The 108,659-nt window shown below is 41.5% G+C and overlaps 1 protein-coding gene across 4 annotated transcripts; it reads left to right on the top strand.

The window, feature by feature from the left end:
• Window positions 1-20,890: 20,890 nt before the first annotated feature.
• On the top strand, window positions 20,891-99,578 carry LOC140200886 (uncharacterized). 4 transcript variants are annotated; one of them, XM_072264526.1, is made up of 17 exons: window positions 20,891-20,989; window positions 22,582-22,696; window positions 42,220-42,329; window positions 45,268-45,615; window positions 49,657-49,926; window positions 54,649-54,993; window positions 56,506-56,766; window positions 60,620-60,961; window positions 66,005-66,271; window positions 68,866-69,204; window positions 70,883-71,152; window positions 73,870-73,977; window positions 84,319-84,405; window positions 84,871-84,957; window positions 94,434-94,487; window positions 97,822-97,865; window positions 98,006-99,578. In XM_072264526.1, the coding sequence occupies exons 3-17, from the start codon at window positions 42,242-42,244 to the stop codon at window positions 98,072-98,074; spliced, it is 2,979 nt and encodes a 992-aa protein (XP_072120627.1). In that variant the 5' UTR covers window positions 20,891-20,989; window positions 22,582-22,696; window positions 42,220-42,241; the 3' UTR covers window positions 98,075-99,578. The 4 variants fall into 4 exon arrangements, with proteins under 4 accessions (XP_072120627.1, XP_072120629.1, XP_072120631.1 ...); XM_072264528.1 differs by lacking the exon at window positions 22,582-22,696; XM_072264530.1 differs by lacking the exon at window positions 54,649-54,993.
• The last annotated feature ends 9,081 nt before the right edge of the window (window positions 99,579-108,659 follow it).

The raw sequence follows: 108,659 nt of genomic DNA, 5'->3' as shown, positions 1-108,659 counted from the left end.
GGCCCCCAAATCCTATGAACTTTCTACAGGGGCACAATTGAGAGCATTCTGGCTGGCTGCATCACTGCCTGGTATGGAAACTATACTTCCCTTAATGGCAGGACTCTGCAGAGAGTGTTGCAGACAGCCCAGCACATCTGTAGTTGTGAACTTCCCATGATTCAGGGCATCTACAAGGACAGGTCTGTAAAAAGGGCCCATAGGATCATTGGGAACACAAGTCAGCCCAAACATAATCTGTTCCGGCTGCTACCATCCAGGAAACAGTATCACAGCATAAAAGCCAGGATCAACAGGCTCCAGGACAGCTTCTTCCACCATGCCATCAGACTGATGAACTCACACTGACTTGAGTGTATTCTACATTACTTTGACTGTTCTATTTATTATAAATTATTATAATTAACTATGATTGCACATTTAGATGGAGGTGTAACCTAAAGATTTTTACTCCTCATGTATGTGAAGGATGTAAGAAATAAAGTCAATTCAATCTTTCTTCTAAGCTCACTGGCACAAAGAGAGGGGTTGGGGTGTGGGATTTCTTGTTAAGAGTTACAGTCATCAGAGAGAGGGGTTGGGATATGGAGTTTCTTGTCAAGCACTATGATCTGAATGCCTCTCTGAAAGTGTCTTGTTATAACTGGAGAAGGGAAGTGCTGCTTTATGCAAGTCAGATGTGAGTTTGAGTAAGTTTGTTGTGCAGACTTCATTTGCCATTCACCTCCTCCCTCACTTCCATTCAGGGTCCCAAACAGTTCTTCCAGCTGAGGCAGCACTTCACCTGAGAGTCTGTCAGGGTCATCTGTGTACCTGGTGTTCCCAGTGTGGCCTTCCCTACATTGGTGTGACCCAACATAGTTTGAGGGAGCCACTCCATCCACAACAGGCAGCCCATTTTAATTCCACTCAGCACTCCCATTCTGACATGTCAGTCCATGGCCTTCTCTGCTGCCACATTGAGGCTACTCCAGGTTGAAGGAGAAACACCTCATATTCTGTCTGGATAGCCTCCAACCTGATGGCATCAATTTCTCTAATTTCTCTAACTTTTGGTAATTTTGCTGCCCCTTCTCTTTTTTCCATTCCCCATTCTGGCTCCCTTCTTACCTCTTCTGTTGAGCACCTCCCTTTGGTGCCCTTCCTCCTTTCCTTTCTTCCATGGCTCACTCTTCTCTCCTATCAGATCCCTTCTTCTTCAAACCTTTCACCTTTTCCACCTGTCACCTACCTTTCCCTCCCCTACCTTTTTATTTTAGCTTCTTTCCCCTTCCTCTGCAGTCCCAAACATGGGTCTTGGCCCAATATGTCTGTCATATATTCCACTCCGTAGATGCTGTCAGACTTGCAGTGTTCCTCCAGAATGTTGTGTATGTTATCTGCCCTGTTTCCCTTATTGCAACAGTGACCAACCTTTGAAAGGTAATTGTTGGCTGTAAAACACATGCAGATACAATCATGTTGTGAAAGGCCCAATAGAAACACAAGATTCTGTCTCTACAGATCAGATATTGGGATGGTTTATTGCCTCCCAGGCCTCAGGATCAAGGGCATAGGTTTAAGATGAAAGGCATAATGTTTAAGGGGGATCTGAGGGGAATTTCTTCACTCACAGGGTTTTGCGAGTATGGAACAAGCTGCCAATGGAAGTGGAGGATTCATGTTCAATTGCAACCTTTAATAGAAGTTTAGATAGGTACATGGATGGAAGGGGTATGGAAGCTATGGTCCACATGCAGGTAGATGGGACTAGGTGGAAATTAGGCAGAACAGGTCAGCACAGACTAGATTAGCTAAAGGCCTGTTTCTGTGCTGTAGCACTCTGACATCACTGAACATTTGTACTCTTAAAGATATTTTGGTCAACGTTGTAATCTCCCAATCTCTTAATTACTTTCATTGGGGCTGTCTAACCAGGTGTTCATTCTTTCACTAGCTTCATCCATCATTTGCTCTCCCAATCTTCAGCACCTGAAAATTTATCTGCATTTACAAAGAACACCAGCAAGTACTCTGTTGCTTACCAGGATTATTCTCCAATTAGACATTCATTGGGAAGCAGGAAGGCTAAAATGTGACTTTTTCCAAGGCATTTTGTCGTTACTGAATAGAAACTGCATGAATCTGGTTTACTCAGCTATAACTTGGAATGATTTAATGGAAGCAGCATTGCAATGAATAACAGGACACTGTGGGAACATGAAGTGCATGTAAACAGATCTGAGAGATCACATGGAGTTGGTGTTCAAAATAATAGGCAATTGATTAAAACTGGTTTGCACCAGAAGACCAGTCAAAGCCATCCAGCTGAGCATGTCACAATAGGGCATTGGAGACAGACCCAAATGCGAGACACTGACACTGAAGTACAAGGAACAGGACTTGACTAGAGTAGGGACGCGACAGGATACAGACAAGGAGCAGGGACAAGAATGCAGACTTGGGCTTGGACCTTGAGCCAGAGACTGGACAAGGACACAGAACCAGGGTCTTGCCTCTGGCTCAGGCCCCAGAACCAGGCAAGGACATGACATGACTACAGGACAGGAGGCTGGGGTCTTGGACCCGGAGCCTGGAGACAGGCTGGGGTCTTGGATCTTGAAATGCAGAGGCTGATAACTCAGAGGCTGGAGCTCAGAGACAGACTAGGAACTGAACATCAACATAGAGCCAGGGCTTATCCTTCAAAAAGCCAGGACTCATTGTAAACACAACACAAACATGAGACAGGACAGTACATAGACAGAGCCAGGACTTGTACTCAGACAAGCCAGGACTCAACTTCTCCACACCAAGGTGGGACAGGACTGTCCATCAGGTAATGGCAGAACAGCTAGACTTACCTAACAGGCAATGACAAGACAAGACAGATCCCCCCACAGGGCAACAGCAGCACAGACTAACTTACCCCACAGAGGCAAGGATAACACAAGACAAACACCAAAGAACAACAGACAGTTCCATCTCTGCATCAGCTTGCTCCAAGTCACAGTTCAGCCAGCAACCTCAGCTGGCTACAGAAACAGCCAGATCCCTACCTAGCTCAGAGTGGCTGGCAGCCACTCAGCTGGCCCAGGAAACAGCTGAATCCATACAGCAAAGACAGCTCCAACTACTGACAGCAAGGCTCCGTAAGGGAATGGTTCCCCAACACAGCCTAAAGATGCAGCCCACACTGTCTTTCTGTCTGTATCTTGTTTTATGGCAGTTGGCATCCAGCTTAATGGTGCATTACCGCCACCCTCTGCTCCAGAATGTGCACTAAACATACATTCTAAATACACACATACACACTTCACCCTCCCATCTTTGACCATCCTAGTATCCTATTCCTGTTTATTCGTCATATTCTATAAAAAAAACCCTGTACCCCTTAAAAACGCTAAAAATACCCGGATTTGTGCTCTCTCACCCATGCCCAGCAACCCTTTTAATGTGAATTCCTGCATCCCCAACTCCCTTAATTTATTTCTCATCATCTCTCTCTGTATCCCATACTTCCTGCAACACAAAACTACATGTTCTACTGACGACTCTTCCTGACATTCCTCACACAATCCTGTCTGGTGTTTCCCTATCATTTTCAATGTTTTGTTTAATGCACAATGCCCCAGCCTTAACTTAGTCCACACAATTTCCTCTCTTCTGTTTCCATTACCTACCCTAGTAACTGCAACACTCTTTTGTATTTGATATAAATGCCTCCCTTTCCGCTCCCTGTCCCATCTTTCTTGCCACATTCAGTTGACTTTTTCCCCAGATTACACACTTAACCTCTGCTTTACTGATACTAATGTGCATTTCCACATTTTCTTTCTTTAACGCCCTCTTTGCCAACTCATCCACCCTCTCATTCCCCTTCACCACTACATGTGCTGCAACCCATAGAAATTTTACCTGACCTCCCTGATTTGCAATTCTCGTAACTAACTGAAGGACTTCATAAAGTACATCTTGCCGACTGTTTGTGTGAAAAGACCTTAAACTTGCTAGAACTGAGGATGAATCTGAACATATCAATGCTTTGGCTTGTCTGGCTTTCTGCACCCATTGCAACACAACCAACACTGCCAGCACCTCCACTGTAAACACCCCTAACTTATTAGATGTTCTTCTGCTGATTCCAATTTCTTTTGCTGGTATTACCACCCCAAACCCTGTCACTCCTGTTTCAGGTTCCTTCGCACCATCCGTATAAATGTGAGTATAATTACTACACTTTTCCCATCACATGACAGTTAAATGCATTTACCAAATCTGTTTTATATCTTTCTTTCCTTTTTACCTCTAACAAATGCCAGTCTATGTCAGGCCATACAAGCTTCCATGGAGCTACAACCGGATAAACTACTGAAGGACTTATCCTCAGATCAAATACTCCACATTCTTTCGCGATATCATTCCCTACCCGACTAAGGGTATCCCTCTGAAACCTCCCATTTTCCCAGCACTCCTGCAACACTCCTTTAGTAGGGTGAGAATCATTGTGCCCCTGCAAGTTAGCCCAGTAGTTTGCCATCAGTTGCATCCTTCTTAGTTCCAAAGGCATTATTCCCATTTCTACCTGTAGGGCTGACACTGGTGACGTTTTAAAAGCCCCACTGCACACTCTCAAGGCCTGAGCCTGAATCACATCCAGTTTCCTTATAAGGGACCTAGCTGCTGATCCATACACTATATTTCCATAATCCAATACAGATCTTACTAAAGCCACATACATTCTCTTCAAAGCTGAACAACTTGCTCCCCATTCCCTACCAGTCAAACATCTCATCACATTTATTACTTTTTTACATTTCTCCTCAACTTTCCTGATATGGTCTGCCCATGTTAATCGTGAATCAAATATAACTCCCAGAAATTTAAATGATGCAACCCTTTCTAATTCAACCCCATACATCCTTAACTTCTTCCCTACCTCAACCCTTTTCCTGGTAAAAAAATACAGTTTGAGTTTTGTCTACTGAAAATCTACATCCCCAATCATAACCCCACTCCACCACTTCATCAATTGCTTCTTGTAGTTTCCTGATTATATGGTCCATGTTCCTGCCTCTTTTCCACAAGGCCCCATCATCCGCAAACAATGACCTACCTATATTCACTGGTACCTTTGTGAAGACATCATTGATCATAATGATGAAAAGTAACGGGCTAATCACACTACCCTGAGGTGTGCCATTTACCACTATGTACTGTTTTGATAATTCTGATCCAATCCGAACTTGAATTTTTCTACCAAACAAAAAATCTTTAATCCAATTAAAAACTCTCCCACCAACCCCCATCTTGTGCAGTTTAATTAATAATCCTTCTTCCACATCATATCATAGGCTTTTTCAATGTCAAAGAACACTGCCACTACTGACTCTCTATTTGCCTGGGCCTTCCTTATTTCAGTCTCTAACATAATCACTGAGTCCATGGAATTCTTTCCCTTTCTAAAACCACTCTGATAACTTGCCAGCATTCCCTTTTTCTCAAGCTCATATGATAACCTTTCTGTTATCATCCTTTCCATTATCTTACATATACTTGATGTTAATGCAATTGGTCTGTAGCTAGTGGGTTTTGACGGATCCTTGCCAGGCTTCCTTATTGCAATTACTACTGCTTCTTTCCATGCACTTGGTAATCTTCCCTCCTCCCACACTCTGTTATAAAAATGCAGCAACTTCAAGAGCACTCCTTCTCCTAGATTTTTTAGCATCACAGAGCATATCAGATCTTTCCCTGGGGAGGTTGGTCTCGATCTCTCTATTACTCTCACCATTTCTGCTAATGTAAATGGATCATCAATTATATCATCTGTTCCTTCCCTCCTGCTTAACACACCTGGGTGTTGGCTCATTATTCTTTCCCTTCTTCTTCTCCCTTCTTCAGACAGATTTTCTGAACTGTGTATCAGTACAAATGACTTGGCCATGACCTTAGCCTTATCCCTACTGGAGACTGCAGTTTCCTCCTCAGATATCATTACTAGATATTCCCATTCCCTTCTATCTCCTCCCATCCTCTTAATCATTCCCCATCTCTCTCCCACAGGTGTTGTTCTTCCTACCTTGTCGCAAAAACTCCTCCAACTTGCCCTTTTAGCTTGACGTATAGTTCTTCTCACCACTGCCTGTACTTTCTTATATTGAACCAAATGCTGCATATTATGGGTTCTTTTAACTAGCCTGAATGCTCTATTTCTGTTTTTTTACAGCCTGACAACATTCCTGTCCACCATGGTACCAGTTTTCTATTCATCCTATTTTTACTCCTAGGTATAGATCCTTCTGCTGCCATGATAATTGCTGAAGTCACCTGACTGTTTAATTCATCTACATTTCCAGAAATATCAATCTTTGTCAACCCTTCTTCACTCAACTTCTGGAACTTACCCCAATCAGCTTTTTCAAACACCCACTTTGGGGTTCCGCCACCTGGTCTTACTTCAACTCTTTCACCCACTGAACGCACAACTGGGTAGTGATCACTGCCTACTGTTGAAGCAGTCCAAACTCCCCAGTTACTAATGTCAGCCAAGGTATCAGACACTAACGTAATATCTAACACTGACTCAGTTCCTGTTGTTATATCTATCCTTGTGCCGCTACCATCATTCATACACACCAAATCCCTTTCTTCCATCAAATCTTCAATTACCTTTCCATTTGGATCTGTAATCTGATGCCCCCATATTGTGCTATGAGCATTGAAATCTGCACACCACACTACTTTATGTCTGTTTTGTCCTTGTATCTTTAATAGGCTGTCCAAATCCAACCTTTTACATGGATTGTAGTAGTTAATTATAACCACTCCCTCCCCTCTCTCCCACACTTCCACCACTATGTTTTCCTGATCATCTCCTTTTTCCAGTACCCTATATGGTATACCTTGCTTGATTAACATAGCACAACCCCTTCCTCCCCCTAGATTTCTATCTTTCCTTATCATTGTATACCCATATACCACAAAGTCTAAAGTTGGTTTCAACCAAGTTTCCTGAATACACACTACATCCGGTTTTACAACCATTTCTTTAATAAAGTGCTTGAATTCCTGGCTATTGGCCAGTAAGCTCCTTGCATTCCATTGTAAAAGAATCACCATAATTAGTATTAACCAACACATGACACTTCCTGGCTTGACTGATTACTGAGGTTCTCCCTCATTTCCTCCCATGTCAGTCCTACTAACCCTAAATGGTTTACTGCTCCTTTTACCACCAGCTGAATTTTGTCACTTTTTGACTTTACCTCAGCAGTACTATTAATCACTCCTGCAATGAATGTTACTAGAGCCTTTTTGTCTACATAAATCCTGTCATTTGTTCTTTGTTGCATCTCTCGTATCCCTATTGCTCCCTGTTCATTAGGAACATTATTCTGTTCTCTCGACATTCTTACAGCTTCTGCATAAGTGATCTTTCTTTTCACTTTTATTTCTTGAATTTTAGTCTCCCGTCTCACAACCTCACACCCACTATATGCAACATTATGAGCTCCTCCACAATTGCAGCATTTTGGTTGAACTCCTGTTCCGCACTTTCCATATTCATGATCACCCCCACATCTGGCACATCTCCTCTGCCTTTTACAGTTTTTAGCCACGTGTCCAAACCTTTGACAATTATAGCACCTCAATGGATTTGGCACATACACCTTTACAGGGTAACTCATGAAACCCAGGAACACCTTCCTTGGCACTCTTTCTTCTTCAAATTCAATCAATACTGATTCACTTTCCTTTTTCACTCCCTCCTTTGTTATTTTCAGTCTTTGAACATTCATTACTTTTCCTCCTTTGATATTCCTCTTTATCTCCTCCATATTTATACTCATTGGTATCCCCATAATCACTCCTTTACAACCACTGTTTTGTGCTCCCACCCTCCCAGTGTATTCCACCTTGCATTTTCCTATCTCTTTTAGCTTGAGTGCTTTCCCAAGTTGTTCCTCATTCACACATCTTACCAATAAGTTGCCATCATTAAGGACTTTTGCAAATACTATTTCCCCTATCTTATTTGTCAGAGTTGTTGTTAGCACAAACAGGTTAATTTTCTTCATATGTCCCTGAGCCTTCTCATTAAACCTAATTATGACAACACCTCCTCCCTGAGCTTGTTCATCTTCCTCACTTTCAGAGCTTTCTCCACTATCATTTCTTATTCTTTTATTCCCTTTGTCTTGGTTTTTATTCATCCAACCCCTCACTACCTCCTCATTCCCTTTATTTCTCCCTTCACAATAATCCACCTCTCCCCAGCTGCCTTCCTCTGGTCCCAAGTCTCTATCCCTCTCCTTCTCCACTTTCTTTCCCTCAACCCCACCTCTTATCTTGTCCACCATTACTGGACCCACACAACCCCCTCCCAGCAATTTCCGATCCTTCCCCACTCTCTTTCCCTCAACAGGTTCCTAAACACACTCACACATCAAGCAAAACTCAGCCACTCCCAACCCATCCCCCACCTCCACCAATAGCTGCAGCCCACACTCAACCCCAAGGCTACTTATATTCCAAGCATCTAGATGGGAATCAGGTGCCTATGATTAACTCAATCAAAACAAGGGACAGCTGGAAGACCCGGAGTCCTGAGTCCACGGACCGGACCGTGAACCGGAATGCGGAATTCACGGACTGGACCATGACAGAGCATGACTTTTGTGCAGCTTTTACAGTCTCAGTTGACAAGATTACTGGTTAATAGAACTGTGTCTACAGAAAGACTTAATTAAGAAGCAGACTAGGTCCCGATAAAATGATTATCCACAGGTCTAACAGCAAATCTAATTTTCTATTATAACAATAGGTGCACACTATTACATAGTTAGTGAAGATCCTGAAACTTGGGTATGGTCACTGCTGCCTTCCACATCTCTATGTCTAGGCTTTGTCTGCAGGTCCCTGTTAACCACATCAGCACAATCCACATCCTAATTACTAGTTATTAGGCCTCATTATTCTTTCCTCTCAAACAAGATCGCTGAAAATAAACAGGACACAAGGACACTGCATTTTTATTTATACTGCACAGTAGACATTACTGATTTCACCAGAAATTATTGTCCATCTCCATCCAAATGCAACACTTTGCATGAAGAGGAGGATTTGGAGTCACATTTAAGTTGGGTGAGGATTTTAGGTTTCATTCCTTGAAGTACATTAAATAAATTTATAGTGTTTTAATAAGTCTATCCAATATTTTAATTTTAACTACTTTGAGTTCTCTGGTCGTTTCTCAAGGTCCGAGGAAGACTAAACGTTGTGCAGTCATCTATGGATACGCATGTGGCTTCGCAAGCCGAAAGCTGAATCACACATGCGGTTGCAGGTTGGACATGGAATGGCGGTTGTTAGAACAGGTGCACACACAGCTTTGTAGTGTCAGTCTCGTGCTGCTGCAAGGTGCTGATTTTGGTCATCCTCAAAGTCAAGTGCAACTTTTCTGGTCAGCGCGCCGCACAGCCCTGTCGGCTGCGGACTCCTCATATTGTCGAGGCTGGAGGTCTGCCCTTTTGATGTACGATTTCAGATTGTCTTCGAATCTGTTTTTGGGGCGGCTCTGATTGCGACTGCCATGCTCAAGCTCACCGTAGCGCAGCTGCCTGGGTATTCTTGTTTCACCCTTGAGGATTACATGGCCAGTCCAGCGTAGCTGGGCCTGGAGGATCCTTGTCTCAATGCTTGTGCTGTTGGCTTTGTCAAGGACTTCCTGGTTGGTGATTCGGTCCTGTCATCGAATCCTCATGATCGACCGCAGAGAGCGCATGTGAAACTGCTCCAGCTGTTTGATGTGCCTGTGGTACAGGGTCCAGGTTTCGCAGCCGTACAGGAGAGAGGTGAGGACCACAGCCTTGTACACCTTGAGCCTGTTTGAAAGCTGAGCGTCCTTGTGCTCCAGAACTTTGACACAAAGTTTCCCGAGTGCCTGGCTGGCTTTCTGGATGCTTGCTATGATCTGTTTGTCAAGGGATCCATCACTGGAGATGGTGCTTCCTAGATACTTGAAGCTCTCCACATTCTTCAGGACAATGCTGTTGATGGTGATGCATGGCTGAGGAGGGTGACTGTTTGGTGCAGGTTGTAGGAGAACTTCTGTCTTACCAAGGCTGATTATCAGGCTGAACAGCTTTGAGGATGCAGAGAACTTGTCGACAATCGTCTGCATGTGGTTCTCCTGGTGGGCCATGAGGGCACAGTCATCAGCAATCAGGACTTCAGTGATGAGCTTCCTCAACGTTTTGGTCTTTGCAGCAAGGCGTCTCAGGTCAAACATTGATCCGTCTAGGCAATATCTTATGTAAATACCCAGGTCTAGGTCCTTAACAGCATGCTTCAGCATTTGGATAAAGAGATTGAAGAGCACTGGTGCTAAAACACACCCTTGCTTTAGACCATTTGAGATGTTGAAAGTCTCAGGTGGGGAACCATCCCAGAACACTTCTCCTGTCATGCCATCGTGGAGTAGGTGGATGAGTGTAGTGAATTTCTGCGGGCAGCCAAGCTTTCTAAGGATGATCCACAGCGCGTTTCTTTTGACCATATCAAACGCCTTCATCAGATCAATGAAGACAGAGTATAATGTCATGTTCTGTTCCAGGCACTTCTCCTGTTTCTGTCTCACTGCGAAGATCATGTCGACGGTGCTGCGTTCAGGACAAAAGCCACATTATGACTCAGGAACGTTCTCTTCTAACACTGTTGGAATCAGTCTGTTGAGGATGATGTGGGCGAGGATTTTTCCAACAACGGAAAGTAGTGAGATCCCTCTGTAGTTCCCGCAGTCGGTCCTTGAACCTTTATTTTTGTAGAGGGCAATTACCATTACATCTCTGAGGTCAGGGGGCATCTCTTCTTCTTCCCAAATGCTAGTCAGGGTGCAGTGGAAAGCCTCAAATGATTCCTTGCTGAGTGCCTTGTACAGTTCAGCAGGTATTCCATCCTTGCAGGGCGCCTTGCCACTGCTCATCTGCCTGATAGTGTTCTTGACTTCATCTATCAAAGAGGATCTAGTTCCTGTTGGGGGATTTGGTCCAGAGCAGACTGGTCACCCGATGAAGGGCGGTTCAAGACCTGGCTGAAATGCCCTTTCCATCTGTGTTGGATGCTCTCCTTGTCCTTTAGCAGTGTGGTTCCATCAGTGGGCAACAGTGGAGATGAGACAGATCTTGAGGGGCTGAAGATCATCTTGATGGAGTTGAAGAGTTGTTGATGTCGGCGAAGCGTTGCACCTCTTCAGCTTTCCTATCCCACCACAGGTCGTGCATCTTGTGACTTTCTCATTGGGCATGGGCCTGAAGGGACTTGAACTGCTCTCTTTTGAGAATGGTGCTTGGGTCTTTTTGCCACTCCATGAATGCTTTGTTCTTCCTGGTCAGGAGAACTTTTATGGCGCTGTCATTCTCGTCGAACCAATCTTAATGGTTCCGGTCCTTGGGGCCGAGGACTGATTTTGCTATCTCTGTCACCATCTCTCTAAACTGATTCCACTTCTGGGTTTGCCCACCCGTTGGTAGTCCGTTGGCAGACAGCTTCTCATCAAGAGTGGTCTGGAACTTTTGAAGATACAGCGGCTCTTGGAGTCTGGCGGTGTTAAAAGCTGTTCTGATGAACTGAGGGCGCTTGGGATGGTTGCGAGCAATACATAGCTTCAATGTGGTGCGGACAAGCTTGTGGTCAGTCCAGCACTCCGCTCCTCGCATGGCTCTGGTGATGAGGACATCCCGGATGTCTCGGCGGCGTACCTCCACCTGATCCACCGAAGCAGTCTTCGCATGCTGGGATGAGCAGATTCCTATCTCGCCAAGGGTTTCAGACCCGTTGGCTACCCTCACCTGTTTTAGCTGGCTTGTCGAAGCCGTTGCCCGGGGTGGACACTGTCGCATGCTAACAGCTACAAGGAGTCACAGGTGAGAGCTGGGCATTGGTAGGGACCAATAGATGACGAGCCACTCCAAGGAGTGTGACAAGCCCCGCCCGCCCCCCCATCTAGAGGTGCTACTCCTCCGATGCAATAAATAAATAAATAAAACTGAGCAATGCACACAAAATGCTGGCTTTTGGCCCGAAGCGTCGACTGTACCTCTTCCTATAGATGCTGCCTGGCCTGCTGCGTTAACCAGCATTTTGTGTGTGTTGCTTGAATTTCCAGCATCTGCAGATTTTCTCGTGTTTGCGTTTTTAAATAAAACTGAGTACTATTTTATAAGTAAATAAATAAAACTCACCACAATGCAGGAGATCCTCCCAGTTACATTAATTAATGTCAGTCAGGTTCCTTGAGAACAATTCCCAAGATAAGTATATTCTGAAATGTCCCTGAGCTTGATAAGCTGTCATTTCCCCGCTTCAGTGGAAGTACACATTTACCTGTTTTGGTATGTGCTATTCTCATTGTAGTCATTAGGTGGGGCCAGAGAGCCCCAGCATGTTATGTGAACCAATTCCCCTATGGCTGATTTGGTTCATGGTTTTACTCAGAGTCAAACCTCAATCACTTCAAGAAACGCAGTGATACAGGGAAAATCTAACAGCAAAGCATAGACTCCAAAGAATATCTACCACAACTATTCTCAAGGAGAAGGTCCAGTTCTATTCTGCATTCCCTCTTATTTCTGGATCCATCCTTGCAAACCTTCTCCTCACCTTCATTAGATCATTTCATTAACGTGGAGGCAAAATCATTGGATATATTTAAAGTTGATAGGTTCTTGATTGGTGAAGGTCTCAAAGGTTACAGGGGGAGGGCAGGAGAATGGGACTGAGAGAGATAATAAATCAGCCAAGACAGAGTGGCAGAGCAGATTTAATAGGCCACCTGTAGCTCAACTGAGGTCCCGCTTAAGGTAAAAGAACCTGTAGGGGAAAATGATCATAATATGATCAAATCCACCCATGAGTGAGAAAGAGGAAAGCATGAAAGAGAAGAAACACGAGAAAGAAAAAGAGTGGGATAAAAAGAGAGAAAGAAACCAGAATCGTAAATCTAGAGGAAAGCAAGGATCGAAGTAAATCCAGGTAGGAAAGCTGAGAAAGGGAGAAGAACGGGGGCCAGAGCTGTAAAACCATTTCCTGCAGTCCCAAAGTCATCTCATACAACCTCCGTGGAGGAGGCCTCTGGAACTGAGATTGTTTTTATAGCCACAAGTCTCACCTGCCAAGCAGAGTGACCTCCCTTGTCAGAAAAAAACGTTATCCCACATGAGTAAAAAGTCCTCCACAGTGATTAAATCTTTAGGCCAGAATGGGACAATTCTGTGCTGTGGATGTCCATATAGTTGGTATATTTTATTGTATACTGTGTATATAGTTGAGGTGCATTTTATATTGAATTGAGGTTTATAGTTAAGCAGGGAGAAGTATTGTGTATATAATATTTTAGTAATATTTTGGTAATATTGTTAATATATTGTTACGCATTCTTTGTTGTTTACACATTGCATTGCAGGTTATTTGTAAAGGCATGTAAATGGCATACATTACACCACCACATGACAGGTGCACACCTCGCTTAAAGTAAAAAAAAAATGTACACCAGGTTTCCTGAGCTCCTGTCTTTTTGCTTTCGATTAGTTTCATGTTTTGGAGTTATAAAACATAACAGTTTCTACTCTAGATCTTTTGGAAATCATCACCCAGTAGATACATCAGCTGAGTCCAACAACCTAGATAGTACCAATTACTTCCTTTATTTTAATTAAGTCAAGTTTTCTATTAATTTATTTATTTTTAACTGTTGTTATATAGCATTTTTTAAAAATGTTTTCCTTTTGTTCCACAGATTCTTTGTTCTTTGAAGATCCACTGGATATTGAGACCCATGTGTTCACAGAAGATAAACAGTTTTGGGACAAACATGGGCTGTGTATATGAGGCACACAGTGCAACATGGAATCAGGCCAATTTGTTCCTTGATATTTTGCTGTGCTCAAGTTCAGTAGAAATTCCATTGTTGCCATACCACAGATGTTAAGACAATTGAGGGTGTGATGCTCGGTCGAGGAATGACACAGGGCTAGTGACAGAAGTTTGTGTCGTGCAAAACCAGGCATCTAATGATCATAATGCCAATAGTTTGAAAGTAATTATGGAAAACGATAGGTCTGTTCCTTGGGATGAAATTTTATATTGGAGTAAGGCCAATTTTGGTGGTATGAGATAGGAGCTGGTAAGGGTGGATTGGGATAAGTTGTTCTCTGGCAAAGGTGTATGTGGTAAGTGGAAGCCTTCTAAAGTGTAACTTTGAGAGTACAGAGTTTGTATGTTCCTGTCAGAATAAAAGGCAATGATAACATGTTTAGTGAATCTTGGTTTTTGAGACATATTTAGACCCTGGTTAAGAAAGAAAAAGCAGGTACATAGCTGGTATAGGCAAGCAGGAACAAATGAGGTACTTGAGGAGCATAAGAAATGCAAGAGAACACTTAAGAAGGAAATCAGGAGGGCTAATAGAGGACATTTGGTTGCTCTAGCAGACAAGGTGAAGGAGAATCCTAAAAACTTCTACAGATAAATTCAGAGCAAAAGGATAGCAGAGGAAAAAAAACTGATTGTCCGGAAGATCAGAGGAAGAGTTGTTTTCTGCTAAATTGAATCAGCAAATTTGCAGATGACACCAAGTTTGGGGATGTAGTAGACAGCAAGGAAGGTTATCAAAGCTTGCAGCAGGACTTAGACCAGCTGGGGAAATGGGCTGAAAAACGGCAGATGGAATTTAATGCAAAAAAATGTGGGGTGTGCACTTAAGGAGGGGTGTGGTACAACAGAGAGATCTGAGAATACAGATCTATAATTCTGTGAAAGTGGTGTCCAGGTAGATACTGTAGGCTCATGAAGAAAGTTTTTACTATATTAGTCTTCATAAATCAATGTGTTGAGTACAGGAGTTGGGTTGTCATGTTGAAATTATATAAGACATCGGTGAGGCTTAATTTGGAGTAATGTGTCCAGTTTTGGTTACCTACTTACAGCAAAGATGTAAATATGATTGAATGAGTGCAGAGAAAACTTACAAGAACGTTGCCAGGACTTGAGGGCCTGAGTTATAGGGAAAAGTTGAATAGGTTAGGACCTTATTCACTAGAATGTATATGATTGAGGGGTGATTTGACAGAACATTACAAAATTATGATGGATATAGATAGGGCAATTGCAAACAAGCTCTATCAACTGAGCTGAGTGAGAACAGAACTAATATTTATGGGTTAATGGTGAAATATGAAATATTTATTTGGAATATGAGTGGGAACATCTTCTCTTAGAGAATGATGAGAGCATGGGAAGAGCTAATGCAAGTGGTGGACGCAGGGTTATCGATTTCAGTATTTGAGAGAAAATTAGATAGGTACATGGATGAAAGAGGTGTGGAGGGATGTGGTCTGGCTGTGGGTTGATGGGACTAGTCAGATAATGGTTCAGCATGGAATAGTTGGGTCCGTAACAGGAAAAGCCCTCCCCACCACTGAGCTCATCTACAAGGAGTGGTAACGCAAAAAAGCGGCGTTCATTATCAATGACACACACCATTCAGGTCATGCTCCCTTCTTGCTATTGCCATTGAGAAGAAAGTAGAGGAGTCTTATGTCCCACACCACCAGGTTTAGGAACAGTTATTACCCTTCAACCACCAGGCTCCTGAACCAACGTGGATAACTTCACAGCTCGATACTGAACTGATTCTTCAACCTATGGGCTCATTTTCAAGGAGTCTATAACTCATGTTCTCAATATTATTTATTTATTGATGATGACTATTATTATTATTTTGTATTTTATTTACAGCTAGTCTTCTTTGCAAAATTGGTTGTCAATCTTTGTGTGCACTTTTGCATTGACTCTATTGTATTTCATTTATCTACTGTGAATGCCTGCAAGAAAAGTATCACAGGGTGGTATATGGTGACAGAGCTTGTGATAGTAGGGAATGAGACAGAACAGGTGACAAAATTTTGTGTAAGAGAATACTTTGCATCTAGTGATCATAATGCCATTAGTTTCAAGATAATTATGAAGAAGCATAGGTTTTATCCTCAGGTTGAGATTCTCAATTGGAGAAGGGGAAATTTTGATGGTGTCAGAAAGGATTTTGCAAGTGTGGTTTGGGACAGGTTGTCTTTCTGCCAAATGTGTCCTTGATTAATTGGGAGGCTTTCAAAAGTGAAATATTGAGTGTACAGAGTTTGTATGTTCTTATCAGAATAAAAAGACAAGGATAACAGATTTAGGAAACCTTGGTTTTCAAGAGTATTGAGGCACTGGTTAAGAAAAAAAGGACGTGCATAGTAGGTATAGACAGGTAGGAACAAATGGGATGCAAGAGAACAAGAAATGGGATGCACGAGTAGAAGAAATTCAAGAGAAATCAAGAGGGCTAAAAGGATGCATGAGGATGCTCAAGCAGAACAGGTGCTTCTATAGATATAATAAGAGAAAAAGGATAACAAGGTGCTTCTATAGATATAATAAGAGAAAAAGGATAACAAGGGACAAACTTGGTCCTCTGGAAGATCTGATTGGTCAACTATGCATGGAGCCCAAAGAGATGGGGGAGGTCTTAAGTGAATTTTTGCATCTGTATTTACTCTGGAAACAGATACAAAACCTATTGAAGTGAGGCAAAGGAGAAGTGAGGTCATGGCCAGACAACAGGAAGAGGTGTTTGTGTTTTTAATGATAATTAGGGTGAATAAATCCCCATGGCCTGACAAGGCATTGCCTCAGAACCTGTGGAAGGCCAGTGCAGAAATTAAAGGGGTCCTGGCAGAGATGTTTAAAACAGCCTTAGCCACAGATATGATGCCAGAGAATTGAAGGACAACTAATGCTCTGTTGTCTAAGAATAAGATGGGAAATTATAGGCTGGTGAGCCTGGCACCAGTACTGAGTAAGTTATTGGAAGACATTCTAAGAGACTAGAATATAAGTATCTGGATAGACCATGAATGATTAGGAGAGTCAGCATGGCTTTGTGCACTGTAGGTCATGTCGAACCATCTTTATAGGGTTTTTCATGGAAAGTTGGTGAAAGCAAGGCAGTGGATGTTGTCTACATAGACTTTAGCAAGGTCTTTGATAAGGTCCCACATGGGAGGTTAGTCAAGAAGGTTCAGTCACTTGACATTCAAGATGTGGTTAGAAATAGGATTAGACATGGGCTTCGTGGGAAAAGCCAGAGAATAGTAATAGATGGTTGCCTCTCTCACTGGAGACTTGTGACCAGTACTGTGCTGCAAGGATCGGTGCTGGGTTCACTGTTCATTGTCATATACATCACCAATCTGGATGGATCAGTAAATTTTGCAGATAGTAACAAGAATGGGGATCAGAATAAGATGTATTATTACTGGCATGTGTCATGAAATTGGTTAACTTAGGAAGAAGAAGAAGAAGAAGTCAATTACAGTATACATACAATATATTGAATAGATTAAAAATCATGCAAAAACAGAAATAATATAAAGTGAGGTAGTGCCCAAGGATTCAATGTCCATTTAGGAATCGGATGGCAGATGGGAAGAAGCTGTTCCTGAATCACTAAGTGTGTACCTTCAGGCTTCTGTACCCTCTACCAGATGGCAACAGTGAGAAAAGGGCACAGCCTAGATGCTGGGGGTCCTTAATAGTGGACACTGCCTTTCTGAGACACTGCTCCTTGAAGATATCCTGGATATTTTGTAGGCTGGTACCCAAGATGGAGCTGACTAAATTTACAACTCTCTGCAGCTTCTTTCAGTCCTGTGCAGTAACACCACCCCCCATACCGGACTGTCAGAATTCTCTCCATGGTATATCTATAGAGGTTTTTGGGTGTTTTTGTTGACATACTAAATCTCTTCAAATTCTGAATGAGGTATAGATGGTTTCTGAGCTATGCCTAGCTATATGGTCATGGGTATAGAGAGATTAGAGCAGTGGGCTAAGCACACACCCCTGAGGTGCACCAGTGTCGATTGTCAGCGAGAAGGAGATGTTATCACCAATCCACACAAATTGTGGTCTTCTGATTAGGAAGTCAATGATCCAATTGCAGAAGGAGGTACAGAGGTCCAGGTTCTGTAACTTCTCAAACAGGACTGTGGGAATGATGGTGTTAAATGCTGAGCCATAGTCAATGAACAGCATCCTGACATAAGTGCTTGTATTGTCTAGGTGGTCTAAGGCCATATGAAGAGCCATTGAGATTGCATCTGCTGTGACCTATTGTGGCAATAGGCAAATTGCAGTGTGTCCATGTCCTTGCTGATGCAGGAGTTCAATCTAGTCATGACCAACCTATCAAAGCATTTTATCACTGTAGATGTGAGTGCTACCGGGTGCTAGTCATTAAGGCAGCTCACATTATTCTTCTTAGACATTGGTATAATTGTTGCCTTTTTGAAGCAAGTGGGCACATTGCCAAGTGGTTAAGGCATTGGACTAGCTACCTGAAGGTCGTGAGTTCGAGCCCCAGCCGAGGGAACGTGTTGTGTCCTTGAGCAAGGCACTTAATCACGCATTGCTCTGCGACGACACTGGTGCCAAGCTGTATGGGTCCTAATGCCCTGCCCTTGGTGTCATTGGTGTTGTGGAGAGGGGAGACTTGCAGCATGGGCAACTGCTGGTCTTCCATACAACCTTGCCCAGGCCTGCACCCTGGAGAGTGAAGACTTTCCAGGTGCAGATCCATGGGCTTGCAAGACTAACAGATGCCCTTACTTTACTTTTGAAGCAGTGAGAGGTTGAAAATGTCTTTGAATACTCCTGCCAGTTGGTTGGCACAAGTTTTCAGAGCCTTTCCTGGTACTCTGTTGGACCTTCTGCCTTGTTTGGGTTCACACTCTTTGACAGTATTCCTCAATGGGCATTGAGGATGTCTATCAAAGCTTGAAGCAGAATTTAGATCAGCTGGAAAAATAGGCTGAAAAATAGCAGGTGGAATTTAATGCAGGCCTGTGTGAGTCGTTGCACTTTGAAAAGGTAAACCAAGGTAGGACTTACACAGTGAGGATCAGCGTTACAGAGAGGGGTTCAGTAGGTTAAGACTTTATCCATTACAGCATCGAAGAATGAGGGGTGTGTCACGATGTGGACTGGCAATATTGGAACCCAAATACAGAGGAAATACAGACTCTGATGGACAGGCGGCAACCAGAGTTTACTCATAAGAATTCCAATAGAATGCCGGTGGTTTGGCTGAGTAACACTGTGAGACATAACATTCTCAAAACTAAGACCCTCCAAAAGGGCATCTGCTTAAATAATATAACTAACACATAACCCCAAGTCTATCCAAATTTTAGAAGTTTAAACAGAAAATGCCAGGAGACTGCATTACAATGACTGAGTCATTTGAGAGAAAACATAAGGAACCCTAAATAATTAACGACTCCCATTAAAGAACAATATACTATTTCAGGTGCTCTAAAAACTTCAGAGCTCAACACTCTCCGGCTCCCCACAGAAGCCCAAAGAGTTCATTACAGCTGAGTTCTCATAGAGTTATACAAATTTATGAGGGGTTTAGATAGGGTAACACAAGCAGGCTTTTTTTTCCATTGAGGTTGCTTGATATCAGAATTAGAGGTCATGGGTTAAGGATGAAAGGTAAAATGGTTGAGGAGAACTGGGGGGGGGAGGCGGGCTCTTCACTCAGACGGTGGTGAGAGTGTGGAATGAGCTGCCAGCGGAAGTAATTCATAGGCACATGGATGGAAGGATTATGGAGGGATATGGCCTGGGTACAGGTCAATGAAACTCAACAGATTAATAGTTCAGCATGGAATAGATGGGCCAAAGGTCCTGCTGCTGTGCTGTGGTGTTCTGTGACTCTAAACATAAATTTGTTATTCTGGCTGTCAATTTATCTAATTTATCCTCAATGTTCTCCCATGTGATCCTCATGTTACCATGTCAACTGTTAAAAACTTTCCTTAAAACTTTCACAATATTTTCTGCAAGTTCCTGAAGACAGTATCTTCAAGGATATGTCTGTAAGAAGTTTTTAGTATTTTATCAGTTTTGTAACGCTAATTTCATCTTCCCTCTGTGTACGTTTGACCTCTTTTGTATTGCTCTGTGGGGAGTTTGATAGTTTGTTGTGGTTTCTCTCACGATGAGCATTTACCCTTTCCTCCAATTACCTTAAAATTATGCCCACTTGTATTAGCCACTTTTGCCTTTGGAAAATATCTCTGGTTATCTACTCTATCTAAGTCTCTTGTCATCTTGCATAGCTCTGTCAAGTCACCTCTCCCTCTCCTTCACTCGGCCAATGAATGCTCTAGTTTGCTCAACCTATCCTCATAAGGCATCCTATCTAATCCAGACAGCATCCTCGAAAATCTTCTCTGTACCTTCTCTAAAGCTTCCACATATTTATTGTTTACTTATTTATTATTATTATTCATTTTTTGTATTTGCAGTTTGTCATCTTTTGCACACTGATTGATTGCCCAAATTGGTCTTTCGTTGATTTTATTATGGATATTATTCTATTATGAATTTATTGACTATGCCTGCAAGAAAATTAACTTCAGGATTGTATATGGTGACTTAAATGTACTTTGATATTAAATTTACTTTAAACTTTGAACATCCTTCCTAATATGAAGTGACCAGAACAGAACACAATATTCCAAGTGTGGTCTAACCACAGTTTTATAGAGCTACAACATTACCTCACAGCTTTTGACCTCAATACCCCGACTAATAAAGGCCAACTGTTTATATGCCCTCTTAATTTCCCAATCAAGTATAACTTTTGAAATAATTGTGAGCTTGTTAAGTTCCCATTTTCAATTTCCTTCAGTTTCCTTTCTCAGTCGACGTTTTCTCACTGTGCTAATGATGTCTGAATCCCGAACTGGAAAGGAAGAGGAAGGTGTCTGGTTGTTTGGTTTCACAAGTGGCAGATACTGTGCAGAGAGAGTGAGAGGCCCTCAGCTTGTTATGTTTTGTTGTGCTCTCATTTTTGCTGCTTGGTCTTTGGACTCCTTCAATGGTCTGTTTCAACAAGGTGGGTGACCTCATCTAAATTGTTGGCTTTTAGACCTTTTACTCTTATGAGTTTTTCTGTTGAAATCTGCCTCTCTTCAGGTTAAACTGGGGTATCGTTTAATTTTGTTTCATGATCATTTCCTTAAATAGTTGATCAGGGAATATTCTCAAGTGATCTCTTCACACTACTTGACACACTTTTAATTTGGTCAGCAAAGGAAGAATATTAAAGCTCGCTGCATGTTTTGGACCAACTGGGAAAATGAAATGATAAATTGCAGATGGAATTTAATGCAGGCAAGTGTGAGGTGTAACGCTTTGGCAGGACAAAGCAGAAGAGATCTTACACCGTGGGCAGAGGGGCACTGAGAAGTGTGCTAGGACAAAGCGTTCTGGGAATACAGGTCATTCATTCCTTGATAGTGGTTTCACAGAAGGGTAGTGTCGTTAAGAAATCTTTTGGCACATTGGTCTTCATAAATCCAAGTATTGATACAGGAGCTGGGATGTTATGTTGAAATTGTATAAGACATTGTGGAATGCCAAATTTGGGGTATTGTGTGCAGTTCTGGTCGCCTACCTACAGAAAAGATATCAATAGGATTAAAGCTCTGCCGAGAAATTTTACAAGGATGTTGCTGGGAATGGAGGATGTGAGTTATAGGGGAAGGTTCAATAGGTTGGGAATTTATTCCTTGGTGTGCAGGTGAATGAGAGGAAATCTTATCGTGATATACAAATTTATGAGGGGCATAGATAGGGAAAATATATGCTTGCTTTTTCTCCTGAGATTGGGTAAAACTAGAACACATTTCCAAAAGTCATGTATTTGTGTGGTTGAGATCAAATGCTTCATCTAAAATTAATTTAATTTTCAGGATTCCCAGGTAATACTTTGATACTGTTTGAGATTTCATTATTCTCAGAGTTCTGCTGTCTGTTCAGTTCCTTGACTTATGGACCGCATACGATCTTGAGATTCATTTTCCAACAGGAACTTACAGGAAAATAAAGAAATAGAATTTATGAAGAACTCTTCATAAATAAAGACTGAGAAACAATCAACGTGCAAAAAGGCAAATTGTGCAAATAAAAAAATAAATAACATTGAGAGCATGAGTTGTAAAATCCTCAAAAGTGAGTCTTTAAGTTGTGGAATTGGTTTATTGTTGAGGTGAGTGGAGTTATCCACACCAGTTCAGGAGCCTGATTGTTTGAAGGGTGAGATCAATTTCTGTGAAAATATCTCAAAGCGAAATGAGAAGTCAAAGTATCATAATCTAAATTCCAGAGAACTAATGAGTCAGTACGTAATACTGACAGTATCAATACTGATTGTATCATTTCTTAATGCATGTATGCATTTCTAAATGACAATAAAAGAGGACTTTCTTTTGTAGACTTTTTGTAGTTTCTATGGTTTCTATTCCGTGTGCAGGTCAGTGGGACTAGGCAGAAAATGGTTCAGCACAGTCAAGAAGGGCCAAAAGGCCTGTTTCTGTGCTGTAGTTTCTATGGTTTCTATGGACTGAGTGTTCTCATAATCTAAAAAAATATTTTAAGTGGGTTTAAGTTGGTGACAGAGGGTTTGATGATTTTCCCTACTTTTAGTTTAGCTCCTCTGATGATTGATACGAGGAGAAAAAGAAGCAACTGCAATTGAATGAACAGTCTGTGAGAAGAGTTAGAAACTACGCCAGCTACATCTTCAGCCTTTATTATAACTGTGAGTTGAAAGAAACAGAATGTTGTCTGAGATGCTGCCTTGTTCACCTTATAAAGGAGGCTCTGACTAACAGTCAACCTAGCAAATGCACCCTAGGAGATGTGTTTACACCAGTGATCAAGGATCAATGATTAGCTTTATTCACCATATACACTCAGTAGCCACTTTGTTTGATACTTCCTGTACCTAATAAAGTTGCCTCTGAGTGTATGTCATGGCCTTCTGCTGCTGTAGCCTATTCACTTCAACGTTTGATGTGTTGTGTATTTAGAAATGACCGTCTGCACACCACTGTTGTAATGTGTGGTTATTTGAGTTACTGTCGCTTTCCTGTCAGCTTGAACCAGTCTGGCCATTCTCCTCTGACCTCTCTCGTTAACAAAGTGTTTTTGCCCACAGATCCGCTACTCAATGGAAGTTTTTTTCTGTTGTTTTTTGCACCATTCTCTGTAAGTTCTAGAGACTGTTATGTGTGAAAATTCCAGGAGATCAGTAGTGTCTGAGACACTCAAACCACCCCATCTGGCATCAGCAAACATTCCACGGTCAAAGTCACTTAGATTATATTTCATCTACATTCTAATGTTTGGTTTGAATAAAAACTGAACCTCTTGACTATGTCTGCATACTATTATGCATTTAGTTTCTTCCACATGATTGGCTGATTAGATATTTGCATTAATGAGCAGGAATACAAGTGTACCTAATAAAGGGGCCATTGATTTCACATGTACATGTATTAGGGATTTGCTGTACTGGTCAGGGTATGACATGCAACAGAGAACAGCAATATTCATCATTTATAAAGATTATATAAAATAATGTTAGAGGTTAAATGTATGCATGAATACACAAAAACCAACATGTTTTTAAAATGTATGCAATATTATAAAAAGTGATTTAAAGAGTCTTCAGTGAAGTTCAGTGCCTAGGGAGGAGGGTGGAGGGATGCTAACTAGAATGGTTGAACAGACTAACTGCTTTGGAAAAAAGTTTTAGGATTGCATGATTTTTTTTTCATTTTAATAGGCCTATACCACTTTCCAGAAGGAAGCTTTTAGAAAAGGCACTTTTCAGGGTGGCTAGTCTCCGCAATTATTTTTTTCATGATCAAGTTGCAAACAAGAAGATAAAGTTACCATATAATTTGCCGGTTAGCCGTCATTTATAACTGAATGATGTAGAAATTTCTTCTTTCTGAGGGTAGAGAACCTCTGGAATTCCCTGCTAAAGGCTTGTGGAGGCCAGAATGGTAGATACAGTGCATATAAAAAGTATTCATCCCCTTTGGAAGTTTTCATGTTTTATTGTTTTACAACATTGAATCACAGTGAATTTAATTTGGCTTTTTTTGACACTGATTAACAGAAAAGACTTTTGTGGCAAAGTGAAAACAAATGTCTACAAATTGCTCTAAATTTATTACAATTATTAAACACAAAATAATTGATTGCCTAATTACTCACTCCCTTCAAGTCAATATTTAGTTGATGCACCTTTAGCAACAATTACAGCCTTGAGTCTGTGTGGATAGGTGCCTATCAGCTTTGCACATCTGGACACTGCACTTTATTTTTCCCCATTTTTCTTCACAAAACTGCTCAAGTTCTGTCAGATTGCATGGGAGTTGTGAGTAAGCAGCCTTTTTTCAAGTCCAGAAATAAATTCTCAGTTGGATTCAGGTCAGGACTCTGACTTGGCCACCTCAGGACATTAACTTGGTTATTTTTAATCCATTCCTTTGCAGCTTTGGCTTTATGTTTAGGATCATTGTCTTGCTGGAAAACAAATCTTCCCCCAAGTCGCAATTCTCTTCCAGATTGCATTAGGTTTTCCTTCAGGATTTCCCTGTATTTTGCTGCATTAACTTTACCCTCCACATGCACGAGCCTGCCGCAGTGAAGCATCTCCACAGCGTGTTGCAGCCACCACCATGCTTCACAGTAGGAATGGTGTGTTTTTGATGATATGCAGTGTTTGGTTTATGCCAAACATAACATTTAGTCTGAAGGCCAAAAAGCTCAATTTTGGTTTCAACAGACTACAGAACCTTCTTCCAGCTGACTTCAGAATCTCCCTCATCTTCTTTCAAACTCTAGCTGAGATTTCATGTGTGTTTTTGAAACAGTGGCTTTTTCTTTGCCACCCTCCCATAAAGCTGCAAGTGGTGAAGCACCCGGGCAACAGTTGTGCAGTCTCTCCTATCTCAGCCACTGATGCTTGTAACTCCTCCAGAGTTGTCATAGGTCTCTCAGTGGCTTCCCTCACTAGTCCCCTTCTTGCAAGTCACTTACTTTTTGAGGACGGACTGCTTTAGGTAGATTTACAGCTGTGCTATATTCTTCACACTTTTTTGATAAATGACTTTAGTCCAAGGGATATTCAGTGACTGAAATTTTCTTGTATCTATCTCCTGACTTGTTGTTTCAATAACCTTTTTGTGGAGTTGGTTTGGGTGTTCCTTTTTTCTTCATGGTATTGTCTTTGCCAGGATACTGACTCATCACCAGTTGAACCTTCCAGATACAGGTGTATTTTTACTACAATCATTTGAAACACATTGACTCCACACAGGTGATCGCCATTTAATTAATTTTGTAACTTCTGAAACCAATTGGCTGCACCAGTGATGACTTGGTTTGTCATATTAAGGGGGGTGGTTGAATACTTAAGCAATCAATTATTTTATGGTTTATATTTGTAATTAATTTAGATCACTTTGTAGAGAATGAGTTGAGTTGAGTTGAGTTGAGTTGAGTTGAGTTGAGTTGAGTTGAGTTGAGTTGAGTTGAGTTGAGTTGAGTTGAGTTGAGTTGAGTTGAGTTGAGTTGAGGCGAGGCGAATTGAACGAATAGAGCCGAATTGTGGAGTACCGAGCCTGCATGTTGTGGGCAGTGAGGAATGGAGGGCGACAATGTTGCTTGTTTTCATCACCCATTCGAGCCAGACCAGAGTGCCGATCGTGGGCAGAACTGCTGAAGAAGTAACGAGTAGGGAGGCCACATCTGCTGAGTTGATAAAGAGAATATCCCGCAGGATGAACTGCTGGTCGACGGATGGTGGAAGTGAGTTAGAGATGGATGTTGGTGAGAAAGAGGAATGGAGTGGAATGAGTAAGAAAAGAAAACAGGTATGAGATGTCAAACTCTGAGGAGTCAGGGGACAAACAAAATAGGATAGCAAAACAACGGAAAGAAGATGAGATTAAAGCAATTATAAAACTGAGTGAAGATGGAGCGTCTTTTGGTGAATGGAACCCGATTCATTTGACGAGGATAATCAACAAACTTGTAGGTGAAGTCAAAAGTGCAAAGATTTTATGAAATGGATCGCTATTACTGATTTGTCAGGTTAGTGCTGAACAAGCACTATATATCACTATCTTTAAGATGCTTTAATTGTCAGAAATTCGGGCACATTGCAGCGGTCTGCAGAGGGAAACAAAGATGTGGAAGATGCGCTGGAGAACATGAATATGGGAAGTGTGAGGCGGGAGCTAGGCTGAAATGCTGTAATTGTGGCGAGGAACATAGTTCAGCTTATCAAGGGTGCGTTATTAGCAAGAGAGAAGCTGAGATACAATATGTAAAAGTAACTCAAGGGATCAGTTACGTAGAGGCAGCAAAAGCATTTGCTAGAAAAGAAAAGGCTATCAAGCAAACAAATTCAAGGAATAATAAACTGGTGAATTGTGAGGGCTGTAATATGATAAATAAGGATACACTAATAATGAGTAAGAAGGATTTTGTACTGTTTATGGTAGATGCAATTCACTGATCAGCGCAAACACAAAAAAACCAAAAAAATTAAAATTATAGTCAAGTCTGCAGAGAAATATCTTGGTATTACAGGGCTTAGGTGGGAAGCAGTTAAAGATACGCTGAATGGAGGATCAAACAGTTCACAGGCAGGCAAAAATAAAGGCATCCGTTAGTCTTGCGAGACCATGGATCTGCACCTGGAAAGTCTTCACTCTCCAGGGCGCAGCCCTGGGTGAGGTTGTATGGAAGACCAGCAGTTGCCCATGCTGCAAGTCTCCCCTCTCCACGACACCAATGTTGTCCAAGGGAAGGGCAATAGGACCCATACATCTTGGCACCAATGTTGTCGCAGAGCAATGTGTGATTAAGTGCCTTGTTCAGAACACAACACATTGCCTCAGCTGGGGCTCAAACTCACGACCTTCAGGTCACTAGTCCAATGTCTTAACCACTTGGCCATGTACTCACAGGCAGGAGAGATGGTAAATTAATGGCTGTGTATCTATCATCTATCATCTATCCACACGAATGCAAGGAGTCTTATCGCAAATGATCAAGAATTTATGAAATATGTACCAGAAGTTAAGGGGAAAACCTCAGAATTATGTTTACAAGAAACATGGTTGAAACCCAGGGTAAATGTGCAGAACCCCATCAACAAGTAGAAGTACTCAGTAAGAACAACTGTGAGTTGGAAAGAGATTGGACGAATCAGTACTGCATTTAAAGGAGATGGTTTCTGAAAAGATCCTTGTTGTCAAAATTCAGTGACATGGAAAACAGATTAAAAATGGAGGAACTTATTCCAAAGTTACAAAAGGAAAAAGGAATTTGTTGCAAAGTGAATTATCTACATTTGGTTAATAAAATGGAAACATAGAGACAACTGAGGAAGAACTTCAAGATCTCAATAAACAACTACAAGCTTTGATTCAAGAAAAGGAATACTTGGAAAAGCAGATAGACTTGGAAAACAGAAATTTTAAATGATAAGCATGTGATAATGAATATTCTCAAACAGGAAGCTTTTAGTTTTACAAATGATTCAAATGAAATTAATCTGATTTGAGGCAATGCAATTATTTGGAAACCACATGACAGTTTATACATGAGACTAGGTTACATTCGAGAATTTGAGTTCCTTGAAATTCTATAATTATACATCACGCGGAGGGCCCTAATACACCTAGATGCATCTAAACTGCTGGAAATAGAAGAAGATCACATTGTAGAGATCCGTTTTCACTTTGACACAAGTCTTTTTATTTGGAGAGACATAATATGATTAGGAATAGTCAGCATGGCTTTGTCAAAGGCAGTTGGTGCCTTATGAATCTGATTGAATTTTATGAGGATGTGACTAAATACATTGACGTAGTGTATATGGATTTCAGCAGGGCACCTGATAAGGTACCCCATGCAAGGCTTATTGAGAAAGTAAGGAGGCATGGGATCTAAGGGGACCTTGCTTTGTGGATTCAGAAGGAGGGCTTGCTCACAGAAGAAAAAGAGTGGTTGTAGACGGGTAATATTCTGCATGGAGGTCGGTGACCACTGGTGTGCCTAAGGGATCTGTTCTGGGACCCCTGTTCTTTGTGATTTTTATAAATGACCTGGATGAGGAAGTGGAGGGATGGGTAAGTAAATTTGCTGATGACACAAAGGTTGGGGGTGTTGTGGATCGTGTGGAGGGCTGTCAGAGGTTACAGCGGGACATCGATAGGATGCAAAACTGGACTGAGAAGTGGCAGATGGAGTTCAACCCAGGTAAGTGTGAGGTGGTTCATTTTGGTAGGTCAAATATAATGGCAGAATATAGTATTAATAGTAAGACTGTTGGTGGTGTGGAGTATCAGAGGGATCTTGGGGTCCAAGTTCATAGGACACTCAAAGCTGCTGTGCAGGTTGACTCTGGTTAAGAAAGCATACTGTGCATTGGCCTTCATCGGCCTTAGGATTGAGTTTAAGAGCCAAGAGATAACGTTGCAGATATATAGGACCCTGGTCAGACCCCACTTGGAGTACTGTGCTCAGTTCTGGTCACCTCACGACAGGAAGAATGTGGAAAATATAAAAAGGGTACGGAGGAGATGTATAAGGATGCTGCCTGGATTGGGGAGCATGCCTTATGAGAATAGATTGAGTGAACTTGGCCTTTTCTCCTTGGAGTGATGGAGGATGAGAGGTGACCTGATAGAGGTGTACAAGATGATGAGAGGGATTGATCGTGTGGAGAGTCAGAGGCTTTTCCCCAAGGCTGAAAGGGCAAACATGAGAGGGCACGCTTTTGAGGTGCTTGGAAGCAGGTACAGAGGAGATGTCAGGATACATTTTTTACGCAGAGAGTGATGAGTGCATAGAATTGGCTGCCAGCAATGGTGGTGGAGGCAGATAGGATTGGGTCTTTTAAGAGACTCCTGGATAGGTACATGGAACTCAAAAAAAAATAAAGGTCTATGGGTAACCTTAGGTAATTTCTAAGTAAGTTCGTGTTCAGCACAGCATTGTGAGCCACAGGGCCTGTATTGTGCTATAGGTTTTTTATGTTTCTATGTTTCAATGAACAGTGTCAAAAAAGCCAAATTAAATCCACTGTGATTCAATGTTGTAAAACAATAAAACATGATCACTTCCAGGGGGGTGAATACTTTTTATAGGTACTGTATATTTAAGTTGGAAATAGATGAATATTTGAAAGGTTAAGGAATTTAAGCTTGTAAAAAGGACATATAAGCAGAGTTAAAGTCAGCATTAATCAGCGACGATCATAATCATTGCTGTTGGGGCAAGTTTGAGAGGCCTGTTGACCTGCTCCTGCTCCCCTTTTCTGGTGTTCTTGTGTATATCTAGAAATCAGACAATTAAAGGTTCAAAGGTTAATTTTATTATCAAAGTACGCATGCAGAATACAACTCTGAAACTTGTCTTCTCCAGGTAGCCATAGAACTCAGAAAACCATATAAATAGTTGAAAGAGATTCATCAATCCCCCCAACACAAAAAGAAAGAGAAACAAAAGCTCACAAATCCCAAACAACCCCAACCCCTCCCTTGCACAAAAACTAACAGCTCACCCAAACCCTAACCCACAACTCGCCAAACTGCAACAAGAAAGAATGGGCGAGAACACAAAAAAAAAAAAAAATTTGAACTGAAAGAGCCCGATATGAACTACAGTTAGTTTGAACTACAGTCCAATCTATAAATCTCAGAATTTCAATAACATCTCTGAGAGCATCAGGACTCAGATACTCGAACCGGCAGCCCCTCCGAGGGCAACAACTTGAACTGGTGGCCCCTCTGACGGCAGGGACTCAAACCAGCTGCCCCTCCAACGACAGTGACTTGAAGCAGCTGCCCCTTTTAAATCTGGTTAAAAGTTCTTCGGATGTTTACATGTAGTCTAACTGGTCCTGAGATCTTGTGAATATTCAGAACAACAGAAATTATGTATACTGTATGTGACAGGTTTCGATCAATCATTGGTCATTGTCTTATATGATCAAAACCTGTGTTAAATGAACCACATACACATCCTGCAACCTGATTGGTCATAGTCTCATATGAGCTCCATATGCATCCTGCAAACAGATTACAGGATGTGGATATGTGGTTAATATGAAACACTGACTAATGAGATAACCATTTCCTGTTTCAGGTCATTTATGAGGCTCATTCAGGCTCAGTTAAATGAGTTTGTTGTGATTCTGACTGACATTTTAAAGAGCCTTAAAAATAATTTAGCTTATGATTCTTAACCATTTATATTCAGTATATTGGCCCAGAATTTTTTTGTGTCTCAAAAGCATGTTAGATTAGTGTATAGGGATAATGTGCATTTGATGTTTGTCTTATTGAAGACAATTTATTGTCATTAATAGAGTGTAGTTTAAGAGTAATAGGATTACAAGGAGTGTCTTGTTTCAACACATGATCTGGGGGGATGGGGTTTGCTGTGGGGGGATGAGAAGGGTCCTGTGGTGTGTGGTGGGTGGAATGAGGTTATCTCAACTGGTAATATTGAGAAATAAGCAATGACGAAAGACCTTAAAGTTGCAGCTCTATAAAACTGTGATCAATTCCGGTCGCTCCATTATAGGAAAAATGTGGAAACTTCAAATAAGGAGCAGAGGAGATTTACCAGGATGCTGCCTGGATTAGAAATCATGTCTTATGGGGAGAGGTTGAGGGCTTTTCTCTTTGTACCTCTGGAGAATGAGATGAAGGAGTGGACAGCCAATGGCTTTATCCCAGGATGAAAATGGCTAATACCAGAGATACCAGAGCCTTTTAAGTTGGATGGAGGAAAGTTTAGGAGAGATGGCAGAGATAGGTTTGTTACAGAGAGTGGTAAATGCATGGTAAAGGTAAGTACATCAAGAAGATTTAATAGACTGTTTGATTGGCTCATGGATGAAAGAAAAATGGAGGGCTATAGGATGGAAGGGTTAGATTGACTGAGGAGCAAAAGATTGGCACAACAATGTTGGCCAAAGAGCCTGTACTGTTCTGTGTTCCATGTGAAAGGAGATGTTCTTGTAAGAGGATAAAAGTTCCAGACTCAATGCCTGTAATTCTGTGTTTCAAGACTTTAGCAAAAAGATACCTTCTAAAACCTGGAACAAATTTAGCACACCTTGCAATTCACATAGGATGTACCCAGTCACATTTAGTCACACCATAGCATGCAATAGCCTGCACCAAGAAATTGATCTGCCTTTTTTTTTTGGAAACCAAATGCTCTGAACATAGATGAGTCATCTGTGGCTTAATATTAGTCTCTCAGATAAGTGTAATTCTGAGTGAATGTTGCAATATCGGTTGTGCTGGATGAGAAGACGTGTCTGCTTGGGTAATGTAATAAACTAGATCAGCAAATTTACACATGATACCAAGATTGGGCACATAATGGACAGCAAGTAAGGATGTCAAAGCTTGCAGCAGCATTTGGATCAACTGGCAAAATGAGCTGAAAAATAGTAGATAGACTTTAATGCAGAAAAGTGTGTGGTGTTTCCCTTTGGCAGAAGAAACCAGGGTAGGTCTTTATCAGTAAACAGTAGAACAGAGGAATCTGGAACAGGTTTAACATAAGATTTAATTCATATATTGTCTCTTATGCAGCACTTCCGTCAATAAACATCTTTGCAGGTTTCTCCAAGGATAGACACTCAACACAACTGAGTTTCAACCTTTCCATTACAGCTGACACTCAGCATAAACTGCCACAACATGGGTAATTCAAACTATTGGTTGTCACAGCAAATCATGTCTGTTAGTCTGGGTACCAGCTTCTTTTTCCAGTAGTGAAGGATCCCACCACCATCACATCTTTCAATCTTCTCTGCTTTCTGCGATCTGCAGGGATCACTCCATTGTCCATTTGTCCCTCCCCACTGATCTCCCTCCTGCACTGATCCTTGCAAGTGGAACAAGTGCTACACCTGCCCATACACCTCCTCTCTCACTACCATCCAGGTCCCTGAACAGTCCTTCCAGGTGAAGCGACACTTTATCTGTGTGTCTATTGGGGTCATATACTGTGTTTGGTGCTACCGGTGTGGCCTGCTGTATATTGGTGAGAGCTGGCATAGATTGGGAGACTACTTCGCTAAGCATCTACGCTCCATCCACCAGAACAAGTGGGATCTCCCAGTGGCCACTCATTTTAATTCCACTTCCCATTCCCATTCTGATGTGCCTATTCATGGCCTCCTCCACTGGCGGGATAAGGCCACACTTAGGTTGGAGGAACAACACCTTGTATTCCGTTTGGGTAGCTTCCAGCCTGATGGCATGAACATTGATTTCTGAAACTTCCGGTAATGCCCCCTCCAACCTCCCCCCCCCCCCCCACCCCATCTCCCATTCCCTTTTTCCTCTCTCATCTCATTTGACCAACCAACTTCCTAGCTCTTTACTTCATTCCTCCCCCTCCAGGTTTCACCTATCACCTGGTGTTTCTCTCTCCTACCCCACCTTTTAAATCTACTCCTCAGCTTTTTTTCTCCAGTCCGGCTGAAGGGTTTCGACCCAAAACATCGACTGTATTTTTTTCCATAGTTGCTGCCTGGCCTGCTGAGTTCTTCCAGCATTTTGTGTGTGTTGCTTGGATTTCCAGCATCAGCAGATTTTCTCTTGTTTGCAGGAAGTAATTGACAAGTCTTTCAGCATGAAGATATAATCACTTATGGTATCTCCTAATGTTAGAGAAATTTATAACTTACTGCTGTCTCAAATAACCATGGGTTGATGCACTCAACTAACAAGCACCGCTTCTCAACGGATCTGTTCAACTTTCTGAAGAGACAGTAAATTAGGGAGACACATTTCAGTGCCAAATTTTGTGAGTAATACCACTTTCTTTCATTTCCTCAGTGTTGTAATCAATGTCTGTGCACTTTCTGCCAATTCAGTCTTTTCCCTTGTAACCAGGACATTTTCTTGGCACCCACAATAAGCCTGATTCAGCAGACATCCCTTGGAGGTGCATTTACCATTTTATTCTTTAACTGTTCCTTTCAGCACTGATCTACATTAAAAATTAAGTCTCTTCTTATCACCAATGGTTGGCATTTTTTTGTGGACCATGCACTCTGCTGGAGTTGCCAGTAGGCTTTGTCCACAATAATGGCTAGAGGTCAACAGGACATGGTCAAAAGATGGGTGTGCATTTTAGTCTAGTCAATGTCTGGTAATGCTTGGTGCTTATATCATATGTATGCATAATGATGTCGTACATACAGTACAATATGGTTATGAGGAGTTTAGGTAGGGTAATTGCAAATAGGCCTTTTCCATTGAGGTTGGTCAAGAATAAAACTAGTCTAAGGATAAAAGGTGAAATATTTAAAGGGAATTTGAGACAGAATTTCGTTCAGAGGATGTTGAGAGTGTAGAATAAGCCACCAGAGGAAGTGGTGAATGTGGGTTTGATTTCAACAAGAGAAGTTTAGATAGGAACATGGTTGGGAGGGGTATGGTCCAAGTGCAGGTTTATGTGACAGGACAATGAACAGTTTGGCATGGACTAGATGGGCCAAAGGAGCTGTTCCTGTGCTGTAGTGCTCTATGTCATCACATTCTATACCATGTAAGTTATTTACATAATACATATAAATACAAACGTACATCCAACAGCTAAACCTGAAGGCACATTTTTATAACAGTACAGTGCAAGAGACAATATAAGAAGAATTGTTGCCAAAACAAACACAACGGCAACTCTTGCAGAGGGAACATTAACCCTGATACGGAGCCATGTGGTACTGAGCACTAAAGTGCAGTGCACCAGAAAATCACACTTTCAGAGTGGATTACAGGTTACCTCAGAACAATCCAAAATTACCAGTGGGCACTTCCTGTCAGGAATCCCTGATTCCTATGGCAGACACACTTTAGAAAATGTAGACCCCAGTGTCAGAAGAATGACTATCATTGGGTAATCCTGGAGCAAATGGATCGTTACAACAGACTGGGGGACTGATAATCAATCCAAGCAAGATACCGCCCTGCTTTATATTCCTCCCGCTGCTCACAATGGTAATAATGTACCTATTAATCAACACTCAAACTCTGCATCAATCCAGTCCAAAATCTCCAAAGACATGATCACCAGATCATAAACACAAGATTTTTACAGATGCTGGAAATTCATTGCAAAGCATCCACAAAATGCTGGAGGAAATCAGCAGGTCATGTAGCTTCTATACTGTGGAATAAATAGTCGACGTTTTGAGCCAAGACTCTTCATTAGGACTGAAAAGGAAGGGTGAAGAAGCCGGAATAAGAATGGATGGGAGGGACTACAAGGTGGCAGTTGAGAGGTGAAACCAGGTGAGGGGTCAATGTGGGAGCTTGGGGGAGAGGAGGTAGGTGGAAAAAGTAAAGGGATGAAGCAGAAGGAATTTTGATAGAGACAACTGAGAACCATGGGAAAAAGGGAAGGAAGATGGGTACCAGAGGTAGTAAATGGGCTAGTGAGGAGAAGGGAAGAGATACGAAAGGAGCTAGAATGGGGAATGGAAAAATAGAGAAGGGGGAGAGGAGAGTCCTGGTCCCAAATTAAACTGGACCTTAACCCCGCTCATGTATCTCTTTCCAACTTCTCAAAGGATGTGCGCAGCGCAACAGCAGGTGTGTTTACAGACATGTTAATTCTTTCCCTCTCCCAATGTAGAGTGTCCTCCTGTTTCAAAACATCCACCATTTTTCCTGTACCTACAGAGACCAAGGTAACAAGTCTGAACAACTGGCCTCCTGTCACCCACACGTCAATAATAAACAAATGCTTTGAGAGGCTGGTCAAGGACTACAGCTTCAGCTTGCTACCACCCACACTGGACCCCCTACAGTTCACCTACCAACACAACCAATTGACAGATGACACAATAGCCACAGCTCTACACACTGTCCTTATACACCTGGAGAAGAGGGATGCTTATGTGAGAATACTGTTCTTGGATTACAGTTCAGCATTCAACACCATAATTCCATCCAGGCTTGGCAAGAAGCTCAGAGACCTCAGCCCTCAGCCTTCACCCTACCTTGTGCAGCTGCATCCTGGATTTTCTGTCAGATCGCCGACAGGTGGTAAGAGTGGGCTCCCTCACCTCTGCCCCTCTGACCCTGAACACAGAAGCCCCTCAGGGCTGTGTCCTAAGCCCCCCCCTTTACTCTTTGTATACCCATGATTGTATCGCCACCCACAGCTCCAATCTGCTAATTAAATTTGCTGATGACACTACATTGACTGGCCTTATCTCAATTAGTAATAAGGCAGCCTACAGAGATGAAGTCATCACCCTGACACAGTGATGTCAAGAAATAACCTGTCCCTCAATGTCGCAAAAACAAAGGAGCTGGTTGTGGACTACAGGAGGAATAGAAACAGACTAATCCCTATTGATATCAATGGATCTGGGGTTGAGAGGGTGAACAGCTTTAAGTTCCTTGACATCCACATCACTGAGAATCTCACATGGTGTGTACATATTGGCTGTGTAGTGAAAAAAGCACATAGCACCTTTCACCTCAGATGGCTGAAGAAGTTTGGCATGAGTCCACAAATACTAAGGACTTTCTACAGGGGCACAACTGAGAGCATCCTGACTGGCTGTATCACTGCCTGGTATGGGAACGGTATTTCCCTCAATCGCAGAACTCTGCAGAGAGTGGTGTGGACAACCCAGCACATCTATAGATGTGAACTTTCCACTATTCAGGACATTTACAAAGACAGGTGTGTAAAAAGGGCCCAAAGGATCATTGGGGATCTGAGTCACCCCAACCACAAACTGTTCCAGCTGCTACCATCTGGGAAATGGTACTGCAGCATAAAAGCCAGAACCAGCAGGCTCCAGGATAGCTTCTTTCAACAGCCATCGGGCTGATTAATTCACGCTGATACAATTGTATTACTATGCTATACTGGCTGTACCATTGTATATACTATTTATTACAAATTACTATAAATTGAACATTGCACATTTAGACCGAGATGTAAAGGTTTTTACTCCTCCATGTATATGAAGGATGGAAGAAACAAAGTCAATTCAAATCAATTCAATTGCTATAATTCCCTTGCAATCTTGCTTTATAACTTCCTTCTCTCTCTCTCTCCCCATGCAACCTGCCAACCATAATCTCCACCTCTCAATCATTGGCCATTTATCTCAACCTCAATCTTACCTCAAGATACAAGCCTCATGCCACTGGTTTTATGTGGTCTATATCCATGGGCACTCTGCCCACATAAGCTTGGTTACCAGTGGCACTTTACAAACCCATACCCCAGTGGACCACCACAAACTCTTCTGGCATGTCAGACCCATGGCCAACAGGCAAGGTAGCATGTGGATAGTACAGTGTTTTGCAGCTTTAACTGTAAAATCTATCAGGGTTCAAATCCTACTGCTGTCTGTAAGGGGTTGGTACATCCTCCCTGTGACCTCATGGGTTCCGCCAGGTGCAGTTTTCTCCCATATTCCAAACCGTACCGGTTAGGGTTAGTAAATTCTGCCATGCTATATTGGCACCAGAAACATGCCAACACATCATCGAATGTATTGGTCCTTGACACAAATAACACATTTCACTTCAAGTTTTGATGTACATGTGAGAAATAAAGCTAATCTTTAGTCTTAAAGAAAGCAGAGCATTGTTGGCCAAGTGTTGTGATGGTCATCTGACCCATTACTGAAGCTACCAGATTATGGCTTCTTCAACTTTAATCTGATGTAGTGAAGGTACAAGAGACCGAAGGTGCTGGAATCAGGCTGACACGAGTTTTCAACCAGAAATGCCAACAGTTCCTTCCCTCCCACAGCTGCTGCTTCACCAGTTGAGTTTCTCCAGCAGATGGTTTGTTGTTCAACAAAATTTAATCTGAATGAAGCCACATGAAGTAGGGAGAAAGTATTTTCATTTACAATTCAAAGTACAAAGTAATTTTAGGTGTTGTAAATCCAGAGGAACACATACAAACCACTGGAGGAGCTCAGCAGGTCAGCCAGCATCTATGGAGAGGAATAAACAGTTGATGTTACCTGCCGTGACCCTTCATCAGGACTGGAAAGGAAGGGAAAGAAGCCAGAATAAGAAGGTAGGGAGAGTGGAGGGAGTGCAAGCTACAAGGTGATAGATGAAACTAGGTGAGGGGGAAGATAGATGGGTGAAGTTGTGGGGGAGGTGGATGAAGTGAGAAGCTGTTCGGTGATAGGTGAGAAAGGTCAAGGGCCGAAGAAGAATTCAAGATTCTCAATTGTTAATTGTCATTCTTTAATACATGAGTGTAAAGGCAAACTCGCTATGTTGACAAATACAGTACTGTGCAAAAGTCTTAGACACCTTATCGCTAGATATGTGTCTACAGCCTTTGTACAGTATTGTACATAGACTTATCGTATGTACATATTGTGCTTGGGGTTCTGAAGTGCACTAAGGAAATGCACTTTCAAGCATTTGATTATTTAAACTTGCGACAGCTTGAAGATATAACTACTCACAGTTCCTGAGTACATAGGCTGAATTTATAGGTCATTGCCACTCAAACGGTTAGTACTGTGCAGCCTCTGCAAACCAGATGTTTCTAGCTTTCTGGCCAGACAGTATGTTACGATGGTACTGAGTAATACCACTTTCTTTCATTTCCCCACACCGATGATCGATTTCTCTTTTTTTTTTTGGCGTGGTGCGAGTCTGCGCGTGTGCCCGTGATGATGGATCTTTCATGGCTTTTTTACAAGGCGCAGAGCGAGAGAGGGAGAGACTGTGTGGCGCTTCACTCCTCACACAGACATTTTTGCAGTATTTTTCCCTTTGTTTTACAAGGTCGAGTTGTGAGATCAACACTCAAAATGCGTAATTGGGGGCGGACCCGACTAGTTTCGAACTCGGGAACCTCCGCTCCCGGGTCCGGCGCCAATGTCATTGTGCCACCAGCCGGCCTCCCCAATGATCAATTTCTGTACACCTACAGCAAGTTCTGCTTTCCTTTGTAAGCTCAGTGCTTACCGAGCACCCACAATGAGCTGGAACGATCCTTTGCGGAGTGTGAGGTTACAATAAACATTTTCTACTTTGATTTGTCCCACCAGTAGTGGTTTCACTTGAAAACTGAAGACGATTCTTGTCACCTGAGCTGAAGTATTTTGGGTGGAACCTCCATTCTGCTGGGGTGCTGGTAAATATTAACCACAGTAATAGCCAAAGGTCATCCTGAGCTTCACAACAAAGGTGTATATTTTACTCGAGCTTACACTAACCTGAATATTGGCATCATATTTACACATGATGTCATCATTTTCAATACTACATAATTTATTATAGATAAACACATTTGAGAATCTAGAAGGTAGGCCTATTGATTCTGCCTGTTCTTGTTCTCCTTATCTCCTAATGCCTTGCCCTATCTTACTCCTTGCTTGTCCAATTCCTTCCCACCTATATCTGGGACACCTTGCATGTTGTCCATCATTTTTCCAGTTTTCTGACCCTCACCTCCTCATCTTTAACATGGAGGTACATTCTCCGTACACTTCCATTCCCCATCATGAAGGCTCTTGGGCTCTCCATTTCATTCTAGAATATAGATTCAACTGGTCCTCTTACACTAATGCTTTCCTCCACCTGGTGGAACTTGTTCTTCTTCTGAACAACTTTGCTTTTATTTCTTTCATTTTCTATAAATCAAAGGTATACCCATTGGTATTTGCATGGGCCCTAGCTATGCCTTTGTTGGCTACATGGAGCAGCATTTGTTGTAAAACTTCTTTTGCATCACTTGGCAACTCGTTCTCTGCTACATCAACAACTCTTCCTGCAGCTGTGTGAAACTCATCAATTTCATCAGCTACTGACTTTCACCTTACCCTCAAATTCACTTGGACTAATTCCAACAAGTCTCTCCCCTTTCCTTATTCCTGTCTCCATCTCAGGACATTTACTACAAACCCACTGACTCCGATAGTTGCCAATTACACCTCCTCCCCTTCCTTCAGTTTCACCATCTCTGCTGAATCTGCTCTTGAGATCAGCCTTCAACTCCAGGACATTTGAGATCTTCTCCTTTTTGAAAAAAATGTTACTTCCTCCTCACTCAGACAGCTGCATCATCTCCTCCATTTACATCAGTTCTTCTCCCTCAGCAGGACATCGATAGAGTTCTCTTCATCATTAATTTTCACCCAACCGATATCCACATCCAGCACATTTGACAGTTCCACCAGGTACAGCATGATCCCACCACCAGTCATACCTTTCCTTTTCCAATCATTTCGGCTTTTGCTCAGAGCCATTCTCTCTATGGCTCGCTGATCAGCTCATAACTTCTCTCCCTTCAGGGACTTTAACAACTCTTCCAGTGAGTCAGAGATTCATATGCATCCCTTTCAACCTCATCTGTTGTATTAGGAACTTTTGATGTGAACTCCCCTATGTCACTGAGACCAAGCACAGACTAGGGAACCACTTTGCTGAGCACCCGTGTTCTGTCAACAATGGTCACTGTGAGCTTGCGGATGCAAGTTATTTTAATTCTCCCTCCCATTCCCATATTGACCTGTCCGTCCTCAACCTCTCGCGCAGCCAAGGTGAGGCCAAATGCAAACTGGAAGATCAACACATCATATTTCATCTGGATGGTCTGCAGCCCAATGCCATTGCCATCAAGCCTTGCAGAGGGTGGTTAGGGGAGCAGAGAAGGTTATTGGGGTCTCCTTACGTTCTGTCCAAGACCTCTTTCAGAGTCGATGCCTCCAGAAGACATGGTACATCATTAAAGACCCCTCACACCCTCTCCATGAACTGTTTGTTCTTCTGCCATCAGGCAAATATTACAGGAGCATCAAAACTAAAACCGCAAGGCTACTAAACAGTTTCCTCCCACAGGCAGTCAGACTGCTAAATAGCTGCTCTACCTGACTCTGCTTTAGACACTTTTAACTTGCACTGGACACTTATAACTTGATTTTAACTGGCATGTGGCTGTTGTGTTTTACTATTTATTGTTATGTTTATTATTTAGTGTTGTGTTTGTCATGTTATGATTGCACTGCTCCTGAGAAACGTTGTCTCATTCTGCCCTGCAAAGCTGATGTACGGTTAGAATGACAATAAAGTTTTTTGAATCTTTGAATCTTTGAATTGTGTCAACATCTCTGAAGATCTATCCTGGGTCCAATATATTGATACACTCCTGAAGAAGGCACACCATATTCCATTTGGAGTTTGTGAAGATTTTAGTGTGTTACCAGAGGCTCTAGGAAATGTCTACAGATCTATCATTGAGAGCATTCTAACTGGTTACATGACCACCTGATTTGAGGAGCCACTGCACAGAATTGGAAAAGAAGTTGCAGAAGGTTGTAAACTCAGCCAATCCCATCATTGACACGAGTCTCCCTACCATCAAGAACATCTTCAAAAGAGGATGCCTCAAAAAAGGTGGCATCCATTATTAAGTCCCTCAGCATGCAGGATATAACCTCTAGTCATTACCACCATGAGAGAGGAGCTACAGGAGCCTGAAGAGTCACGTTCAACACTTTTTGAAACAGCTTTTACCCCTCTACCATCAGATTTCTGGACAGTCCATAAATCCATAAACACTACCTCATGATTTTTGCTTTCATTTTGCACTGCTGATTTAATTTTTTAATATACTCTATATATTTCCTATTGCAATTTTAGGATATTTTATGTATTGCATTGTACTGCTGCTGCAAAACAAGAAATTTTACGACAGATGTCAAAGATTATAAACCTGATTCCAGGACCAAAGAGCACAGCCTCAGCTCCACGGACATTCCTTCGGAACAGAGATGAGGATGAATTTCTTTAGCCAGAGGATGTGAATCCGTGGAATTCATTACCACGGGTAGATAGGGTAGTTAAGAAAGCTTATCGGGTGTTAGCTTTCATAAGTCGAGGGATAGAGTTTAAGAGTTGCGATGTAATGATGCAGCTCTATAAAACTCTGGTTAGGCCACACTTGGAGTATTGTGTCCATTTCTGGTCCCCTCACTATAGGAAGGATGTGGAAACACTGGAAAGGGCACAGAGGAGATTTACCAGGATGCTGCCTGGTTTAGAGAATATGCATTATGATCAGAGATTAAGGGAGCTAGGGCTTTACTCTTTGGAGAGAAGGAGGATGAGAGGAGACATGATAGAGGTGTGCAAGTTAATAAGAGGAATAGATAGAGTGGATAGCCAGCGCCTCTTCCCCAGGGCACCACTGCTCAATACAAGAGGACATGGCTTTAAAGTAAGGGGTGGGAAGTTCAAGGGGGATATTAGAGGAAGGTTTTTTACTCAGAGTGGTTGGTGTGTGGAATGCACTGCCTGAGTCAGTGGTGGAGGCAGATACACTAGTGAAGTTTAAGAGACTACTAGACAGGTATATGGAGGAATTTAAGGTGGGGGGTTATATGGGAGGCAGGGTTTGAGGGTCAGCACAACATTGTGGGCCGAAGGGCCTGTACTGTGCTGTACTATTCTATGTTCTATGTAACACAGATGTCTATGGAGGCTAAGTCAGTGGGTGTGTTTAAAGCAGAAGTTGATAGATTTTTGGTTCGTCAGGACATTAAATGTTATGAGGAGAAAGCAAAAGATTGGGGTTGAGAGGGATAATAAATCAGACATGATGGAATGGTAGAGCACTCATTGGGCTGAATGGCCTAATTCTGCTTCTATGTATTATGGTCTTATGATTCTAATTTCTCTGATTTCAGGCAACTAACTCCAGCTCTGTTACTTCCTTTGTTTGATATACTAAGCTCCAGTTAAAATGGCCTCCTGCTTTCCAACTCCCCAGGCCCCCTATCATTCAATTTCTTTATCCTTCCCCACTTAGTCCATCTGTCTGTCACTGACAGCTCCCCACACTATCCCTAATGCCATGCCCCATCCCTCCCTTCCTTTTTCATTGGATAGCATAGTTTGATGCCCTTAGTTATCTCCTCTTCTGGCCTCTGTCAGTTTTCTGAGGATCTGATGGTGAACTCTCGGAACACCACAGCAGCTCTTCCTTCACATGGATCTCACTGCAGCAATGGTGCACCTGTGTGAAGAAAGGCTAAAGTAATATATTATTGCTTGTTCCTCCATGGAGCTGTGATTCTGGAGCTGGTCCCTAGTAGTTCGTCAATTTGCAGGTGGTGTATATTTTGTACGGGGCAGCCTGGAACCAAGTCTGATGCAGGATTGAAGCAGGCACAGAGAATAACCAGCTTCTGAAATTATGTGTGTATTTTTGCAGGGTAAAAGGCTGAATTTGCGAAATGAATCTACAATTCTTCCGCAGCAAAATACACACTGGTTTGATGTTCAGTTTCCTTGTTGTTCTACTTCCATCTGTTACCCCAGGAAGTAAGTGTCATATTTCCACTAATCAAAATGACATTGTTTGACTGCACCAGAGTCTTCCATGAAATCACCGTCTAGTGTCCCACAAGTCAGTAAGACTTTAAATCCATCTCACTCCTCCTTTGAATGGGAAGTGTATGTTCACTCTGCAGACTTCAGTAATGGAAGATGGTTTAAGATCTATCTTTAAGGATGAGCTTTATTTGTCATTCATACATTAAAACATACAGTGAAATGCATCGTTTTATGTCAATAAGTAACACAGTCCAACAATTGTGTTGGGGGCTGCCTGCGGTTGTCGCCACACTTCCAGAGCCAATATAGCATTCTCACAACTCACAAACCCTAACTATATGTCTTTGGAATGTGGGACAAAACCAGAGCACCTGGTGAAAATCCACATGGTCTCAGGAAAGACATGCAAACTCCATACAAATAAGCAAACTCCAACTGGTGATCTCTGGAGCAGTAAACTGATTGTGCTAATCGTTATGCTTCTGTGTTGCTCAGTTACTCCATTTTGCTGCGCAAAACATCTTGATCCCGATTAAGCATCAGCTCAACTCCTAAATCTATGGCTCTGTCTCTGGGAGTGTCCATCTGTCCTATGATTCTTGAATAAAATGAAGTTCCTTCCAACAAAGGGATGACACATGTCGAAAAATCATGTTTGCTCAATAGACCATAAGAAAATGGGATCAGGTGGAAACCATTTATTCCCTCAAGCTGCTGTACCATTTAAAGATCATGACTAATCCAGAATTGTTCAATTCCACCTATCTGTTTTTGCCCTTCCTCCAAGAGGACCACAACCTTGTTCTAGTTCTTGGAGGCTTGTGTGCCTCATCAACCCGGACAGCTATGTTGGCCAGAGTCAGGGCTTTATGCTTTGGCTTTTGGTAGATTCATCCATGCCAGTCAGGTCAAAGGAGCCCTGGACACTGCCAGAGATAGAGGACCTTCATTCCTGCCCTAAACGCTATCAGCCTAATGGACATTCGAGTAGAGAGAGCACTTGCCTTATATCACTTGATTGCCTGATTGATTAAAGGTATATTCATCACTTCCAATATGCGTGCAAGGTGTCAGCCCGCACAGCGTCCTGGAAAAAGAAATTCCAAAGACTCCGATACTTATATTTTCTAAGTTTGGGACAGCCCTTAACGGTTAGCACAGCACTTTACAGCACCAGGCGTACAACTGATTCGGGTGAATTCCACTCTGCTGTCTGTATGGAGTTTGCCCCTGTGGCCGCATAGGTTTCCTATAGAAGCACTGGTTTCACGCCACATTCCTAAGATGTACAGGTTAGGGTTAGTAAGTTGTAGGCATGTCATGTTTGCCACTTTGGTGGGAAAAACAGGAAAACAGATTATTATCTGAATGGTGACCAATTAGGAAAAGGGGAGGTGCAACGAGAGCTGGGTGTCATTGTACACCAGTCATTGAAAGTGGGCATGCAGGTACAGCAGGCGGTGAATAAGGCGAATGGTATGCTGGCATTTATAGCAAGAGGATTCGAGTACAGGAGCAGGGAGGTACTACTGCAGTTGTACAAGGCCTTGGTGAGACCACACTTGGAGTATTGTGTGCAGTTTTGGTCCCCTAATCTGAGGAAAGACATCCTTGCCATAGAGGGAGTACAAAGAAGGTTCACCAGATTGATTCCTGGGATGGCAGGACTTTCATATGATGAAAGACTGGATGAACTAGGCTTATATTCGTTGGAATTTAGAAGATTGAGGGGGTGATCTTATTGAAACGTATGAAATCCTAAAGGGATTGGACAGACTAGATGCAGGAAGATTGTTCCTGATGTTGGGGAAGTCCAGAACGAGGAGTCACAGTTTTAGGATAAAGGGGAAGCCTTTTAGGACTGAGATTAGGAAAAACTTCTTCACACAGAGAGTGGTGAATCTGTGGAATTCTCTGCCACAGGAAACAGTTGAGACCAGTTCATTGGCTATATTTAAGAGGGAGTTAGATATGGCCCTTGTGGCTAAAGGGATCGGGGGTATGGAGGGAAGGCTGATACAGGGTTCTGAGTTGGATGATCAGCCACGATCATACTGAATGGCGGTGCAGGCTCGAGGGGCCGAATGGCCTACTCCTGCACCTATTTTCTATGTTTCTATGTGACATTTGCAGGCTCGCCTGTGGCACATCCCCGATGCAGGCTATGTGTTTCACTGTATGTTTCAATGTACATGTGACAAGTTAAGTTAATATTTAAATGTTAGCATGGGTCGCAGATAAGGGAATTTTATCCAAAACATTAAATCTCAAATAAAAGGATTTTAATGACTTCTATCCTTGGATTGAAGTTACCTGATGATTCATATCTAAAAGAGCCATCTAATGAAAGGCAGCAATGGCCAACTGACTGACTGATGTGACAAATCTCACCAGAGGCCACTTTGACTTATCCAACTCCATCAGTGTAAAAGGCATTTGTTACCTTCACGTTCACAGATGAAGCAAAGTGACCTTCATGAGAGACTGTGTAAGGGTCCCTTGATCTTGTTTTTGGCTGTCATGCATCCCTTCAAACAAGGTCAGCAGACTGATCCTCACCCACTTCATAAATTCTTAGCCGGTGATAATATGCTCCAAATCCAACCTCACTACATCCTGCACCAGCCCTCTGGCTAGTTTCTGTTCATTGTAGAGCAGGAGTTACCAGAATATGTGGAACCTTTAGCTTCGTGTCCCAGAATAAAATTATCTCTGTTTTTTTTTAATTATTATTTTGTAGCAATGACAAATATAATAGGGGCTCTAAAATTAGACATATGATCATTCAGTTTATAACAAGTCACATCTAAACTGGAGGCAAAATGATTAGCTGACTATAATAAGATAACATAGTAATAAATTCTAATATTATTCATCGTATTGTGGATTTGCGATACCATTTTAATGTTGTTACTAATTTTGACAGGAAGCCCCGATCATATCTACTTCTCAAACTCTGTTTCTGAAATTATACTTGAAGGACCAGACAATCCTGAAAATGGTGATCATGTGTTGAAATGGAAGCCACACGCAGGGCAACGTACCCAGAAGCTGGTAACTTACAACAGAAGCAGATGGGGCAGGTGGACAGCAGACTGGAATGATTACTTAGAAAACATTGACTTACACAGGTCCATGAGACGGAGCGATATTTATCATCCCATAAGTACAAGAATAATACATCCCAGGTTTAGCTTTGCCGGATTATACACCTTGTTTCAGCTGCAACCACAGAAGAAAATTGTGAAAGAATATGAAGTATTTGGACTCAAAGGTGAGTGAGAAGGTGACTGGGCAAGACGTGGTAGTGCGATTGAATGCAAATAAGTAAATCAGAAAGGTTACCTGGATCATGTAATTTTTATATCAACTGCTGCAGAATGAAAATCTCATCAAAAAATCTCATATTTTCCATCCTCTTACTCAACTGGTTCTATCTGCTCATCATCCCCTCCCCATGTGTTTCCACCTGTCACCTAGCAGTCTCTATCCCAACAAAACCACCTCCCACCCTCCTCATCTACACCCAGCAGTCTAAGATACAAAAGCTTAAGAGAAAATACTGCCGGACTTAATGACATCTTTTAACCCCCTGTTATCAGATCCTTGACCAGATCTTTTTTTATTCACTCAAAGACGAATTCTTGAACTCCAAATCTACCTTTGCTTTTATTTATTTAATGGTACAACATAGAACAGGCCCTCCCAACTCAATGAGCTGCACCATCAAGCAACAACCCTACCTTAATCACAGAACAATTTACGATGACCAATTAACCTACTAATCTGTACGCCTTTGTACCATGGAGGGAACTGGAGCAGCTGGTGAAAACTAACATGCATCAGGGGAAGAATGTACAAGCTCCTTACAGATGGCGTCAGAATTGAACTCTGAACTCTGATGACCTGAGATGTAATAGCATTCCACTAACTGATATACTGCAGCGCCTTTGTGGTCCTTGCACTTTATTTGTCCATCTGCACTACACTTTCTCTGCAACTGTACCAGGGGTATAGTGAGAGGGACAGAGGGACAAAAAGAAGAGAGGGAAAGAGAATGTGTGTATATAAATATATACCCCTTGCCCATCCTCTGGGCTTTCCCCCCCCTCCCCCTTTTCTTTCTCCCTGGGCCTCCTGTCACATGATCCTCTCATATCCCTTTTGCCAATCACCTGTCCAGCTCTTGGCTCCATCCCTCCCCCTCCTGTCTTCTCCTATCATTTTGGATCTCCCCCTCCCCGTCCAACTTTCAAATCTCTTACTAGCTCTTCTTTCAGTTAGTCCTGACGAAGGGTCCCGGCCCGAAACGTCAACTGTACCTCTCCAATAGATGCTGCCTGACCTGCTGCATTCACCAGCAACTTTTATGTGTGCTGCTTGAAATTCCAGCATCTGCAGATTTCCTCGTGTTCACATTATATCTGCTTTCTGTTTTCCCTTTTTACTACAACGATGTATTCATGTATAGAATCATTTGTCTACATGGATGCAAACAAAAGCTTTTTCACTGTATCTTGGTATATGTAACAATATTAAACCAATTCCAATTTCATAATGCTATATACTGGCAGCCTTTCCTCTTCCTTTTCCCACTGAATCATGAGGCTGAATCTCATCCCAAAATATCAACATAAACTTTCTCCCCCACAGATGCTGCTTGACCTCTTGGATTTTACCAGAGTTCTATTTTTAGATTCAAACTATAGTCTGATTGTGAGTTAACCACATATGTTGTGTGTACTGGCTCCTGTGGTGGGGGTCCAACCTACACCAAAGGTAACTTGACAGAAGTGTACAATATTATAAGAGGCATAGATCAAGTGGATAAGCAGAGACTTTTTCTCATGGTGGAAGTGACTGATAGGAGGGTCCTTAAATTTAAGGTGATGGGAAGAAAGTATATGGGGTACTATACAAAAGTCTTAAGCACATATATATAGCTAGAGCACCTAAGACATTTACACAATACTGTATTTGTCAATGTAGAGCAGAGAGGGAATTTGTAAATCTGTTGGGAGCAAAGGGTGTTGAGAATGGTCAGGGTGGAGCACCATGGGAGGGGTGTGGCACAGTTGGCAGAGAAGAAATGCCAAGGGTGGGGTAGTAGCACGGTTGAAGATGAACTAAGCCCTGAGGCACCAGACAAGGTAATTTGATTCCAAACAATTGGTATATTGATCATTACAGAATATCTCTCTGGTGCTTCACGCTCTCTCCCCTCTCCAATCTCCTTTTCCCAACCACGATTCCCCTCTCTCTGCCCCTTTCCCACATTTTGTCCATAATCAAGATCTACATCAGAACCAGGTTTATCATCACTCATCTATGTCAGGAATTTATTTTCCACGGTAGCAGTAGATGTAATATATAAAATTACTAAAGTACTCTACAAATGTCTTAGGCACCCTAGCTACATAAATGTGCCTAAGACTTCTGCACAGTGCTGTAGCAATTTAATGTATTGCACTATACTGCTACCATAAACAAAATCAAATTTCATGATATATGTGAGTGATGATAAACCTGCTTCTGATATGGGTCTCTATTGTGGACAGAGTGTGGGAAGAGGGCAGGGAGAGAGGAATCATGGCTGGGAAAAGGGGAATAGAGAGAGGAAGGAGAGGGAAGCACCAGAGAGACATTCTGTAATGATCAACAAACCAATTATTTGGAAGCAAATGACCTTGCTTGGTGTTTCAGGGCTGGTTGATTCTGCACTCATGCTACCCTCGTGTCATGAAATTTGTTATTTTTTGCAGCAGCAGTAGAGTGCAATATATAAAATCACTACAGTACCATGCAAAAGTCTTAGGAACACCAGCTATATATATTGCCTAAGACTTCCGGCACAATGCTGTAAGTTAGGCCACTGCTAGAATATGGTGTGCAATATCTGGTCACTACACTAAAGGAAGGACCCTGAGAAGATTCATCCAGCTGTCATGTGGCCGGCAACAATGAATATAGAATTGAGTCAGGTTTTATAAAAGCAAACAAATATTTATTAAACTTTGCTCAAAAACAGTGAAATGTATTTAAACGACTAACTTAACAGGAAGTTTACTGCTATAAGGCAACTCTGGAATAGTTCTTAAAAGGGTAAATGGGAAAACAGTTCTTAAAGTGGTAAATTCGAAAATAGTTCTTAGAACGGCAAATTCGAAAGTCCAAGAGATTTATGCAGTCAATTAGGAGAGACTTTCCTGAAGTAAAGAATTCCTTGAAGACGTGTCATTACTGCTGATCCCAGCAGGAACCTGCCTTGTCCGCAGGATTCAGGACGACGGAAATAAACGGCTTAAAAGGAATTGACCTTCTTCCCAGCGAGCGAACCTTGCACGAACTTCCTTGCTCTTTTGGCAGGAGTTATCTCAGATGCGGGTCTCTATCTCTTGACCAAAGAATCAATAAGGTCGATCCTTTACGAAACTGCCGAACGACACCAACTTTACTCGACTCGGCGAAGTCCTGAATTGTGGTAAGGTCTTCACTCTCCAATACTACTTATAATAGAAAGCAGAACTCCACTTTAAAACAAAATTGCGTCATCAGCTGAAGACGCAGCAAAAACAGAGCATCCAACACAAAACTAAACTGAAAACCTAACTGCGTCACATCAGGGGTCTCTTTTTATAAACCTGTTGAGAACAGGTCATCATGTGACCTCACTGGCAGGAAAATTACATCATGTGACCTCCTCAAGACCATTACATCATCCTCATAAGACAGTCACAAGACATCCATGAAGTATGTAACACAGATTATGCTTGAGAAAGGATATTTCAGTCATGGGGTTAATTCGTTTCCCTTGGTGCAAAGGATGCTGAGAACCAGATGGGACCTGACAGAGGTACATAAAATTATGAGAGGCATAGACAGGGTATTTAGTAGGAATCATTTCCCATGGCAGAAGAGTCTAAGACCAAAGGACATAGACTTAATTGGTAATTGGTCTGTCATTGTCCCATGTGAAAACTACGTTTACATGCCATCCCTACAGATAATTTCACCACATCAGAGCATCGAGGCAGTATGAAGAGTAAAGTAATATCAAGTTGCAGAACATAGCGTTACCTTTACAGAGAAGGCCATTGTCCAGTTCTTCCATTCTGACTATGGTAGAGCACGATGAAGAATTTTCAGGCCTACTGTATTATGCTCTGCATTAGGTGCTCTCATCCAGTTTGGCCTGACTCCCTTTGCAGAAGATATGTATGCAGATAATGGTGACCTTATGAGTTCAGTTTGTACCCAATAATTGGTCTGTGCACATCACCACTCACTCTGAATCTCACTGGTCTGTTTCTCACAGTTGAGGTAAGCCCAGAGCGGCCTGTGGTGGGCAGTGACGTCACCCTCAGCTGCACCATCTCCAGACGCCCAGATACCGTCAGTCTCTACTGGAAACCAGTGGGCGCATCCCAACAGAACAGGAGGAACACTGATCAGATCCACCTGAATAACACCGTCTATCTGATGGTCCGACATGTTGCAGTGGAGGATGGGGAGTTGTACGAGTGTCAAGTGTGGGAAAAAGAAAACATTGTTCTCACAAGCAAAGTATATTTTACTGTGAAAGATGGTAAGTGTCAATGCTTGCTGTTAGATACTGAAGAGGCATGTTAAGATGTCATCATAGTCAGACAAAACCTGACTCTCTGCCTGAAGGGTACATAAAGTGGGGAGGTGATATCTTGGCTAGCGAAGTGTGGTCAAAACCATTTGAAAGGGCAGATTCTGAATTTTATCCACTGAATGCTGTGCCTTAATTCCCAGGAATTACATCACTGCGTGATTGGAGCATGGGGATCGTACTAGCTAACAAAGTACTACAGTAGTGAATGGCAATAATACCTGGGCCAGGACTGGAAATAACATGATTTCAGTCCAGATTTCTCATAATTTTATATATTGCTGCCACAAAAAAAACAAATTTCAGAACATGTGTGGGTGATGATAAACCTGATTCTGATATGGGTCTCCGATGTGATCTGAGAGTGGAAATGGGGCAAAGAGAGGGAAATCATGGTTGGGAAAAAGGGATGGAGCAGGAAGCACCAGAAAGACTTTCTGCAATGATCAAACAAACAGTTGTTTAGAATCAAGTGATCTTGTTGGTGTCTCAGGGCTTGGTGCGTCTGCACCCGTGCCACACCCTGCCCCAGGCACTCTTCTCGGTCACCTGTCGCAGCTCTAATGGTGCTTGTCATAGTGCTAGGAGCAGGGCAGTCCTACCTGAGTTATAGGGCGTGTTTGAATATGTTAGGACTTTATTCCCTGGATTTTTGGGGCAAGATTATCTTCTGAGGGGTATTGATAGGGTAAATACATTCTGGCTCTTTCCCTTCAGGCTGGGTGTGAATAGAACTAGAGGTCATAGGTTTTGGCTGAACGATGAAAATTTTAAAGGTAATCTGAGGGGAAACTTCTTCGCTCAGAGAGTGGTGCAAGTCAGGAATGTGCCGCCAGTGGAGGTGCTGGATGAGGGTTCAATTGCAACGTTTAAGAGATGTGTGGATAGGTACATGGATGAGAGATACCGATGAATTTCTTTGGCAGGAGAGTGGTTAATCTGTGAAATTTATTGCCAGGCCAAGTTATTGGGTGTAGTTAAAGCAAAGGTTGATGCAGCGGGTTCTTGATCAGAAAGTTACAGGAAAAAGGTAGGAGAATGGGGTAAAGAGGGATAATAAATTAGGCATGAAGGAATGGTGGAGCAGATTCATCGGGCTGAATTGCCTAATTTTGCTCCTATGCCATATGGTCTGATGGTAAGGGGTATGGTCCTGGTGTGGGTACATGGGACTAAGCAGGAAAACAGGTCACCCTGGACTAAATGGGCCAAGTGGCCTGCTTTTGGTCTGTAGTGCTCTATGGCTGTATAACTCTACAATGCTGACTGATGAGGGAGGTCCACTCAGGTCAAAGTTGGCTCACCAGACACCCTAGCGACTGACCACAGTTACAGTGCATTCTACTGGACCCAGCAACAGGCTCATTGCTTCTAGCCAGATGGTCCTGACTTAAAGCTAGGGGCTATGATGAGAAATTTGCTGATGATTTCAAAATTATTACCAAGGTTAATTGCGAGAGAGCAAATTGTAATGCTGCAGGAATTTATCATTGGACTGGGCAGGTGTGATAATCATGGCAAATGAAGCTTATTCCAGAGGTCGGAATCAGAATCACAATCAGGTTTATTATCGCTGGCATGTGATGTGAAATTTGTTAGCTTAGTAGCAGCAGCAGTTCATGCGATACATAATCTAGTACAGAAAAAAATAATTATTATAAATCAACAAGTAAATCAATTACACATATTGAATAGATTTTTTAAAAATCGTGCAAAAACAGAAATACTGTATATTAAAAAACAGTGAGGTAGTGTCCAAAGATTCAATTTCCATTTAGGAATCAGATGGCAAAGGGGAAGAAGCTGTACCTGAATCGCTGAGTGTGTGCCTTCAGGCTGCTGTATCTCCTACCTGATGGTAACAGTGAGAAAAGGGCATGCCCTGGGTGCTGGAGGTCCTTAATGATGGACGCTGCCTTTCTGAGACACCGCTCTTTAAAGGTGTCCTGGGTACTTTGTAGGCTAGTACCCAAGATGGAGCTGACTAGATTTACAACCTTCTGCAGCTTCTTTTGGCCCTGTGCAGTAGCTCCTCCATACCAGACAGTGATGCAGCCTGTCAGAATGCTCCCCACAGTACAACTACAGAAGCTTTTGAGTGTATTAGTTGACATGCCAAATCTCTTCAAACTCCGAATAAAGTATAGCCGCTGTCTTGCCTTCAGGCAAGGCTGAGGGTGCATGATTAATGGTGAGTTACTGTGCAGAGGAACAGAGGGATTGTGGGGTTCATATGCTCAGACATCCGAAGGTATCAGGGTAAGCAGACAAGATGCTTCTTGAGGCAAATTGAATGCATGGCTTTATTAGTTGAGAAAAGGCCTGCAAGAGCACACAGGTCATGTATGAAACACGGCGGAGGCACAACTACACAGTTCTGGTGAGCTGACAACAGGAAGGAAGCAGTTGCACCTGACAGGAGAGGGAATGTACACATATATTGGCCAACTGGGGAAATGAAAACATGATCTATGGTCGGTTCCTGAAGTAAAGGAAGTTGAGGTGTTCAAAACCATTAGAGATCCAGACAGGGAGAATCCCTTACTTTCAGCAGAGACCGAAATAACTTGGCAACAGATCTGAGAGGATTGGTGGGAGGATTAGAAGAGATTTGGGGAAAGCTTTTCTTTATACACAGAGCGATGAGCACGTGGAGCTCACTATATGAAGGTAGTGAAGTCAGAGGCTGTCATCTCATTAAAAAGTACCTGAATGAGCACAAAGTTCTGTCACTCATAGACTTCTGCACTTGGAGGATTTGCAGAAGGATCTCCTTTTCGCCAGCAGTATTGTCATGGGCTAGTCACATCACTGGCATTGGCCTTCCTGCTGTCAAGACATATATACAGAATGGTGCCAGGAAAACACCAGAAATATGAAGGATCTCACCAACCTTCATGGACTGTTTCCCACCTCCATAAGGAAGAGGCTATGCAACATCCATGCCACTCGAAAACATTCATTATCCCACCTCACCACCCCTGCATACATATCACCAAGCATCACTTTATGTACAATACTGTGCAAAGGTCATCGGCACATATATTGTATATGGCCAGAGTGCCTAAGAATGTTGCACAGTACTATATATGTCAATGTGGAGCCAGGAGGAAAGGATGTTGAGAATGGTGAGGGTAGAATGCTGCAGGAGGGGTGTGGGACAGGTGGTAGAGAAGGAGAAGGGATGCCAGGAGTGGGGAGGTGAGGGGATGCTGGTGCAGGTTCAGACACACACGACTCTGAGACACTAGGCAAGGTCACTTGATCCCAAGCAATTGGTTTATTGACCATCACAGAATGTCCCTCTGGTGCTTCTTGCTTCCTCCCTTTTTCCAACCATGACTCCCCTCTCCCTGTCCCCTTCCCGCTTTCAGTAAACAATGGAGACCCATATCAGAATCAGGTTTATCATCACTCACATATATCATGAAATTTGTATTATTTGCAGTAGCAGTATAGTGCAATACATAAAATTACTGCAGTACTGTGCAAAACTCTTCAGCTCCCTAGCCATACATATGTGCCTAAGACTTTTGCACAGTACTGTATATATGATCAATCCAAGTATATAACAGCTACTTGTATGTTGTTTTATGCAATTGTTTTTATATTTATATTTATTGTGTTATCTATATGCTTATTATGTTTTTATGCTGCATCAGATCCAGAGTAACCATTATCTCTCCCTCTACCCTCCCTCTACCCTCCCCTCCCCCTCCACCTTCCCCTCCTGCCCTTTCCCCTCCCCTGCTCCCTCCCTCCCTCTCCCCCCTCCCTCTCCCTCCCTGCCCCCCCCGATAATAAGGTACTTAGTTGTTGTTGTTGTACTTGAGCCTGGTGGTATGTGCTTTAAATCTTTTATACCCCTGCCTGATGGAAGGGGGGAGAAGAGAGCATAGTCAGGGTAGGGAGGGGTCTTTGACTATGCTGTTTATCAAGGCAGTGGGAAGTATGGGTAGTGGAGATCATTGAACAAAGAAGTAGCCATTCACAATGATAAAACCCATGAGTTAACTCCAACTCAAACAGTGATATTGTTTGACGCAAACCTGCGGGATTGCCCATTTACACAGTGAGGTGAGCTCTGGAGGAAAAAATTTTTTTCAAAGAGGGCTCAAATTACCAAGCCTATGACATCACTGCACAAGATAATCAAACTTTATTGAGAAAAGATTCTACAAAAACATTTCTCTGGGAACTTCTCTCTTTTGACCTCAGGACTGTATAGTTTTCAAGTTCCTCAGAACACAAGGTAATACAAAGTCATCCCTTCCAAAGAGAGATATGGGGGAATTTCTTCAGCCAGAGGGTGGTGAATCGGTGGAGTTCCTCGCCACAGACAACTGTGGAAGCCAAGTCTTTGGGTATATTTAAAGTAGAGGTTGAGAGTTTCTTGTTTAAGAAGGATGTTAAACTTTGCGGGGAGAAGGCAGCAGAATGGAGTTGAGAGGGATATTAAATCAGCCATAATGGAATGGCAGAGAAATTCAATGGGTTGAATGGCCTAATTCTGCTCCTATGTCTTATGAACTATAAATTGATCAATATAAATCTGAAGACCAAAACATAAAGTTTTCAGAAATCGGTGATCAATAATTTTCTGCTATTTTCTCTTTATCTGAGAAATCATTGAAATGTGTTCTAACGTAGTATTCTCCATGTCCATTGCAGAATTATATCAAAGCCAAAAAACCATATATCGTTCAGGCACAGGTCAGAGTGAACTCTACCTGATCTGTTTCCAGAGATCTTATTCCTCCTGTGATAGTGCTAGGTGGATTTGGAATGCACATCTTCACCAAATCCAGAGCAGAGAAGTAGTGACAGCCTCAAGATCACAGTCAGTCCAAGCTGACACGACTTACTTCAGGAATCGAGTGGTGACCACAGTGCTGAAATTTAATGGCAATGATTTCAGTGCACGCATTGTCCCAGTGCTGTCTGAAGATGCGGGAGTTTACAAGTGTTACATGGATTCTGTTCTCATTGTGACCATTGAACTAATCACAGTGAAAGGTAGGAGAGCGACGCTCAGTCATTAATATACAATAACTTCCTGGCATTAAAAAGTTTTAGCAACACTCTTTTAAAAACAAAAGGTCACAGAAGTCAATCACAAACAAGATAAAAATCTGCAGGTGCTGGAAATCCTAGCAGCACACACAAAATGCTGGAGGAACTCAGCAAGCCAGGTAGCATCCATGGAAAAGAGTACAGTCGACGTTTCAGGCTGAAACTCTTCGGCAGGACTAATGCTGCCAGCTCCCTCATGTAATTAACCCTGTTTCAGGACTAATACTGAACAAATGCGTAGTTCTAGAAGGATGTTTCCTCACAGCTCGGAGCTCAGGAAGTGGACATCAAGCCATACAGTGAAATATGCCATTTGCATTAACAATCAACACACCAAGGATACTGTGGGTAACCTACAAGTGTTGCCACCCATGCCGGCACCGCAATGCTCAACAGAACAACACAGGGCACAGTAAAACAGAACATACCAAGCATCAAAACAACAACAGTGAAACAAGCCTGTTACTCACACCCGTTCTCTCTCTCACACACACACACACACACACACACACACAGAGTCCTTTAACCCTGGGACAGCCTGTCTTCAGTTTCAAGTCTCCAGTGAACTCATGGATTTACAGACACTGAGCCCCGACTTCCCTAATGGACTTGTGACTCTGGCCATTGGGCCTCAACTGGACTTCTGACGGTCCTTCGGGTTTTACTCTGGACCTCTGATTGACCATTAGGTTCCAATCCAGACCTCTAGTCAACCTCTAATCGTGTTTTGCCACTTATTTTTGACTCGATGAACTGCAGGCACTTCTCCTTTTGCAAGATGTCATTTGGCCTCTTTACTTCCGGGACGACCTCCGAAGGTCATCTGGAGGTAGCTGGTTTTGGACAGTTTTCTTGCAGTTTATTGAGCTGCTTATGAGTGCAAGGGAAATGTATCTGGCACTTTTCATAAGACTCCTCTGCAGCCTTCAGTGTTACTGAGACCTGTGCTTTAACAGAAGTAAACAGTGTCTGTCTTGTGAACAGCAATTTTGTACAAGATTTTAACCAGGAATTGCACAGCTATCGATGTAACCTGCTCCAAAACAGAAATTGCTGGAAACACTCAACAGTTCAGTCAGTATCTGTGGAAAGAGAAAAAGGGTTAATGTTGTCAAAGGGTCTCAGGGTTGAAAGGTTATTTTTGCTGCACTTTCTACTGATGTTGTTTAATCTGCTTGGTGTTGTTGACATTTTCTCTATTTTATTTCAGATTTCCATCATCTGCAGCTTATAATTTAAAAAAACAATACAATTTGTTCACTCTGGGCAACAGAACAGCAGTATTGGAACACATAAATTTCTTGTACTACAAGGATTTCTGTTACTGACAGCCATTAACCCCCAAAATTGCTATTTTTTAAATCACAATGCTACATCTGTTGACTTCGTAAAGATTTCTGAGACAGAATGTCAGCGATGTTATTCAAAACCTTAATTATGTTCTTGTGTCCACAGTCACAGCTGAACCATCTGATTCAGTGACTGAGGGAGACACCATTATCTTGACCTGCTCTGTGTCGAAGGTCACCGAATCAGTGAGATTGTTGTGGATCAACGGTCATGGCAAACCTGTTCGAGAAAAGACACTGAATGGGGAAGAGAAATCTATGAGTTTGATGATTAAGAAATTTGATCGAGACAGATGGAATTGGAAGTGCGGTTTATTCCATCAAGGCAGGCCCCAGCTTTTAGTCCCTTACTACTTGGACCCCAGCGGTAAGTGATGTGGTGTTTGCTTTTTATACAGTACAGTCCCACGTTATAGAGGGATTATGTTCCTGGTGAGCTACCTGAATCACAATTTTCTGTAATGTGAATTATAGACAAAAATTGACAACGTTTGTTGCTTCTTTCACATTTTGTGTTTCCCCCATAAGTTCTATTCTATTCAGTGAATTTCTATTCTATATCTTAAATACCTTTGTGACTTGAGAATTGTCATTACTCAAACTGTGCCTAGAATTCTTATCCAAGGATCGCCTCCATTGTGGAGCAGCTTGTGAGTTCCTGAGATCCCATGAATGATGCAGTCTGGAGCTTAGCTTGACCCTGGGGATAAGGTCAAGGGGGAGGTTCCAAACAAAGAGCAATCGAGAACCTCAGTGGTGGATTTAATGGAAGATGATGACACGTCACAATGACAGTGAAGGTGGAGAAGGGTTGCAGTAGTGAAGGGTCTTGCTTGCCATGACACTGCACCCTGACCTTGAAATGTCAAGGACTGTGTGGTGACTGCAAGAGCACCAGCCTCCACACATTAAACAAAGACATGCAGGGGAATTCTCCATTAAGAGAATATCTCCCAGGAGAAAATCATACTTGACTCTAGTGATTGGACTACTAATTAGAATCTTCTAAATATTCCTGTACTCCCTCCTGTAGATTCTATGCTGGAAGCCCCACATCGATGATCAATGCTTAGAATTATATTGTACTTACTTCAGGGCTAATTGTGTCACTTATAAAGCTATTATTTAGTGCCCATTGCTAATTTTCACTGTGAAGATGCTGACTTCTTGAACCACTCCAATTCAAGTGACGATGGAAGACACAGGAGACTGCAGATGTGTTATAGAGCAACGTACAAAGTACTGGGGGAGCTCTGCAGGTCAGGAAGCATCTATGGAGGGGGAAAAAACAGTCAACATTTTGGACCGAGGCCCTTCACCTGGATCTCTACACAAGTCTGCAATGCTGCCAGTCCAGATGAAGGGCCTCGACCCGAAACATTTCACTACACAAATTAGAATGGAACTCCACCAGCACTGGTGGAGTTCTCGCAGATTTTGTCAGAATCAAGAGGCAGGCAAAGTGCTTCTAGGTCAAAATGAGTGTGAGAATTTACAAGGTGCAGCATTTCCAAGGGCCAATGACTCCGTGCATCTACGTGATAGAGGCTGAGGAGGCTTGGGAAGTAGAAGCTGTGTCAATCGTAAACCTCTGACACAGCACAGCAGAATGAATGGAGCAAAGGGCCAGGGTTGTGAATCAACTTTCCTCATACTGGACGCTGACAGGCCACTTGAATCTTGTAGGAGCCACACTAATCCAGCTAAATTAAAGTTTTTCCCTCCAGAATCAAATAAGGAATCAGGAAGTGAGCTTCTTGTCAAACAATATGTTTAAGGTGTGTGGAGGAAAGTTTAGGGGAGATGGCAGGGAAATATATTTCACACAGAGTGGGTGCCTGGAACATACTGCCAGGGTGGTAATAGAGGCAATTACAATTAGGAGTCATAGATCAGCACATGGATGTAAGCAAACTGGAGAATTATGGACTGAGTAGGAGTGAAGAATTTGATTGATCTTGGAATATGTATGTCTAGGTCAGCACATCATGGGCTGTACTGTTCTATTTTCTACCGTATGTTCTAAGATGTAGTCTCTAGCCTGCTCTCATAATACAGTATTCATCTGGCCAGTCAAGTTAAAGTTAGTCAGGAGTGACATTTTGTTGTTGATGGTGAAGTACTCTGTGTTACAGGAGACATTGATTATAAAGGGCAAGTAGTTAAATAAATTGTTGGACTTGATCTTTGTCTATAAAATTATTTGGCAAGGATATCACTCGCCACTAAATTGACCATGCCTCAATATCAGCCATCCCATGCTATATGCACACATGGACTATTCTATTCTCTGCAGCTGTCACTGGATATGACCGGCACAAGCTTCAGCAGAAATCTCTGTGTCTGGCCTTCGGATGGTCATTGCTAAGGCAGTTGGAGATGGTTGGGTCTGGGATACTGCCCTGAGGAATTCCTGAGCTACTGTCCTGGGGCTGATGTACTGGCTTCCAAATCTCAGAACAACTTCAGCTGTTCCACACACAGGAGCAACTTCATTTTGACTCTCATTGACCTCACTTTTTAAGCCACTCTTTTCATTATTCCCCTTAGTTGCTGCACTTTGCCAAATTCTGCTCAGAAGAGGGAGAAAAAACTCAACATGTTGGGTCAGGTGTTGATTAAGCTACTGGCTTTGTTCTGGAAGCTTCTGGCAAAGTCTTTTGGAGAATTTTGGAGACACACTCATAAAACCATGTCACCACACCTGCGGAATTTACCCTGAAATTAATCAGAGACAATTCAGGGATCAAAATTGTAGTTCTCCTGCCCCGGTAAACTCAGCCACCTCTCGTTGTCACTTCAGAGTTTGCTGTAGCCCCTGAAATCAGATTCAGATTCACATTTATTTATCACTGCATATCAAATACACTGTTTGTGTTAACAAACAACACACCCATCTGCATGGAGCAGCCCACAATTTTTGCCGCACATTCTGGTACCCACAATGCACGGTACATCTTCACAGAATGCAACAAACAATGAAACAACAACAGTAAAACAATCCTCCAAACCCAGAACCTCCAGAGTCTGCTCACATGGAATTCTGACCTTTGAACTGGCTTGGTCCTCACTGCTTTATGATTGGTGATCTTTCTGATCTATTAATGCAGAAAGCAAGATCAAGCAGCCATTATCTTTGAATCTTTATATGCATTGTTTCACACAGGTAATGTTGTTGTTAGCCCCAGTAAATGAGAGAAATAAATAGAACATTATTGTGCATATGTTTGGGATCTGAGAAATTCCAGCACATTTATAATCAGAGTCTTGATGAGAAAAGAACTGTTCCTCTTTCAGCTGGATAGTATGTCATAAGACCATAAGGCATAGGAGCAGAATTTGGCCATTCAGCCCATCGAGTCTGCTCTGCCTTTCCACCATGGCTGATTTATTATTCCTCTCAACCCCCTTCTCCTGCCTTCTCCCCATAACGTTTGATGCCCTGATTAATAAAAGAAAACATCAATGTCCACCTTACTTATACCAAATGATGTGGCCTGCACAGCCATCTGTAGCAATGAATTCTATATATTCACCACCATCTGGCTACAGAAATGTTTTCTCTTCTCTGTTATAAATAGACAACCCTCTGTTCTGACGGTGTGCCCTCTGGTCCTAGATTCCCCCACTATAGGAAACATCCTTTCCACATCCACTTTATTGCCTCCAAGCTAACCAATAACCTTCAAGACCTTGGCCTCAATACTCTTCATCTCAAGTTCTTGATATTATTTATTTATTTGTTTTAATTCTTGTTGTACTCGCACAGTGTGCTGTCTTTTGCACACTTGCTGAGCACCCAGGTTGGTGCGTTATTTTACTGATCCTGTTATGCTTATTGCTCTATTATAGATTTACTGAGTATGCTCACAAGTAAATGAATCACAGAGTTATATATAGTGACTATATGTACATTGATAATAAACTTACTTTGACCTTTGAACCTTTCAATTGGTTTAACATTCAAGGTTCAATAGGTTACAATGAGATCTCCCCCATTCTTCTAAACTGCAGTGAGTACAGACCCAGAGCCTACAAAACTCCTTATCTGATATTTCCTTTGATATGTTCAACCCTGCCACCCTGGTTCTGTACGTTGTTCAATAATTACTGAAGATAAATTTTCTACAATAATGCTAATTGTACATTTAGATTGAGAAGTTATTATCTGAATTCAAAATATGTTCTCTCCAACCCTCCCCCCTCCACCTTTCTTGCAGGAAACAGAACTTCTATTTACTTTTTCCATCAGGAAGGAAACTTTGTACTGAAAGGGCCAGATAATCCTGGGAATGGTTCAATTGATTTGGAATGGAGTCCACACACAGGGCAACAAACCACAAAGCGATTGGCCACTTTTCACAGAGAAGATCAGTGGTGGGCCGCACATTGGACAGATGAGTACAGTAAAACAAACATTTCCCGGAGGTTACATGTGGAGTGGGGTACTCATAATCTGAGAATCCGGAAACCCATCTTTGAACTTGCAGGGCTGTTCACCTGGAATCAGACACAGTCCGGTGGGAGCATCCTGAGACAGTGGGAAATATTTGGGGTCAAAGGTAAGTCCATCAGAATGGAAGAAATATTCCAAACCTAACACTGACACCTTGTTGTGTTACTTGCAATACCCCAGAGCTCCCCCAACTCCCTGCTCGCAACAACACTGGAACCATTTGTCATTAAGTAGTTTGAGCTCTCGAGGATGCAGCTTGAGAGTGCTGACCATGTCTCTGGATGACACAGTTGAAGCCCCACTCCCTATACCACCCTGATTCTCACTGATAACTCTTGTTCTTGACTGTCTCTGTCAGGATCCTCAGCCAGCCAGGATAACTTCACGCACCTCAACACTGAACTGATCCCACAACCCATAAGCTCACTTTCAAGGACTCTACAACTCAGATTCCCAATTTTACTTATTTATCGATCTGTTTATTTATTTACATCTTGTACTTGTAGAGTTTGTTTTCTTTTGCACATTGGTTGTTGCCAATCTTTGTTTCTGTTTAGTTTTTTTCTTTGAGTCTGTTGTATTCATTTTATCTACTATGAAGGCCCAGAAGAAAATGAATCCCCAGGTAGTATACGGTGACATGTATGTACATTGATATTAAATTTACCTTGGGTTTTGAACTTTTAAACAGGTAAAGTTGGTATAAATCATCATAGAATGGTAAAATTATTTCAGAAGATGCAAAATTAAAGTAATTTCTGAGAGTGCAGGAAAATTTACAAGGATGTTCAAAGTTCAAAGTAAATTTATTATCAAAATGCAAATATGTCACCATATACAACCCTGAGATTTACTTACTTCAGGCATAATCAATAAATATATATACAACAAATCAGAAAGGTTCATTCCTTCTCAGATGGGCCAGCTATCTAAGAGTCAAGGTCACATTGACTTGGGTTCTAAAACGGAATATTTTGTTTTAATGTTGGACTCTTCTGGTGATTATAGTAGAATGTCACAAAATCATGAAATTAGTACATTAAGAGGAACATTTTAAAAGATTTGACCTTCTCACAGAGATAACCCCATTAATGTTTTATGAAAAATCATCTCATTCATTTCCCATCAAATAAATAAATTACTAGTTTGTTGTTAAATTTTGATTTTCTCCTTCAAAATGCTGTATTGCTCATAATCTACCAGATGCTTTTGTGAACGGTTTTAAATGAGGCTAACAACTCAAACTAAATTATGTTATGGTAACCAATAGACATCAGACAATGCAATTGATCAATACTACAGTTTTTAGAATGTCTTTTAATTTTAGCAAAAATCTTACAGCAATCAGCACAGTGAAGAGCAAGCTATGTTTTGCACACAACTTATAACTTCAATGGATGACGTTCAATTTAACAAATTAAATTTGGCCACCATCTCAACTAACAATCTGCATATACATCTGTGTAATAAAACTTTCCATCCACTTTTGCTGGAGCTCTGGCTCATGTGAAGCTATAAGATCTTGACATAATTTCTTGACTTTATATTGTTGGTAATATAACTTCCAGTATTTTACTTACAGGAAGAATATTACTGAAATATTAAGTACATAATATTTCAATAACATATTAAAATATAGAAAAATAAATTCAAACCTTAGCTTATTTTTCAATGAAGATGGGAAACTGTACATTTAAGTGAGCTGGATAGGCTTAACTGAGAGGCCAAGTACAAAGAAAATCTAGTCTCAAAGTTCAAAGTATTTTTTTATCAATGTACATGTACGTCACCATATATAACCCTGAGATTCATTTTCTTGAGGACATAATTTTAGCGCAGTATCTCACTGCAGACATCTCGCCTCTCCCGGAAGTTCCGGGAGTCTCCCGCACATTAATAGCGGCTCCCTGATGCCCGCAAATTATGTACAATATCCCAGAAATTAATTTTTTTGAGAGCGAGCGAGAGAGCGCGCAAGAGAGAGAGAGCGCACACGAGAGAGCGAACGAGAGAGTGTGCACGAGAGAGAGAGACAGCGCGAGAGCGCGCCATGGCGGAGTGTTCCAAAAAAAGAAAATATAAGATGTACGTCACCCCAGACTACCCTAAAGTGTACCCCTGCCTAATAGGGGTCAAAAAATAATGACAGTGTTGCTCGCTGCACTGTTTGCAACAGTGACTTTTCTATTGCCCATGGTGGGTTAAGACTGTAAAAGACATGTTGAGGTGAGTTTAACAGGTGTCATTCTTTCATTAGCATAGCTAACATTATTTAAACTAGCTGGCTAGCTGCTCAGGAGCCACTCTATTGCAGACATCCCACCTCTCCCGGAAGTTCCCAGAGTCTCCCGCAAATTGATGGTGCTACCTCCCTGAAATGAGTTTTTGCAGGGTGGGATGTCTGTCACTGCAATCTCCCAGACCCAGAGAGAGAGGGTGTGGTTACATGCATGTGCATCAGACTCCCTTAAGATACTTTTCTCCCTTAAGCTACAGGAGCAGAAATCAAAATGTGCTGACATTACTTTGTAGCGAGCTTGTGGTTCCTTGGGGATCCATAGATAAGCCTTTTGTATTATCTGACCTGACCTCTGAGTGGACAATGGAGTGGGTGGGTAAAAATTCTTTCTTTTAAGTATTGAAACGTGTCTGTTTGGTTAAATGGTAGTGTAGCAGTTAGCATAACACTATCACAGTTCAGAGCGTTCTGAGGATCGGGGTTCAATTCCGATGCTGACTGTAAGGAGTTTGTATGTTCTCCCGGTGAACAGCATAGGTTTTCTCCAAGTGCCCCAGTTTTCTCCAACAGTCCAAAGACATATCGGTCATTAAGTTAATTGGTTAAAGGGGCATTAGATATCAATAGGTGTCTATGTGGGTATTCCTGGGGTGCAACACAAAAATCTTTGTTGACTATATATATATATATGTTTGTTTAATTAAATCAGTACTTGATTACGGCTATGTGGCTTACGGATCAGCTTCATCTTCAAATTTAAAATGTTTGGATGTGATAAAATCTCAGGCTTTAAGATTGTGTTGTGGTGCAGTAACATCATCTCCTGCTTCAGCTTTACTGGTTGAAATGGGACAATTACCCTTGCAGTTGCGGAGGATGAAGTTGTTCTTAACGTACTGAGTTAACTTGAGGGAGCAGAGGAATGATCACCCTGTTAAAAGTGTGTTGGAAGACTGTTGGGAACATCACAAGAAGGGTGTTTTTAGTTTTTGGTGGCTGGGTTCTCATCATGCCAGGAATATGGGTTTGCTGAATTATGTAGTTTGTCGCACTGTAGCTTTTTTGGTAACTTCACCATTTTTGTTCCCAGTGGCTTTAGTTGATTTTAGGTTGCATGACTTAATTAAATCCAAGGAACCTGATATGTCTGATATGCCTGAAAGTCAGTATGTTAAGGAAAATTATTGTAATATGTTAACCATTTTTATTGATCAAAAGATAATTTAACGGGGAATGTTTGCGTGGCTATTTCTGTGCCTGAATTACAGGTAACAATAAAGAAACTTCTTACTAACTAATTATCAGTGTATACTGCTGTGCTGGTTGCCATCATTTTAGGTTTACAGTAGGAGGAGTAAATCTGTCCTTGCAAGGTTATAATTTGTTCAGATTCTTTTTCAGTTTTGACTAGTCTTAAATCAGGTCATTCTAGCAGTAGGTCTGATTTACTGCTGGAAGCTCTTGATTTCATGTTCAAAGTATTGGTCTGCATGTCATCTTCTTATGGGCTCCTGTACATGGTGGTGTTGAGGGAAACGAGCAGGTTGATAGTTCGGCCAAAAAATCTGTTAAAAGTTCATCTGTGGATATAGACCTTCTGCTTAGCAAACCAGAAGCTAAGAGGTTGGTGGGGCTAAGAATTTAGGGGATTATGGCAAGACTTATGGGATAATGGGCATAAGGGAAGACACCTTTACAGAATATGTATAACTGCTGGACTGATAGGGGAAAGGGGTAAGACAAGAAGGGAAGGAATTATATTGACTCAACTTCGAATTGGGCAGACTATGCTTAATTATTCCTTATACCTTGTTGGAAAACATCACTCCGGGATGTGTCGGTGTTGTCATCGTTATGAAACAGTTGAAAACATTCTTTTACAATATGAAGCATACATTGGAAAAAAAAAAGCAAATGCGGGCTGCAGTACCAGCTTTGGGGGTTGACAGATTTCATTTTAAAACTTTACTAAGTTATGGAAGTAACTTTAATTTAATTTACAACATTGTCTTTCATTATTTAAAATCTATAAGGCTTTTTGGGTTAATTTAGTTTTCAGTTGATAAAGAACCAATAGGGGTTTTATCTCCTAAATCTCTACGCCAGACTCCAGTCCAGTTGGTGGGAGTAATGCATTTTTGAGTTGGACTGCCAATCGCCATTAAAAGTCAGAAGAAGAAGAAGCAGAAGGTGGTGAATTGCTCATTGTAAATTGTCCTGTGATGAGGCTAGGGTTAAATAAGTGGATTGCTGAAGGGTATAGCTTGTTCAGCTGGAAGGGTATGCTGTACCACTAAATAAATAAAGTAAATTAATGAATTAATTGGTTTTTTTTTGCTGTGAGACTTCCATAGATAGAAGTTTTATATATACAAATGTCTACAGGTGCTGAGTGGATTGTATTCTAACTGGCTGCATCACAACCTGGCAAGGAAACACCATTACCCAGCAACAGAATAGGCAACTAACATCAAATTTGCTGGTGAACGCAGCAGGCCAGGCAGCATCTCTAGGAAGAGGTACAGTCGACGTTTCAGGCCGAGACCTTTCGTCTCGGCCCGAAACATCGGCTGTACCTCTTCCTAGAGATGCTGCCTGGCCTGCTGCGTTCACCAGCAACTTTGATGTGTGTAGCTTGAATTTCCAGCATCTGCAGAATTCCTCGTGTTTGCGAGGCTACTAACATGGTGGATACAGCCAGTCCACCACAGGCAAATATAGATGAGGGAGAGAAGGGCTCGGATGGGGATAGGAGGCCAGTACTTGGAAGTGTGGATCTCCATCACTGGGTGAGGCTGGTTAGCATTCAGTCAACTATCTGCTCGTAAGAAAAAGAGGTTTCCACCTGCGTGGAGCAGTTCAGAGAGCCTGTGGGGAACTGAACCACACATCATGTGTCTGTTTCCACAGTTGAGGCCGACCCTCAGAGACCTGTAATGGGCAGTGACGTCACCCTCAGCTGTACCATCTCCAGACTCCCAGATACCGTCAGTCTTCACTGGAAACCAAGAGGCTCATCTCAGAGGAACGACAACACTGATCAGATCCACCTGAATAACACCGTCTATCTGATGGTCCGACATGTTGGAACAGAAGATCCCAGTCTCTACACGTGGGAAGTGCAGGAAAAAGGCTCCATTGTTCTCACTGGAGACACCAATGTTGGAGTGGATGAGGGTGAGTCCAAAGCTGCCCAGGAGCAGGTATGAAATAGTTGCTGATTATAAACTGTTCCACGTATTGTACAGTGAGCACACAGTCCGCCGTGGGATTTCACTGCAGGGAGTGGTCATTGCTTTTACCACAGGACACAGTGTAACCATAAAATGGTGACACTGAGACTGATAAGACGATTGAGGTGAGCATAGTACTGGACCAGACATAATTACAGTACTGGACTGGCCAGTACGGTACTGGTGTGATCCCAATCTAGATGCCAATTTATACCAACTGTCATCTTCCTGTGTATCATCTGTAAACCGACGTTTCTTTCATATGCGTGTGTTATCTAAAAGCCTGTTAACCTCCATCAACGTGACTGCTTCCATTACTATGCCTGATAACCCATTCCAGCCACCTACCCCCTCTCTGCATAAAATAAGACCATAAGATGATGAACATAGGAGTAGACTTTGACCATTCCCCCACTGAATCTGCTCTGGCATTTCATCACAGCTTATTATGCCTCTCAACCCCATTCTCCTGCCTTCTCCCTGTAACCTTTGACACCCTTACAAATCAAGAACCTATCAACCTCTGCTTTAGATATGCCCAATGACTTTTCCTTCGTAGCCATCTATGGCAACGAATTCCACAGATTCACCACTCTCTGCGTAAAGAAATTCCTCCTCATCTCTGTTCTAAGGTGCATTTTCCTATTCTGAGGCTGTTCCCTCTGGTCTTAGACATCCCACTATAGGAAGCATCCTCTCCATGTCCACACTACGTAGCCCTTTCAATATTTCATGTTTATACTTGCTCCTCATGTCATCTTTAAACTTTCACCCTCCAGCATTAAAAGGCATTTCTTCTCTGGCGAAGCGATTCTGACTGTCAACCCTACCTGTTTCCTCTCAGCCTCATGAATAGAACCGCCCAGGAGGATCAGTAGATTATTTCAATTCGCTTGCAGGAACGCTGAACTGAAATAAACTGAATACTACTGGACTCCTGGTTTGATGTTTGATATTCTATGTGTTGTTCACTGGCTTTAACCTATTTGCACAATTTGCTATTTTTTCCATGCATTGGGTGTTTGATGTTTTCTCAAACAGGTTCCATGGTCTTTCTTTGTTTTGAGGCAGCTGAGGAAGGACGAATCTCAGAGGTGTATTCTGCATACATACTTTGATAATAAATGTACTTCAAATCTTTTGAACCTTGAATCTTTGGAATCAAAGAGACAAAATCCAAGAATGAAGAAAAGTGAATGTCTTCCAGTCTATAATGGAACAGAGAAATATGATGATTATGAAGACACGTAATCCTCTTTTATTGTCATGCATGCATTAAGAAATGATACAATATTTCCTCCGGTGTGATATCACAAAACACAGGACAAACCAAGACTGAAAAAACTGACAAAACCACATAATTATAACATATAGTTACAAACAGTGCAACAATACCATAACCTGATGAAGAAGTCCGTGAGCACTGTAAAATTCAAAGTTTCTCAAATGTCCCACATCTCATGCAGACGGGAGAAGGAAGAAAAACTCTCCCTGCCATGCTGACCACAATCCGACTCTGGGACATCTGAAAACTTCGAGCTCTGATCAGCTCTCCGACACTGAGTACTGAGCACCATCTCTGTCCGAACGATTCGACCTCCTTCTCGGTCGCCAAAAGCAGGCAAGGCCGGGGATTTTGAGGCCTACCCTCCGAAAGATTCACGACCACTCAGTAATGACAGCAGCGAACGGGCGTTTCAGAAATTTCTCCAGATATTCTTCTGTGCTTTCACATCCATTCTCCATCAAATCAGAATTGTCCACGGCCCCTATTTAACAGATACGATATCATTTTCACCGGAGAGCTGCGCACGCACGGTGCGCTGCCATCTTCTCCTCCCGTCTTTAAATACAAACAAATTAAAGGTGCAGATACAAGAGTAGGTTCTTGGCTGAGACGTTTTCTTGGATTCAGTACTGCTGTCCCTCACTCAATTGTTCTGAGTGACTTACACTTAAGGATGTCTTTACTGTCCACTACTATCAGATAGTATTTCTGTCTCCCTGTGTAAGAACCTGCAGTAGTGACAAATGAGTGAAGAGTGTTACAAAACAGAGAGTCAAAACAGTACTACAGGTTTTACCTCCAGTCGCACTGGGGTCCATGTTTGGGGAAGGGAGGCTTTGTTACACAATTTAGCACTTGAGCAATCGGTCCCTAGTTTGGTAGCCAGCTTCGCCATGGGTGGCTGCGGAGGCCAAGTCTTTGGGTATATTTAAAGTGGAGGTTGATAGGTTCTTGATTAGTAAGGACATCAAAAGTTACGGGAGGAAGTCAGAAGAATAAGATTGAGAGGGATAATAAATTAGCCATGATAGAATGGCAGAGCACACTCAATGGGCTGAATGGCCTAATTCTGCTCCTCTGTCTTATGGACTTATGGCATATCACTGCTCCTAGTTGACTTCCCAGTCCCATTGTGGTCTTCCCAGCTGAAATCCCAGAAGATAGCATTTGCCATTGTAGAAAATTTGAAACATCTATTTCTCGACATCAGTTAAAATCTAATTCTTTGTTCCCTGCCCCCCTTTTTGCAGATTTGCGTATGAAGACATACACCATTTATCGGTCAGACAAAGATCTCAGTGAACTTGACCTGATTTGTAAGGTTAGTACTAATCTCATTGAAACCAAATGGACTTGGAGGTCACAACATTTCCAGAATGAAGAAAAGGAAATAGCTTCAACTAACAGATCAGAACCTATCAAGGTCAGCAGGACCTACTTTGGAAATCGATTGGCAGCAATAGAGGGAAAACTGAATGACACAAACTTCAGTCTGAAGATTATCCCTGTGCGATTTGAAGATGCTGGAGTTTTCACATGTTCACTGCAAACTTTTAAATATGTGACCATTGAACTAATCACACTTAAAGGTAGGAGTCAATACATTGCCGCTAATTTCAATGATAATGTTACTGAGGTGCAGAGAGCAGAGTTCATATTTCTGTGAAATTTCCCTGAATATTTCCTTATTTTCATAAGTGTTCCCCCCCAGAACACTTCAGGAGATTATTGGGTGTGGGTGGTGTCTATTAATGGTGGTTGTGGTCTATGAGAATAATGGGAAAGGAGATGGATGGGTGGAGGTTGATGAGGGATTCTCTACTGGGTGAGAGTCTTGATCTGGATTGGGGTGGGGAGGAAGATGCAGTCTAGACCTGTAGTGGGATGGAAAAGTGACAAAAAGGATTTAAGAACCCACCTGCACTTGATTGCCATCCCTGGCCTGGGGCTTGCTTGGCAAGGGTCACCTTAGGTCTTGTAGAAGCAGAACTCACGGGCGGGTAGGAAACTTGCTCCAAGGGTTCTGAGCTACAGCCTCTTGGACCATCAACCCCAGTGAAAATCCAAGAAGTACATAGCCAGGGTCCTCGGTTTCTTAGACACTGGTGAGAAGAGGAACCTGGGACTGGGTATGTAGAGTTGCTGATCCATGTTGTCAGTTCTTGATTTATATTTACATTTTAGCCTTTGTAAATATGGCTACTGTTGTGCCCAAAACTATGGTATGCTTCGTTGAGAACTTTTGCTTCATCTGCCACAAAAGGCAGACTTTCCTGGTGGCTATCCATTTAATTGCACTTCCCATTCCCATTTCGACGTGTTGGTCCATGGCCTGCTCTATGGCCATGATGAGGCTGCCCTTGGGCTGAAGGAGCAACACCTCTGTCTGTGTAATCTCCAACCTGACAGGATGAACATCGATTTCTCCAGCTTGCGGATATTTCTGTTCCCCTGCCCCCCTTCTCCCTTTTTCCATTCCATATTCTGGCTCCTTGCTTATCCTTTCTCTTCTCCTCAACTGCCCATCACTTTCCTCTGATGGCCGTCCTCTATCCCTTTCTCCCATGGCCCACTATCCTCTCCTATTAGATTCCTTCTTCCTCAGCCCTTTATCGCTTCCATCTTTCACCTCCCAGCTTCTGACTTCATTCCCCACTGGCCCACCACTACCCACCTACCTCAAACCTCACCTGGTTTCACCTATCGTCTTCTGGCTTGTACTCCTTTCCTTCCCCCCCACCTTCTTATTCTGGCCTCTCCCCCCTTCTTTTTCAGTCCTGATGAAGGGTCTTGGTCCAAAATGTTGTCTGTTCATTGCTCTCTGTAGGTGCTGGCTGACTTGCAGAGTTGCTCCAGCATTTTGTGTTTGTTACTCTGCTCTGTTGAATCTTTAGTTTTTAAGTAAAAAAAAAAGATTATACTAAACCTCTTAAAATAGGCCCGGAGTTCTTTTGCCCCCAAAAGTCCCTGCTTAATATTTGAAGCCTCCCTGAAGGCTCAAGAATGAGGTAGGTGAAAGGAATTTCCTAAAAATAGTAATTTATCTGTGGTCACTGAGGAGGGTTATCACCAGCACTGTGGGTAAGGACAGAACTGGGAACAATGGCAGCTTAATGAGCAATGTTGCAAAAGCTTAAAGTGTGCAATATAGTTTTACACAGTGATCACAATGCAAATATCAGCTACTGAAAGAGAACGAAATACAACCCAATTGAATGAAAATGCTGGCCATTGTTTACAATCTCAGTGAATTTCTTGTTTTCACAGTCACAGCTGAACCACCTGATGGCATGACTGAGGGAGACACCATTACTCTGACTTGCTCTGTGTCTCGAGTCACTGAATCAATAAGACTTGTCTGGGTCAACAGCAATGGAGAAGTTATGAAAGAGAAAATATTTATGGAGCAGACTCAGGAGGAGAGATCATTACAGCTGAATATTACAGAAGCTACTGGAGACAGAAGGAAGTGGTCATGTGGTTTGTTTCATCAAAATACACCCAAGATTTTTATTCCATATTATCTGAAGGTGAAGAGTAAGTGTCTTGGCAATGGTTGTTTGCGACCTCCACAGAAAGATTTTTGACCATAAAACCATAAGACATAAGAGCAGAATCTCCAGATAGCCATGAAACCAAGAAAAGAAAGAATGGCAGCACGATTATCAACCCATAAATCCCTCCTCCCCGCTCAAGAAAAGCAAACAAAAATGGAACAGGCACATCGACCCCCAAATCTCCCTCCCCCTGCACACAAAAAACAAGAAAGATCAGGTGAAAAACACAGACTATAAAAAACAAAAAGACTGAAAAACGTCTATAGTTCAAATCCATATTCAAAATGCAGAGAACCTGGGAAACATTCTCCAGGAACATCGGCAGGTCTTTCCCTCTCCGGCAACAAGCGATTCCCCCAGCGACCAAAGGCAGTCTCCCCACTCTGGCAGCAGACCGATTCCTCAACAATAAAAGGAAGTAGCTGGTGCTCACCATCAGCATAAGCCTCGATGTTTCAATCTCCCTTGTAGCTGTAATTGGCGAATAATGGAAGCTTTAATCAGCAAAATGGAGTCGAGCATTGGCTGGCTCCACATTGGTTCCACAGCCTGCTCGCCACTAGGTTCCTGCACGCAGCCTCTGCCTCTCAGAGACTGCAGATTGCTGAAACACCCAAACGATCTCCAAGCTGCAAATCACTTGCTCCAACAATTCAAAAATCTCATTCAAGATGAAAAACAAACATAAAAAACATAACAGGCATGAAATATATGGTTTCATGATTTATCCAGAAAATGTTGACCAAAGGAGCGTTATATTCAGGTGCCATCTTGACTGGGCTTATTATCCCTCTGAACCCTTTTCTTCTGCCTTCTCCCCATAATCTTTGATGCCTTTACTAATCAGGAACCTATTGTTCTCTGCTTTAGGTATACATATTGATGGCCTTCACAACCATCTGTGTCAACGAATTCCACATATTCAGCAGCCGCTGGCTAAAGTATTTCCTCCTACTATAGATTCTCCCACTATAAGGAACATCCTCCACGTCCACTCTGTCTAGGCCTTTCAATATTTGATATGTTTCAGTGACTTCCCTGTAATTCTTCTAACCTCCAGCAAGTACAGGCCCAGAGTCATCAAACACTCCTCATACGTTAACCCCTTTATTCGTGAGATCATTCATGTGAAACTCCTCTGTTATCTCTCTAATGTCAGCATATGCTTTTTTTGATAAAGGGCCCAAAACTACTCACAATTCTCCAAGTGCAGTCTAACTTAAGGCCTTATAAAGCTTCAGCATTACAGCGTTACTTCTATATCCTAGTCTTCTCGAAATGGATGTTAACATTGCATTTCCCTTCCATTTGTGTTGAATTGCATTTTTTTCATTACTGATCTTTTATTCTGATAAACTGTATCACTTCATGCCCGACTGTGACTGGACTTCAATCCTAAAGAGTTCTTTTATTTCTCTGGAGCCCTTAGAACCTGAGGAAATTACTTCGACCTGAAACTTTAACTCTATTTCTCTTTCCACAGATGTTGGCTGCTCTGTTAAGCACCTCCACCATTTAAAATTTACATGCTCCTGTTTAGAGAGGATTATAGTTCTAGGTTAATATCCACCCTGTTGAATTCAGTTCTCACCCAGCCACCATTCACATATAAACCAATCTGGCCATTGTACAATGGGAAGCCCCACAGCTGAACCAGATGCCTTGCTGACCAGTCATCTGCAGCCAATGGGAGTCACTGATTGAAACTGGGAACTAGAACTCAGTGTGATTGTTTGAGGACAATTGTAACCCTCCACCCTTTCTGAGTGGGGCCAGTTAATAGTTAATTACCAGCTAACTAGTCAATGTAGTTAATACTGGATAATTTAAAGTGCTTTTGAATGATGTTCAATGCTTGCCCTGTGATCTGGGGCTGTTCTCTTTGGAGTGAAGAAGACTGAGAGATGACTTGATGGAAGTATATAGATGATAACAGGCACAGGTAGCCTGAGACTTTTTTTTTCCAGAGCAGAAAAGATTAATCAAAGGGGACATAATTTTAAGGTGAATGGAGGAAAGTGTGATGGGGATGTCAGAGGTATGTTCTTTACCCAGAATGGTGGGTGTGTAGAATGACCTGCCAAGGGTGGTGGTTGATGCAGATACATTAGGGGCATTAAAAAACTCTTTGATAGGCACATGGCTGATAGCTGATAGAAAAATAGAGGGTTATATAGGAGCAGTGGGTTAGATTGATCTTTTTTCATTCATTCATTCATTCATTTATTATGTGCCATGTTGTATGATCATGGTCTTGACCATGATTGTTCTTGGCAAATTTTCCTACAGCAGTGGTTTGCTATAACTTCTTCTGGGCAGTGTCTTTTCAAGGTGGGTGAACCCAGCCATTATCAATGTCCTCAGCGATTGTCAGTGGTCTTGTGATATGCACTAGTTCCTTGTACGACCATCCACCGCCTGTTCCGATGGCTTCAAGTGACTCTGATCGCGGGGCTAAGCAGGTGCTACACCTTGCCCAAGAGTGACCTGTAGGATAGCAGAGGGAAGGTGCGCCTCACACCTCCTTTGATTTACTTCCACCCCACCACCTGAGATTGATCTTAGAGTAGGTTAGAAGGTCAGCACAACATAGTGGGCTGAAGGGACTATACTGTGCTGTAATATTCTATGTTCTACTGTATATTGAATGCTCTAAGCTAAAAACTAATGTGAAATCTGTGCTTATTGTTTTGACAGTGAATAGCTATTCTAAACACGTCACTGTTGTAATCACTTGGGTTGTGGCCCTTCGCCTCATCATTATCCTGGTAATGGTGTTGTGTCTAAGGAAGTGTAAGCTCACAGGTAAGCTGTTTGAATGTAGCACATGATACAAAAAAAAACTAATAATAACTATTTTATCTTTTTTGGTTTGCTGAATAATGGTCACATGAAGCAGTTACTGTGTGGCTGGTAATGTTGTATTAGAAAATTTGTGTAAAACTTCAGGCAGTTTTCTGCAGTGGTCTGACCACCTAGTGACTGTTATCCCTCCAAGTGTTGTCATCTTGTCACAGCAGAGGGTCTTCTGAGTTCCTGAGATTTTGAGAGCGATGCTGTCTGGAGTTTAGCCGTCTGGCTGTTAGCTCCTTGTAGGGTCACCCCTGGCGGTAAAGACAAAGGGCAGATTCCAGACAAAGTGTAATCCAACCAAGACCTCAGCAGTGAAGCTGGCAGATTATGATAACGCGTCGCAACAGCAGTGAAGACTGGAAAGATGGAGCAGTGAAGAGTCCCCAGTCATCTTGCATTCCATGACCCCAATCTGTCAAGGACCGTATGATGGCTGCCACTGCATTAGCTTCTCCACGTTAAACAAAGTCACGCACAGGCATTCTCCATTAAGGGACTCCACCCTAACATCCAAGTTTTAAGTCCTGCGGTGATCAGCAGATGATGAAGGGGGCAGGACTGTCAGTTTTGCATGAGCCCAGGATATGTGGTGTTGCATTTACAAAAGGCAATTGAAGGAGGAGAAATGTGGTTACTCATGCCCACACTACTCCATAATATGTGGGTCCTGGATCAGCCTCTACAGCCACTTAAAGAACCACCAATGGACAATTCCTGAGAGAACATCATACTTGACTCGAGCGATCGCACTACTGTGACTACTATTGACTGTTAGCACCGCTGGGGTAAGCCAATGCCAACTGAATATGGTCAGAGTGCTTGTTGGCACACAGTCAGTGTGGTGTTCTGCTGTCAACCCTGGAACATCTGGACAGCAAAGATGCATACCTCAGGATGCTCTTTTTCAACTACAGCTCAAAATCTATATACTACTAAAACTCTCATGCTCTGTCTGTCTGTTTGTGACCTCCAACTAGCGCAAATGGTGCATTACAGCGGCACTTTTTTTTGGCTAAATCGAATTAAAATGTGCTAACTTACAGAATGCAGGCAAAGTTCAGGGTTATATATTCATATAAAATTGCTCATTTGCAAAAATTAACAGGCTCCCTTTTAGTCATACTTATTGATCCTGGGGGAAATTGGTTTTCATTACAGTTGCACCATAAATAATAAATAGTAATAGAAATAGTAATAGTAATATTACTATTAGTAAATAGTAATAGTCATAGAAATAATAAATAGTAATAGAAAATAATAATAAATAGTTAAATAGAAATATGTAAATTATGCCAGTAAATTATGAAATAAGTCCAGGACCAGCCTATCGACTCAGGGTGTCTGACCCTCCAAGGGAGGAGCTGTAACCTGAGAGCCGATCCGCCATCATGGAATTCAGGATTCGACAGCCCTACGCATGCGCACAGCCAGCCTCATCAGCGACACCTACCAGAGCAAAAGGGCAGGGTAGCTCTATTTCAAGGGGTCACATTCTGCTAATCACCATCAGCATCTGAAGGATTGGGACAGATCTAACTGCCACCCATCTATAAGAGGTAATTAAATCTTATTGTAGTGATGTACTTCGAGACACCCATAAAACCATTTGCTGCAGTCAAAGGACAGTGGTCACTATATCACATCTATTTAGGAGAGTGCCAACCACATCATCAAGAATAATCAGCATCTTTGGTGTTACTGCTTCGTATCTTCTATCCAGCATTAGGGTAAAAAAAAATGCTCAGCCTAATTATGCTGTGTGGAAAGGGAAGGGGGACATTATGGTCAGGAGATGACGCCAGATGTCGTCGAGAAGTGGCAAGGGGAGGGAGAGAACAAGAATCGGATGAGGCCAGGGCCGCATGACTCCAGGAGAGAAGAAGAGACAGAGAAGGAGAGGCATGCACGTTTCCAGGATCAGAGACAAAGATCAAACAGCAGAAGAGACAAAGAGACAGGGAATGAAAGGACTGCACGTCTCCAGAATGACATCAAGATGCACAAGGGTAGCAGATAAATCAGAAATGATGCCATCAAAAGTGTCCTTCGTTAAACAAGGAGGCACCATATTTGCTTTGCTATGCATCGTTCTTCTTTAATAAACTGAGGTTTTCTACTTCAGTTTCCAAAGCAAAGCGATACCAATAGCATTCAGGAAAATTTAATGTTCATTCTGGTCACATCAGACTGCACTACCCTTCTCTCAAAGGGTGCCCCAACGGGTCACCCCATTGTCTGGTTTAATACTACCATCCCCTCAAAACTATATAGGTATATAATACATATACATCAGTGCAATCACTCGAGTCGAGTGTGATGTTCTCTTAAGGAGTTGTCTATTCGTGACTGTGGATGCTGATCCAGGTTAACACTTGACCTACAGATCTGTTAGGGTTGTCTTCTGTATCTGGTGTTCCTCCTCTTTCTTTTTCTTTATCAATCTTTTTATTAATTTTAAAAAAGTACATATATACAAACAAGAGGATTATCTCAGATATCTATATTGATAACAATACATATAAAAAGTAAAATAAACATTATTAAGATCATACATAGTATTAATCTAATAGTATATAATAAAAATAAGATAATCAATTCTCCTCTTATTATTTCATAAAAAGATAAAGAAACTTTTGTAATTTATATATATATATATAAAACCCCACAATTCTCAATAAACAAAACCAAAAATTAATTTAATAAAAAGAAAAAGAGTAAAAAAGGGGACTGGGCAGCCCATATTAAGTGTAAAAGCAAGAAAAAAGAAAAACTTTCTGATCAAGTCCAAAGTTTCAAGAAAGTAACTGGAAGAGCAATAAATCAAACCATATGAAAATATTGAATAAAAGGTCGCCAGGTTTCTTCAAATTTAAACGATGTATCAAATGTCCGACTTCTTATTTTCTCTAAACTTAGACAGGACATAATGGAGGAAAGCCAATAAAAAACAGTAGGTGGATTAGAGTCCTTCCATTTAAGCAAAATGGCTCTCCTAGCCAATATAGTTGTAAATGCTATCATCCGTTGAGCGGAAACAGGAACACATTCTGCTTCCGGTGGAATGATCCCAAAGATTGCTGTAGGTAAATTCGATTGTAGGTCAAAATTCAAAACTTTTGATAAAGTTTTAAAGATATCTTTCCAAAAATTACCTATCTTGATACAAGACCAAAACATATGAGTTAAAGTAGCCACCTCAATATTACATCTGTCGCAAATAGGATTAATATTGGGAAAATACGGGCTAATTTATCCTTTGTCATACGTGCCCGATGTATTAGCTTGAACTGTATCAAGGAATGACGGGCACAAATAGATGAGATATTTACCAAATGAAAAATTTTATCCCATTGATTATCTGAAAGTGACTCTCGAAATTCCAATTCCCATGCACCTTTAATTTTATCGTTAGATACCTTTTGTAAATTCAATAACCATTTATAAATTATAGCTAACAGTCCTTTTCGAGATGGTTTAACTGGAAAAAGAGTATCTATCATATTAAGTGAATAAGCAGAGGGAAAATTTGGAAGTAAACTAGGTAAAAAATTCCTAATTTGTAAATATCTAAAAAGTGTGCATTAAATAAGTCATATTTGTCCATTAACTGAGTGGGAGACATTAAACAATCCCCCATAAACAAATCTAAAAAAGTTATTATTCCTTTGGTTTTCCAAATTTAAAAGGTCTGATGGGAAATTGATGGTTTAAAAAATAATTAAGATGGATTTTTACTAGAAAGAACAAAGTTATTAAACTCAAAAAATCTACGAAACTGAAACCAAATTCTTAATGTATGTTTAATAAAGGGATTAAGGTCTCGACTACCAATCTTAGAGAGCAAAAAAGGAAGAGAAGCTCCCAGTAAAAAGGCCAAAGAATACCCCTTCCCTAGTTTTTCTCCAAATCCACCCATAAAGGACAGTCGTGTATGTCTGAATAATGAATCCAGAATGAAATATATCGAATATTAATTGCCCTGTAATACATTCTAAAATTTGGCAAAGCCATGCCACCATGTTTTTTTTAAATTTCTACAATAGAGGTTTACTCAATCTATGATTTCTATTATTCGAAATATTTGATAACATTTTAGAGTATATTCTATCAAAAAACCGTTTAGGAACAAAGGAAGGGATTGCTTGAAATACATACAAGAACATTGGTAGCACTATCATTTTAATAGCATTAATTTGACCAATTAATGATAATGTCATAGGAGACTACTTAGAAAGTATTTGTTACGTGTATTCAATTAATGGGAGGAAGTTATATTTATACAGGTCCTTAAAATTTTTGGTAATTTTAATGCCAAGATAAGTAAAGTTATTTTTAGCAATGCTATAAGGAATTTGATAGTATTGATCCAAGTAGTTATTAATAGGAAATAACTCACTTTTATGCAAATTTGATTTACATCCAAAAAAACTACTAAATTCAGAAAATATAGATAACATAGAAGGAATAGATTTCTTAGAATCTGAAATATAAGCTAACAAGTCATCTGCATACAACGAAACCTTATGCACTTTATCTCCTCTCTTAATACCTTGAACATTGTTGGAGTCCCAAAGGGCAATAGCAAGAGGTTCTAAGGCCAGGTTGAATAACAGCGGACTAAGAGGACAACCCTGCCGGGTACCTCTGTATAGCTTAAAATAAGGAGATTTTTGATTGTTAGTTATAACTGCCGCCGTAGGAGTTTAATAGATCAGCTTATTCCAGGAAATAAAACCTGGACCAAAATTAAATCTTTCCAAGACATCGAATAAATAAGACCACTCTACCCTATCAAAGGCTTTCTCTGCTTCAAGGGAAACGACACATTCGGATTCTTTAGATGGAGAGGAGTGAATAATGTTCAATAATCTCTGAATATTGAAATATGAGTATCTATTCTTAATAAATCCAGTTTGATCCTTAGAAATAACCTTAGGTAAAATATTCTCGAGCCTGATAGCCAAAATCTTAGAAAGGATTTTAGAATCCACATTTAATAAGGAAATTAGTCTGTAAGAGGCACATTCAGATAAATCTTTTTCTTTTTTGAGAATTAATGAAATTGATGCCTCATAGAAAGTTTTCGAAAGGGTCCCAGAGGATATAGAATCAGTGAAAATTTGGCATAAATGAGGTGTAAGTATTTCAGTAAAAGTCTTAAAAAATTCTACTGTAAATCCATCCAGTCCCGGAGCTGTACCTGATTGAAAAGAGGGTATAGCCCTTACCATTTCCTCTCGTTTAATAGGCGCATCTAATGTATTCATATCTTGAGTAGAAATTTTGGGTATATTCAATCTTTGCAAGAATCTATTCATAAAAGTAGAATAGTCTGGAAAAACAGATTTATAAAGGTTAGAGTAAAAATCCAGAAATACCTTATTAATTTCCTGATAATCTGATGTTTCAGTTCTATCAGTTCTTTGTATTTTCCAAATCTGCCTTCTAGCCGTAGATGCATTAAGTTGACCGGCGAACAATTTAACTGACTTATCCCCATGTATATAAAATTGACTTTTATATTTCAAAAGTTGCTGCTCAATGGGAAAAGTCAGAAGCAGATCATACTGTGTTTGACCTAGGTGTTACTGAATAAATTTATCTATTTCTTTAATCCTGTTAGTAATCACAAAAAGTTCTGCTTTAGTTTTCCTTCTTAAAGCTACTGAACGTGAGATTATCTGTCCCCTAAGAAAAGATTTTATTGCATCCCAAATAACCAAATTTGACATACCCTCATCCTTCCTATGGATATGAGTCTCTTGCACAAAAATAATATCAGCTTGAAGTGTTTTTAAAATTTCTTAACGATCTTTCTATGCTTAATAGGTTGGTTCAAACCATTCAGGTTCCAAGAGATTATAATAATTTTATTAACATCTATAATAGGGCTTTAATGTAAGATTTTATAAAATAAGTTAGTGCGCTGGCACAGACCACACCCGCAGGGAAGGACAAATTATCGATTCAATCAAAGAGGGAAAAAACAACATGATTGACAGGAAAACCTCTCAGGACTGCCCAGTCGAAAAAACCTAAACTAATAGCGCCACTCCCCTCCCCCCAAATCCCGTAAACCGTCCTATAGGCGGACAGCATGCAAACTATAATCCCTTAATCCCCGTCTCCAATAGGTAGACTCTTTTTAAAAAGCTGTACGCTAACACCACTGACTAAAGACACAACAACACATACATGAAGAAATAAACAAATTCCAAATATGTTGCTATTATGTCTAACAGAGGTTAAAACGCAGTTAACGGTGGCCATCTTAAATTCATTTAATAAAAATTGATCACATATTCAAAAAAGATAGATCCAACCAAATAATATGTTATGACTAGTGTTGAACTCTTACAAATCCTAAAGGAAAAAGTAAAACAGCTGTAGCCTCCTGGTAAGCCTCAGCTCACTTTCGTCTGGGGGAGCAGCCTTTGGCCCCGCCAAACTGAGTAATCAAGTTTGTGTAGATGCTGTGTGATTTACCCCACCATGCCAATTAACAGACAGTACAGCATATGCAATTAAATGATTACACTTTATAGATCTTACTGGAACTATGTAATTAATGGAGATACAATATAAAAGGAAAGTAAAAGGCGGCAAACTTATCAAAGTTCAACCACTTCGTGCACAACCGTTGGAGCTCAATTAACAGGGTCTTCTTTCTACCATGCAATCTCCTCCGACCACCTCGACCCGCCGCCTGGGACCAACCACGGTGGTCGACCAGAGCGCGTCCAGCCCATCCTTTCTCTTCGGTTCTCCTCCAGAAGAGGAGAACCAGCTTACAGCATTGCACCTCCTCTCTCTGTCACCATTGCGCCTTCTCCCACAAAGCCGCGAAAACAATAGCTTACAATCACACAAGAAAGAATAACATCTATCCCAATTGGTTAGCAAATGAATACAATTCTCATTATCAGTAATATAACCCAAACAAGCTGCTAGAGAGAAAACGACTGTCTCAGCAGTTAACATCACAGAGAAGCCATTTTATTTTTAACATGACAAAGAAACCATTTTATTAGCTTAGCAATAACATAAAAGAAGAAACCCCTTACACAGCCAAAGTGAAGTCTGGACAATCATAAAATGCAAATTGAACTTTCAACGATCCAGCTACAAACTACTCCCAGCCGATGATTAAGTGTTTAAGTTGCTTGCAAAACGGGCTTAAACTCCTTTATAAATTTCCAAGCCTCTTCTGGGGAGTCAAATCGTTTTGGGCAGGCATTAGGCGGGGAAATTCTCAAATGAGCTGGATAACGCAAAGAGGGACGACAGTTCTTCTTATAAAGTTCAGCCATGCCTCCCCCTCCCCCTCCCACTTTCAAATCTCTTACTAGCTCTTCTTTCAGTTAGTCCTGATGAAGGGTCTTGGCCCGAAACGTCGACTGTACCTCTTCCTAGAGATGCTGCCTGGCCTGTTGTGTTCACCAGCATTTTTTGTGTGTGTTGCTTGAATTACCAGCATCTGCAGATTTCTTTGTGTTTGCGTTTTTATCTTCCCGATATTTAATTCTTTCTGCATAAACCTCTGGGGCAAAATCTTCAACTACGCGGATCTCCACTCCATTAGTATAAATTAGCTTCCCCCGCTTCCTAGCGTCTCGAAGACTTGCTACTTTAGTAGTAAGGTAATGCAAACATAGAATGACAGGGTGAGGTTTCAACTCAACGGAAGACTTTGGGCTAAGGTGAGCTCTACCTATCATCGGAGGAGCTTCAAGTATCTCACTAAAAAGTGAGTATAGCATATTCATGAAAAACTTCAGTGGCTCACCGATTTCCATGTTTTCAGGCAAACCCAGTTAGCAATTGATCCTACGACTTCTGCTTTCCAGATCTGTCGTTTTCTTCTTAATTCTTAATAATACCGAATAAAGCTCAAGAATTTTCTTTTCTTTTCTTTTCCATAGTAGATATCTTTAATTCTTGTTCACTAGTCACTTGATTCACTGTAACCTGTTCTCTTCTGATTCTATTAGTGTCCTTTTTAAGCATCTGATAGCTCCTCCTCTGTACTGGTGAGACTTGACACAGATTGGAGGACCATCTTGTCAAGCATTTTCACTCCATCCAGAACAAGTTGGATCTCTCAGTGACCCACCATTTTAAATTTTAATTCCAATCCACATTCCGATATGTCAGTCCATGACCACTTCTACTGCTCGATGAGGCTCCTCTCAGTTTGGGGAGGCAACACCTCATATTCCATCTGGGTAGCCTCCAAGCTGATGGCATGAGCATAATTACCCCCCACTTCCATTCCCCACTCTGGCTCCGCTCTTGCCTCATCTCTTCTCACCAGCCTACTACTTCCCCTTGGTGCCCCTCCTCCTTCGCTTTCTCCTGTGATCCACACTCCTCACTTATCAGATTCCATCTTCTCCAGTCCTTTATCATTTCCACTTATTACTTCCCAGTTTCTTACTCCATCCCCTTCCCCACACACCTGGCTTCACCTATCACCTTCTAGCTTATACTCCCTCCCCTTCCCCACACACCTGGCTTCACCTATCACCTTCTAGGTTATACTCCCTCCCCTTCCCCACACACCTGGCTTCACCTATCACCTTCTAGGTTATACTCCCTCCCCTTCTCCACACACCTGGCTTCACCTATCACCTTCTAGCTTATACTCCCTCCCCTTCCCCACACACCTGGCTTCACCTATCACCTTCTAGGTTATACTCCCTCCCCTTCCCCACACACCTGGCTTCACCTATCACCTTCTAGTTTATACTCCCTCCCCTTCCCCACACACCTGGCTTCACCTATCACCTTCTAGTTTATACTCCCTCCCCTTCCCCACACACCGGGCTTCACCTATCACCTTCTAGTTTATACTCCCTCCCCTTCCCCATGCACCTGGCTTCACCTATCACCTTCTAATTTATACTCCCTCCCCTTCCCCACGCACCTGGCTTCACCTATCACCTTCTAGTTTATACTCCCTCCCCTTCCCCACACACCTGGTTTCACCTATCACCTGGTTTATACTCCTTCCCCCTCCCCACACACCTACGAGGGGTGATTGATAAGTTTGTAGCCTAAGGAAGGAGTCAATTTTAGAAAACCTAGCACACTTATTTTTCAACATAGTCCCCTCCTATATTTACATACTTAGTCCAGTGGTCATGGAGCATACGAATTCCTTCTTTGTAGAAGTTGCCGTCTTGGATCTCCAAAAGTGGGCCACAGCAGGGGCGATTGATAAGTTTGTGACCGAAGGTGATGAGTTATACAGCTCTCGTTACATGCACGTGCAGTTCAACTCTTTAAGTGATTATGCAGAAAGTTTGAAGTGAATAACTCATCTCCCTCTACCTTAGGCCACGAACTTATCAATCACCCCTGCTGTGGACCACTTGCTGGAGGTCCAAGATGCCGACTTCTACAAAGAAGGGATCCGTATGCTCCACGACCACTGGACTAAGTGTGTAAATGTTGGAGGGGACTATGTTGAAAAATAAAAGTGCTAGGTTTTCTAAAATTGACTCCTTCTACTTTAGGCCACAAACTTATCAATCACCCCTCGTAGCTTCACTTATCACCTAGTCTATACTCCATCCCCCTCCCCACACATCTGGCTTCACCTGTCATCTGGTTTATACTCCATCCCCCTCCCCACACACCTGGCTTCACCTGTCACCTGGTTTATACTCAATCCCTCTTCCCACACACACCTGGCTTCACCTGTCACCTGGTTTATACTCCATCCCCTTCCCCACACCTCCTTATTCTGGCATTTTCCTCTTTCTTTTCCAGCCCTGATGAAAGGTCTCAGCCAGAATTTTCGTCTATTTTTTCCTTTTCTGCATGCTGCCTGACCTGTTGAGTTCCTCCAGAACTTTGTGTGTTATTGTTGCTCATTGCCAAATTATTATACAGATTTTTATTGAAATTTTCAATTTTAATTTATTTTTAAAAATCTGAATAAGATCATATGCAAATTGAACCTGTGCTTTCTGGACTATAAGATAAAGCCTCAGAGAGTGTCAGTTAGCCATGACAGTGGCCTTGTCCCTTATTTAAATCAAATAGGTGCTTATTACCTGAAGTGGGGGTTGACCACAAGCAAATATCATTTAGCTAAAAACAATTGGACGGCAAGCAAATCAACATTTGTACGGCGTGACTGCAAAAATATTAATTGCACAGTGTCATAATTTTTGTTGCACTTGGAACAGGTTTCAGAAAATTTTCAGTTTTGAGTTTGTGCTGCTGAATCGATGAAACTGAAAGGAAAGTGAAATTAATTTTAAGAAACGTTCTTTGTCTGGACAGATTTGGAAAAGCAGAAACAATCAGAGGGAAACGTACAAGAAGAATCCCACCTTTATTCAAATGTCAATGAACTCCATCAAATCCAAGGTATTACTGAAAAATTATTTTGCGTGTGTGTTCCATTTGCTTATGGCAGTTCAGGTTTCCCTTCTTATTACACTATTGTACTTCTATCCTGTTACACCTCAACTGCGAAATGTATTTGTTATTTACTCAGGATGTGATGTGCTTCCATTAATTATAAGGTAAAGCCTCAGAGAGTGTCAGTTAGCCATCTCAGAGGCCTTGTCCCTTATTTAAATCAAATATGTGCCTATTACCTGAAGTGGGAGTTGACTTCAAGCAAATATCATGTAGCTAAAAACAATTGGACGGCAAGCAAATCAACATCTGTACGGTGTGACTGCAAAAATATTAATTGCACAGAGTCATAATTTTTGTTACTCTTGGAACCGATTTCAGAAAATTTTCAGTTTTGGGTTTGTGCTGCTGAATGTATGAAATTGAAAGCAAAGTGAAATTAATTTTAAGAAGAGTTCTTTGTCTGGACAGATTTGGAAGAGCAGAAGCACTCAGAGGGAAACATACAAGAAGAATTTCACCTTTATTCGAATGTCAATGAACTCCATCAAATCCAAGGTATTATTGAAAAATTATTTTGCATGTGTGTTCCATTTGCTTATGGCAGTTCAGGTTTCCCTTCTTATTACACTATTGTACTTTTATCCTGTTACACCTCAACTGTGAAATACATTTGTTATTTACTCAGAATGTGATGTGCTTCCATTAATTATCAGATTTTGCATGTGACATCAATGTCATAATTTTACCTTTATCATCAATCTCTATAAACATTGAGAAACCACAATACTGAACAATCTGAACATGTTTAGCACACCTTGTTTGTCATGGTTTTCCACTAATGATATAAATAATAACCTCACTATATATCCCATTGCACTTCCTCGCTACCTTCTTGGGATATCATAATCCCGTCACAAAGTTTCACCAGCAACTGACATAGCTAATCACAATCTGAGCTAAAGATTTAACCTACCAAGAGCAATATTTGAAGACCATAAAACCATAAGATATAAGAGCAGAATTGGGCCATTTGGCCTATTGTGTCTGCTTTGTCATTTCATCATGGCTAATCCATTTCTCCGTCAATCCCAGTCTCCCGCCTTCACCCATAATTCTTCATGCCCTGACTCAGCAAGAACCAATCAACTTAAATATACGCAGTGACTAGGCCTCCATAGTCAAAGCAATGCTTTCAAGCAATAATGTTTTCTTTCAAACAATGAGTCCATGTTTCTGATCATCCTAGATCTCAATGGTAACAGGTCAAAGTGATTATCCATATTATGATATATTGTCTACCACTCAACACAATTCAACACCACTAATCAGCTTTTAAAATCACTGAAAAGTTTTTAAACAAAAGATTAACTATTGTCTGAACAACAATAGTTGAGCCATATTGCTTTGTCCATAATTGAGCCTACATTTCTCACATTATAATTAGAAATATTTCTTTCCACGATCCAACAAGACACCTTCCCCCGAGTCAAATCATTTTGCTGAATATTCAACTGTCAACAAGAAGCCAAGTCAATATTCCTGGATTTCAGTGCTTTAAAAGGGATAAAGAGGGGGAGAAAAAGGGGAGGAGGGGTGGCATTACTGGTCTAGGATTCTATTACAGCTACAGAAAGGGTGGGTAATGTAGCAGGATCCTCTTTTGAGTCAGTATGGGTGGAAGTCAGAAACAGGAAGGGAGCAGTTACTCTGTTGGGGGTAATCTATAGACTCCTTGGTAGCAGCAGAGATACCGAGGAGCAGATTGGGAGGCAGATTTTGGAAAGTGCAAAAATAACAGGGTTGTTATCATGGGTGACTTTAACTTCCCTAATATTGCTTGGCACCTAATTAGTTCCAAGAGTATGGACGGGGCAGAGTTTGTTAAGTGTGTCCAGGACAGATTCCTGTCACAGTATGTTGACAGGCCAACTAGGAGGAATGCCTTACTATATCTAGTATTAGGTAACAAACCGGGTCAGGTCACAGATCTCTCAGTGGGTGAGCATCTGGGGGACAGTGACCACCACTCCCTGGTCTTCAGGATTATCATGGAAAAGAATAGAATCAGAGAGGACAGGAAAATTTTTAATTGGGCAAGGGCAAACTATGAGGCTATAAGGCTAGAACTTGTGGGTGTGAATTGGGATGATGTTTTTGCAGGGAAATGTACTATGGACATGTGGTTGATGTTTAGAGATCTCTTGCAGGATGTTAGGGATAAATTTGTCCCGGTGAGGAAGATGAAGAATGGTAGGGTGAAGGAACAATGGGTGACAAGTGAGGTGGAAAATTTAGTCAGGTGGAAGAAGGCAGCATACATGAGGTTTAGGAAGCAAGAGTCAGATTGGTCTATTGAGGAATATAGGGTAGCAAGAAAGGAGCTTAAGAAGGAGTTGAGAAGAGCAAGAAGGGGGCATGAGAAGGCCTTGGCGAGTAGGGTAAAGGAAAACCCCAGGGCATTCTTCAATTATGTGAAGAACAAAAGGATGACAGGAGTGAAGGTAGGACCGATTAGAGATAAAGGTGGAGGCTGTGGAAGTCAGCGAGGTCCTCAATGAATACTTCTCTTCGGTATTCACCAATGAGAGGGAACTTGATGATGGTGAGGACAATATGAGTGAGGTTGATGTTCTGGAGCATGTTGATATTAAGGTAGAGGAGGTGTGGGAGTTATTAAAATACATTAGGACGGTTAAGTCCCCAGGGCCTGACAGAATATTCCCCAGGCTGCTCCACAAGACGAGGGAAGAGATCGCTGAGCCTCTGGCTGGGAACTTTATGTCCTCGTTGTCTACGGGAATGGTAATGGAGGATTGGAAGAAGGTGAATGTTGTCCCCTTGTTCAAAAAAAGGTAGTAGGGATAGTCCGGGTATTTATAGACCAGTGAGCCTTACGTCTGTGGTGGGAAAGCTGTTGGAAAAGATTCTTAGGGGTAGGATCTATGGGCATTTAGAGAATCATGGTCTGATCAGGGACAGTCAGCATGGCTTTGTGAAGGGCAGATCATGTCAAACAAGCCTGATAGAGTTCTTTGAGGAGGTGACCAGGCATATAGATGAGGGTAGTGCAGTGGATGTGATCTATATGGATTTTAGTAAGGCATTTGACAAGGTTCCACACGGTAGGCTTATTCAGAAAGTCAGAAGGCGTGGGATCCAGGGAAGTTTGGCCAGGTGGATTCAGAATTGGCTTGCCTGCAGAAGGCAGAGGGTCATGGTGGAGGGAGTACATTCGGATTGGAGGGTTGTGACTAGTGGTATCCCACAAGGATCGGTTCTGTGACTTCTATTTTTCGTGATTTTTATTAGCAACCTGGATGTGGGGGTAGAAGGGTGGGTTGGCAAGTTTGCAGACGACACAAAGGTTGGTGGTGTTGTAGATAGTGTAGAGGATTGTCGAAGATTGCAGAGGGCCATTGATAGGTTGCAGAAATGAGCTGAGAAGTGGCAGATGGAGTTCAACCTGGAGAAGTGTGAGGTGGTACAATTTGGAAGGACAAACTCCAAGGCAGAGTACAAAGTAAATGGCAGGATACTAGTGTGGAGGAGCAGAGGGATCTGGGGGTACATGTACACAGATCATTACCTCGTGACTCTTAAACTCTATCCATCGACTTATGAAAGCTTATGGGGTGTTAGCTTTCATAAGTCGAGGGATAGAATTTAAGAGTCGTGATGTAATGATGCAGCTCTATAAAACTCTGGTTAGGCCACACCTGGACTACTGTGTCCAGTTCTGGTCACCTCACTGTAGGAAGGATGTGGAAGCATTGGAAAGGGTACAGAAGGGATTTACCAGGGTGCTGCCTGGTTTAGAGAGTATGGATTATGATCAGAGATTAAGGGAGCTAGGGCTTTACTCTTTGGAGAGAAGGAGGATGAGAGGAGACATGATAGAGGTATACAAGATATTAAGAGGAATAGATAGAGTGGATATCTACCACCTCTTCCCCAGGACACCACTGCTCAATACAAGGGGATGTGGCTTTAAGGTAAGGGGTGGGAAGTTCAAGGGGGATATTAGAGAAAGGTTTTTTACTCAGAGAGTGGTTGGTGCATGGAATACACTGCCTGAGTCAGTGGTGGAGGAAGATACACTAGTGAAATTTAAGAGACTACTAGACAGGTGTATGGAGGAATTTAAGGTGGGGGGTTATATGGGAGGCAGGGTTTGAGGGTCAGCACAACATTGTGGGCCGAAGGGCCTGTACTGTGCTGTACTATTTTATGTTCTATGTTCAAGAAGATGAGGAGATCTCTTTGGAAGGATCAGTGTAAACTCTGGTTCAAGTTTGTATGGTTTGAAAGCTCCACAAGCACATGATATAAAACTCATTCTCCTGCATGTAAAAGTATTGATAGAATGGACATGGAGAGGATGTTCCCAGTAGTGGGGGAGTCTTGCACCAGAGGACACACACTCAGAATAGAAGGGTCTCCCTTTAGAACAGAGATGAACAGGAATTTTTTCAGCCAGAAGGAGGTGAATCTGTGGAATTTATTACCAAAGACAAAGTTATTAATCAGGTTGTTAAAAGGCATATGGTGTGTTGGCCTTCATTAGTCAGGCGATTGAGTTCAAGAGGCTGTGGTAATATTACAACTCTTATAAAAGCCCGGTTACACCACACTTAGAATATTGTGTTCAGTTCTGGTCATCTCATTATAAGATGGATTTGGAAGCTTTAGAGAAGGTGAAAAGGAGATTTACCAGGAAGCCACCTGGAACATACAGCATGCCTTATGAAGATAGATTGATCAAGCTCAGATTATCGGCCTGTGAGTTTGATGTCAGTGGTGGGCAAATTGATGGAAAGTATTCTTAGAGATAGTATATATAATTATCGGGATAGACAGGGTCTGATTAGGAACAGTCAACATGGATTTGTGCGTGGAAGGTCATGTTTGACAAATCTTATTGAATTTTTTGATGAGGTTACTAGTGAAGTTGACGAGGGTAAAGCGGTGGATGTTGTCTATATGGACTTCAGTAAGGCCCTTGACAAGGTTCCACAGGGAAGGTTAGTTAGGAAGGTTCAATCATTAGGCATTAACATCAAAGTAGTAAAATGGATTCAGCAGTATCTGGATGGGAGACACCAGAGAGTAGTTGTGGATAACTGTGTGTCAGATTGGAGGCCGGTGACGAGTGGTGTGCCTCAAGGATCTGTACTAGGTCCAATGTTGTTTGTCATATATATTAATGATCTGGATGATGGGGTTGTAAATTGGATTGTAAGTATGCAGATGATACTAAGATAGGTGGCATTGTGTATAATGAAGTAGGTTTTCAAAGCTTGCAGAGAGATTTAGGCCAGTTAGAAGAGTGGGCTGAAAAATGGCAGATGGAGTTTAATGCTGATAAGTGTGAGGTGCTACATTTTGGTAGGACTAATCAAAATAGGACATACATGGTAAATGGTAGGGCATTGAAGAATGCTGTAGAACAGAGGAATCTAGGCATAATGGTGCATAGTTCCCTGAAGGTAGAATCTCATGTGGATAGGGTGGTGAAGAAAGCTTTTGGTATGCTGGCCTTTATTAATCAGAGCATTGAGTATAGGAGTTGGGATGTAACGTTGAAATTGTATAAGGCATTGGTAAGGCCAAATTTGGAGTATTGTGTACAGTTCTGGTCACCGAATTATAGGAAAGATGTCAATAAAATGGAGAGAGTACAGAGGAGACTTACTAAAATGTTGCCTGGGTTTCATCTCCTAAGTTACAGAGAAAAGTTGAACAAGTTAGGTCTTTATTCTTTGGAGCGTTGAAGGTTGAGAGGGGACTTGATAGAGGTGTTTAAAATTATGAGGGGGATTGATAGAGTTGATGTGGATAGGCTTTTTCCATTGAGCGACGGGGAGATTCAAACAAGAGGACATGAGTTGAGAGTTAAGGGGCAAAAGTTTAGGGGTAACATGAGGGGGAACTTCTTTACTCAGAGAGTGGTGGCTGTGTGGAACGAGCTTCCAGCAGAAGTGGTTGAGGCAGGTTCGATGTTGTTGTTTAAAGTTAAACTGGACAGCTATATGGACAGGAAGGGAATGGAGGGTTATGGACTGAGTGCAGGTCGGTGGGACTAGGTGAGAGTAGGAGTTCGGCACGGACTAGAAGGGCCGAGATGGCCTGTTTCCGTGCTGTAGTTGTTATATGGTTATATGGTTATCTTTCATTTTGGATTGAAGGAGGATGGGAGGTGCGTTGATCAAGACTTCCAAGATGATAGGAGGCATGGATATAGTGGATATTTAGAGACTTTTTCCCTGGATGGAAATGGCTATTACAAGGGGGCATCATTTTAAGTGTTTGGAGGGAAATATAGAGAGGATGGCAGAGATGTGTTCTTTACACAGAGACTGGTGGGTGCGTGGAATGCCCTGTCAGGGCCGACGGTAGAGACAGATAAAAAGTGAGGCAGTTCAATGCAATACATAATCTAGCAGAGAGAGAAAAAAATAATAAATAAAGTAAAACTTAATAATAAATAAACAAGTAAATCAATTATGTATATTGAATAGATTTTTTAAATCTGCAAAAACAGAACTGTATATTAAAAAATTGAGGTAGTGTCCAAAGCTTCAACGTCCATTTAGGAATCGGATGGCAGAGGGGAAGAAGCTGTTCCTGAATCACTGAGTGTGTGCCTTCAGGCTTCTGTACCTCCTACCTGATGGTAACAGTCAGAAAAGGGCATGCCCTGGGTGCTGGAGGTCCTTAATAAAGGACGCTGCCTTTCTGAGACGCCGCTCCCTAAAGATGTCCTGGGTACTTTGTAGGCTAGTGTCCAAGATGGAGCTGACTAGATTTACAACCTTCTGCAGCTTCTTTTGGTCCTGTGCAGTAGCCGCTCCATATCAGACAGTGATGCAGCCTGTCAGAATGCTCTCCACGGTACATCTATAGAAGTTTTTGAGTGTATTTGTTGACATACCAAATCTCTTCAAACTCCTAATAAAGTATAGCTGCTGTCTTGCCTTTTTTATAACTATATCGATATGTTGGGACCAGGTTAGATCCTCAGAGATCTTGACACCCAGGAACTTGAAGCTGCTCACTCTCTCCACCTCTGATCCCTCAATGAGGATTGGTATGTTTTTCTTCGACTTACCCTTCATGAAGTCCATAATCAGCCCTTTCGTCTTACTGACATTGAGTGCCAGGTTGTTGCTGCAACACCACTCCACTAGTTGGCATATCTCACTCCTGTACGCCCTCTCGTCACCACCTGAGATTCTACCAACAATGGTTGTATCGTCAGCAGATTTATAGATGGTATGCCTAGAGAAAATAGAGCAGTGGGCTAAGCACACACCACTGAGGTGCGCCAGTGTTGATCGTCAGCCAGGAGGATATGTTATCACCAATCCACAGAGATTGTGGTCTTCCGGTTAGGAAGTCGAGGATCCAATTGCAGAGGGAGGTACAGAGGCTTAGGTTCTGCAACTTCTCAATCAGGTTTGTGGGAAGGATGTTATTAAATTCTGAGCTATAGTCTATGAACAGCGTCCTGATGTTGGTGTTGTCCAGGTGGTCTGAAGTCGTGTGGAGAGCCGTTGACCTATGTTGGCAATAGGCGAATTGCAATGGGCCCAGGTCCATGCTGAGGCAGGAGTTCAGTCTAGTCATGGCCAACCTCTCAAAGTATGTCTTCACTGTCAATGTGAATGCTATCGGGCGATAGTCATTAAAGCAGCCCAAACTATTCTTCTTGGGCAGTGGTATAATTGTTTCCTTTTTGAAAGCAAGTGGGAACTTCCACCCGTAGCAGTGAGAGGGCTGTTATGACGTGGGCAGTCAGGGTCTTTCCATGACCATGATTGTTCTTGGCAAACTTTTCTACAGAAGCAGTTTACCATTACTTCCTTCTGGGCAGTGTCTCCACAAGATGGGTGACTCAGCCATTATGATTACTCTTCAGAGATTGTCTGGCTGGCATAAGAACATAAGAAATAGGAGTAGGCCATCCGGCCCATTGAACCTGCCCTGCCATTCAATAAGATCATTGCTGATCTGTGTCTGTAAACTCAGCTCCTGGCATCAGTGGTCACATAACCAGGACTTGTGATACGTATCAGTAGCTCATATGACCATCCATCACTAGCTCCCATGACTTCACGTGACCCTGATCGGTGGGGTGAGGGGGGCTGCTAAACAGATACTTCACCTTGTTCAAAGGTGACCTACAGGCTAGTGGAGGGAAGGAGTGCCTTACACCTCCTTTGGAAGAGATGTAGCTCCAGGCCGCCATCCTAGGTCCTGGAAACATCCTGAGCATTATCCAAGTACCCAAATGTACAATCTGTGGATGAGCTGGATGCTATTAAGGTTTTCCTCATGGCAAAGATCATTATGATCAAGCCCTATTTCACTGTCAAGAGTGTCTATTCTACAGTCTACCCACCCAATTCACTTCTAATGGTTCTGACTCTTACCTTTCATGGGCTGTTGAACTCTCCCAACTGTTTGGCGTGGTAGTCTAGCAGGTACTGTAATGCTCCACAGTGCCAGCTGTAAGATCTCAGTTCAATTCCTGCTGCTGTCCGTAAGGAGTTTGTCCCTTCTACCATCATTGTGTGGGTTTCCGCTGGTTCTCACATTCCAAAGAAGTACGGTTTAGTAAGGGTTAGTAAGTTGTAGGCATGTAATGTTGAAGCCAGAAGTGTTCTGGATTGTGTTGGTTGTTGATGCAAACAACACTTTTCACTATATGTTTTCAATATTTTGATTTAATGTGACAAATAAAGCTAATCTATCTCATAAAGTAACTCTTCATGTGAATCTCCAAAGTCAAGTAAGCCTGAAGCAACAAGTGTAGATGTTAGGTCCATGCTTGGCTTTGAGATCATATGACCACACACTTTTCCAACACTTGTTCAATTTCACACAGGAACAGGGAATTTTATGTTGTATATTGGTGGCTGTCACTCCTTGATCATCATGGACTCTCACCATCCAGGCCATGCTCACTCCTCCCTCTTCTCACAGGAAGGAGGCAGAGGAGCCTTAACTCCCACACCACCAGGTTCAGAAATAGATATAATCCTTCAACCATCAAGCTCCAGAATCAGAGTGATTAATTTTACTCGACCCAACCTAAAGACTCATTTTCAAGGACTCTAAAACTGATGTCCTCAGTATTATCTATCTATCTATTTATTTATCTATCTATCTATCTTTCTTTTTTTTTCTTTTTATATTTGCACAATTTGTTGACTTTTGTATATTGTTTGCCTGTCCATCTTTGTGTGCAGTTTTTTTCAGTTATTCTATTCAGTTTATTTGTATTTACTGTAAATGCCCACAAGAAGATCCATCTCAGGGTACTCTATGTTGACATATTTGTACTTTGGTACTAAATTTGCCTTGAAACTTTGTGGAATCACAGCCCAGTGAGAAATAAGGGAGGTAGGGGGAAAAAGGAGTAAGATTGAGACAAATACATAATTCAGCTATATTCTTAACTTGCTCTGTTTAATAAATCTGAGACCATGCAGTCTGTAATATCACACAACAGAGTTAATCTTGCAAGACCCTTTGCTTTGGAAATAAAAAGCCTTGGTTTCAATTCCCAGCTATGACTTTGAATGTGTAATTTAGACCAATGCTTCATGGAGGCTACAAAAGTTGAGACCAGTTTTGCTGGTAAATTGAAAATGTTTTGAAGGACAGCAGGGAGCTGGCCTGATGAAAATTCAAATTGAGGGTCAAGTTTATTGGCATTCAACCGTACACATGTATACAGCAAAATGAAACAACATTCCTCCGGGATCATTCTGCATAACACAGTACATTTATCACAAACAGAATGAAAAATAATATCAACACAAGTATATTAAGAGACGATAAGAAAGATCTTACCTAAGCTGTTAGCAACATAACTAATTAATAAGCTATTTTACTTAAATTTAAAACCTTGGTAATGTTACTCACCTAACAATGACGTTTTCACTTCAGATCTAATCCATTATCTTTGCTTTGTTAAGGCCTCTGCATATAAAATCAAATTCTTAATTTCTATCTCATCTCTGCAGATACAGAGGAAGATATTCATTATGAGTCTATCTCCTTCCGGAAGAATGCACCAGGTGGTACAGAGGCATAATTTTCCAACTCTTCTTTTAGTTCTGATTTTTTTTTCTCAAGTTGAGTTTTATTAGCACTGGGTCTGAAACCCTGTTTTCTTTGGAAAATATATAACAGCATCAGACAGTCTTGGGATAAAGCCCTTCACTCTGTCCATTAATACACAGTGGGTCAGACAACTGAGCCTTGGGTGGTAGCGCAGCCTCGTCTGAGTTGATTCAACAGCCTCTCCAGAGCTCTGGGCAGATGTAGCAACTCAGTAGTATATTATTGGTAGTGTTGCCTTTCAGGTCAGAGGTTAAACCAAGACACATGTTGTATAAGGGACATAAAATTCCCCAGCTAAATTGTGAAGTAATGAAAGGAATTTGAAGTCTGATGTCCTATACCAATTAACATAATTAAGAAAAAGGCCTAAAATTTATTTCAGGAGAATCCATTTATACATTTTATGTGTTAAAGAGCACATAGTGAGTATTTGTTCTCATATTTTTATCAGTACTTGTATTCTTCCCAGAACAGTTCTTGTCAGAAATCACACTGACGCCATTGTCTTTTTCCCTGAGAAAATTTATACATATAATATTTACCTTCTGGCTTCCTACCCTTTCCTTTCCAGTCCTGATGAAGAGCCTTGTCCCAAAATGTAGGCTCTTTATTCCACTCCATTGATTTTGCTTGACCTACTGAGTTCCTCCAACATTTTGTGTGTTTTAATTAAAATATGTATATTGTTTACATATCAGCTAATTTGGATCAAAAGCCTTAATAATTTACAGCCTATATTATTAAGACACATTTCACCGAGGAGAGCCGTCATCTTGAAACCAGTGGAACCTGACTAATCTAAGGTGTCCCAAGATTCTATTTTATGTGTAAAAAAAATTTTCTTTTCCTTTTATTTCCATAAATTTTTAGTCCCAACAGCTCACTGTACACATTTTGGGCTTCTGTAAGCTACTCATAGCGCAAGAGGAAAACTGTCCACTCCATACTCAAGAGAGTTTCCCTCAGGAGTCCTGCACCATTCAATCAATTTCTTCATATCCCTCCTACCCAACCCTCCCCACCTCAAGATCAGTGACCTCCCTGCCCATTTTTTTTGCATCTTTCTGACCCCTCCCCCAACTTGGTTTGCTCCATCTCCACAGGTCAGCATACAAGTAACATTGCACATGTGTTCCTGACTATGACAGTACGCTTGTGAGACTGCATTTGAGAATGGTACTTCTTTTCAAAATATACCTTATTCAACATATTGTAAAAGCAAAGGTCAATCATTTTCTTAAAGCAAGGATGCCCTGGTTTCACAGTTTATGTGGTGACATATAATCTGATGTTTCGGCATTGAATTAAATTGGATATAGCCCAATTTTTGGACTAGAGTACACAATCAGTCTCATATAACTTTGTGGAAAGCTTGCTTTGCCAACTAGATTACGGGGCTTCTTTCACTGCAAAAAATAACTACAATCCAGAAGCACTTAATCACTGTGGAGCATTTTGGGATGTTCTGAGATTCTAAAAGCTCTGCCTAAACACACATCAATTAGTTATTCAAGAACTTCAAAAGAAAGCAACCTAAGATTACTATTGTACTTTGAAGGAAGATTCTTAAGTTCATGAAACATCCAGATGTCTAGGGTTAGGAAATATGCAATTGGAGACCTTTCTCTTCTTAATTGGATCAGAGAATGCAGGCAATGAATAACAAATAAAGATCAGAAGTTTGAGCCACATTCTGCAAAATGAAATGTTTAGCAACTTGATTTAGACCGTGAAAGAGATTTATACTTTTTACTTTGTTCATTTCATTTTTCCGTCAACCTCAGAATATCCACATGGAATTCCCAATTTAAAAGAACTCAAGAAAATATCATGAACAATATTTGCCCCTGCAGCAGCTGTATGGTGTTAAAAGCAAATAGTAGTAAAACACTGCAATGCAGCAAGCAGAAAATGCAGTGACTAAGGTCCCATTTTGAGAATCACGGAGATGTTGCACAGGGAAATTGGACGTTGGTGAGAACACCGAGGAGGTAGCAGTTCAGTGATGTTTATGATTTGCACTGCCAAATACAGTGGATTCTGGTTAACTGGGACATGTCAGGACCAGTGCATTTTGGTCCGATAATTGGCTGCCCCTATTAACCGACAAGATAATTTAAAAAGGTATCAAAAAAGACGAAGTATCATTTAACTGAGTATCAAATTATGTATTTAAATCCAGGGTTCCCAGTCTGGGGTCCACAGACCCCTCGCTTAATAGTAGGAGTTCATGGCATAAAAATAAAATATGGGAAAAATTAGAACACTATTGGTACTCTGGTGGTTGTCCATCATATCTGCTGATGACAGGAAATCTGTATGGGAGAGTTTTTAAAGTCAAAAAGCTGTTGCACGGGGGAATTTCCATTCTCTTAACTGCAGAGGACTAGATCCAGAGAGACAAGTAGTTGTCACAAGGGTCTTCCCTGGTTACAGTGGATAATGGTAACTTCATCTGTGCCTCGTCACTCGCTTTGCCCTCCAAGAAGTGTTGGAGAACCACCTTCCTGGCCATTGGATCTCACTGTAGATCTCATCTATCCAGTCTATCAGAGCTAACTTTGCATGCTAGGACAAGCATATGAGACCCACTGGCTACTGTCACCTGGTTTATCACATCAGTCAAAGCAGTATACCAAGGTGTGGTCACCATTACATACAAACAGCTACTTGAAGCCACAGGTGAGAGCTGAATGTCTGGTGGGGACCAACAGTAACATTCAACCTTCAAATTCTTTGTAGTTTCTGACTTGTTGAAGTAGTGAAACCGTTCCATTTTCACTCCCGGCCATTTCTGGCAATTCCAAGCCTGAATGCATGACACTACAGTGAGCAAAACAGTTCTGAATTGTCTTACTGCTTATTTCTCACCAACTATCAGTAACAAAACTCACTGCTGTTTAAACAGAAAGACAGACAACCGATGCTTTTCAAAAACTGTTGCTCTAAGTGTGGTGTAGTGTCTAACAACCATGTAATGTGCACACGACTGAAACTAGTTGGAAAATGTTTGGCAACAGACTCCTGCACAAATTAAGCAGCATATTGCCCACAAAAAATGAAGAAAATCCCTGCTATTTTCTTGATATATTTTTGTTCTTTAAGATTTGTCTAAAATAAGCAGCTGCCCTGATTAACCATTGGCCCAATTAAACGGAATCCACTGTATTCAGTGTCATTGTTTTCTGTGACTTCGGTGTGTTCAGGATACTTGTACCTTGTTGATTCCTCTATCAGAGTATATGCCAGTGTAAATTGTTAATTGTGATTTTTTTTAATTTATCACAGGACACAGACAAAGTCTGCAATCTGCTAACCAAACTTCAAAAACCGTAAGTGCATTGAGTCTTGTTGGAGAGCTCCCATATCTGTCAATATTAATTCCTGCAACAAATTTATAGAGGTGTTTACTGACGTACAGGGATACAACAACAAATAATTTCCAATTCATCGTTATTTTTTGATTCATCAGAACCTGGTCTCTTCAAAGGAAGATCATTCATCTGTCATCTATGTGCAGATAGCACGAACAAATATTTGAATAACCTCCCAAGAAAAGAAAATGGAGTTGGATGCAGGGAATGAAACAAATTCGTGAACTGTTGTTTGGCCTACATATTTTGTACTCGCTTTGAATTAACATAATCAATAATCCAGGCTTTTTAATTACCAATGTAGCTTTTGAATAATAGCTTGGAAGTAGAAACTTTTAATATAGTTTTATTATTTCTTCTTCGCTTCTGCAGATGCTACGTAAAATGGAAGCAGATAAGTATATTGTGCAGATAAAATTGACCATTTTAGGTAACTTTGCTAAAGAATTCAACTAGCATCTGAGAATTGCAATATGTATCTGGTTGATATAAAGCATGGAATCCAACTTAAATGAGGGAGCTCTTGAACTGTTTCATTTGCTTCCTTTTATGCATCTTGCATAGATAATTGGAAATATCTTAAGTTGCTGAAAGAGTAAAAAAAAATCACCATATAATCGACATAATATTTAAAGATATGCCTTCAGGAATCAGACTGCTGACCGTGTTTGATATTGATAACCTCTGAAAACCCTTGCACATTAGATCATGAGACACCATGCAAATTCTTCTTGCTATATTATGTTCAAACAATAAAATTTCATCATAAGACCTTAAGATATTGGAGCAAATGGCCATTTGGTCCATAATATCCTCTCTGCTGTTTAATCATAGCTAATTTATTATCCCTCTCAACCCCATTCACCTGTCTTTTCTCTGTAACCTTTGACACCATTACTAATCAAAAACCTATCAACCTTTGCTTTAATTAGCCTCTTCTTCAGATCTATCCTTAGAATTTGCTCAAATGGTGAGTTTCCAGCGTTTCCTTCTAATTTAATGAGAGAAAACAGCATATGATTGAAGAATGATTCATCCTTCATTATTATACCACTTCCAAAATTTTTTTGTGAAAATTGGATTTAAAAGGATGGAGAAATCATAATCCCATTATTCTAATACAGCTGTCTTTTAATTTGCAGGCCTTGACAAATTTACAAGGTCCAGGATAGCCAATTGTTTAAAATGATCCTGACTTCAAGTATATTGAAGCTAGTTGGGCTCAACTCTCACTGCAAGAGTTAAATTTTCAATAACTACTTTCTAATTTCTTATATAAAATAGTACCAGAATAACTATCCAAGCTATATACAATGTAAGAATGGGACAGGCCATTTTAGCTAGTCTATTTAGCTAGGACTCTCTTATTTTCCAAAACCACTGTTTATTGCTCCTCCTAGGCATTCATTATGCATTAGAATCAAAGGGCAAGCATTCGTTATTTTCAGGGACTAAACCTAATAGCCAAGTATACTGAATTGCAGAATGGGGCTCAAATTGCTGATTTTAGTTGATATCCAGATGCAAAGATTCAAAAAAAGACTAAGAACTCAAATTTGGTACTTAGTAAATTAAGTATCAGAAATTTTCATGAAATCCAGATTTTCCTTTTAACGTAGAATAATAATTCTGGGTTGATTTGTGAATTGCAAATATCTATAACTTGCACAAGTGGACACAGTCTCCTTTCTTTTTGCTAATGAAAATAAAATGTTATTTTTTGAAGTTCTTGAATGACTTTCTGTAAGACACAGCAATTGATTTACCCTCAGTTGTCATTACGTTTCATACCTCTTGTACCCAATAAAGTGGCCACTGAGAGTATCCTTGTGGTCTTCTGCCACTGTAGCCCATCAACTCCAAGGTTTGATGTGTTTCACCAATTCAGAGATGTTCATCTGCACACCACGTTTGTAATGTGGTTATTTGACTTACTGTTGCCTTCCTGTCAGGCTGAACCAGTCTGGCCGTTCTCCTCTGACCTCTCTCATTAACAAGGCATTTTCGCCCATAGAACTGCTGGTCACTGGATGTTTATTGTTTTTCACACCATTCTCTGCGAACTCTAAAGACGAGACTGCTGTGCATGAAAATCCCAGGAGATCAACTCAAACCACTCCATCTGGTACCAACAATCATTCCATGATCAAAGTCACTTAGGTCACATTTCTCCTCGTTCTGAAGTTGGTCTGAGCAACATCTGAACATCTTGACCATGTTTTTTATGCATTGAGTTGGTATCACCTGATTGGCCAACAAGATACTTGCATTAACCAACAGTTGTACCTAATGGTATGACCACTGAGTATATAGAACTCACTATCAGTGTATATTTGAGGGACTTTGTGCACTGATGACGGCTTTTTGATTGGAGCTGAAACGTCTGCAAACATTTTCCAAGCTCAGCGATCAACCAAACTTCCAAACAGCCAACCCGACCTACCGGTATTCTGCAATAGTTCAAACTGAGTGTATATCTTTGTTTCAACATATTGAGAATGTGTATTAGTGAATGAATCAGAAGCCAAATATGTCGCAAGGGAACAAGTTAAAGAAAAGCAATGATCATGATTTCAGCAATGTGATTGATATGGTGGGGAAGAAATGGATATTTGAGGTTTGGGTTACAGTAGATTTATTTTCCTGTAAATAGGTTATTTTCCTGGAAATACCTGCAAGAAAAAGAATCTCAGGGTAGTATATGGTGACATATACATACTTTGAGAATAGGTTTACTTTGACTTTGAATAAGTGTGGCAAAAGGTATCAGAAAGTGCTAATGCTTGATGGGCTGAATGGCCTCCTTCAATGTTGAGGGGAGAAAAGACATGCAATTTTAAACCAGAAAGATCCTTTGTTCAGGTCTGTTTAAGGCTTTGGTTGATGTTAGCTTCAGCTTTCCAGTTAACGATGCAAGACTGCCATCCAGTTCAGAAAGCAGATTGCTCCTGAGATCCATCACTTTACCATCACATTCGTTCAGATGCCAGGCCTGCAGCCTGGTGAAAACTTGCTCCGTTCCAAACCAGATAATAATCCCAATAAAGACCTGAAGATTGAAGTTGAGATGTTGGTATATAAGTGCTGAGGGAAGTTAGTTTCCGGTAGGTTAAACCATATCATATTATAGCACCTTGGTTTTAACAATCACCCAGACAAGATATGTACATATTGAAGACAAGAGGCTTTGAGCAGTTTAATTTGGAGCAAGTCACTGATTATCAGGGGAAATTGAAATGGAATGAGTATCAAACCCTCTTTGACCCTACTCCTTTGCTCATCCACAACACTCACACTGTTGTAACTCTGAAACTTGAGAGGAATCTGGCCAATTAGAAAGAGGAAATTGGTCCTCCAGCAGAACAGTCTTCTGAACAAACTTTATATTTTTCTCCCCATATATGTTTATATTTATGACTTATAGCAAGTGTTCCCATATTTTTTAAAATTTACACAATTTGCCTTCATTTGCACATTGGTTATTTGTCAGTCTTTGTTTATGTAGTTTTTTGGTCAACTCTTGTATTTCTTTATATTTCTGTAAATACTTGCAAGAAAATGAATTTCAAGCTAGTATATGGTAATGTATATGCATTTTGATATTAATTTTATTTTGGCTTTTGACTTTGACCAGCTCCAACCTTCTTGAGTTCAAGAAGAGGAATGGAAGAATCCGCTCCTAATTGTGAGACTGTAACAGAATCTATTCCACATCCAGCATCCGGTATTCGAGAACGAGATACTCTGTAAAGCAATGGAAGGCATCAAAACAAATTTTATATTTAAATTGGACAGGTCTGACTGTGTTTTGGTAGTTAGAAGCAAGGCCTATAAGTGGGCAGAAGAACCAGTCAATATGACTTGATAGAGATGTATAAGAGGCATTAATAGAGTGGACAGCCAGCACCATTTTCCCAAGGCAGAAGTGGCTAATACAAGAGGGCATAATTTTAAGATGATTGGAGGAAAGTACAGGGGAGATGTCAGAGACCATTTTTTTTACACAGAGAGTGGTGGGTGCATGGAACCAGCTGCCATGGGTAGGGGTGTGGGCTGACACATTAGGGACATTTAAGAGACTCTTAGGCTCATTATGAAAGAAAGACAGATGTTTCTACATGGCAGAACTATTAGATTGGAGTGGGTTGAAGGCACAGCACAACATTATGAGCCGAAGTGCCTGTACCGTGCTCTATGTGCTATGTTCTGTGTTCTAGGACTGAATAGCCTACATCAGACTAGGGGTTGTAACGTATTCTATACTGATGAGTAGTTATGAACTGTATAATTCTACCAAAGGAGGTTGAATCTAAGGGGTAGGGTTGTGCAACTCATTGTACTGTATTCAGTGGGGCTGACCTACCAGCATAGGGAATGCAGGGGAGAAAAACAAACGAGACTGCAGATGCTGGAATCTGGAACAACATACAAAAGGCACTGTAGATTCGTCTATGAGGGAAAATAGACAGTCACACTTCAACCCATCACCTGGACTTAAAAATAGAATTAGTTGCACACAGCTGTATAAGAGCATGATATTTTCCATGTTAGTTATAATAAAAGTTAAAGCATGGGCCTCCGATAATCTGATTCTATTCAGAATAAAGTTTCTGCCGAGTTCAGCAGGCTTACTACTCCAGGATCGGATTCAGAGCCTACACTCTACGTTCCCCACAAATGAAACAAATGAAAAGAGTAGGTAATGGAGGCAGCAGTTAGGGCAGTTGAATGTTCCGTTTGCAGAATGTGGGAAGTTGGCGAGCACATTCATCCCTGATGACTACACCTGCAAAAGGGGCATCCAGCTGCAGCTCCTGACAAACCGAGTTAAGGAACTGGAGCTGGAGCTGGATGAACTTTGGATCATTCGGGAGGCAGAGGCAGAAATAAACAGGAATTACAGGGAGATAGTCACCCCTAAGAGTCAGGAGACAGGTGGCTGGGTGACTGTCAGGAGAGGGAAGGGGAATAGACAGAATGAGCAGAGTACCCCTGTGGCCATTCCCATCAATAATAAGTATATCGTTTTGGATACTGTTGATGGGGACGACCTACTGGACGTAAGTTTGCAATGGTTGCATCTCTGGCACCGAGACGGGACCCTCAGCTCAAAAGGGAAGGAGAGAAAAGAGGAGAGCAGTAGTGATAGGGATTTGATAGTTAGGGGGACAGATAAGAGGTTCTGTGGAAGAGATCAAAAATCCCAGATGGTCTGTTGGCTCCCTGGTGCCAAGGTCTGCGATATCTCAGATCGAGTTCTCAGTATTGTCAAGAGGGACGGTGAGCAGCCGGATGTCATGGTCCATGTAGGGAGCAATGGCATGGGTAGGAAGAGTGAGGAGGTCCTGAAAGGTGAGTTTAGCGAGTTAGGTGCCAAGTTAAACGACAGGACTTCCAGGATAGCAATCTCAGGATTTCTACTGGTGCCACATGCAGACGGGTTTAGAAATAATAAGATAACGCAGATCAACACATGGCTGAAGACATGGTGCAGGAGGGAAGGCTTCAGATTTATAGATAATTGGGCAGTTTTCCACGGAAGGTGGGACCTGTTCTGGTGGGACAGTTTACATCTGAATTGGAGGGGAACAAATATTCTTGCAGGTAGATTTGCTAGAGAGGCTCAGGTGGATTTAAACTAGATACAAGGGGGGAGGGGAACCAGAGCGTAGGAACAGATAGGGGAGAAGGAAGAAAAAGAAAATATTAAAATTGTTTGCACCGTTAGTGATAAACAGAGAGTAAGAGGTGGAAAAATTCTTAAATGCATTTATTTTAATGCTAAGAGCACTATAAGCAAGGTGGTTGAGCTTACAGCATGAATTGATACCTGGAAGTATGATGTGGTAGCTATTAGAGAAACATGGTTACAGGAGGGGTGTGATTGGCAAATAAATTTTCCTGGATTTAATTGCTTCAGGTGTGATAGAATGGGAGGGACAAAAGGGAGATGTTTTGCATTGCTTGTCAGAGAAAATATTACAGCAGTGCTCTGGCAGGATAGATTAGAGGGCTCATCTAGGGAGGCTATTTGGGTGGAATTGAGGAATAGGAAAGGTGTGGTAACACTTATGGGGTGTATTATAGACCACCAAATGGGGAGCGAGAATTGGATGGGCAAATTTGTAAGGATATAGCAGATATTTGTAGTAAGCACAAGGTTGTGATTGTGGGAGATTTTAATTTTCCACACATAGACTGGGAAGCCCATACTGTAAAAGGGCTGGATGGTTTGCAGTTTGTAAAATGTGTGCAGGATAGTTTTTTTTTGCGGCAATACATAGAGGTACCAACTAGAGAAGGGGCAGTGCTAGATCTCCTGTTAGGGAATGAGATAGGTCAGGGGACGGAGGTATGTGTTGGGGAGCACTTCGGGTCCAGTGATCACAATGCCATTAGTTTCAATATAATTATGGAGAAGGATAGGTCTGGACCCAAGGTTGAGATTTTTGATTGGAGAAAGGCTAACTTTGAGGAGATGCGAAAGGATTTAGAAGGAGTGGATTGGGACAATTTATTTTCTGGGAAGGATGTAATAGAGAAATGGAGGTCATTTAAAGGAGAAATTTTGAGGGTACAGAATCTGTATGTTCCTGTTAGGTTGAAAGGAAAAGTTAAAAGTTTGAGAGAGCCATGGTTTTCAAGGGATATTGGAAACTTGGTTCGGAAAAAGAGAGATATCTACAATAAGTATAGGCAGCATGGAGTAAGCGAGGTGCTAGAAGAATATAAAGAATCTTAAGAAAGAAATTAGAAAAGCTAAAAGAAGATATGAGGTTGCTTTAGCAAGTAAGGTGAAAATAATTCCAAAGGGTTTCTACAGTTATATTAATAGCAAAAGGATAGCGTGGGATAAAATTGATCCCTCAGAGAATCAGAGTGGACAGCTATGTGTGGAGCCAAAAGAGATGGGGGAGATTCTGAACAATTTCTTTTCTTCGGTATTCACTAAGGAGAAGGATATTGAGGGAAACAGGTAGGGAAGTTATGGAAACTATGACGATTAAAGAAGAGGAAGTACTGGCCCTTTTATGGAATATAAAAGTGGATACGACTCTGGGTCCTAACAGGTTATTCCCTAGGATCTTGAGGGAAGTTAGTGTGGAAATAGCAGGGGCTCTGACAGAAATATTTCAAATGTCATTAGAAACGGGGATGGTGCCAGAGGATTGGCATATTGCTCATGTTGTTCCATTGTTTAAAAAGGGCTCTAAGAGTAAACCTAGCAATTTTCGGCCTGTGAGTTTGACGTCAGTGGTGGGTAAATTGATGGAAATTATTCTTAGAGATGGTATATATAATTATCTGGATAGACAGGGTCTGATTAGGAACAGTCAACATGGATTTGCACGTGGAAGGTCATGTTTGACAAACCTTATTGAATTTTTTGAAGAGGTTACTAGGAAAGTTGACGATGGTAAAGCGGTGGATGTTGTCTATATGGACTTTACTAAGGTCTTTGACACGATTGGTTAGTTAAAAAGGTTCAATCGTTCGGTATTAATATTGAAGTTGTAAAATGGATTCAGCAGTGGCTGGATGGGAGACCCCAGAGAGTAGTTGTGGATAATGAAGTGGGTTTTCAAAGCTTGCAGAGAAATTTAGGCCAGTTAGAGGAGTGGACTGAAAGATTGCCAATGAAGTTTAATGCTGATAAATGTGAGATGCTATATTTTGGTAGGACTAATCAAAATAGGACATACATGGTAAATGGTAGGGCATTGAAGAATGCAGTAGAACAGAGGGATCTAGGAATAATGGTGCATAGTTCCCTGAAGGTGGCATCTCATGTGGATAGGATGGTGAAGAAAGCTTTTGGTATGCTGGCCTTTATAAATCACAGCATTGAGTATGGGAGTTGGGATGTAATGTTGAAATTTTACAAGGCATTGGTCAGGCCAAATTTGGAGTATTGTGTACAGTCCTGATCATCAAATTATAGGAAAGATGTCAACATAACTGAGATAGTACAGAGAAGATTTACTAGAATGTTACCTGGGTTTCATCACCTAAGTTACAGAGAAAGGTTGAACAAGTTGAGTCTTTATTCTTTGGAGCGTAGAAAGTTGAGGGGGGACTTGATAGAGGTATTTAAAATTATGAGGGGGATAAATAGAGTTGACGTGGATGAGCTTTTTTCCATTGAGTGTGGGGGAGATTCAAACAAGAGGATATGAGTTGAGAGTTAAGGGGCAAAAGTTTAGGGGTAACATGAGGGGAAACTTCTTTACTCAGAGAGTGGTGGCTGTGTGGAACGAGCTTCCAGCAGAAGTGGTTGAGGCAGGTTCGATGTTGTCATTTAAAGTTAAATTGGATAGATATATAGACAGGAAAGGAATGGAGGGTGATGGGTTGAGTGCAGGTTGGTGGGACGAGGTGAGAGTAAGATTTTGTGACGGACTAGAAGGGCCGAGATGGCCTGTTTCCGTGCTGTAATTGTTATATGGTTAATTGATAGTAGGGAGGATTGTTTAAAGCATGGGTCATGAAGTGTGCCTGCGATCAAGTCTGGGTGTGCAACAAAAGAGTGATTTAATGGAGGGAGTAAACAATGTTTATAAACTAAAAGGATGAAACATGACCTCCAATGATGACTGAATCTGGCGTGGAGAAAGACAACCATTCAGCATGGGAACGATCTTCTCTGAAATTCTGCCCTCCACGTTACATTTCTACTCACTGCTTTGCTCGCTCTTGTTTGTAGGCACAGTGAGCAAAAGTAGTGAGTAGAAATCTATATATTTAATAAATCTATACTATATATTTATTTAATTGTAATTTATAGATATTTCATGTATTGCACTGTATTGCTGCTGCAAAACAGTAACACATAAATTTCACGACATTCACTCAGAAGCCACTTTATTAGGTACACCTGTACATCTGCTCATTAATGCAAATAGTTAATCAGCCAATCATGTGGCACCAACACAATGCGTAAAAGCATGCTGACATGGTCAAGAGGTTCAGTTGTTGTTCAGAACAAATATCAGAATGGGGAAGAAATGGGATGTAAGTGACTTTGACCGTGGAATGATTGTTGGTGCCAGATGGGGTGGTTTGAGTATCTCAGAAACTGCTGATCTCGTGGAATTTTCACATGCAACAGTCTCTAGAGCTTACAGAGAATGGTGCAAAAAAACAAAAAATATCTGGTGTGTTGCAGTTCTGTGGGCAAAAATGCCTTGTTAAATGCCTCCTGTGCCTAATAAAATTGCCACTGAAAGTATGTCAGTGACGATAAACCTGATTCTGTTTCTGATTCAATAAAAGCTTTTGGAATACTGTAGTCAGTGTAACAGAGCAGCTTCTACCACAGTCTGTAAGGTCTGTCTGTCTGTAAGGAGTTTGTATGTTCACACCGTGACAATGTGGGTTTCAGCCAGGTCCTTGGATTTCCTCCCACATACCAAAGATGTATGGACAATACACACAAAATGTTGGAAGAACTCAGCAGGCCAGGCAGCATCTAGGAAAATAATACAGTTAACGTGTTGGGCCGAAACCCTTCGGCGGGACGGTACGAGGTAGGTTAGTAAATTATGGGCATGCTATGCTCGCGCCGGAAGTGTGGTGACATTTGCAGGCAGCCCCCAGCGCATCCTCAGGCTGTGTTGGTCATGGATGCAAATGGAGCATTTCACAGTATGTTTTAATGTACATGTGGCAAATAAAGCTAATCTTTATCTTTGGTGTAGAGGTGATGGGTGAGGGTGATTTCCACACCTGCCCCAGCAACACACTTTAGATATAAATTACTCCCTATGTAAAAATAACTACCCCTCAGATCCCCTTTAAAATTCCTTCAGCTTACCTTAAACCTCAACCCTCTTGTTTTTGATATCCCAATACAAAGATTTTCACTACATATCCATGTATGTCTCTAGCTTGTAGACTTACTTTCAGGGACCCTGCAGCTCATGTTCTAAGTATTATTTACTTACTTTGTTATTATTGGCCTGATTTGTCCTCTTTTGCACATTAGACTTTTCTCTGTCTTGTCTTTCACAAACAGGATAAAATCTGCAGGTGCTGGAAATCCAAGCAACGTGCACAAAATGCTGGAAGAACTCAGCAGTTCAGGCAGCATCTGTGGAAAAGAGTAAACAGTTGATGCTTTGGGCTGAGACCCTTCATCAGGACTGGAGGAAAAAAGGATGCTGCCTGGCCTGCTGAGTTCCTCCAGCATTTTGTGTGTGTTGCCTGTCGGTCATTGTTATGTACAGTTTTTCATGTTTTCTATCATATTTCTTTATTTTCTTGCTGACGCTTGCAAGAAAATGAATCTTAAGGTTGTATATGGTAAATTTACTTTGAACCAATCACTCAGGGCAACGGAGCAACCAATCCTACCAACTGGCATGTATTTGGGATATGTGAGGAAATCAGATCACTTGAAAGAAACCCACATGGATACAAGAGAAACTCGTGATCTCCACACAAGCAGCAGCTGAGGCAATAATTAATAAAGTAACAGAATCAGAATCTGGTTTATTATCAGTGACACATCGTGAAATTTGTTGTTTTGCAGCATCATACAGTACAATATGTAAAAAGTACTGTGAGCTTCAATAAGAAATATAAATAGTTCAAAAACAATGCAGGAGAGACATTAATGAGGGTTATGCATGTGATGGTCTTTCAAAACATGCCTACTAAAGTGTCACATAATAACCCACGAGACTAAAGGAGAAGCGATACCAGACATAGAAATTAAAAGCAAAGAAATTGCCTTCTAAATGACTTCATTAA

This window comes from Mobula birostris, chromosome 7 (genome assembly GCF_030028105.1).
Source record: "Mobula birostris isolate sMobBir1 chromosome 7, sMobBir1.hap1, whole genome shotgun sequence".
Lineage (NCBI taxonomy): Eukaryota > Metazoa > Chordata > Chondrichthyes > Myliobatiformes > Myliobatidae > Mobula > Mobula birostris.
Note: the sequence above shows the minus strand (reverse complement) of the source record. Positions and strands in the feature narration are given on the sequence as shown.

What these genes read in the sequence shown, in the direction of transcription:
- LOC140200886 (XM_072264528.1), top strand. Translation starts at nt 42,242, where the DNA reads ATGAATCTACAATTCTTCCGCAGCAAAATACACACTGGTTTGATGTTC. An exon ending in CAATGTTGGAGTGGATGAGG is followed by an intron (nt 66,272 to 68,865) that starts GTGAGTCCAAAG and finishes CCCTTTTTGCAG; the next exon opens with ATTTGCGTATGAAGACATAC. An exon ending in AAGGAAGTGTAAGCTCACAG is followed by an intron (nt 73,978 to 84,318) that starts GTAAGCTGTTTG and finishes TTGTCTGGACAG; the next exon opens with ATTTGGAAAAGCAGAAACAA.